We start from the raw sequence: 127019 nt of genomic DNA on the forward strand, positions 1-127019 counted from the left end.
GTCCTGTCTGCCTCTCCTCAGCACTGTCTGAACAGAACTTTCTCACTGGATCTTCTCTCTTCAGATCGCTTCCCCGCCCCTCTCTGTCTCGCTCCGATTCTTGCACCCTGAGCACCCAGTGGGGAAAAGTTGACAGCAGAGACAAGTTGTCAGGCGGCAGCCCCTCCCTCCTTTGCAGACCCCTCTGAGGAAGAGGAGGGAGCAGACACAGCAAGTGCATATGTGCATAAAGGCCAGAGGTGGGCTGGAGGGATGCTTGCCTGCAAAGCATAAGGACCCAGGTTCAATTCCCCAGGACCCATGTCAGCCAGATGCACAAGTGGTGCATGCATCTGGACTTCATGTGCAGATCTATCTAAATAAATATTTATCTATCTAAATAAATATTTAAAGGCCGGATGCTTTCACAGCCAAGTCACACCTCTTTCACTCTCTTTCTCTCCTTGCAAATAAGTAAACAACAATATTTACAAAAAAGAGCACATATTTATGACATGGGTGCAAGCTTCTTTGTTTGTTTATTTATTTGTGGGTATGGACACGTGCACGCCATCATGTCTATGTGGAGGTCTAAGGACATTGGCTGTTAGGGTCTCCTTTCTTCTTTGAGACAGGGTCTCTCGTTTTTGCTGCCACTGTGCCAGCCTAATTGGCCCTTGCCAGCAGCAGAGTGTCCTGGCACCTTCCATTGTTGTCAGCTCATTGGGATCACAATTCCATGTGCTGCCTTGCATTCGATGGGTACTGGGGCCAGCAGGCTTGCAAGCATGTGCCTCTAACCTTAACTGTTGAATCATGTTTCCAGCCTCCACTTTATGAGACAGGGGCTTAAATAGATCAGGCTGGCTTGAATTCACTATGTAACCGAGGCTGGCTTCAAACTGAGCCCCCAGCTTCCACCAGGATTACACGTATAAAACGTCATCCTGGGCTCTGGGTGTCTTCACCATGGTCATATATATAATTCTATGGCTACTTAGTTAAGCTACACAAATTTACAACAATGTTTAAAGATTAAGCAAAACTTAAACTGGGCGCCGTGACTCACTCCTCTAATCCCAGCACTGGGGAGGCTGAGGGTCATTGTTAGTTGAGGCCAGCCTGCGGTGTGCCTCAAAATAAACATAACAAAAGATTAAGCAAAACTTAAATTTTTACACATTTTATTTATTTATTTCCAAGCAGAGAGAGATAGGAGAGAAAGAATAGGTGCACCAGGGCCTGCAGCCTGTGCAAATTAACTCCAGATGCACATGCCATTGTGCATGTGGCTTTACATGGTGTGGTGGCTTGATTCAAATGTCCCCCATAAACTTAGGTGTTCTGAATGCTAGGTTCCCAGCTGATGGATATTTGGGAATTAATGCTTCCTGGAGGTGGTGTATTGTTGGGGGCGGGCTTATGGGTGTTACAGCCAGCTTCCCCTTGCCAGTGTTTGGCACACTCTCCTGTTGTTATTGTTCACCTTATGTTGGTGAGGAGGTGATGTCCACTCTCTGCTCATGCCATTGTTTCCCCTGCCATCAGGGAGCTTCCTCTCAAGCCTGTAAGCCAAAATAAACATCTTTTCCCACAAGCTGCTCTTGGTCGGGTGATTTCTGCCAGTGATGTGAACCTGACCACAGTACACGTAAACTGGGAATTCAACTGAGGTCGTTAGGCTTTGCAGGCAAGCTCCTTACCACTGAGCAATCTCTCCAGTTCCAAAATTTAATGTGTTTTTTTTTTTTTTTTTTTGAGGTAGGGTCTCACTCTGGCTCAGGCTGACCTGGAATTCACTATGTGGTCTCAGGGTGGCCTCAAACTCACAGCAATCCTCCTACCTCTGCCTCCCAAGTGCTGGGATTAAAGGCGTGCACCAGTGCATGTGGATAAATTTTTAGTTAATAGTTGGTGTGTGGGTGTGTAGCACGTGTGGTGTGGTAGGTGTGTGTGCAGTTACGTGCCCCGTGCATATACCTATCGCGGCCAGAGCGGGGTGTCTGGTATTCTCCTCTATCCCTCTCCTCCCTTATTTCCTTGAAGTGGGGTCTCACTGAACTTAGAGTTCAGGCCAGGTTTTGGTTTCTTCATTAGACTGGCTGACCCATGAGCCTAGGAATCCTCTTGTCTCTGCCCTACTCAGGGCTGGTGCCATGGACTTCCATGTCCATGCTGGGCTCTTTTTATGTCTGCGCTGGCAGAGACGGGGAGACAGAATAGGGAACGTGGTGTCTCCGTGCTAAGTCCTTTGAAATTAGTGTGGAGACACCATGTCCCTAACTCTGTCTCCCTGTCTCGGGCAGGCCAGAGAGGCCGAGCTCAAGTCTCCGGATGAGCTGTGTGAGGGAACAAGCCCATGTCTGTGGACAAGGAATGGCGTAAAGGGCCTGTGGGTAGGGACAGTGTGAGGGAAAGCAGTAGAGGGTACAGAGAAGAGAAACTCAAAGGAAAAGCCATGAGCACTTGATGTGCCAAGCGGGCCATGTAGCCGCGGCCATGGGGGTAGGACAGAAGATATGGGGGAAAGTGCACCTGACTCCAAATCCAGGGGAAAACTGCAGTGTGCCCACGAAGTCACTCAGCTGGCTGCTGGCAGGGAGGAGAGGAGGAGGCTGGTGACCTTGGCAGCAGGCAGACTTCCTCCCACTTCCTGTCAGCTCCTTGCTCTTCTTGCCAAGTGCTGCTCTGGCTCCTGAGTGGTAGGGTGTTCCAGAAACTCTTTCCAGGACTGAAGACCCGGGGACATGAGAGATGGACCCTGGGCACGAGGGTCCAAACAGAGTCTCTGGGGCTTGGGGCATCTCACTGCCTCTTAGGACCCCCCCAGATCCCCTGCCTAGATAGGGAAACTGAGCCACAGTGGGTGGTGCTGATTCCCACCCACAATGCCCCTGAGGTGCCATGGGGCAATAGTTGCCATCTAACACCCATTGAGGAAATACTGGATGCCCAACAGCTGCCATGATTACAGGACATGTTGGGAAAGACCAGTGAACACAGCAAGCCAAAAGGTGGGAGGGCTGCTCTCTTAACCTATAGCACAGACCACCACGGCTGCAGACCCTGGGGCCCAGCACAGAGCCTAGGGTCCAGCAGGTGACCACGAGGGAACATGTGCAGGTGGGAACCAGTGGAGGCAAGCTCTGGCCTGGGTGGCATGTCCACCATACTCCATGGAAGGGGTGCAGAAATCAGAAGGTAGACCCAAGTCCCACCTCAGACAGCCAAGGAATTGGTTGGAAGATTAATGTAGCCATGATGGAAAGCTGAATGGGCATTTCTCAAAAACAACTTGGAAACAGACCTGCCACATGGTGCAGAAACCCTGCTTCTGGGTGTTTATACCAAGGGTATGTAAACAGTGACAATGTGACGGTCACTGTCGACGTGATGGTCACTGTTGACGTGAATGCATTTAGCATCAGTATGGAAACAAGCCCCTGGGTGTGCCTTGCATGCATTTCCAGAGAGATTTGACTGAGATAAAAAGACTTACTTAAATGTGGATGGCACCACCCATGGGCAGAGGGCCTGAGCTGAACGAAAGCAGAGAGGGCAGGCTGAACACCAGCATTCATCTCTCTGCTTCTTGACTGTGGACGTGGCGTGACCAGCTGCTTCCCGCTGCCACCGCCATGGTATCCCCACCACAATGTGCGTCCCTTCTTAAATGATGAGCTCGTCCTCTCTGAAATTGCTTCTGGTTATGAGAGGGAGTCAGTTAGCTCTTTTAGGCAGTTAGGGTGACTGGGCCCATGAAAGTGAAGGGAAAAAAAAAAGCAGGAATGTCTTTGGCCTATCTTTGTGGTCTTTACTTTGCTCAAGATCAATGCAAAATCTGACTACTTATCTCTTACCTAGGTCTGTTTTTCCACAAACAACCTGCCCCACCCCCCTGGAAGGGAGGTCTTTCCTAGGATTTAAATCTAATCCTAACACTTGGGTTGGTCAGTCTTAGAGCCCAGAGTTTGGCTCGCCTCTTCCTGAGACAGCCTGTAGCCCTGACCAATCAGCTGTCCATAGGGTGAGCTGAGCCAGAAGGCAGGGCCCACCACCGTAAGGTTATAAATACGTTTGCAAGGGGAGAAGCAGCTCTCTGAGCTGCCTGGCCACTTGGGAACCTCCAGCTGCTGGTGAGCCTCCCCTCGGCCCGGCCCCATTGTGCCAAGCTTAGGAGAGCCCCTGGGCCCTCACTTGCCACACGGCCTCTTTCTCCACATGGCAAGACCTCTTAGAACTTTATGTTCTGTCCTATCTATAGATTTTTCCAGGCCCACCACATGGGCTCTCAAGCCATGTGGATGTATTCATTCTCCTTTCTTTGGTTCTATACTCTTGTCAGTAAATACAATAATTTAATGTAATAATTTAATAATTTTCCTTCTCAGTCTTATTTTATTCAGTTCTTTATTTAAGATTAGACATGACTGGCTAAATGTATATACTATGTTTATCAAACTGCCCAGTAAGCAGTTCTCTTAATGTTCATACCCTTATATTAATGCTACTCTCACTTTTGGTAGAGAATATTCTCTTTTCAGATGGCAGTGACTTTGGGATGACTCAGAAGGCATCATGGTGCTGGAAAGAAGTGACCGGAGTGCTCGGTACTGCAATATCTCTATCACACCTTCCAAGGCTCGAGGTCCAATGTGGAAGACGTGGCAGGAAGAATGTAAGAGCCAAAGGAAGGGTAGGACTCCTTACAACGTGCTTCCCCAGACACAAAATGGCCTGGATATCCATGACCTCACAGTGCCTGACACTACCTACACAAGACCATCATAAGAGGAGGAAAAGATCATCACATCAGTCTGATTGAGATGGGGAGGGGATATGATGGAGACAGGAGTTTCAAAGGGGAAAGTGGGGGGAGGGAGGGTATTACCATAGGATATTTTTATAATCATGGAAGTTGTTAATAAAAATTTGAAAAAAAAACTTAAAAAAAAATAAGTAAATGAACTGGAGAGAAAAGAAAAAAAAGGTTAAACATGAGCCGGGCGTGGTGGTGCATGTCTTTAATTCCAGCACTCATGAGGCAGAGATAGGAGGATCTCCATGAGTTAGAGGCCACCCTGAGGCTACTGAGTGAATTCCAGGTCAGCCTGGGGTCGATAAACCAAAAACTAAAAGGAAATTTGGGGGCTGGAGAGATGGTGTATCTGTTAAGACACTTGCCTACAAAGCCAAAGGACCCAGTTTTGATTCTTCAGGACCCACACAAGCTAGATGCACAAGGGGGCACACGCATCTGGAGTTTGTTTGTAGTAGCCAAAGGCCCTGGCATGCCAATTCTCTCTCAAATAAATAAAAAATATATTTTTTTAAATAATTTGTGCTGGAGATATGGCTTTGTGGTTAAGGTGCTTGCCTGCAAAGCCAAAGGAACCCAGGTTCCATTCCCCAGTACCCACATAAAACCAGATACACAAGGTGGGCATATGCATCTGGAGTTTCTTTGTAGTGGCTAGAGACCCTGATGAGCCCATTCTCTCTATCTACCTCTGTGTGTGTATCAAATAAATAATATTTTTTGTATTTTGTTTATTTATTTTGTGTGTGTGTGTGAGAGAGAGGCTGGGCATGTCAGGGCCTTCAAGCCACTGCAAACAAACTCCAGATGCATGCACCACCTTGGGCATCTGGCTTACATGGGTACTGGATAATTGAACCTGGGTCTTTAGACTTCACAGGCAAGCACCTTAACAGCTAAGCCATCTCTCCTGCTCCAAAATATGCTCTTTTTAAAAAGCAAATTTATGGGATTAGCTTACTGCCATCCAACAATAGCAGTCTGTAGGCCTGAAAGTCAAGGAAGCAGGTAGCTGCTCAGTCCACATGGCTGGGTGCCTCAGCAGTTCAGCACTGAAGGCTTGGAGGCTTCCTTGAGGGCCGCTGGTCTTCAGTCCACACTGGAAAGCTGAGGAGACTTGGTCACAATGCTGAGGAGGTGCTGATCGGGACAGGCACACGCGCACGTGAAGGTGCTCACCAGCAAGCAGCATTGGCAGCCTCTCAGGCTGTTTCCTCTCAGAGCTTCATTACATACAGCCCACTGAAGAGCCCAAACCAAAGTAACGCCATAACAGGCTTTAGAGATGTTAGTAGGCCCAAGTTTCTATGTCCTGCCAAGTTACTGACACAGCACTTGGCAGTTACTGGAAAAACCACAAATTGCCCAGTACCCGAAATAACCCTGAAACAGGCCAATCAGAAAGGACCAAGTAGATGTTATACATTCCCTGTGGCTATAGATAAGTTTGCTTAACATTCCTTGGCAGCTATATAACCAATCAGTTTACAACATGTATACCCCTGCTAAATGTCAACCAATCATGTTACAATTCCCTTTTTCATTGTTTGAGCCCAATAAAGGCTTCTCCCAAACGCCATTCTGAGCTCTCGGACAGACCCACTGCGTTGGTGAAGTCTGGAGACTGAGCTTAAGCCCAAAATAATGCTCTTTGCTATTGCATACGTGTCTGACTCTCTTGGTGGTCTTTGGGGACTCTGCAATCTGGGCATAACACGCACCACCAGAAGGCACTCACTCTAGAGTAAGGAGAAACTTCCTCCTTCACGTAGTCCTTCCAGAAATCAACCTCAAAGGCACATGCTCAAGAGAAGTGTCTGTGGATTCCTAATCAGATCAAGTTGACATAGAACTTGACCATCACAAGGGTACATAGTGACAAAGAATCTGGCTGTATTCTGCCCATGTCCTGAGAAAATAACTAGCTGAATTCAAAAGTAATTGGAGTTGTCATTTGTTTTGTGGAGGAAATCTCCAGCCAGGATAGCATTCAGGCTGTGCCATGGCTACTTCTCACTGCTATAACCCAGGTATACAGGGAAGAAGGGAGAGAGAGAGGGAGAGCAAGAAATGGATCAGGAAGATATGGAAAGTGTGTTGTTACAGACAAGGCTGAGAAAAGCAGCTACAATGGTTGAATGGATAAAAGACAAACCTACCGCTTTGGCTTGGGCAGTAGGAAAGGAACCCTGATGTCAAGACCTCATCCACCAGAAGGATCCTGTGAAAATGCAAATTCACTTGAAATGCGAAAGCCTGAACTAAGACTGCTAAGGGAGCTCCCAGCTCAGAAGCACACTTTCTCAGGTCCAGCCGAGGCAACAGAAGCCACTGTGGGTGGCCTGACCACATCTTGAACTGGCAACAGAACATGGCAGCCTTGCCCACCTGGTACTAGTTGTGCAAGCTTGAAAGATGTGAGAATGATGGGGTCATGGAGGCTTGTGCCAAAGTTCCAGAAAGCTGCTAAGGCCAAGCAAAGTATGGCCGGCTCAGACTCCCCACAAGAAAGCCCAAGAGGCCAATGCATGAAGGTGGGCTGTAAGTTCCAATGGAGACCCCAGAGTGTTAGAGATGCCAGGATTGTGCAGTGTCTACCCAGGAAAGCTATAGACAGAGTATAGCCCACCCAAGGGACAGGCTATGTATGTTCCAGGCATCAAAGCTGGAGGGCTAGAGCTACCCAGAGCAGTTAGAGTCCAAAGGTCCCAGATACTGGGCATGGAACTATGGGATTCATTTGCCCTGGGCTTTGGTCTTGCTTTTTTTTTTTTTTTTTTTTTTTTTTTTTTTTTTTGAGTTAGAGTCTTCCTCTAGCCCCAGCTGACCTGGAATTCACTCTGTAGTCTCAGATTGGCATCAAACTCACAGTGTAATCCTCCTACCTTGGCCTCCTGAGTGCTGGGATTAAAGGTATCCACCACCACACCTGGAAGAGAGAAAGAGAATGGATATACCAGGACCTCTAGCCACTGCAAATGAACTCCAGATGCATGTGCCGTTTTGTGCATCTGGCTTTACATGGGTACTGGGGAATAACATGTGGGTCATTAGGCTTTGTAGGCAAGTGCCTTACCCACTAAGCCATCTCTCCAGCCTACTTGTTTGTGTATTATTCTGTAGAGTCTCACAGGAGATTGTCTAGAGTTGGGCATGCTGGCTCATGCCTGTAATCTTATCATTTGGGAGGCTGAAGTAAGTCAAGCTCACCAGGAGTTCAAGGACAGACTGGTCTACACAGTAAGCTCAGAACAGCCTAAAATTTAAAGAGAGAGAGAGAGAGATGAAGAGAAGAAGACGAAAAGGAAGAGGAGGAAAAAGAGGAAGATGAAAAGGAAGAGGAGGAAGAAGGGCCACTTCTGAGGCCTAGAAGGAATGGAAGAGTGCCCCCAGTGGGCAGGCACTGTGCTGTGTGTGGGTGAGGGTACCCAGGGTAGGGGAGGAAGAAGGGCCTATGGAAGCCTCTAAGCCTTCAGCTTAGGCCAATGGCCCTGTCCATTAGGAGAGGACAGCATGGACCCCAGACAATTCCACTGGATGGTGTTGGTGAGAGTCCCTGTCACTTCGCCCTGCTAAGTGATGGATCTCTGGTGGGCAAGCGTCCCACCTTAGCTTCTGGAGCAGCTAGCAGGCCTGGGAACTGAAGGGTGACTTCCCCAGCTGCCCTGCTTGTCTCATCTAGAATTCAGGCCTAGAACCTTCTATCACTTTCCCTTAACCTATAGCAATACCAGCCTCTCTTCATACCCCATGCCAGTGTGGAAATCCCCAGCCCTTGGCCTGTGCCTCCTCTGCTTGGCATCTCTCCAGCTCCTCAGCCTGCCAGGCCGTCACCTCTCACACAGTAGCAGCACCTCCAGCTGCCTGCTGGCCATTCCGCCCTCCCTTTCCTCCAGGTGGCTCTGACACCTGCTTCACAACTTGTCCCCAACTCCTCAAAACGTTGCCCCACTCATGCAGATGAAAAGCTAATATTCTAAGACCAGCCCTGGCCTCTGGGGAATCAGGATTTTCCTATCCCAGCCCTGCTGGAGACATGTTTGGGGTCTTGGCAAGAGGAACCCACAAAGTCTGGGACAGCTGCCTCGCCCTCTCAGGCCATCTGAGTTAGGCCAGTCACTTTTCCTCTCTGCGCCTGGTGGATGACGACACCTTCCCACCTCACCGACAGGAGACATAACTTGCAGGCGCAGCAGAAACACACCTGAACACCATGCACCAAACAGCTCAGCTCAGACAGGGAAAGATTTTTATAGGAAGCACCTGTTAGCCCAAGGCACAAGATGGGAGCAAATCCATTACACAAGTCAGCAAAGTAGACCCCGAGGACTCTGGCAGACCAGACCAGCAGACAGCGCCCCCCTAAGGACGTTGCCATGAACTTCAGCTTCCCGGTGGGTTTGGGGTTTGCTTCGCTTTTGTTTTTGCTTGGGGTGTTCTGGGGATACAGGTGGGATTCCAGAGGGTTGATTTTATTGAGATACAGTCTTGCAATACAGCTCTGGTTGGTCTAAGACGCACTCTATAGCCATGTCTGGCCTTGAACTCAGTAATCCTCCTACCTCAGCCTCCTGAGTCCTGGGATTACAGGTGTGTGGCACACACTGAGATTTCCCACCTATTTCCAGAAGAATAGAATATAAACTGGGAGGGAAAGGCCAGGGAGGGGGCCCAGCCAGCTAAGTGCTGCCTGGAAAGCATGAGAAGCTGAGCTTGATCCCCAACACTCACGCAGGAAGTGGGGTGAAGAGCTAAGCTTTGTCCTAACACTCACACAAAAAAGGGAGTGTGGTGGCACATGTTTATAATCCCAGCTTTGGGGAGGTAGAGACAGGCGGATTCCTGGAGCTCTCTGGCCAGCCTATGTGGAGAGCTTCAGGCCACAGAGTCAAAAAAAAAAAAAAAAAAAAGTGGCCGGGCATGGTGGCACACACCTTTAATCGCAGCACTTGGGAGGCAGAGGTAGAAGGGTCGCCATGAGTTCGAGGCCACCCTGACACTACATAGTGAATTCCAGGTCAGCCTGAACTAGAGCAAGACCCTATCTCAGAAAACAAAAACAAAAACAAAACAACAAAACAAACAACAAAAAAAAAGTGAGCAGGGCATGGTGGCATGCACCTTTACTCTCAGCACTCAAGAGGCAGAGGTAGGAGGATCTATGTGAGTTCGAGGACAGCTTGGGACTACAGAGTCCAGTTTGGGATGACAGAGTGAGTTCCAGGTCAGCCTAGGCTAGAGTAAGACCCTACCTTAAAAAAATAAAATAAAATAAACGTGGGCACCTCCTAGGAAATGACAGCTGAGGTTGTCCTTTGGCCTGCACGCACCATACCACACACATGCACCCTGGTACACACAAACATATACACAGACACACTAAATAAATAAACAAACAAACAAACATAAACTGGAAGGGACTCTGCCATCCCAAAGGACTTCTTGCAGCAAGCAATTCCTCCCCTCAGCACCAGATTTTGTTGCTGGGTGGGGGGGTAGGCTGTTCAAGGTAGGGTCTCACTCTTGTCCAAGCTGACCTGGAACTCACTCTGTAGCCCCAGGCTTGGCTGGAACACACAGTGATCCTCTTACTTCAGCCTCGTCGAGTTCTGGGATTAAAGGTGTGCACTACTACATCTGGCTAGCACCCTTTGTTTTATCATGAGTCTTTCAAAAATTAAAACACACACTGGAGAAATGGCTGAGCAGTTAAGGTGCTGGCTTGGGAAGCCTAAAGACCCAGGTTCGATTCTCCAGATCTCACATAAGTCAGATGCACAAGGTGACACATGCATCTGGAGTTCATTTACAGTGGCTACAAGCCCTGCCTCACCCATTCTCTCTCTCTCTCTCTCTCTCTCTCTCTCTCTCTCTCTTCTTTTCTTACTTTTATATTTCAGGAGAAAGGGAGAAAGTGAATGGGCACTCTAGGATCTCCAGCCACTGCAAACAAAGTCCAGATGCATGTGCCACATTGTGCATTGGCTTAGCTGGGTCCTTGGGAATGGAACCTGGGTCCTTTGGCTTTGCAGTCAAGCACCTTAACTGCTGAGCCATCTCTTCAGCACTTTCCTTCCTTCTTTCTTTCTTTCTTTCTTTCTTTCTTTCTTTCTTTCTTTCTTTCTTTCTTCTTCCTTCCTTCCTTCCTTCCTTCCTTTCTCTCTCCCTCTCTGTCTCTAATAAATAAATTTTTAAAACTTAAAAAACATACACACTGTGCTGGAGAGATGGCTTAGTGGTTAAACGCTTGCCTGCGAAGCCTAAGGACCCCAGTTCGAGGCTTGATTCCCCAGGACCCACGCTAACCAGATGCACAAAGGGGCACACGCATCTGGAGTTCATTTGCAGTGGCTGGAGGCCCTGGCGCGCCCATTCTCTCTCTCTCTCTCTCTCTCTCTCTCTCTCTGCCTGTTTCTCTCTCTCTGTCGCTCTCAAATAAATAAAAATTAAACACACACACACACACACACACACACACACACCACACATGCGCCTTTAATCCCAATACTCAGGAGACTGAAGTAAGAGGATTACTGTGAGTTCAAAGCCAGCCTGGTTACAGAGAGAGTTCACTCTGAATGGAACATGAGCTCAAGCCCAGTGGGCACTTGTTCTATTGTTCTAATGGCACACACAGGTCACAAGCAGGGAGGGGCGCAGGCCTCCACCTGTCCCTTCAGGGAGAGGAGCCTGGTGAATGGAGGTGACAAACACACCATTTTTAGAGGCGGAGACAGAGAGACTGTCTCTCCGCATACCCTCAACTCTCATTTGGACCAAAGTCAGCACACCTTTGGACCATTTGGGACAAGTGGCCCTAGCCTTCCTCCCACAGGGTAGTAGGTGTTATAAGGGTTGGTGGCACCCTAGCCTGGGGTCTTGCTCTTGCCTCAGAGACTTTAGGTTGCACTGACTCATACCTGTGGCTGTTCCCAGCAGGGGCAGGGCACCCCTCTGCCCAGCTGCAGGTGGCACTGTGAGATTTGGTTTTGGAAGTCTAATCTCAACCACTTCCCCCAACAGGTGTGTCTGCTCCTGGCCTTAGGAAAGCTCCACTTGGGACTCATAGTCCCAACAACTACAAAGTCCTCAGCCCAGCCTGGTTAGATCCAGAACTACTTCTGGGGAGTATCTCTCTCCCCCAGGAACAGAGGCGGGGGAGGAGAACCCCCCTTCCAGTGTGGGATCTAGCCCAGTCCTGAGGCTGGGAGCCTGTTCCCTCCACCTGAGCCAGCTGCCCATGGGCCTTCAGCATGTGCATTCCAGCCCTCATCCAGGGCTCCTCTGAGTCCGTCCTAGGTTATAATGTAGGTTGGAGGCCACCCTGAGACGACATAGTGAATTCTAGGTCAGCCTGGGCTAGAGTGAAACCTTACCTCAAACACACACACACAAATTAGTTCAATCCTTGTCAGGACCATCAGGTCTCCCTGTGGCAGCCCAAGCAAGCAGGGGTCTCTCCTGAAGCCCTGGGGAAGGAAGGGCAGGCGTGGAGGTTTGAAATGGCTCCTTCTGGGATTGGAGAGCAGAACTCTGACATCATCAGCTCCTGAGGACAGGAGGTCCGGGAAGATGGGGGTTTGATGACGCCACAGGGAGGGGAGCCAGACACTATGACTCAGGAAGCGCGCACGCGGGAAGTATGTGGGGCGCCACCCGCCAGGGTGCCTGCAAGACCGTGCAGGGGGCCGATGCCCAAGTGCGAAGCTGTGAGGCTGAGGCCCGGGTTGGGTGGGAAGGGCTCTACCCGGCTCTGAGGCTGGGGCAGCGGTCAGTGTGGTGGAGAAGCAAGAGGGCCCCGCCCCCGGTGTGCATGCCCTGGAGGTGCTGCGAGCTGGAGCCAGTGTGGGCGTCATCTTACTAAGATCAGGACAAGGACTGAAGGGCAGAGCCGGGATCCCCGAAGACCAAGGTCAGCTACTGGTTAACAGGTGGGGAAACTGAGCCACGGAGAGACTGCTCTGCTAAAGTCACAGGGGAACTTCCAGGGGGTACTTCCTCCTACGCCCACGCTCCACCCCCTGTGTGGCGAGGACCTCCTGCGTGGCCGCGTGCAGTGAAGCTCAGACATCCACAGCGCGGAGCAAGCTGTGCACCGACAGGGACCTGTGACGGGGGAATGCAGACAGCAGAAGCCCCAGGGTCCAGCTGGCTCTTGTGGGCAGGTCAGGACAGGGTACTGGTGTTGATCCAGCCTGCACCCCTGGAGGGGGGGACTGGTACCACAAAGGCTGGCAAAGCGGACACAGCCCCAGTCACATCCCGCCCACATCAGGATGTGGGCACTGAGCCCCACCCCGTACCTCAAGCCAGAGGATCTCCTGACACCCTGAACCTTGGCTACATTAGCCAGCTCTGAGAACTGCCAGCCCCACGTGTCCCTGAGGCCCCGGCACATGGCAGTGAGCCACCCTGCCCAGAGTGGTAGCCTCTTTGAGTCACGCTTGCCCTGGGTGTTTCACAGAACTCAGCCGACCTTTCCTTTCCGCGTGTCCTCAGATTCCTCCACAGGGCTCCGAAGCTGCTGGTCCCTGTGAGGAACTTGCACGCACACACAGGGGCACCCTGACCCAGCCTGTGCCCCTCATGGAAGCCAGAAGGCTTCCTGGGCTCCCTGCAGGCCCACTGCCCCTCCTCATGCCAGTGGGGGGCACCCTAGGAACCTGGGATGCCAAGAGATGGGAGGTGCCAGGCCTGATCCTGGTGCCCATCAAGCCACAATGAGCTGCGCCCCAAAGAGCAGACAGAGAATCACAGATGAGAAGCAGAGGGGGATGAGCAGGGGTCAAGGCCTCCTCGCCCCTGAACCTGTCACCTACCAGGCAAGATGCCTGAGAGGCCTCGCAACCGGCCTGTGCCCCCATTCTCCCTTCTCTGTTTGTTTGTTTGTTTTTGTTTTGTTTTGGGAATTTTTTATTTATTTACAAACAGAAAGAGACAGGGAGAGAATAGGCTTGCCAGGGGCTCAAGTCACTGCAAATGAACTCCAGTACCTTAACCACGGAGCCATCTCTTCAGCCCTCCCTTTTTTATGTGATAGAGAGTGAGAGTGAGAGCGAGAGTGAGAATGAGAAAGAGAGAAAGAAAGAATTGGCGTGCCAGGGCCTCCATCCACTATCATCGAACCCCACACGCGTGTGCCACCTTGTGTTCATGTGTGACTTTGCTTGCTTGCGTCACTTTGTGTGTCTGGCTTACTTGGTATCTGAAGAGTCAAACGTGAGTCCTTAGGCTTCACAAGCAAGTGCATTAACCACTAAGCCATTTGTCCGCCTGTTTTTGAATTTTGAAACAGAAGTCTCATGTAGCCTAGGCTGGTCTTGAACTCCTGATCCTGCTGCGTCCACTGGGGTTACAGGTAAGGACCACCATACCCTCCTTTTCCTCCTCTCAATTTTGAAGTCTCTTCCAGTCAGTTTTCCTCACCCTCACCCATGCCTGTGGGTGCCTCCCAGCTGCTCTTGCCTTCTTTTTCCCCCATTTTCCCGGTGAAGCATGGAAGAACAGCGTCCCACAGGAAACCCTTCATCTTCCATGTCACTGAAAAGTCACAGCAAGGGTAGGTGCCCTTCATGCTGCCTCTGTATGTCTACATCTCTGCTATTATACTGTCATACCATGAACACATATGTGTGTGTGTGGGTGTGTGTGTGTAACATGCTGGGATCAAACACAGGGCCTTGTGCATACTGAGAACATTGACTTTATTCCTGACCTATACCTCCAGTCCTTAACTAATGCTTTAAAAAATTAAACTTGAGGGGCTGAAGAGATTGCTTAGTGGTTACAGTGCTTACCTGTGAAGTCTAAGAACCCAGGTTCAATTCCCCAATACCCACGTAAGCCAGATGTACAAGGTGGCACATGTGTCTGGAGTTTGTTTGCAGTGGCTGGTGGCCCTGGTGCACCCATTCTCCCTCCCCCCCCACTCTCTTTCTCTCTCTCAAATAAGTAAAAGAGTAAAATAATAAAATAAAATATTTTTAGAGCTGGAGAGATGGCTTAGTGGTTAAGGTGTTTGCCTGCAAAGCCAAAGGATCCCTGTTTGATTTACTAGGACCCACGTAACCCAGATGTACAAGGGGGCACATGCATCTGGAGTTCATTTGCAGTGGCTGGATGCCCTGGAGTGCCCATTCTCTATCTTTCTCTCCTTGCCTCTCTCTCTCTCTCTCTCAAATAAATAAATAAATAATTTATATTTAAAAATATATTTTTTAGCTGGGCATGGTGGTGCATGCCTTTAATCCCAGGACTCAGGAGGCAGAGGTAGGAGGATCGCCAAGAGTTCCAGGCCACCCTGAGACTACATAGTGAGTTTCAGGTCAGCCTGGACCATAGTGAGACCCTACCTCGAGAAAAAAATACACACACACACACACACACACACACACACATATTATTTAACTTGAAAAAATTTTAAATTAAAAAAATAAGCCAGGGCTGAAGAGATGGTTTAGTGGTTAAGGGCTTGCCTGTGATGCCTAAGGACCTTGGTTCGAGGCTCGATTCCCCAGTACCCAACGTTAGCTAGATGCACAAGGGGGCGCATGTGTCTGGAGTTAGTTTGCAGTGGCTGGAAGCCCTGGCGTACCCTTTCTTTCTCTCTCTCTCCCCACTTCTTTCTCTATCTGTCTGTTGCTCTCAAATAAAAAATAATAATTTTTTTAAATAAGCCAAAGCTGTGCACGGTGGCACATGCCTTAATCCCAGCACATGAGAGGCAGAAGGAGGAATATTACAGTATTACAGTGAGTTGAAGGTCAGCCTGAGACTACATTGTGAATTCCAGGTCAGCTGGGTCAGAATGAGAGTCTACCTCAAAAAACCAAAATAGCTGGGTGTGGTGGTGCACATGTTTAATCCCAGCCCTCAGAAGGCAGAGATCGGAGAATCACCGTGAGTGTGAGGCCACTCCGAGGCTACATAGTGAATTCCAGGTCAGCCTTACCTCAAAACAAAACAAAAAAAAAATTAAAAATTAACTCAACTGATGAATTCTAGGGATCTGAGATCACCCAGAGGCCAATGCTGACCGGGTCTGGCCTTTGACCCCCATGACCATGACCGTGAGGGAGCCCGGCCTTGCTCCCAGAGCTCTGTGCAGGTTTCCGGGACACCATCATCCCTGCCGCTCCTGCCTTGCCTGCCTCTCTGTTTACAGGGCAGGCCACCTTCCCTCAGGGCTATTTCTAGAGGCATTGCCCAACCAGGAATCCTGAGCCAGAGGCCAGTACTGCCATCATTCTTTATTTGGGGGCAGCTGTTTGTGTTGTGGTGCACAAGGTGACCTGGTGCCTCCCAGTCGCACTGCCCACTGGGTCAGCCTGGGTTCTGCCCTGCCAGAAAGCTGCAGCTAACCCTCCTCTACTTTCCTGGGAGCCTTGGCTCTCCTTTCCAGTGCCAGCAAGGCTCCTCCTGCTCATTGCCTAGAGTTTTCTTTAGCTGCCAGCCATCTAGCTTCCAATTCCCCAATATGCCTGGCTATGGTATCTTTAAAGAAAGCCAGTTTCCTGTGACACAAATGACTCTTGGCCACTTCACATAGACATGAGGCTTTGAAAAATTATTCTTGGCCTGGGCGTGGTGGCGCACGCCTTTAATCCCAGCATTCATGAGGCAGAGGTAGGAGGACTGCTGTGAGTTCGAGGCCACCCTGAGACAACACAGTGAATTCCATGTCAGCCTGGGCTAGAGCAAGACCCTACCTTGGCAACCCAAAGAAAAAGAAAATTATTCTTGGGCTGGAGAGATTGCTCAGCAGTTAAGATATTTGCCTGCAGAGCCTAAGAACCAGGGTTCGATACCCCAGTATCCATGTAAGCCAGATGCACAGAGTGGCGCATGGGCCTGGAGTTTGTTTGCAGTGGCTGGCGGCCCTGGTGTGCCCATTCTCTTTCTTTCTCTCACTGTCTCAAATAAATAAATTAAATGATTTTAAAAAATATTCTTGGGGCTGGAGAGATGGCTTAGCAGTTAAGGCATTTGCCTGCAAAGCCAAAGGATCCCGGTTCAATTCTCCATGACCCACATAAGCCAGATGCACAAGGGGGCACATGCGTCTGGAGTTTGTTTGCAGTGGCTGAAGGCCCTGGCGGGCCCATTCTCTTCCTCTCTCTTAACTAAATAAAATATGTTTTAAAAAATTTGGGCTGGAGAGATGGCTTAGCGGTTAAGCGCTTGCCTGTGAAGCCTAAGGACCCCGGTTCGAGGCTCGGTTCCCCAGGTCCCACGTTAGCCAGATGCACAAGGGGGCGCACGCATCTGGAGTTCGTTTGCACAGGCTGGAAGCCCTGGCGTGCCCATTCTCTCTCTCTCCCTCTATCTGTCTTTCTCTCTGTGTCTGTTGCTCTCAAATAAATTAAAAAAAAAAAATTTGCCAGGAATGGTGGCACACTCCTTTAATCCCAGCACTCGGGAGGCAGAGGTAGGAGGATCATTGTGAGTTCGAGGCCACCCTGAGACTACATAGTGAATTCCAGGTCAGCCTGGGCTAGAGTGAGACCTTCCCTTGAAAAAAGAATTACTCTTACCTTTGTGTGTGTTTGTATGAGTGGGGGGCAGGGTGTGTGTCCCATGGCACGCAACAGACAGGTTTGTTCTTGCTCACCACTGTGACTTACCAGGTGACCCTGACTCTCCCGAGGAGGCCGGGTCACAGGAGCTCTTGCTGCCCTGGCTTTGCCTGAGATCGGGGATCCAAACCGGCTGCCACACACAGCGGAGCTTTGACTCACCTGCCCAATGTAAAGCTTTAAAAATGATTACTTGTGTTTTTACGTATGGAGCCACATTTGTTTGTTTGTTCTTGTTTTCCGAGGTCGGGTCTCACTCTAGCCCAGGCTGACCTGGAATTCACTACGGAGTCTCAGGGTGGCCTCGATCTTACGGCGATCCTCCCACCTCTGCCTCCCGAGTGCTGGGATTAAAGGCGTGCACCACCACACCCGGCTAAATTATTCTAATTTCAATGCTGGGAATTGTAATTCACACCTGTGCTCCCAGCACTTGGGAGGCTGGAGCAGGAAGATTGCCACAAGTTCAAGGTAAGCCTGAGCTACATGACAAGACCCTGTCAAATGAATGAATGAATGAATGAATGAATGAATGACTAACAAGGCTAGGGAGATGGCTTATCAGTTAAGAGAACCTTTGTGCAAGCATGAGGGCCTGAGACCGCCTGGAACCACCCAAGTTCAGTCCCCAGCATCTACACAAACTGGGTGCGGCCGTGTAAGTCTGTAACCCCAGTCCTATAGGGGCAAGGTGGGAAGAACTGGAGAATCTCAGGGGCTTGCTGGCTGAGAAAATGAAAAAAAAAAATAAATTTTTGTTGTATTTTATTATGAGAGAGTGAGAGAGCAAGACAGAGAGACAGAGGGAGGGAGGGAGAGAATGGGCGCGCCAGGGCCTCCAGCCGCTGCAGTCAAACTCCAGACACGTGCGCCCCCTTGTGCGCATGTGCGACCTTGTGTGCTCGCTTCACCTTGTGTGTCTGGCTTATATGGGATCTGGAGAGTCAAACACGGGTCCTTAGGCTTTGCAGGCAAGCGCCTTAACCATCAAGCCGTCTCTCTAGCCCCCAAATAAACCTGACTACAACTCCCGGCACAGCAGGGTGCTCCCTGTCAATATCCCCTTCCAGCTGAGCTCCACCCTGGGAGAGGCTCAAGTCTCTACTCCCTTGCACACCACAGATGCCATGAGACCGGGCATCCCGTGCCAAGTCTGGCCTTGTTTTGCAGAATTGGGAACTGAGACAGAGAAAGGGTACAGGCCTCGCTATGCTAGCCACAGCTAGAACCTACCATGGAAACTGCAAGGTGTGGCCCCACCTGGGCCTTGGTGGGAGGATGGTACAAGAAAACACAGGTGGGGATAAGGACGCTGGCTGTCCTATGGCCACAGCCTGGCAGTGGGCAGAGCGAGCCCCTCCTCCCGACCATCACCAGCGGGGCCCCATCATCTCCTTGCAAGGGGGAGTTTCAATGTGCACATCTCAGCAACCGACAGCTTTGCTAGCCCAACGCCTTCAGAGGCTACAGGGAGGGTCCCAGAACCCAGTTGGAGCCACTCACTTGACTGCGTGGGCGTGTTCAGGGCAGGAGAGGAGACCTAGGTCTGCTCTGGCTTGCAGGTAGGGTCTGTTGATGCAGGCCTTGTGAAGGCCAGCGAGGGGGAGGGGACTGTGGCTTTGTATGGTGACAAGGACCCTCAGTCACACACCTGACCCCCTAAAGTCCCTGACAGCAGAAACCTGATCATTTTCCCCTGTTGTTTCCTGGAAAGAAAGATGGGGTTGTTCAGGTCACTAGGTTTTGCAGACAAGCACTTTAACTGCTAAGCCATCTCTTCACCTCAAATAATAGAATTTTTTTTTCCGTTTTTCATGGTAAGGTCTTGCTCTAGCCCAGACTGACTTGGAATTCACTATGTAGTCTCAAGCTGGCCTTGAACTCACAGCAATCCTCCAACCCTGGCCCCCGGAGTGCTGGGATTAAAGGTATACACCAGAGCTGGACAGATGGCTTAGCTGTTAAGGAGTTTGCCTATGATGCCTTAGGACCCAGGTTCAATTCCCTAAGGCCCACATAAGCCAGATGCACAAGGTGGCACATGTGTCTGGAGTTCATTTACAATGGCTGAAAGGCCCTGGTGCACCCATTCTCTCTCTCTCTCTAATAAACAAAACAAAATAAAATAAAATAAAATAAAATAAAATAAAATAAAATAAAATAAAATAAAATAAAATAAAATGGTATGAACCACAATGTCTGAACTAAATAATAAAAATATTTTTTAAACACAGAAAATTATGTGGACATGGAGAGAAAAAGAGACATCCCTCTCCAGTCTGGTTGGAGCCTCTCACTGGCTAAGAATCAAGAACTCTAACAGGGGGCTGGAGAGATGGCTTGGTGGTTAAAGCGCTTGCCTGCAAAGCCAAAGGACCCAGGTTCGATTCCCCAGGACCTATGTAAGCCAGCTACACATGGTGGCACATGCTTCTGGAATTCATTTGCAATAGCTAAAGGCCCTGGCATGCCCATTCTCTTTCTCTCTCTCTCTGCCTCTCTCTCCATCTCTCAAACAAATAAAATAAAATAAAGTTTAAAAAAAGCACCCTAACACAATAACCTTTGTTATGAAGGTTGCCAACATGGAGAAAGTATTCTTTCATATAGAAAAGAATGTTAAAAGCCTGGTGTGGAGGCTCATACTTTCAATCCCAGAATTTGGAAGGCTGAGGCATAAGTCTGAGGCCATCCTAAGCTAAAATAAATTCTGGGACAACTTGGACCTCAAAAATAACCCAAAATAATAGGAACAACAATAAGAATGTTAAGAGGGCTAAGCCTATCTGATCTTCAAGTACAACCTTACTACTTCCCAGGTATTTTCTGGAATTCCACAAACTAGACCAAAACTTTATTCACAGTAAAAACATCTGAACGGCCCCTGCCACCTCATGATCTAGGGTCTTACCTTATAAGCTGTGATTGTATCCAGTGCATAGGGACCACCCTGTGTTCTTATGTAGGGTTTTTTAAAATTAATTTATTTTATTTGCAAGCAGAAAGAAAGAGATAATGGGTATACCAGGGCCTCCAGCCACTAGAGATGAACTCCAGATGCATGCACCACTCTATGAATCTGGCTTTAAGTGGGTACTGGGGAATCAAACCTGGGTCATTAAGCTTTACAGACAAGCACCTTAACTGCTAAGCCATCTCTTCTGTCCTAATTTAGGTTCTTTAAGAACCCTTTGAAGAGAGCAGCCTCAAAACCCACCAAAATGGTTGCTTTGAAGATAGGGAGGCACAGGGACTCCTTGGAGAAGCTCACGTCCATGCTGTCAGCGGCGGTTCGCTTCCTACCCACCTATGTGGAAGCTCATTCAATAGACTCCAACGCTGCCTCACACTGCTCATTCTGAAGTTTTTCTACAGAGAGGTCAAGAATCCATTTTTTACCGAGTTGAAGTCCCGAAAAGATTAAGGGAGTCGTGAGCTGTGAGCATCAGTGTGAACAGGGCTTTCACCCCAGGGGCGCTCACACCAGAGCTGGAACCACCCACACCGCAGTCTAGAAGCAGAACGGGGCCCTGAGAACCGGTACCTTGTTCTGGAAAATGCTCTGGCAACTGCTGGAGCCCTGTCCTTTCAGGTAATCTAATCTGTGCCCTCCAGGGAAGTCCTACCCAATCAGGAGCTCCTGCTTTAGGGTCCCCTTTGGCATAAAGAGAAACTGCAAACCTGTAGGACCTGCCTCCTTCTTCCCTTGGGACTCCCCAGCAGCGCTGACTCCTCAAGGTGACCATCAGCCACCCTCACCCGCCCCCATGCTTAGCATGGCTCCCTCTGCGTCACTGGGAGGCTGGGTTCTCTCCAGGTGGCTAGTCCCCTTGCTCCAGCCCCTGGTTCCAATGTCATTGGTGTGGCTCACTCACCCCTCACCATCCACACATGGTGCACACTTTAACGTCTCTGGCTGGAGACCCCACGCAGACTTCTGTATCCCCATCACCAACCCAGCATCACATGCTCATCTGGTCACCACCAGGGACTGCTCTGCCCCCAGGGTTCCAAGACAACATCCCATCCCAGGACCACCCCTGTTCCTCGACAGGCGACAGGCGGCTCTCCCATTCTGTGTCAGGAGGCAAGCGTCCCACCCTCAAACTGACAATCTACAACAGCCCATGTGATAAGAGAAAGACAAAGTGTGTATTTGCGTATGCACAAGGAGTTATGCAGTAAAGGTTTTATACTAACTTGGCAAGAAATGGTCAAGGTCAAGAGATCGCTTGGCAATTAAGACATTTGCCTGCAAAGCCAAAGGACCCATCTTCAATTCCCTAGGTCCCACGTAAACCAGGCACACAAGGTGAAGCAAGGTCTTACATGCACTTGCATCTGGAGTTCGACTTCAGTGGCTAGAAGGCCCTGGTGTGGCAATTCTCTCTCTCTCTCTCTCTCTCTCTCTCTCATAAAAAAAAAATACAATTCCCAGCACTCGGGAGGCAGAGGTAGGAGGATTGCCATGAGTTCAAGGCCACCCTGAGATGACAGAGTTAATTCCAGGTCAGCCTGGACCAGAGTGAGACCCTACCTTGAAAAACCAAAAAAAAAAAAAAAAATACAATGAAGGGATGGGAATATGGCTTAGCAGTTAAGGAGCTTGCCTACAAAGCCTAACAATCAGAGTTTGAGTCCCCAGTACCCATGTGAAACCAGATGCACAAAGTGGCACACACGTCTGGAGTTTGTCTACCATGGCTGGAGGTCCTGACATGCCCATTCTCTCTCTCTGCTTGCAAATAAAATTTTAAAAAAACAGTTTGAAAAAATTACAAAGAAAAGAAAAAAATAATGAAAAAAAGAAGTGGTCAAGAGGCCTGGGGAGATGGCTCAGTGGGAAGGTGCTGGGTTTGAATCCCGCGGCCCCCCACAAAACTGCAAGCTGTGGAAGGCTCTACACTCCCAGCGTGCCATGGAGAGATGGGACGCCCACGCCGGAGACGTTCCCGGAAGCTGGCAAGTCAGCAGCAGCAAAAGATGTGAATGAGAGGCCCTTCCTCACACAAGGTGGAAGTTGAGGGTGGCCCCTGAATCTTGCCTGCCGGCCTCCACATGCGTGCCATGACATGCACACGCCTGTACTCACACACATGAACACACAGCCATGTAAAACAAAAAACTAAAAACAAAAGGGGGCGAGGCCGTGGGCACTTCGGTGGGAAAAGTTCTATCAAGTGTGGAAGTTCAGATGGAATCTCAAATGTTTCCACTCTGAGATCATCTTTTTTTGTGGGGGGGGGCTCTGCAAGCAAGCCCCTTTAATGGCTGAGTCATCTCTCTAGCACAAGTACATACTCATCTTTGAAAGGACATCATGTATACAAAGAAGCACCTCCACTAGATGGGAAACTGTAAGTCTTCTAATCTACACTTTCAAATTCGTTCGATCACGATACTTCTGATAAGGATCATCAGCATACCAGTTTCTCCTTTTCCAGAACGATGTTGTCATTTTGTCTAAGAGTTGACTTTGGGTCTTATTGCAGAACACAAGTTCTCTCAAGTGTTTTTTTTCTTGCAGGGGACTTTTTCCATAATTTTTTCTTATAGCCAGCCTTTCTTCGTAGCCAAAGGCCAGAATGAAGCCGAAGAAACTGATAGACAACAACTTTTACAGTCTTCCTCTTGCCTTTTCGTGAGCTGAAATACGTTACAGTTCTGACAGGCAGCTTCAGGACACTGGGAGCCATTCTGAAGCTGCTCTCACAGCGCCCACAAAAACGGAGGCTGCCATCTTGCCACCCTCGACCACGGTGGCTGCATTAGACTCAGATAATCTTTTAAAAAATGATTTGTTTATTTGCAAGGAGAGAGAATGGTCATGCCAAGGCTTGCAGCCACTGCAAACAAGCTCCAGATGCATGCGCCATCCTATGCATCTGGCTCTAAGTAGATACTGGGAAATCAAATTAGGGTTGTTAGGCTTTGCAGACAAGCGCCTTAACCGCTGAACCATCTCTCCAGATCCCTAAAGTGGTCTTTATGCAAAATTGCCCTCCCTTTACCAACGATGTCCAGCCCCTCTGAGACCCCAAGTTACTGGGTCTACACAGCTCCCACTGTCCTCCTCAGCCCCTGTGCCTGCTCTGAGAGGAAGTCAGGTAGTCAAGGAGCCCTCCTAGGCAGTTAGTGACCCCTGAAAGTGAAAAAAAACAAAAGCAGGAATGTCTTTAGGCCAGGATCTGACTTCTTCTTCTTCTTCTTTTTACATCAATGGTTTGAAAACTTTTATTACCTTCAGCAAATATAGGAAATAGAAAAGGAATAGAAAAGATGCACAAATAAATTTTCCAATTTCCACTAACAATGTTCTAATTCAATGGCTAAGCAATTATAATGCTATGGACATGCCCCACAATGCCTGTGTTGACACAGAAAACAGGCAGTCATGAAAACATCACTTACAACAGCATTATTATTATTATTATTTTTTGCAAATGGTAGTTATTTTATTTATTTTTGAGATGGTTCTATATAGCTCAAGCTGTTTTTTTTTATTAACATTTTCCATGATTATAAAATATATCCCATGATAATTCCCTCCCTCCCCACCCCCACACTTTCCCATTTGAAATTCCATTCTCCATCATATTACCTCCCCATTACATTCATTGTAATTACATATGTACAATATCAACCTATTAAGTATCCTCCTCCCTTCCTTTCTCTACCCTTTATGTCTCCTTTTTAACTTACTGGCCTCTGCTACTAAGTATTTTCATTCTCACGCAGAAGCCCAATCATCTGTAGCTAGGATCCACATAAGAGAGAGAACATGTGGCTCTTGGCTTTCTGGGCCTGGTACAACAGCATTATTACAATGTATTTCTTTTAAAATTTTGGTGTGGGTTTTGTCACTTAATGATATATAGCATCTCCATTATATCTGCTAACTTAACCTTACACACCTTTTAAAATCCTTAAAACAGGGCTGGAGAGATGTCTTAGTGGTTAAGGCATCTGCCTGCAAAGCCAAAGGATCACAGTTCGAATCTCTAGGACCCATGTAAGCCAGATGCACAAGGTAGCACATGCATCTGGAGTTCATTTGCAGTGGCTGGAGGCCCTGACGTGCCCATTCTCTATCTCTCTCTCTCTCTCTGCCTCTTTCTGTCTCTCAAATAAATAAATAAATAAAATATATTAAAAAAAAATCTTTAAAACACTGTAAGCAATCTAAGCACTTAGCAAAGTCTGAAGTCTACACAATGGACAATATCCATTCCTAGATAAGTTTTTTCCTGTTAGGAGAAGGTGGCTGTAAACACTCATTATCTTACAACATGCATAGACTCCACTGACCTTCCTTCTGGACTATAATGTTCCTTCAATTGTGCTTTGCTCCCCAGAGTGCAGAGAGCAGTGCGGAGGATCACTGGGGAAGGATCCTAGGTACCTGGAGTCCATCTGCGGCAAAATGTTGATACTAAATGCTTGAATCCTTGGTTGCTAGTTGTAGAATCAGGCTAGACCTGAGGGAAAGACGGGCTCTTGCTGGAGTTGGCTTGTCTGACTTGTTTTTTTAAGGTATTTTATTTATTTATTTATTTGAGAGAGATAAAGAATGGGCATGTCAGGGCCTCTAGCCACTGTGAATAAACTCCAGACACGTGTACCACCTCCTTGGGCATCTGGCTTACGTGGGTCCTGGGGAATCGGACTTGGGTCCTTAGGCTTCACAGGCAGGCACCTTAATTGCTCCAGCCCCTGACTTCTTATTTCTACCTAGATCTGTTTTTCCACAAACAGCCTGGGCCCTTCCCAGGAGGGAGGTCTCTCCTAGGATTTATTTATTTATTTATTTTTGTTATTTTTCGAGGTAGGGTCTCACTCTAGCTCAGGCTGACCTGGAATTCACTATGTAGTCTCAGGGTGGCTTCAAACTCATGGCGATCCTCCTACCTCTGCCTCCCGAGTGTTGGGATTAAAGGTGTGCGCCACCACTCCTGGCTTTTCCTTAGGATTTAAATCTAGCCCTAACATTGTGGTTGGTCAAAGTTCAGCCCCCAGAATTTGGCATCATGACTAGCCTCTTCCTGAGACAGTCCCTAGCTCAAACCAATCAGCTGTCCCTCAGGTGAGCTGAGCCGGAAGGTAGGGCCCATCCCCATAAGGTCATAGACATGTTTGCAAGGGGAGAACAAGCTGTCTGTGCTTCCTGAAGTCTCCTGAACTTCCAGCTGCTGATGAGAGCTCCCCTCCATCCCCTCCCAGCCTTTACCCTCCACATGAGCTCTTCACCCCCTCCTGCTCCCCAGGCAACAGGAGCTCTTTGAACTTTTTTTTCTTTCTCTGTGGTTTTCCCATGCCCTCTATGTGGGCTCTCAAGCCACATTGGTGTCTTTCCTTGGTTCTATATTTCCTCAACAAATAAAATAATTTAATAAATATCCTTCTCAGTCTTTTTAAAAATTCAATTATTGGATTAAAACTAGAAACAAACCTAGGGTTTGGAGTTCAAGGACTTTTCTGAACCTCTAACACCCCCATTACAGCTTCACACCCTGCCCCCCAAAAAACCTTTTTCCTGGTAAACACAGGCAGCCTGTGTTCACCGGACCCTCTCTGAGTATTCCACTGTCTCAAGGTCAGGGAGAAGTTGCTGGATAAAATGTTCTGACTCTCTGAGCTCATATCTATCATGTGACCACTGGGACCCTCAGAACTCTGGAGGCAGAGGTAGGAGGATCACTGTGAGTTCAAGGCCAGCCTTGGATACATAGTGAGTTCTAGGTCAGCCTGGGTTAGATTAAGACTACCTAAAGAAGGAAGGAAGGAAGAAGGAAAGCAGATAGGCAGGCAGGCTGAGCGTGGTGGCACATGACTTTCTTTATCCTAGCACTTGGGAGACAGAGGTAGGAGGATCACCATGAGTTCAAGACCACCCTGACACTACATAGTGAATTCCAGGTCAGCCTAGGCTAGAGCAAGACCCTACCGAAAGAAAGAGAGAGAGAGAGAGAGAGAAAGAAAGAAAGAAGAAAAAGAGAGAGAGGAAGAGAAAGAAAGGAAGGAAGAAAGAAAGGAGGGAAGGAGGGAGAGAAGAGGGGAGGGAGGGAGGGAGGGAGGGAAGATCAAACAAGGAGAAGCGAGCTGAGCACCAGCATTCACCTCTCTCTTCTTCCTGACTGCTGATGCCATGTGACCAATGACCAGCTATCTCCTGATGCCATGCCTCCCATGCCAGGAAGGACTGTGCCCTTCAGCTGTGAGCCAGAACAATCCCTCTGGATACTTCTTATCAGGCATTTGGGCACAGCAAGGAGCAAAACAATGCTGCTCTAATTTCATCTCTTGCCTGGAGTCCACAAAGAGGCCTCTGTTTGTCTCTGACACATGGATGCCTGCTTCTGTCACATGTGTGACCAATGTCCATGGCTAGCATTTTCTTCTTTCATCTTCTTACTTCCTTGTTTTCTCTGACCGTGTTCACCCCCATGACCTCTTCTTGTTTCTCTCTCACCCACCCCTTTTCTCGAACAGATCCCTTTTGTGTGTGTGTGTATGTGTGTGTGTGTATGTGTGTGTGTGTATGTGTGTGTGTGTATGTGTGTGTGTATTGTGTGTATGTGTGTGTGTGTATGTGTGTGTAGCCTGGCTTCATAAGGTTGCCTGCAGAAGCCTGGGTGGGAGGTTTTTTAGAGAAACATAGGCAACTTACCAGGGCTACACCATTGAAGAAAAGGTCCCTCGCCCCTCTGCAGCCGTTAGCTGCTAACAGATCCTCAGAGAGGGATGGGGCCTTATGAAGCCCTCTCCTTCCATGATGGGATGCTGACAGCTCAATCCTGCGCCAGTCTCATGCAGAGAATCACAGCTGCTGCGAGTTCCGGAGTTCATCGGTCATGTCATGCCTGGACACAGCACTGTACCCCTCCTTGGGCCCTACATTGCTTCTGCCTCCTCTTCCAGAGCCTTAGGGAGATGCTACATTCAGCACTGAGCATCCAACGGTCGCTTATTCTCGGCACTTTGACCAGTGTCTGCAGAAACTACAGCCTGCTGAGAAGAGAAGCTTCTCTGACCGAAGCTGGGAGCAGGACTGATCTCTGGGCATAGACAGAAATATTTAGAAGGTAATTTTTTTGCGCGGGGGGGGGGGGGGGTTCAAGGTAGGGTCTCACTCTAGCCCAGACTGACCTGGAATTCACTATGGAGTCTCAGGGTAGCCTCGAACTCACAGCATTCCTCCTACCTCTGCCTCCCAAGTGCTGGGATTAAAGGCGTGTGCCACTATGCCCAGCATTAGAAGGTAATTTTAATAGACATAAGTATTTATTTATTTTTGGTCTTACAAGGTAGGATCTCACTCTAGCCCAGGCTAACCTGGCATTCACTATGTGGTCTCAGGCTGACCTCAAACTCACAGTGATCCTCCTACCTCTGCTGGGATTAAAGGCATGTGCCACCAAGCCTGGTGACATAAATATTTAGAAGGTGATTTTACTGGCACATTTAGCAGAATGGTGACAATAGCTTTCCCACTACTTCCTTTTCTTTCTATTCTGCACAGCACAGCCTACCTCACTCCATAGGTCCATCTGCATCCAAGCCCACCTTAATATCTTTTTTTTGTTTAAATTTTTATTATTTATTTATTTGAGAGTGACAGACACAGCAGAGAGAAAGGCATAAAGAGAGAGAGAGAGAGAATGGGCGCGCCAGGGCCTCCAGCCTCTGCAAACGAACTCCAGACGCGTGCGCCCCCTTGTGCATCTGGCTAACGTGGGACCTGGGGAAATTGAGCCTCGAACCGGGGTTCTTAGGCTTCATAGGCAAGTGCTTAACCGCTAAGCCATCTATCTCTCCAGCCCCACTTTAATATCTTTACCACCTGACAAAAAGTCCTCCTCGCTGACCTCCACTGCAGTACCGCCCCACCCCAGCCCCTCGCTACAGAAAAGGACTGCTGAGGAACAACCTTCATGGCAGGGCAGGCGAGGCCCCCAGGGCACAGCCCTCATGAAAGGGCAGGTGATTCCTACCCTTTTTTCAAACCTTCTGAATAATATTATGTTACGTTACAATTTGTGTGTATTTTCTCTTTTGAAGCAGAGTGTTTAGTATGTAGTCCAGTCTGGCCTAGAACTTGCTACTTAGGAAAGCTCTAAATTCTAAGGAAGCCACACCTAGATGACTAAAAACTGCTACATTTCCTTTTTTAAAAATATTTTTGAGTCAGAAAGAGGGAACCAGGGACTCCTGCCATTGCATATGAAATCCAGATATATGCTCCACTTTGAGCTTTATGTTGGCACTGGCAAATTGAACCCAAGTCAGTAGGCTTTGCAAGAAAGCACCTTTAAGGGCTGGAGAGATGGCTTAGCAGTTAAGCGCTTGCCTGTGAAGCCTAAGGACCCCAGTTCGAGGCCCGGTTCCCCAGGTCCCACGTTAGCCAGATGCACAAGGGGGCGCACGCGTCTGGAGTTCGTTTGCAGAGGCTGGAAGCCCTGGCGCACCCATTCTCTCTCTCTCCCTCTATCTGTCTTTCTCTCTGTGTCTGTCGCTCTCAAATTTAAAAAAAAAAAAAAAAAAAAAGCACCTTTAAACTGGGCGTGGTGGCGCACGCCTTTAATCCCAGCACTCAGGCGGCAGAGGTAGGAGGATTGCCATGAGTTCAAGGCCACCCTGAGATGACAGAGTTAATTCCAGGTCAGCCTGGACCAAAGTGAGACCCTACCTCAAAAAACCAAAAAAAAAAAGCACCTTTAACCTATGAGCCATCTCCCTAGGCCTCTTTAACTGTTTTTTAGAACTCAAACCTGGGAGCTGGGAAAAATGGCTCAGCAGTTAATGTCACTTGCTTGCAAAGCCTTCTGGCCTGGGTTCAGTTTCCAAGTCACCTAAGGCCAAGCTGCACAGCTACTCATTTGCACTGGTGAGAGACCCTGGCGTGTGTGTGTGTGTGTGTGTGTGTGTGTGTGTGTGTGTGTACAAAGAAATAAACTCACAACATGTGGGGACTTTCAGATCCCATCTGAGTATGTGATGTCCACTCTTCAGTCTTGGCTTCTGAGCAGCAACTGACACAGGCCTGTGAGCAGCTCCGGGTAGTTCCCGCCATGAGTGGTCAAACCGACAGCGACAAGCCTCCAGGAGGTGAAGATCCACGGAGGGGTGCCAGCCAGAGAAGCAGGAGGCTCAGGCCCTGCGTGAGCAACCCCGGCCAGTGCACAGGCTCACCGCCCACTGCCCCAGCTCATACCTCCTTCCTGGAGAAGCCCCTGGAGCTCTTGAGTTCCAGCCATGAGGACACATAGCTGACTCCCTCCCCATCTCTTTAGGATGCTGGCCCTTTAAATGAAGACTTCCCCGAGGTCTGTGTCCCAAGTATTGGCTTTCAAGTGGTGAGTAGCTGGACCTATGTCTGTTAACACCTCTCCTCCTTTAAAAAATTATCTTTATTTATTTATATATTTGAGAGAGAGAGAATGGGTGCACCAGAGCCTCTAGCCACTGCTAAAGAACTCCAGAAGCATGCACCGCCTTGTGCATCTGGCTTACGTCGTGACCCCTAAACCATCTCTCTAGCCCACTCTCCTCTTTAATTTCTTTCTTTCTTTTTTTTTTTTTTTTTTTTTTTTTTTTTTTTTTTTTTTTTTTTTTTGGTTTTTCGAGCCCAGACTGACCTGGAATTCACTATGGAGTCTCAGGGTGGCCTCGAACTCACGGCAATCCTCCTACCTCTACCTCCCCAGTGCTGGGATTAAAAGCGTGCACCACCATGCCTGGCTCCTCTTGTATTTCTTGATTTAAATGTTTTATTTCAGTATTTTAGAAATATTTATTTATCTATTTGCAAGCAGAGAGAGACAGACAGAAAGTCAATAAGGAGGAGGCTTCCAGCTCAGCTCCAGCTTGATTTCTCAATGACCACAGCTAAGCGTGTGGAGTCTTAAGCAATATTGCCTTACCATCTAGTTCTGGTGGGCAACTGAGAGCTTTGGCAATAATCTGTAATGTTTTGGGGGCATCAGGGACTCTCTGACCAACAACTTGCTGGAAGGTGTCTCACCTGTGGCACTGAAATTTTCTAGTAACAAAGCTACTTCTAGCAAAACTCCGTTTTAACATACATATGATTAGCCAGCAAAGAAGTAGACTTCCATATGGTTTATTCCATATGGTTTATGACCTGGGATTCACTATTCAACCTTAGGGTCGCCTTGAACTCACGGTGATTCAGCTACTTCTGCCTCCCAAGTGCTGGGATTAAAGGCGTGCGCCACGACACACTCAATATCTTCAATTTTGATTAACACTCCTCCTGCTCCCTCCTCTCCTGCATTCCCTCCTGCTCTTCTTTCTTTTTTTAAAAAATTTTTTATTTATTTATTTGAGAGCGACAGACACAGAGAGAAAGACAGATAGAGGGAGAGAGAGAGAGAGAGAGAATGGGTGCGCCAGGGCCTCCAGCCACTGCAAACGAACTCCAGACACCCCCTTGTGCATCTGGCTAATGTGGGACCTGGGGAACCAAGCCTCGAACCGGGATCCTTAGGCTTCACAGGCAAGCGCTTAACCACTAAGCCATCTCTCTAGCCCTGCTTTTCTTTCTTTACCTTCCTTTATTTACTTGATTTTTTTCTTCCTTTCTCCATTCCCCTTCCCTCTTCCTGGACAGGCTTCTCCCTTTGTAGTCCAGGCTGACCTCAAACTCATGATCTGCCTGCCCAGCCCCCAAAGTGCCGGGTTTCCAGTAATGCACCATCACACCCCACTGGTAAATAACTTTTAAATGACCCACTCTTGGCTTTTTTTTTTTTTTTTAACTTTCTTTAAGCCCGTTCATGTCTGTGAAATCCATCTCTCCTGCTAGGCCTTTCTGAACATTCATTCTAGTCTATATAATTGTTGCCTAATTCTAAGAATTGAAATTAAGGCCAATAAGCATTGCTAAATAGGTTGACATAACTTTGACCTTTCACAGTGACACAATGTCTGGGGTTCCTAATGGTAACGGATCCTCAGGCCCTACAAATACTGCTTGCTGTCTGTTGCCTACAGTTAATGTCTGAAAGAATTATTGAATCTCTATTAGGTAACTTTAACCCCTCCAGAGCCTCTCTGTTACAGCCAGAAAGAAAAAGAGGAAAAGCAGTCTAGACTCCTGCCCGCCCCTCTCAGGTCCCTGGGTGCCGTACCCGGCCTCTCCTTGCCAGCTTCCACCATCCTCCCTCCTGGGCAGCTGCCAGCCGCAGGCGCCCTTGTCCACACTCAGTCCTGGGGATCTGTTAGAAAACTGCGCAGGTTCTGTTAGAAACTATGCATGGGGATGGCTTAAATGACTGCTAATGCTTCTTTAAAATGGTGTGTGTTCGTACATATGTGTGTGATGCATGTGGTGTGCACGTCATGTATGTGGTGTGTGTACACGCGTAGGTCCACGCATCCTCCCGCGGCAAGCAGAGGGAAGACCGTGGCGTCCTCCTCTCTTGCTCTTTGGACTTTCCTTGAGCCTGAGTCTCCCTGCAGGCGGTTAGAATGGCAGGCCTGCAAGCTCTCTTGGCTTCACCCCTTCAGCCTTGGGGTCCCAGGCTTATGTGGCCACTCCTGGCTTTCCATGGGTTTGCTAGAGTTTGGGTCCAGGTCCTCATGTTTGCACAGCAAGCCCTCCTGCCCACTGAGCCATCTCTCTAGCCCCAAAATCACTTCATAGACTAGGGGATGTAGCTCAATGGTAGAGTACTGGTCCAGTATGGACAAAGTTCTGGGTGCAATTCCTAGCACTCTTCACCCCCTCAAACAACAACAAAAGATTGTTCAGGAAAAGCCCTTCAGAGACACCGTGAAGTGTCAGTCTGACTCACTCTATCTCAATGGCTGCAAGCAAACCTCACTCATCATGATAGTGAGTCCCTCACCCAGAGGCGTTGTTTTCTGGACATGTGATGGATGACCGCACACTGAGCATGCGCAGGAATGTGCCCCCCCCCCCCGCCCCGACTGCTCATGCGGTGATAAGCCTTCTGTATGATTGTGAGTTTCCACAGTTGCTACCCTGAGACGACATGGTGAATTCCATGCCAGCCTGGGCTACAGTGAGACCCTACCTTTTAAAAAAAAGAAACAAAACAGACAGTATGACCCTGATGTGGTTTGAAGGTCCTGGATGGCTTTCCCTTTGGTGAACAATCTACCCTCCATGAAACAAGAGTTAGTGCAGGCGAGGCTGGAGTTGGAGCTGGCTAAAGCAGAAAAAAGGACCGGAGAAATGGCTCAGTGGATAAAGGTACTTTCTAGAAAAACCTGATGTCCCAGGTTCAACTTCCCAGCACCATGTAAAGCCAGATGCTCGAAGTGGTACACACATCTGGAATTAATTTACAGTGTCAAGAGGCCCAGGCATGCCCATTTCCTCTCATTCATTTTCTACTGATTTATTTATTTAAGAGAGGCAGAGAAGCAGATAGAGAGAGGGAGAGAGACAGGGAGGGAGAAAGGGCTTTCAGCCACTGCAAACGAACTCCACTTTGTGCATCTGGCTTACATGGCACCTAGGGAATCCAGCCTGGGTCCTTTGGCTTTGCAGGCAAGTGCCTTTACTGCCAAGCCATCCCTCCAGCCCCTCTCATTCATATTCTCTTTCCCCTTTCCTTGCAAATAAATTTTTAAAAATTTAAGGCTGGAAGGATGGCTTAGCAGTTAAGGTGTTTGACTGCAAAGCCAAAGGACCCAGGTTCAATTCCCCAGGACCCACGTTAGCCAGATGCACAAAGGGGTGCACGCACCTGGAGTTTGTTTGCCATAGCTGGAGGCCTTCTGTTCACCCATTCTTTCCATTATCTCTCTCTCTCTTTCTCTCTCTCTCCCTCTTTCTCTGTGAAATGAATAAATAAATAAAATAAAATATTAAAAAAATTTAATGGAGCTGGAGAGACAGCTTAGCAGGTAATGTGCTTGACTATGAAGCCAAAGGACCCAGGCTCGATTCCCCAGGACCCACATAAGCCAGACGCACAAGATGGCAGATGTGTCTGGAGTCTGTTTGCAGTAGCTGAAGGCCCTGAAGTGCCCATTCTCTTTCTATCTGCCTTTCTCTCATTTCTCAAATAAAATAAGATGAAAGCAGTGTTGAATAGATAGCCCAGTGATCAAGGTGGTTGCAAAGCCTAATGACCAGTGTTTGATTCCAAGGTACCCACATAAAGCCAGATGCACGAAATGACACATCTAGAGTTGGTTTGCAAAGATGAGAGGCCCTGACGTGCCCAATTTTCTCCCTCCCTCTCTCTGTGTGTGTGTGTGTGTGTGTGTGTGTGTGTGTGTGTGTGTGTGTCTTGGTCTGTCTTTCTCTGCAAATACATAGATAAAAATATTTTTTTAGGGCTGGAGGGATGGCTTAGCGTTTAAGTCATTTGCCTGCAAAGCCAAAGGACCCTGGTTTGATTTTCCAAGGCCCACGTAAGCCAGATGCACAAGGGGCACATGCATCTGGAGTTCGTGTGCAGTGGCTAGAGACCCTGGGCGGGGGGATGCCCATTCTCTTTGTCTCTCTCTGTGTGTGTCTCTCTCTGACTCTCTCAAATTAATAAAACTTTGAAAATTAATAAAAATAAAAAATATTTTTTTAAAGTAGAGCAAGCTAAGCCGGGCGTGGTGGCACACGCCTTTAATCCCAGCACTCGGGAGGCAGAGGTAGGAGGATCGCCATGAGTACAAGGCCACTCTGAGACTACATAGTGAATTCCAGGTCAGCCCAGACCAGAGTGAGACCCTACCTCGAAAAACAAAAACAAAAACAAAAACAAATAAAGTAGAGCAAGCTGGATAGATGGATTAGTGGTTAAGGGGCTTGCCTATGAAGCCTAGGGACCCAGGTTCAGCTCCCCAGTGCCCACGTAAGCCAGATGCACAAGGTGGCACATGCATTTGGGGTTTATTTGCAGTGGCTCGAGGCCCTGAGGGGCCCAATCTCTTGATCTGTCTCTTTCTTTCTCTCTCTCAAATTAGCAAATAAATAAATATATTTTTTAAAGCAGAGGGCTGGAGCCGGGTGTGGTGGCGCACCCCTTTAATCCCAGCACTTGGGAGGGAGAAGTAGGAGGATCGCTGTGAGTTCGAGGCCACCCTGAAACTACATAGTGAATTCCAGGTCACCTGAGCTAGAGTGAGACCCTACCTCAATAAATAAATAAATAAATAAATAAACACTTTTTAAAAATTTATTTATTTATTTGAGAGCAACAGACACAGAGAGAAAGACAGGTAGAGGGAGAGAGAGAGAGAATGGGCGCGCCAGGGCCTCCAGCCTCTGCAAACGAACTCCAGACGCGTGCGCCCCCTTGTGCATCTGGCTAACGTGGGAACCGAGCCTCAAACCGGGGTCCTTAGGCTTCACAGGCAAGCGCTTAACCGCTAAGCCATCTCTCCAGCCCTAAACACTTTTTTTAAAGCAGCAGCAACAAGAGGATGACAGACAGGCACAGTGGTCTTCACTGTCACTTTCCCTGCAAGCAGGGACAGGGAGGCATCTCAGTGGGGAAATAGCTAGGTAGTGTCTGGTGGCTTTGGTGACCTTTTCTGCTCAAGGACAGAGGCAGAGGAAACTCTGGTGTCACACCAGCTGAACCTGGCTTGGTTGGGAAATTGGGGCTGTTAACACTTTAATCCAGATTTGTCGGCTCAGATAAACAGCTTATGACTGTGCCTTTACTTTGGCAACAGCGACTTCATTTTTGCTTTAGGCTGGTGGCTGGTGCAGGAGCTAAGCAATGGCTCTGGCACATTTCCTCTAAGGTAAGGGACCCAGGGAGTCAAGGCAGCAGGAAGGAGAGGCCCGGTGAGAAGAAAAGGTTAGCTCTGCGTCGTCACCCGTCGCACCAGGACTAGACTGAAGGGGGACAAGCTAGAGACGAGTGAAATTATGAGATGACAGCATTTACAGTGAGAAATGACACTGTCGGGACCATGGTCTTCAAACTAGAGAACCAAACTAGAGAACTTTCCAAGAGGAGCTGAGCATGGTGGCGCACACCTTTAATCCCAGCACTCGGGAGGCAGAGGTAGGAGGATCGCTGTGAGTTTCAGGCCACCCTGAGACTCCATAGTGAGTTCCAGGTCAGCCTGGGCTAAAGCAAGACCCTACCTCGAAGAAAAACAAAAAACTTTCCAAGAGGTGCCCACAGTAGGTAATGCTGGCCGGGGTGTTGGGCTCCATGTAGAGAGCTTGCCCAGTGCCATGGGAAGAGTGTGTCAGGGCGTAGACATATGTGTGTCTTTTCAAAACATCAAAATTCATTGATTAATAATGCATTTACAAGGGACATCGGTTCCCTTGGCCATAGTTCAATGTTTTCATTTCATACACATGGCCATTGGCTCTCAGAGTTTCTTTTGCTATTGTTTTGTTTTATCTTCCTGAGAAAGAGTCTGGCTGTATAGCCCTAAATGGCCAGTACTCAGTCTGTAGCCCAGCCTGCCAGGTTGGCCTTGAACACATGGTAATCCTCCTGCCTTGGCCTCCTGAGTGCTTAGGAATACAAGCATGTAAATCCAAAGTTTCTTTTGTTCCAATATTAACTACTAGTGTATTAATTTTCAGATTACAGATTACACTTCACACAATAGGATTATAAATGTGTGTGTGTGTGTGTGTGTGTGTGTGTGTGTGTGTGTGTGTGCAGATGTGCATGGACATGTACATACATTGAGGTGCGGGGGGAACCTCCAGGGAAATGAAATAGTTTATTCTGGTGCCACATGTGAGGGACCATGCCACAGATTTAGGTCAACCCAAGTTCCATGTTCCAATGTGGTAACAGTTTCACAAAGTCTATAATGACAGGTCAAAGAAAATCATAAGTCACTGGGCATGGTGGCACATGCCTTTAATCCCAGCACTTGGGAGGCAGAGGTAGGAGGATCACCCTAAGTTCAGGGCCACCCTGAGGCTACATAGTGAATTCCAGGTCAGCCTGGGCTAGAGGCCCTACTTCGAAAAAAGAAAGAAAGGAAGAAAGGAAGGAAGAAAGAGAGAGAGAAAGAAAGAAAGGAAAATCATAAATCAAAGCACTCTTCAGGGCTGGAGAGATGGCTTAGGGATTAAGGTGCTTGTCTACAAAGCCAAAGGGGACCCACGAAAGCCAGATACGCAAGGTGGTGCATGGGCCTGGAGTTCGTTTGCAGCTGCTGGAGGCCCTGGCATGCCCATTCTCTCCATCTGCCTCTTCTCCTTGCTCTCTCTAATAAATAAATTAAAATAAAATACTTAAAACAAAAGAAGCAAGCATGAAGCCCAGCATGGCGGCACATGCCTTTCATTCCAGCTCTGGGGGGGGGGGGGGGAAGCCCCTCTCTGCCCACCCCTACCCTCCACATGGCAGAGCTCTCTGAACTTTCTTCTTTCCTCCCTAAATCCCTTTGTGCGTTTCTCCCGGGCCCATCTCTGAGACTCCTAGACCAAATGTGTGTATTCATTTTCCTTCCCTTGGTTTTATACTTCCCTCAATAAATGTAACAATTTAATAATTATCCTTACCTGGGCTGGAGAGATGGTTTAGCTGTTAAGCACTTGCCTGGGAAGCCTAAGGACCCTGGTTCGAGGCTTGATTCCCCAGGTCCCATGTAACCCAGATGCACAAGGGGGCTCATGCATCTGGAGTTCATTTGCAGCTGCTGGAGGCCCTGGCACTCCCATTCTCTGTTTATCCATCTGCCTCTTTCTCTTTCTGTCTGTCTGTCACTCTCAAATGAATAAATAAAAAATAAACAAAAAAATTATCCTTCCCAGTTTGGTTTGCCCACTTCTTTGGTTAAATACAGACACAAACTTAGAGTTTGGGGTTCAAATACTTGCCTGAACTTCCAGTGCCCCATGACAATACTATGGTGTGTGTCTGGAGGTCAGTCTGAGAGGGAGTACACTTAGGGTGACTAGACCCCTAAAAATAAAAAGGCAGAAAAGTCTGCACTTGCTAGAAATCAAAGATGATCTGACTTTATCTCTTGCTTAGTTCTGTAGACCTGGTTTTTTAATTTTAATTTTAATTAATTTATTCATTACAGACAGAGAAATATGAGTGGGGGAATGAGAATGGGCATGCCAGGGCCTCCAGCTGCTGCAAATGAACCCCAGACGCATGCGCCACCATGGGCATCTGGCTTACATGGGACCTGGAGAATCGAACCTGGGTCCTTAGGCTTCACAGGCAAGTGCTTAACCACTAAGCCATCTCTCCAGCCCCCTTTCTTCTTTTCATCTTTCTTTCCATTCTTTTTTTTTTTTTTTTGAGAAAGGGGTTTAATTCTTTAGTACCTATGTAAAGCCAGATGCACAAGGTAACACATGCATCTGGAGTTTGTTTGCAGTGGCTAGAAGCTCTGGTGTGCCCATTCTCTCTCTCTCTATACCTCTCTCTCTCTCTTTCTCTCTCTGTCAAACAAATAAATAGTAAAAATATTTTTTTAAAAAAATTCTAGGAGAGCCAGCCTTGGTGGCACAGGCCTTTAATCTCAGCACTTAGGAGGCAGAGGTAGGAGAATCTCCATGAGTTTGAGGCCACCCTGAGACTATATGTGAATTCTAGGTCAGCCTGTGCTAGGGTGAGACCCTACCTCAAAAAACAAAACAAAACAGAAAGAAATTATAGGAAAAGGCAACTCCCTCACAGGGAGAGCCTCAGGTTTTCCAGGGCTAAACAAGTCCAGGGAGCTCCTTTAGGCAAGAGATAAGAGGGTAGATCACTCTCTGATATTTCACAAAGTGGCTAGGCTCAAAGACATTCCTGCCTTTACTTTTGGGGGCTCAGTCACCCTAACTGCCTCAGTGTGCACACGCCTGTACTCACACATTCACATGCGTGGACATGCACACACACAAATAATAAATAAATAAGCGCCAAGTATGCTGGCTCCCATCTGCAGTGCCAGCACTTGGGAAGCAGAGGCAGGAGAGTTGCCTAGGAGTTCAGGACATCCTGAACCCCATAGTGAGACCCTGCCAACAACAACAATAACAAAAAACCATACACTGTCCCAAAGTATGACCCGTGGGCATGTTGCCTACGTCCAGCTGACAGCGTTCAAGAAGGCCGTCCTCCTGCTCAGGGCTGTTGGAGTCTGCACAGGGACGCTATCACAAGTTCATGGGTGTCTTGTTCCCTTGCCACACTGTCTGTTGTCTGTCTGATGGGCAGAGCTGCAGCTAGTGTTCTGGCTGCAATGCTCATGTCTCCCCAGCACCCAGGCTGAAACCTAATCGCCCATGCAGGGTGCTGGGTGGTTTAGCCAGCCCGCTGCTCTCAGGAAGGACATGGCTGCTGTGGAAAGCACTTCCGGGTTTGTCCCTTCACTTGTGACACATGAGAGGACATGGCATTCCCTCCACTCGCCTCTATGTTCCACCATGTGGAGGTGCGGCAAGAAATCCCTCATTTTGATCAGAGCTTGAATTTCCCAGTCTCCAAGACCATAGGAAATCAATTCCAGTTCTTCCCAAAGTTCTGTCTTTTTTTTTTTTTTTTTTTTTTTTTGGCTTTTTTCAAGGTAGGGTCTCACTCTAACTCAGACTGACCTGAAATTCACTATGTAGTCTCAGGGTGGCCTCGAACTCATGGTGATCCTCCTACCTCTGCCTCCCCAGTGCTGGGATTAAAGGTGTGCGCCACCACACCCGGCATCTCTTTTGGTTTTGTTTTGTTTTGTTTTTCAAGGTAGAGTTTCACTCTAGCCCAGGCTGACCTGGAATTCACTATGGAGTCTCACTGTGGCCTCGAATTCAGGGTGATTCTCCCACCTCTGCCTCCAGAGTGCTGGGATTAAAGGCATGTGCCACCACACCCAGTTCTTTATAAATAACTCAGGCTCAGGTACTCTGTTTCAGTATTATAAACATGACCACAGATTATAACCCAAATCCTGGCCATGTCAATAGCAGCAGAGACTCAACCCAGCACAGCCACGAGTAGCCTGAAGAAGCACCATGATATATATATACATATATATATATAAATATAAATATATATATGATTTTTTTATTGTTTTATTTTTTGAGGTAAGGTCTCACTCTAGCTCAGGCTGACCTGGAATTCACTGTGTAGTCCCAGGGTAGCCTTGAACTCAGGTGAGCCTCCTATCTCTGCCTCCCAAGTGCTAGAATTAAAGGTGTGCACCACCATGCCCAGCTTATATATATATATTTTTTTAGGTAGAGTCTTACTGTAGCCCAGGCTGTCCTGGAACATTCTCTATAGTCTTAGGCTGGCCTCAAACCCATGGTGATCCTCCTATCTCTGCCTCCCAAGTGCTGGGATTAAAGGCATGTGCCACTATCCTGGCTTTATATTATCTAATCTTCTCATTGCTGTGACCAGACACCTGACAAAAACCACTTAACGGAGGAAGGATTTATTTTGGCTTATGGTTTGAGGGAATACACTCCACCATAGTGGGGAAGGCATAGCAGTAGGAGCATGAGCTAACTGATTGGTTACATTGTATTCGCAGTCAGGAAGCTGAGAGATGATTACATTGTACTGCCAGTCAGGAAGCACAGAGATGGTTACATTGTACTCACAGTCAGGAAGCAGGGAGATGGTTACACTGTACTGGCCATCAGGAAGCAGAGAGATAGTTACATTGTACTCACAGTCAGGAAGCAGAGAGATGGTTACATTGTACTCATGGGAAGCAGAGAGGTGGTTACATTGAACTGGCCCTCAGGAAGCAGAGAGATGGTTATATTGTACTCACAGCAAAGAAGCAAAGAGATGGTTACAACTGTACTGGCCACCAGAAAGCAGGGAGATGGATGCTCGTGTTTACCTTGCTTCTTCTTACACTCCTTGGGACCCCAGCCCAGGGTGGGCACCTGCTGCCATTTCTAGGTTCTTTTGCCCTGAAACAATTAAGTGGGCCAGGAACATATGTTTAATAATAGAAATAGTGGGGCATTGTGGAGCACACCTTTAATCTCAGCCCTCAGGAGGCAGAGGTAGGAGGATCACCAAGAGTTCAAGGCTACCCTGAGACTATATAGTGAATTCCAGGTCAGCCGGGGCTAAAGTAAAACCTTACCTTAAAAAAAAAAAAAAAAAGGAGGAGCAGTTTTGGGAGGCAGAGGTAGGAGGATCATCATGAGTTGAAGGTCATCCTGAGACTACATAGTAAATTTCAGGTTAGCCTGGACTAGAGTGAAACCCTACCTCGAAAAACCTAAAAAAAAAAAAAAAAAAGAAAGAAAGAAAGAAAAGAGTGCTGGGGAGATGGCTCAGCAGTTAAAGTTGCTTTCTTGCAAAGCCACTGGTCTTGGTTTGAGTCCTCAGTACCTATGTAAAGCCAGGTGCACAAAATAGTGCATGTATCTGGAGTTCATTTGCAGTGGCTAGAGGACCTGGTGTGTCCATATTATATTATCTCTCTCTCTCTCAAATTTATATCTTTCTCTTTTTCTTTCTTTCTTTTTCTAAGAGAAAGACAGAAAGAATGGATGCACCAGGGCCTCTTGTGACTGTAAACAAATTCCAGATGCATGCACCACTGTGTGGAGCTGACTTTACATGGAAACTGGGGAATTGAACCTGGGCATCAGGCTTTACAAGCAAGTGCCTTTCACTGCTGAGCCATCTCCCCAGCCCAATAAAGTTAAATATATATATATATATATATATATATATTATAAAGTTAAATATATATATATATATGTGTGTGTGTGTGTGTATATGTATATGTATGTATATGTATATGTATGTATATATATATATATATATATATAATTTTACTTTTATTTTTTAAATTTATTTATTTTTGTTTTTTCAAGGTAGGGTCTCACTTTAATCCAGGCTGACCTAGAATTCACTATGTAGTCTCAAGGTGGCCTCAAACCCTTGGCAATTCTCCTACCTCTGCCTCTTGAGTGCTGGGATTAAAGGCGTGCACCACCACACCCAGCTTACTTATTTATTTGAGAGAGGCAGACAGAGAGAGAAAGAGAGAGGATGGGCACACCAGGGCCTCCGGCCATTGCAAATGAACTTCAGACACATGCACCATCTTATGCATATGGTTTATGTGGGTCCTGAGGAGTAGAACCTGGGTCCTTTGGTTTCGCAGGCAAGCACCTTCACCACTAAGCCATCTCTCCAGCCCTAAAGTTGTATCGTTTTTGTTATTATTGTTTTTGGTTTTATTTTTTCGTGGTAGGTTTTCACTCTAGCCCAGGCTGACCTGAAATTATGTAGTCTCAGGGTGGCCTCGAACTCACAGCGATCCTCCTACCTCTGCCTCCCGAGTGCTGGAATGAAAGGCATGCACCACCACACCCGACTGGGAGTGCATTTTGAGTTTCCTTTTCCTAGTCACTAGGTCACCTTCACCCATGAGAATGCTTTTTCCTTTCTTTTCTTTTAAAAAATACAACTTTAGAATCCAGGCATGGTGGCGCTCCCAGCACTCGGGAGGCAGAGGCAGGAGGATCACCGTGAGTTCGAGGCCACCCTGAGACTACATAGTGAATTCCAGGTCAGCCTTAGCTAGAGTGAGACTCTACCTCAAAAAATAAATAAATAAAAATAAAATAAAATAACGCACTCCCATCTACCACCACACACCCACAGGAGTTCTGATACTTTAAAGCTTATTTACATAGCTCTTGCCTTCTTCCACATTTGCAGATTGTGGGCATTGCTCAGGCATGATCTGTTTGTCTCAAGTGTCCCAGTTGGGAAAGTCTTTCCAGTCTCTCTTTGCCGACTGGCTTCTTTCTTACGTCACTTTGATGCTTCTTTCTTCACACTCCCACGGCGAGATGGTGCTCTGCTCAGGAGAAATCGCAAACCTTGCTTGTCCCCCCAGCAGGACCCCCGAGGCTCATTCCTTCTTTTTCTCCTCCACATAACCACTCGCTGCTCCCACAGGACCATCTCCCTGGTGCCCTCGTTGGCTTCTCAGCCCACAGCCTGGAGCAGCCACATACCCAAGACTTTGTTCCTTAAAGTTTTTATTGGCACATATTAGTTATCCATAATGACAGGTCTCAATACACTATTTTCTTCTTTGTATTGTGCATGTGTGTGCAGGTGCCTGTGTGCATGGGTGTGTCGAGGCCAAAGGATAAGTTATTTGACTTCTCGGGTACCTTTCTTGTCTTGTTTTGCTTTCTTTTTTTTTTTTTTTTAATTTTTTTTTTAAATTTATTTATTTGAAGCGACAGACACAGAGAGAAAGACAGATAGAGGAAGAGAGAGAGAATGGGCTCGCCAGGGCTTCCAGCCACTGCAAACGAACGCCAGACGCATGCGCCCCCTTGTGCATCTGGCTAACGTGGGACCTGGGGAACCGAGCCTCGAACCGGGGCCCTTAGGCTTCACAGGCAAGCTCTTAACTGCTAAGCCATCTCTCCAGCCCTTGTTTTGCTTTCTTGAAGTAAGTTCTCCCTTTAGCCCAGGCTGATCTGGAACTCACTGTAGCTCCTGGCTGGACTCAAACTCCCAAGTGTTGGGATTAAAGGAATGTGCCACCATACCCAGTGTGGTGGTTTGATTCAGGTGTCCCCCATAAACTTAGGTGTTGCGAATGCTAGCTCCCCAGCTGATGGATATTTGGGAATTAATGCCTCCTGGAGGGAGTGTATTGTTGGGGGCGGGCTTATGGGCTTTATAGCCAGTTTCCCCATGCCAGTGTTTGGCACACCCTCCTGTTGCTGTGGTCCATCTTATGTTGGCCAGGGGGTGATGTCCACCCTCTGCTCATGCCATCATTTCCCCCTGCCATTGTGGAGCTTCCCCTCGAGCCTGGTTGGGTGATTTCTACCAGCAATGCGAACCGGACTGCAACACCCAGCTTTAGGCATTCTTTTTTTTTTTTTTTTTTTGGTTTTTTTTGAGGTAGAGTCTCACTCTAGCCCAGGCTGACCTGGAATTCACTATGTAGTCTCAGGGTGGCCTCGAACTCACAGTGATCCTTTCCCCACCTCTGCCTTCCAAATGCTGGGTTTAAAGGCACACGCCACCATGTCTGACCTCAGGCACCTTTTAAAAATATTTTTATTTATTTATTTGAGAGGCAGAAGAGAGACAGAGGGAGAGAGAGAATGGACACATCACGGCCTTTACCTGCTTCAAACAAACTCCAGACATATGTGCCACCTTGTGCGTCTGTCTTATGTGGGTACTGGGGAATTGAACTTAGGTCCTTTGGTTTGCAGGCAAGTGACTTAACTACTAAGCCATCTCTCCAACCCATCAGGCACCTCTTTTTCCTCTAGAAGAGAAAGTTTAATAATTGATAAAATGTACAAAATTATTCAAGTCAGAAATGCTTTAGAATGTACCATGAAGTCAATACTTCTCAGCAAGGAGGGAAGGTTAAAAAAAACACCCTCATTTATGGGGGAAGGGGGAAGCACAAGAAAAAGATTTAAGAAATAAATCAAGGGCTGGAGAGATGGCTTAGCGGTTAAGCGCTTGCCTGTGAAGCCTATGGACCCCGGTTCGAGGCTCGGTTCCCCAGGTCCCACGTTAGCCAGATGCACAAGGGGGCGCACACGTCTGGAGTTCGTTTGCAGAGGCTGGAAGCCCTGGCGAGCCCATTCTCTCTCTCTTCCTCTATTTGTCTTTCTCTCTGTGTCTGTCGCTCTCAAATAAATAAATAAATAAATAAGAACAAAAAAAATAAAAAATAAAAAAATAAATCAAGGGCTAGAGAGATGGCTTAGTGGTTAAGGCACTTGCCTGCAAAGCCTAAGGATCCATGTTCCACTCCCCAGGTCCCATGTAAGTCAGACGTACAAGGCGACACAGCACACAAGGCTGCACATGCGTGCAAGGTGTGCACATGCCTCGAGTTCAATTGCAATGGCAGGAGACCCTGGCACACCAATTCTCTCTTGGGCATACTCTCTCTCTCATAAATAAGTGTTTACTTACTAAATTAAATCAAGATAGCTGCAAAAAGGAAATGTTTAAATCAACATTGATATTTTTTTAGATAAGGTATTTCAACTATCACTCAGTGCAGTGGTACATTCTTTTATAGGTCCTCAAGCAATATATTTAAACTCATTTACAATTTGATTTGATGTTAACTTTTTGAAACATCACCTCAAAATAGATCCTCAAAATAATGCCCTCACAATAGCTTTTTTTAAAAAATGATCTAAGGTTGGAGAGATGGCTTAGCGGTTAAGCGCTTGCCTGTGAAGCCTAAGGACCCTGGTTTGAGGCTCGATTCCCCAGGACCCACGTTAGCCAGATGCACAAGAGGGCGCACGCGTCTGGAGTTCGTTTGCAGTGGCTGGAGGCCCTGATGTGCCCATTCTCTTTCTATCTCTCCATCTGCCTCTTTCTTTCTCTCTCACTTGCAAATAAAATAAATTAAAATAAACAAAAAATTTAAAAAATTATTTACTTATGTGACAATGAGAGAGAGAGAGACAGAGGGCGAGGGAGAGAGAATGGGTGCATCAAGGTCTCCAGCCAATGCAAATGAACTCCTGATGCATGTGCCACCTTGTGCATCTGAACACATTGTGAGAGGCTGGAGAGATGGCTTAGTGGTGAAGGTGCTTGCCTGCGAAGCCAAAGGACCCCAGTTTGATTCCCCAGGACCCACGTAAGCCAGATGCACAAAGTGGCACATGCAACTGGAGTTTTGTGTGGAATGGCTGGAAGCTCTGTCTCGATATCTCGCTCCCCCCTCCATCCCCCCCTCAAATAAATAAATAAATAAAATATTTGAAAAAGCTGATTTTAGTATGATGCACCTTTATTGAGACAGGGTCTAGAGGTCACCAATTAGGCTAGGCTAGGTGGCCAGCAAGCTCCAGGGAGCTACCTGCCTCTGTCTTCCTAGATCTGTGATTATAAGCCTGTGCCAACAAGTTCATCTTTGTTTAAACAGGAGTTCTAGAGATCAAACTCAAGTCCTTATGCTAACAAGGCAAACACTTGCCCTACTGACCTTTCTCTTCAGCCCTGTGACATTTTCGAACATGTATATAATGTATTCGGATCATATTTGTGGCCCTGATTACCATCACTTGTCTTTCTCCCTCTCCTACTGTTCCCCTTCCTTTACCAAAGTGTTCCCCTTCGATTTGCATGTCTTTTTTATTTTTTTATGACAGAGGGGTGGGGGCCTCTAACCACCGCACTCCAACTCCAGACGCATGTGCCACCTCGTGTGCATGCGTTACTTTGTGTGTCTTGGCCAATGTGGGTTCTGGGGAATGTAACCTAGGTCCTTAGACTTCGCAGACAAATGCCTTAACCACTAAGCCATCTCTCCAACCCTTGTAGATCTTTATTTTCAAAAAATGAATCAAATAATTTAATTAGGCTTACATACATCATCGTGGGCGAGGGATTATTTATGGGAACATGGGCAACTTGCCAGTGGCTACATCACTGAAGGAAAATGTCTCTCCTTCAGAAGCCACTAACTGCTTATAACTCCTCAGGGAGGGGTGTGGCCTCCAGAGTCCCTCCCCAGTCCATGATGACATGTTGACCAACACAGTCTTGTGCAGGTCTTGTGAGGGTAATCATAGCTACTGAGAGTTCACGAGTGCCAGGCCCACGTCATGCCTGGAGGTCAGCGTTCGGCATTGCTTCCCCTGACTCTTACATTCTTTCTGCCTCCTCTCCCACAGTGTTCCATGAGTCATAGGGGGGAGGGTGATACGGATGCCCCATTTGGGGATGAGCACTCCATAGTCACTTATTTTGAACACCTGGACCAGGTACGAGTCTCTCTCTGCAGTAACCACCACCCACCGCACGGAGGAGTTTCTCTGACCACAGCTGACAGTAGCGTGGATCCAAAGACGTAGGCCGAAATATGGAGAAGACAACTGGAAGGGAACATAATGTCCACTGACCAAACAACAGTACTAGCTCTCCCATTGGACCAAAACCTTCCCAGCCATGGACTTTTTTTTTTTAAATTATTTATTTATTTATTTGAGAGGGACAGACTCAGAGAGAAAGACATATAGAGGGAGAGAGAGAGAGAATGGGCGCACCAGGGCTTCCAGCCTCTGCAAACGAACTCCAGACGCGTGCGCCCCCTTGTGCATCTGGCTAACGTGGGACCTGGGGAACCGAGCCTCGAACCGGGGTCCTTAGGCTTCACAGGCAAGCGCTTAACCGCTAAGCCATCTCTCCAGCCCAAAATAAATTACCAGCCATGGGCTTTTGACCAGGTTTCCAGTACAGATGTGGAGTGAGCTTCAGAGCCAACCAAAAAGTAGTTGGTCACCCCCATAAGTGTCCTGCCACTACTGCACTAGTGGACACGTCTTGCCTGGAAGGTCAGTCATGTAGCATGCAGGGCCACAGCCGTCTAAGACTGATTGCAGATGACAATTCTTCCCCTGTAGTCTGCACAGAATCTTTGGGCACTGGGAAAATGACTTTGTGACAGAGGTTTGAATAGAGAGGCTCTGAAACCACACTGGTGGGAATAGGGAGTTCATTATCAGCTCGGAGTTTGGGGCAGGGAGGAGGGGTGAGGAGCTGTCTCCCAGCTCCTGCTAGACTGTGGGGCTGCCAGTCCAGAACTGACCTTGTACAGAGAGAGGGGAGCTGGGTGAGAACTGAGAAATGAGGGAGAGAGAGAAAGAGAGAGGTGCATATATGAAAGAAAAGTCCATGGGAGACTGAGACAAAGACAGAGTTACAGAGATGGAGATATGGCCAGAGACAGAGAAATATGCACCTTGCCTTAGGTGGGAGGGAAAGAAGAAGAGATGAGGTAGAATGGCACCTGGCCTTTCATGCCCATGCCCTTGGGGCATGGTGACTTACCCAGTTGGAGAGGGGCTTGGGGGGTATGGGTCATTGTTAAGAGAAGGACACAGGCTGGCTGGATCCCTTGTTGAGCAAGCAGCGAGCCTTTGGGGAAGTGGGACGTTTGAAGACCTCAGTTTTGGCCAGTTGGGACAGGAAGGGGGTCCTAAAACCAACACTTTGGGGTGAGATATTTGCTTGAAATCCAGTGTGGTTGTGAGTGTGTTGCTGCGTGTGTTAACACACAGGTGTCCCGGCACATCAGAGAGAAGACAGCGTGGGGAGTGGCTCGGCACGGGGCTCCTACAGGCACAACCCTGGGGCCAGTGACCAGTGCTGAGTTCTGGACCCTGAGGTGGCCCTTGTTACACCGGGGACTGGGCTTAGAATCCAGACGCTGGCCATCAGAGGCCATGTCCCCTGGAGTGGCCAAAGGGCTGTGTCTGCATGGACGTAAAGAAGAAGATAATCATTGTCCTGACAAACTCTGTTGCTTTGCTCCTCTGGCCTGTTTCTCTCTGAGTCCTTCCCAGCTTGTCTCACATTCCAGGAATGGCAAAAGCCCTGCAGGCTCACACACTACGATGGGAACCAAAGTGGCACTTCAGTCATGGTGTGAGGAAGACCGAGTCGCTCCCTTTGAGCCATAAAAAGTTCCTGGATGTGGGCAGGATGCTGTGGAATGGGCCTTGAGACCGTGAGCAGCTTTGCTGCTTTGCTGTGCACATTCCTCTGCCTTTGCTCTTTCCCTAACAATCCTGAAGCTCTGAGCAGCTCCAAGAAGCGGGCTGAGACTCTCCCCCTCCCCAGAAGGCCAAACTGCAACATTCCTTTCTTGTCTCACCACTGCACTGCCTCTCTCTCTCTCTCTCTCTCTCTCTCATTAGAGTCTTGGGTGGTGGGCGGCTGGGTCTAGGCTCAGAATCTGGGAATGTCCTCAAGGGGCTGAAAGAGCTGGGAACTCCTGGGAAGCATGGCAGCCAGGAAGAGGGGAACCTACCATCTTGGGTCCCTAGATTCCAGGGGAGGTGTCCATTTGACTTCCCCATGGCTCAGGGAAAAGGCCTGCCAGATACCCACATTTCCCAATGCTAAAAAATCTCCCAGCAATGCCAGTTTGAGCAATTCTGTTCCCAGAGGACCAGGAGACTGTGGAGGAACATATACAGGACAAGAGGACATCCTATGCATTGTTTTGGGGACAGGCCAAACCTGGGAAGATCTTACTCCTAAAACTCAGTCCTGGAAGGGACTTGAGGTCTTGAGGCCTGGATGGAGCAAGAAGAGAGTGTATTTAAAGGGGCCAGAGTGGGTCACACAAAGGGACAGACACAATGTGCCCCATCGGTACAATGGGACATCATTCAGCCCTGAAAAGGAGAATCTAAACTGGCATGGTGGTATATTCAGGAGGCAGAGACAGGACATTTGCCTCCAGTTTAAGCACTGTCCATCTTACTTTTTGAGGTGAGGTCTTGCACTGAAACTGGAGCTCACTAACTCAGCTAAACTCACTGGCCAGCAAGCCTCTGCGATCCCCTCATCTCAGCCTCCCCAGGGCTGGGATTACAGGCCACACTTCCATGTGGGGCCTTTATGTGGACATTGAGGATCTGAATTCAGGGTCCTTATACTTGTAAGCATTTTACTAACCTAGCCATCAACCCAGCCCCAAACAAGGAATCTCTCTATATATTCTGTAATTGAAAAAGAAACAAAAAGACCAGGCGTGGTGGCCCACACTTCTAATCCCAGCACTCGGGAGGCAGAGGTAGGAGAACTGCAGTGAGTTCGAGGCCACCCTGAGACTACATAATGAATTCCAGGTCAGCCTGGTCTAGAGGGAGGCCTTACCTCTCTAAAAATCCAAAAGAGAAAAAGAAAAAGAAACAAAAGCATGAATTGCTGTCAGTGCTGGGCATCAGGTCAAGGATGGGGCGAAGAAATTCAGTGAAGAAGACAGGGGCGGTCACCTACTCTGAGGCCAGTAATGAGGGTTGAGAGAAGTCGGGCAAGGTGTGTGGAGGCGACCAGTTAGCTAGATTCGGCCCTGTAAGAAGGACAGAAGTGAGTGCACACTGTTATCACCGATGTTCAGTGCCTTCCACACTGTCACTTCTACCCCCCTTTTGGTCCTGGGCTGAGAAACGCCTACGGCTCCACCCATATAAAGTTGCTGTGGACAACCTAAGCATCTGGAAGGTTGGCTGAGAATTGAGAGCCTCCCGGAAGGGTCAGCCAGGTCCTGGATGCTAGATTGGGTAACTGGGTGAAGGATGCTGGCACTCATTTATCCAGTAGGGCAGAGGAGGCAAGCTGGCCCTAGAGCTTCTTGCCAACATTTGGACCTTTGAAGTCAGAACTGGCATCTCACGTGACAAATCCGAGAGTCCACAGACCTACCTGTCCCCTTCTGCACACCAGCGGGCCCTGCAGTCCTCCCTCCGTCTTCCCTGCATCATCTCCCTCCCTCCCTCTTTCTTTTTCTCTCTCTCCCTCTCTCTATCCCCATTCCCTGTCTCTTCTACTCCCTCCTTTCTCCTTCCCTTCCTCCCTCCCTCACTTGATCCTCTGTTCTTTCTCCCTCCTTCTCTTCCTCCTTCCCTCTCTCCCTCCCCATCTCCTTCTTTGCCTTTCTCCTTTTTGGCAGTGCTGGAGAGCAAACCCTGGGCCTCACATATGCAAGGCGAGAGCTGTACCTCTGAGCTTCGTCCCTAGTACACATGATGGTTGGTTTTGTTCTGTCAAGGCAACACAAATATTCAAAATTATCCAACACCCAGCCTCTGCTTTTAGGGGGAAAACAAAGATAGGCTCCTGCAAGCCTCGTGATACACAACCTTGTTTTATGTATGCTGCATTATTTTCTTTGTGCATGCCCCCCTTTTAAAGATGGTTTTCTACCTCATTGGATATATATCATTGACTCACCAACATTGGTGGCACACAGCACCATCAATCATGCCTGGATGGAGTCCACTTTATTTTATTCGTTGGTTTTATGAGTCAGAGGCTCATTCTTTTTTTAAAAAATATTTTAGTTTTTATTTATTCGTTTGAGAGAGAGAAGGAGAGAGAGAATGGGCACACCAGGATCTCCAGCCACTGCAAACAAACTCCAGATGCATGTGCCCTTGTGCATCTGGCTTATGTGGGTCCTGGGAGTCAAACCTGGGTCCTTTGGCTTTGCAGGCAAGCACCTTAACTGCAAAGCCAACTCTCCAACTCCAAGTCAGAGGCTCAGTCTGTAGTCCATGCTGGCCCAGGACTCACTGGACTCCAACTCCAGATCCTCCTGCCTCAATCCTCCGGAATTAAAACGCTTGTGGTGCCTCACCCACACTGGCAGGCTCAATGAAGCTTGGTGGTAGGGATTCCCTCTGTAAGAAAGCACTGACCCCTGCACCTGAGAACAGCAACCAGGACGACATGATGCCCAGGGCCACTTTAAACAGTGAATGCAGTGAAAAAGATGCCCCAAATGTGATCAGCAGGGTCTCAAGCAGACCATGAGAAGGCCACTTTATTGTTATTATCATTATTATTGGAGAAGGAAGGAGAGAGAATGGGCACTCCAGGGCTTCCAGCCACTGCAAATGAACTCCAGATGCATACACCACCTTGTGCATCTGGCTAATGTGGGTACTGGGGAATCAAACCTGGGTCCTTAGGCTTTGCAGGCAAGCACCTTAAGCACTAAGCCATATCTCCAGCCTGACACTTGTTTATAGCAGAAGAGCCCAAACAAGGAGGCGTGTGATCCAGCCTCGCCCAGAAACAGACAACTGAGCAATTCACATTTTTATTTCGGCTCTGTGCATGTCCACTACAGCCCACGCAGTACTGTCCACAAATGGGCCACGAGGATTGACTTAGAAGTTACAACTAAATTCTAGCTAGTGGACCAAAATAACCGCAGGGCCCATGAACGCTGAGGATCCACTCCGGGCCTGCTTCCTTTCTGAGCTGCTCTCTGTTTCTTCCGCTTTCTGGGCCAGCGGCTTGGTCTCCTGCTCAATAAGATGAACCATTGCTCAGATTTATTGGAGACGTTCCATGGGCCTGAAATCTATCCCTGACGAGCACAATGCCTGGAGCAAGGGGTTAAGGCTGACACCTATGCCCAGCACACCTGCGGTGAGGCATTCCCATGCTAGGTGCAAGCCTCAAGGCTAAAGCCAGGATACTCTGGCAAGCCAGGATGGGCTGGTCACTGTATTAATCACTTTTCTCATTCCTGTGATGGCAGAAAGTATCTGGGGAGGGCTGGAGGGATGGCTTAGTGGTTAAGGTGCTTGTCTGCAAAGCCAAAGGACCCATGTTCAATTCCTCAAGACCCACATAAGCACAAGGTGGTGCATGTGTCTGGAGTTTGTTTGCAGCAGCTGAAGGCTCTGGTATGCCCATTTTCTCTCTTTTAAATAAAATAAATATATATATTTTGAAGTCATTCAAGAGAGGATTGGTTTTGGGTCACAGTCCATCTTTGCGGGGAAGGCGTGGTGGCAAGAGAGTGAGGTGGCTGGTCACATGTCACTTGCAGTCCGGAAGCAGAGAGAGAGACACCTGCTGGTGCTCAGCTCACTTTCTCCTTTTTCTTCAGCCTGGGCCCCCAGACTGTGAGATAGTGTCACCCACATGGAGGATAAGGCTTTCCTCCTCAGTGGAATCTCCCTGGAAATGGAGGGAGACCACTGATTGACCAGAGATGTGTTTCCATGGTGATTCTAAATCCTGTCAAGTTGACAATGAAAGTAAACCATCACAGTACCTTCCACAGCACATGAAAAGTATGGAATATTTCAGACTAATTTATTTAACATTACTGGCTATTAGCTATAAGTATTTTTTTTTTTTTTACCAGAAATGAATGCACCTTCAACCTCACTGGTTCCTTCTTGTCTAGTTGCCAAAGAAAAGGTATCAATTTCATGTAATTACCACAGCAGTTCCATGGCAACACTGAATTGCTTTATAGTGGAGAATGTTTCCAGCCTTCGTGTACAGTGGGCCCCCACAGTGTGGCATGAATTGGACCGTGAGAGCTGCAATGAAACCCATCCTTTTTCTCCTGGGAAAGGGCCCTTCATTCCACAAGCGTCCATGGCCTCCCTGATGCCTGATGTGGATAGAACACTTCCTCTGTCCACCCCATGCTACAGAGCAGCGTCCATGTCTGACGTCACAGGGCACAAACACGGATCTTAGTGGGGGAGCAGTCACTCCCTCTTTGTGGGAACAAAAGGGGTGATTTGGAGAGTTTCCCTGGGGGCAAAATGGGAAGCTCAAGATAGGAGCTGCAGCCAGACCAGCACACACCAGGCAAACCAGATCCTGATTGCACAAAGGGGCAGGTGAGGAGCGTGGGGCGAGACGGAGACTGGAGGGGAGGGGAAGGAGTGTGCCAGGCTCCCGCAGGTACCAGCAATAGCAACTAAGGGGATGGCTCAGTGACGGCCAGCAGGTGTAAGGCATACAGTGACCTTGTCTGTCCCCAGGTGTGAACACACACAAGGGAACGAACCCTGGAGAACAAAGTCTTAATACCAGACAAAGGATCTGCCCTTGAACTTGGCTCCTCACCCTCCAGAACTGTGAGAAATGAGTGTCTGATGTTATAGACCAATGGTCCATGCTGCTTCACGGAAGCAGCCTGAATGGGGAGACAAACGGCACCAGACATCAGCTTCCTGACCACCCACATCCATGCACTGTCCTCCACCCTATCCAGCACTTGCCAATCATACCCGTCAAGCCCTATCTGGTGACACAGACCTGTAATCATAGTTGCTTGGGAGGCTGAGGCAAATGGATCACAAGTTGCCAGGTGTCCACGCTTTTAATCCCAGCACTTGGGAGGCAGAGGTAGGAGAATCGCCGTGAGTTCAGTGCTAGCCTCGGACTACAGAGTGAGTTCCAGGTCAGCCTGGGCTAGAGTGAGATCCTACCTTGAAAAAATACAAAAAAGAAAAAGGATTACAAGTTGAAAAGAAAAGTCAGCCTGGGATAGACTGAATTCAATCCTGAGCAATTTAAAACGGGGATCAGGGGCTGGAGAGATGGCGTAGCGGTTAAGCGCTTGCCTGTGATGCCTAAGGACCCCGGTTCGAGGCTCGGTTCCCCAGGACCCACGTTAGCCAGATGCACAAGGGGGCGCACGCGTCTGGAGTTCGTTTGCAGAGGCTGGAAGCCCTGGCGTACCCATTCTCTCTCTCTCTTCCTTTATCTGTCTTTCTCTCTGTGTCTGTCGCTCTCAAATAAATAAATTTTAAAAATTTAAAAAAAAAAAAAGGGCCAGGCGTGGTGGAGCACGCCTTTAATCCCAGCACTCGGGAGGCAGAGGTGGGAGGATCACTGTGAGTTCAAGGCCACCCTGAAACTCCATAGTAAATTCCAGGTCAGCCTGGGCTAGAGTGAGACCCTACCTCAAAAAAAAAAAAAAAAAAAAAAGGAAGAGAGAGGAGCTGGAGAGATGGCTTAGCAGTTAAAGGCACTCATCTGCAAAGCCTAACAGCCTGGGTTCAAGTCCCCAGTACCCACATAAAGCATTGGAGTTCTTTGCAGTGGCTGTGAATAAATAAAGAAAAGAAAGGAGAAAGTGTGGAGGGAGACTGAAGAGATAGCTCAGTGGTTAACTCTGTCTTCTTTTTCAGTTTCTTTTATTTATTCACAAGCAGACTGAGAGAGCTAGAGGACATGGGTCCACCAGGTCCTCTTACCACTGCAAAGGAAACTTGAGTCAGCTTGTGCACGTGGCTTTACGTGGGTGCTGGGGAATCAGAACCAGACCGTTGGGCTTTGCAAGCAAGCACCTTTAACCACTGAGCCCAAAAGTTGCTTTCTTGCAAAGCCTGCCAGTCCTGAGTTCAAATCCTCAGTATCCATGTAAAGCCAGATACACAAGGCGATGCAATATGTCTGGTTGGAGTGTCTTTGCAGACATGAGAGGTCCTGGCACACCCATTCTCTCCTCGAAAATAAATGAACAAAATAGAAATGACATCAAAATAGGAGATGGACTAGTTGCGGGAAAAGAGAGAAGAATGGGGAACAAAAGAAAGCAACGGGAAGAGATTTTGATCAAAATGCATTATGTACATGTATGAAAATTGTCAATTAAAACCGGGTAGTGGTGGCCTACGCCTTTTAATCCCAGCACTCAGGAGGCAAAGATAGGAGGATCGCCCTGAGTTTGAGGCCAGCCTGAGACTACATAATGAATTCCAGGCCTGCCTGGGCTAGAGTGAGACTCTCCCCCGGGGAGGAGGGGGAGAAGTGTCGGGCTGGAGAGATGGCTCAGCCGTTAAGGCGTTTGCCTACAAAGCCAAAGGACCCAGGTTCGACCCAGAACCCAAGTAAACCAGCTGCACAAGGCGGCGTATGCATCTGGAGTTCCTTTGCAGTGGCTGGAGGCTCTGATCTCCCATTCTCTAGCTGCCTCTTTCTCTTCCCTTCTCTCTCTCTCAAATAAATAAATAAAAATATCTTTTAAAAGATGTGTCTACGAGAAGTTAAGGACCGATTGAAGTGGGAATCATAGGAGACTCGCTCCGGGACACATACGAGATCTTGGGGTTTTGGAAAACTCCAGGGCGTGGGGGACAGGGGGTGGGGGAGAGCTCCTCCGCCCCAGCGCGGGAGGGGAGGGAGAGGGGCGGAGCCGACGTCCTGTCCTCCCATTGGTCCTCCCGCAGGGTCATTTGCATGGTCCGAGGGGGGCGGGTCCTGGGCGCTGACGTCACCCGGGGACTGCCTGGGCGGCCGCGGCGACGCCGGGCTCCGAGCGCCCCGCGCGGCTTCCCGAGCGGCCGCCGGCGTCATGTACGACCCGGAGCGCGGCTGGAGCCTGTCCTTCGCGGGCTGCGGCTTCCTGGGCCTCTACCACGTCGGGGCCACCCACTGCCTGAGCGAGCGCGCCCCGCACCTCCTCCGCCACGCGCGCATGTTCTTCGGCTGCTCGTCCGGGGCGCTGCACGTCGTGGCCTTCCTGTCCCGCATCCCGCTGGGTGAGTGGCCCCCCGACCCCTAGAGACGGCGGAGCATCCTCTTACCAGACCCCCTGGACTGGGAGTCCCCTGCTCCACCCCAGACTGTCCTTCGACTTATGATGCCTCCCCGACCCCCAGGCAGGGTCTCTCTCTCTCTCTCTCTCTCTCTAGCTCAGGGTGGCCTCGAACTTAGAGTGACCCTCCTACCTCTGCCTCCTAAATGCTAAGATTGAAGGCGTACACCAGCACATCTGCCTCACTTGGAATCCTCTTGCCTCAGCCCCCCAAGCGTCGGGGATTACAGACCAGGCTTGAAGTTTGTCACTTGCAAGTTAAAAGTGTCCTCAGATGACAGGGACCGGCGGATCCTGGGTGCTCAGCAGCTGGTAGCTGGACTGCAAGGTCCGCTGATGCCTGCAGGCTGAGCTGCCAAAGGGCAGATTTGCCCTGGCTGTGAGGAGAGCAAGACCTTGGCTCGTGTCCACTGGGAGGGACTGAAAATACACCGACCTGACCCTCGGGGGGCACCACTTGGGCAGCCTCCAAGACAGTAGCCACTTCGGAGTAGGAATCTTAAGATAGGAAAGTGTTCTCTGACCCCCGTACTCCAGTGTTTGGGAACTTAACTGGATTCCTGGGCAGCTCCTTCTCTCCTCTCGGCCCAACCCTGCCCTCCCCAGGCCAATGGCACTGGCAGTGACACTCAAATCTTGGCCTAATTGAACATTTGTCTATGTGATGGGAGGAGGTGAGTTTGTTTCTCCCTCTCCAAAACTGGTAGGACATGTTACCTTCCCTATGTGCCACAACCCAGGGCCGAGCCAGTGGGCAGAGCCCGGAGACAAGAGACAATGTGGGGCTGGTGTCACCCAAAGGTTCCCAAGTGAGATGTTAGTACCCTTTATCAGCCCCCATGGACCTGACCTGGGCTTCTTAACATTTTACTCTTCGCTCTGCCTGCCTGGTCAGCAGGGAGTGACTTTGGCAGGTGTGCAGACGGCTTGATGCAAAGCTCTGCCGAAGGGTAGGCTCTGTGAGCGGACGTGGGCTGATGGGGCGCTGCATTGGCTATCTGCCTGCTGTTCTGTCTTCCCCAGAGAGCCAGGGGAGAGGCACAGAGGTCTCCCCTGGCTGCCTGACCATCGGCATACACTGGCCTTCAGCAGCGATCAAAGGCAGCTTCTAGGACTAGGGTGATAGCAAGTGTGAGGGCCTGGATTTGTTTTTAGTACTTTTTTTCTTCTCGAGGTAGGGTCTCATTCTAGCTCAGGCTGACCTGAAATTCACTATGTAGTCTCAGGGTGGCCTCGAACTCATGGTGATCCTCCCACCTCTGCCTCCCGAGTACTGGGATTAAAGGCATGCGCCACCATGCCAGGCTGTTATTTTTGTTGTTGTTATTTATTTATTTGGGAGAGAGAGAATGGGTGTGCCAGAGCCTCTAGACACTCCAGAAGCATGAACCATATTGCGCCTCTGGCTCACATGGGTACTGGGGAATCAAACCTGGGTCCTTTGGCTTTGCAGCAAGTACCTTAACTACTAAGCCATCTCTCTAGCCCCTGAGTTTTTTTTTTTGTTTGGTTTTTTTTCGAGGTAGGGTATCACTTTAGCCCAGGCTGACCAAGAATTCACTATGTCATCTCAGGGTGGCCTTGAACTCAAGGTGATCCTCCTACCTCTGCCTCCCAAGTGCCCTGCCAGTCCCTGATTTTTTTTTTTCAAAGTAGGGTTTCACTCTAGTCCAGGCTGACCTGGAATTCACTATGTAGTTTCAGGGTGGCCTTGAACTCACAGTGATCCTCCTACCTCTGCCTCCCAAGTGCTGGGATTAAAGGCGTGCACCACTATACCCCTGAGGTTTTTGTTTGTTTGTTTGAGGTAGTGTCCCACTCTAGACCAGGCTGACCTGGAATTCACTTTGTAGTCTCAGGGTGGCCTCGAACTCATGGCGATCCTCCTACCTTTGCCTCCCAAGTTCTGGAATTAAAGGCGTGCGCCACCACCCCCTGCCTGAGCTTTAAAATATTTTTAAGATTTATTTGCAAAGAGATATCTGCAAAGCAGAGAGATATAGATTGGGGGAGGGAGAGTGAGGGGGGGGAGAGATACAGACAGAGTATGGGCATGCCAGGTCCTCTAGCAACCACAAATGAATTCCAGATGCATGCCCCACTTACGTGGGTACTGGGGAATTGAACCTGGGTCCGTAGGCTTCACAGGCAAATGCCTTAACCCTTAAGCCATCTCTCCAGCCCCCACCTCATTTCTTGAGAGAGAGTCTCTCATAGAAACTGGAGCTTGCCTTTTTGGGGGGGTGTGGTCAGCCAGTCTGACCAGCCAACTTTAGCAATTCTCCTGACTCTGCCTCCCTCATGACTGGAATTAGGGGCATGTATGACCACACCTTGGCTTTTTACTTGGGTGCTAGGCATCAAGTTCAGGTCCTCAGGCTTGTGCCACAGGTGTTCCTCTGTGGATCCATCTCATTGGCCGTAAGTAGTATTTTCTGGTGGGTCACCGTACACATCTTTTTTTTTTTTTTTTTTTTTTTTTTTTTTTTGGTTTTTCGAGGTAGGGTCTTACTCTGGCCCAGACTGACCTGGAATTAATTCACTATGGAGTCTCAGGATAGCCTTGAACTCACGGCGATCCTCCTACCTCTGCCTTCCGAATGCTGGGATTAAAGGTGTGTGCCACCATGCCCGGCTGAAACTTTTTCTTGTTTATTATTTTTATTTATTTGAGAGAGAGAATGGGCGCACCAGGGCCTCCAGCCACTGCAAACGCCCCCTTGTGCATCTAGCCAACGTGGTTCCTGGGGAACACCATACACATCTTATCTGACTTAATCTTTTCTGTTTCCAGAGGGTGAGCAGAGCTTAGCTTTGCTAAGAGGAGCACACTCCAAGCCACACAGGACATTTTTCATTTCCTAGGGGCTCTGTTGGAAAAAGTCAGAGACATGTGAAATGAACGTTACTGAGTCCTCTATACACAGAATATTGTTATCTTCCCATGGACTCCCTGCAAACCACTATTAATGAGATGTTATTACCTAGGAATTTGAATCCCAGGATGTTGTCTGTAATCATGCCACCCTGAACGTGCCCAGTCATGCCTGAAGTACAGGGTGTGTGTTTTACAGGTGTCAACTGGGACTAGCCACATTTCAGGGGTTCCATGCCTACTGGTGGCCACCTAAGTAAGACAGTGTAAGTCCAGGAAAAAACCTTACAGGGACTGGAGTGATGGTTCCAGGGATAAATACTTCCCGTGTAAGTATGAGGGTCTGAGAATGCTTGAGACCACTCAAGTCTACTTCCCTCAGAACCCACGTAAAGAACCGGGCATGGCCGTGCATGCCTGTAACCCCAGTCCTGTGGGGGGCAGAGATGGAAAATCGCTGGTGTTTGTGACAACTGCCAGCTGTGGGATTGTAAGAATTTCTGTCCCGAGGAGGCTCGTGGATGAGTGATGTTCTCTGGCCTCTGTGTACCCATGGGGCATGTGCACCTGCTGCACACGTGTGTGTGCACACAAACACCACACCACACATGTGCACGTGCCAAAAAGAAAAAGAAAAAGCTCTCTGGCTTCCTTGTAATCTGGCTTCTGGCATTACCAAAAGCATTCCTGTATCCAGTGTGATGCCGTGGTTTTTTTTTTAATTCTTCATTTTTAAATTTTTTTTCTCAAGTTTTATTAACATTTTCCATGATTGTAAAAAACTGTCCCATGGCAATACCCTCCCGTGTTTTGTTTTGTTTTGTTTTGTTTGTTTTCGAGGCAGGGTTTCACTGTGGCCCAGGCTGGATACTCCGTTCTGTGTGTTTGTCTCCTGTCCCCAGAACAGATATTGGTGATCCTCATGGACCTTGTGCGGAAGGCCCGGAGCCGAAACATCGGTAGCCTCCACCCATTCTTCAACATAAACAAGTGCCTCCGAGATGGTCTCCAAGAGAACCTCCCGGACAACGTCCACCAGCTCATCTCTGGCAGGATCTGCATCTCACTCACCAGGGTGTCTGACGGGAAGAACATACTGGTGTCTGAGTTCCAGTCCAAAGATGAGGTCGTGGATGTAAGTAAGCGCTTTGCTTCTCTGGGCATTGTCAAGTCAGGAAGCAACACAAGGCTAGGGTCGTCCTTTGCACCGCGGTGACTTGGACGCTGCGCACAGTGAGTTGTCTGAGCGTCTGTGAGTGCGGCATATTCCAGAACATGTACACTTGGACGGTTCACCCAGGGCCTTGTGTGTCCTCGGCAGGCAGTCTACCACCGAGTTGCCTCACAGCCCAACAGTTCCTCCCCTTTCTGAGAATCAGCTCTACGCACGTCTGTAGTGAAAGTAGTTTTCCAATATAGCTCCTCCAGGCTGGGATCATGTCTTATTTGCTCGTAGTCTCCAGGTCTAGCTTAAAGAAGATAATTTGCAGTATCAAAATGCCATTGAAGCCACGCGTGGTGGCACACGCCTTTAATCCCAGCACTTGGGAGGCAGAGGTAGGAGGATTGCTGTGAGTTTGAGGCCACCTTGAGACTCCATAGTGAATTCCAGGTGAGCCTGAGCTGCAGTGAAACCCTACCTCGAAAACTAACCCCCTCCCCGCAAAACAACAACAACAAAAAAGCCATGGAAAGCCGGGTGTGGTGGCACATGCCTTTAATCCCAGCACTCAGAAAGCAGAGGTAGGAGAACTGCTGTGAGTTCAAGGCCACCCTGAGACTATGTAGTGAATTCCAGGTCAGCCTGGGCTAGAATGAGACCCTTCCTTGAAAAACAACATAAAAAAAACTTTTTTAAAGCCATTGAATTTGGCTTATGTTTGTTTACTTAGCATGAGTCAACAGCCTGCATATGGTCTCCCTTTTCTTAAAGTTCCAGAAACTTCGGAACAGCTATCACCTGTCTGTCCCTGTGTGCACCTGTTCCTCAGTGGACAGTGTGGTATCCAACACTTCTGAAACTGTGGCCTGGGGAACACAGCATCACCGCCCCCTGGGAAGGGCTGGAGTTGCAGCTTCCCAGGCCCCACCTGCGACCGCTGCACAGCCCCAGGGGAGGGTGTGGACACCTGGCTTCACCGGTTGTCACCTTTTCAGCCCCATGCAGCCACCAAGGCAGCAGTTCCAGGTGTTTCCCCACTGACCCGGCATGGCTGTTCAGGGGAAGCAGGGACAGGAACTGGAATGGCCGAGCCTGTCAGACCCAAGGGCCTCCAGTGCAAGCGTGAGTGTGGCTCCTCGGTCACTCACCCTGGGGTCAACGCGGGGAGCATTTCGGATCGGCTGCACTGTTCATTTGCGCAAGGCTGGAGAGGCCCAGGGGAATCAGGGGCGCAGGCTCGGGGTGGCCTGACTCTCGCCTGTCTCCACAGGCTCTGCTGTGCTCCTGTTTCATCCCTTTCTACTCTGGCTTGATCCCCCCTTCCTTCCGAGGCGAGGTAAGTGTGTGCTGAGTCCCGCGAGCCGCCTTGGTAGCTTACAGGGCACTCAGGACCGCACCCTCCAGCAGAATCTGCACTGGGACTTCCCAGCACCCTGGGCAGCAACCAGCAGACCTAGCACCTCCCTGTCTGCTTGCTGTGTGCAAGGTGCCCTGGCCAGCTCCCTGATCTGCTCCTGAGCACAGAAGGGAGCCTCCCACCTCCCTCCCAGTGGCCTAATTACGTGTAAGATGCTTAAGCATTGGTTATTGTGTAAGGTAGAGCTTTATTTTCGGGGACACATAGGCCACCCATATATTTTTCTAAGGCTGACAACAATCTGTGTATTCATCTCCCCCACCCCCAGCCCTACTTGCACACAGGTCTTTGCTGTATTTGATTTTTTCAGCTTTGGGGTACATGAGCTGTGGTGGCTCCTGTGTTTACTCTCAGCACTGCGAGTTTAAAGCCAGCTTGGGCTAAAGTGAGAAACTGTCCAAAAAAAAAAGTGTTAGATCTGGGCATAGTGGTGCATGCCTTTAATCTCAGCAGAGGTAGGAGGATCGCTGTGAGTTGGAGGCAAGCCTGAGACTACATAGTGAATTCCAGGTCAGCCTGGACTACAGTGAGACCCTACCTTGAATAACAAACAAACAAACAAACAAAATAAAAAGGAAAGAAAGAACAAGAAAGTCTCAAGTTTATGTGGCACAGGCTCACTTATGGGTGCCCTCCTGGCCTTCTAACCTTGCATAATGTGGAATGGAATTCATGTCTCTGTGTGTGTGTTTTGGTTAGTTTTTTGAGGTAGGGTCTCGCTCTAGCCCAGACTGACCTGGAACTCACTATGTAGTCTCAGGGTGGCTTTGAACTAAAGGCGATCCTCCTACCTCTGCCCTCTGCCTCCTGAGTGCTGGGATTAAAGGTGTGCACCACCATGCCCAGCCTGTGTGCTCCTTTTAATTGCTGAGCCATCTCTCAAGCCTACTGGATGCTTTTTAAAAATATTTTATTTATTTATGTATATACTAATTTGAGAAGAAAAGAAAGAGGCAGATAGAGGGGGAGAATGGGCGTACCGGGGCATCTAGTTATCGCACATGAATTCCAGATGCATGTGCTACCTAGTACATTTAGCTTTATGTGGGACTGGGGCTTCGAACCTGAGTCCTTAGACTTTGCAGGTAAGTACCTTAACTGCTGAGCCATCTCTGCAGCCCTCTTTGTGCCTTTATACCAGGGACTTTTGAAGCACACTTTATGCAACAGAATAGAACAACCTTAAGGGCCAGGGTAGAGCTTGCTCTACCATCCTCTAGAAAGGTAGAGCTTGCCCTGTCCCCCACCCCCAAGCTCATCTGAGACGCTGTTGGAAGGGAAATTCCTACTGAACATTCTTCCCACTGTTCTGCAGTCACCTTCAATACTAGGGCAGTGGCGTGCACAGGATCAGCCATTTCCTCATTCCATTTTAATTTATTTATTTATAGAGATGAGAGAAAGAGAGTGAGAATAGGTGCATCAGGGCCACTAGCCACTGCAAACAAACTCAAACTCATGGGCCACCTTGTGCATCTGGCTTACATGGGTTCTGGGAACGGAACCTGGGTCCTTGGGCATCTCAGGCCAGTGCCTTAACCACTAAGCCATCTCTCCAGCCCCTTTTTTCCTCCTTTCTTAAAGCGATATGTGGATGGGGGAGTAAGCGACAACGTCCCCCTGCTGGATGCCAGAGACACCATCACAGTGTCCCCATTCTATGGGGAGCATGACATCTGCCCGAAAGTCAAGTCCACCAACTTCTTCCAAGTGAACATCACCAACCTCAGTCTCCGCCTCTGTGCTGGGAACCTCCACCTGATGTCCAAAGCGCTCTTTCCAGCAGACGTCAAGGTGAGTGGGTGTGTCGGTGCCATTCTGTGCCTCCCACCAGTCCAGAGACACCAGTCACTCCTTCCATGAATGACCAGGAGCACGCTGTGTCATGATGGTGACTGAGAAATTGCCATCCTGGGAGCTTGATCAAGGATGGAGTGTTCAGGGCCAGCCTGGGCCATCTCTGGGGAGATGGCTCAGTAGGTAAAGTGCTTACTTTGCAGGCAAAAAGAACTGAGTTTAGAGCCTTAGCGCCCATGTAAAAGCCAGACGTGGGATGCATGTCTGTAATCCAGTGGAGACAGGAGGATGGAGACTTTGACCAGCTTGGACTATGTAGCAAGTGTCTGTCTTTTGTTGTTGTTGTTTTCATGGTAGGGTCTCACTCTAGCCCAGGCCGACCTGGAATTCACTATGTAGTCTCAGAGTGGCCTTGAACTTACATTGATCCTCCTAGCTCTGCCTCTGGAGTCCTGGGATTAAAGGCGTGTACCACCACGTCTGACTTTTTGGTTGTTTTTTTCGGGGGGGTGGAGGGGACAAGTGTCTGTCTTAAAAAAAAATTAGGGTCGGGCATGGTGGTGCCCACCTTTAATCCCAGTACTTGGGAGGCAGAGGTAGGAGGATCGCTGTGAGTTCAAGGCCAGTCTCGGACCACAGAGTAAGTTCCAGGGCAGCTTGAGCTAGAGTGAGACCCTGCCTTGGAAAAAAAAAAAAAAAAACACAATGATAATAATAGTAATAATTGGGATACAGTCCCAAGCACTTGGATTTTTTGTGTATGTGGTGCTGGGGATAGAACCGAGGGTCACGTGCATGCTGGAAGGGCTCTTCCGGAGCGCACCCTGGTCCCTCACCAGCTCTAGACTCTGCGGCTGAGCCACAGTTCTTGGCTAAAATTTTTGGTGTTCTTTTTAATTCACAACATGATTCTCATTTATACCCATGGCCAAGAGCCACCTCATTTGAGACCATCATGTTTTTTCACTCTAGCCCAGGCTCACCTGGAATTCACTATGTAGCCTCAGGGTGGCCTTGAACTCACAGTGATCCTCCCAAGGGCTGGGATTAGAGGCATGCACCATCACATCCAGCTTGGGGCCACCGCTTTGATTGGCGTTTTAGCATGCCTCCCCACTCTGCCGTAGTGGGAACATGTGTAGGGCTGGGTGCTCCCAGGAGAGAGGCTGCTGGATGCCGCACCTCAGAGGACGGGAGAGCGTCTCAGCTCTGCTGCCTGTTGGGTGACTCACACGCCCCTGAGGAACCCCGCGGCAGGATGTCTGTGGCACAATTAGAGCTGCTCCAAGTCGGCTAGGGTGGGGGCTCAGCTTGAGGCTGGGGGAGTCCGAGAGCAGAAGTCCAGGCAGCAGTCCACTTGGAGGGGGACCCTGGATGGTGTCCTTAATAAGCACAGTCGGGTGCATCCTTTCTGGGTGGCTGCGTGTCCTCTGATGTCCCTGGTCCTCAGAGGGTGCGTTCATCATGGCCCCTGCCTGATTTGCTTGTAGGAGATGGGCGCACTCTGCTTTCAAGGATACATAGACGCCTTCCGGTTCTTGCAAGAGAATGGTAGGTGTGCGTGCACTGGGGGAGGGGCAGGTCATCCTCAGAGTCTCTTGGTTCTATCCCCTGGTGTGCCAGGCCTTCCCCCACTGTCTTGCTGCCCCCATTCCTCAGCCCCAAGGGATAGGAAGCCTCTGCCCATTTTACAGATGGGGACACAGCGGCTAAAATAGGAGAGGCTAGCAGAGGCGTGTGCAGTCCTTGGGCAGAGCTGAGAGTTGAACCTGGATGCTGTGAGCCTCCCCGCTGCCTGGAGGCCACTTCTTTTTCCTTCCTCTGGGGCTCTCTGTGCACCTTTGGTGCAACGAGCTGAGGCTTACCAGGGTTCCTGGGACAGGCTTCACATGAAGCCATCAGAATCCGGCCCCTTAGCCAGGCACCCCCAGCCAGTGTGGTGCTGTCTGCAGGGTGACGGCTCTACTTTCAGCCAAATGCCTGGCATTGTGTGTGCCACCATGCTTGTCATTGAGTCCGCCGGGCTCCCTGGGGCTACTGTGGGCCGCACACCATCTAAGAACGTTTTGCCACTATAGCCATCCTGGCTTATGTCAGCACCCTCCCTGTGTTTGCACAGCAGCCGTGAAGCCACCCAACAAGGGACTTCTTGGTCTGTGTTCTTGCTGTCAGCCAGGCCCGGTGGTGGGGCCTGTCCCTTACCCCAGCTGCTGTAGAGGCTGAGGACTGTAATCTCAAGCCCTGCCTGGGTGGCAGAGTAAGCTTAAGACCCATGGGCCTGGGTATGTAGCTCAGTGTTAGAATGCTTGCCTCGTGTACATACAGCCCTGGGCTTAATAGCATCAGGCAAAGGAAGGAAGGGAGAGAGGGAAGGAGGGAGGGAGGGAGGGAGGGGAGGGGAGGGGAGCAGAGAGAAAATAAGAAGGTCTGGGCTGTGGTTCAGTAGTCAAAGGCTTGCATCAATGTGAGGGTTTGATATTTGAAAAAAAAAAAGAAAGGAAGGAAGGAAGAAATGAGCCAGGTGTAGTGGCTTACTCCTTTAATCCCAGCACTCAGAAGGCTGAGGTAGGAGAATCGCTGTGAGTTCAAGGCCAGTCTGACACTACATAGTGAATTCCAGCTTAGCATAGGCTAGATAGAATAAGACTCTACCTCAAAAAAAAAAAAAAAGAAAGAAAGAAAGAAAGAAAGAAAGAAAGAAGAAGGAGGAGGAGGAGAAGGAGGGGGAGGGGGAGGAGAAGAAGAAACTATAATCCCAGAAATTGAAAAGGCTGAGGCAGAATGACCACAAGTTCAGTGCCAGCTTGGTCAGAATCTGTCTCCAAAACAAACTAACCAAAAGCAGGAGGTAAGGCCAAGAGTAAATAGCCATCCAGGTGGCCAGAGCCTGGGTGATCAGGAGGGAAGTGAGCTAGAGGCTCTGGGCACAGATTTAGAACCAGGAGTGAGGTTTGGAAGAGAAAGCACATGGCTTCTGCATTCAAGCAGGCAACTCTGCTTCCGGTGAGCGCTCAGGGGTGAGTGGGCTGGACAGGAAGCTGGTATTCCATGACCCCGGGCAGCTGCTCTGTGAGAATAGCTCTTGGAAACTCTTTTAGAGGAGTGAGGAGCTATGTGATAAAGGCCCCAGAAGATTTAGCGCACAAAGAGGCAACACCTTGTGGACCAAGATGCAAGTGTGGAGGGGTATCTTGGGGTCTTTCCCCTGAGCCAGGTGCAGCTCTGACCCATGACGTGCCTGCATCCTGTCCAGCCCAGAGTGTGGCTCTGAGCACAAGGTTCTCTCCCTGGGATCCGTGGCCAAGTCCTCACACCTTGGCAGGGCACATAGGTTCACCACTCTTATCAGTTTCCTTTCTTATTGCTGAAACAAATACCTGAAAAAAAAAATACCACTATAAGGGAGGAAGGGTTTATTTGGGTTTATTGTTTGAAGTCACAGTCTGTCAAGGCAGGGCATGGAAGCAGTAGTTTGAGGCAGCTGCTCACATAGCATTCTCGGGAAGCAGAGTGATGAATGCTTTAGCTCAGCCCAGCTCTCTCTCTCTCTCTCTCTTTCTCTTTCTCTCTCTTTTTCTTTTCTTGAGGTAGGGTCTCACTGTAACTCAGGTTGACCTGGCATTCACTATCTGTGTTTCTCAAGCTGGCCTTGAACTCATGGTGATCCTCCTACCTCTCCCTCCCGAGTTCTGGGATTGAAGGCATGTGCCACCACCACACCTGGCAGCCTCTCTCCTTTCTATCCAGTCCAGGAACCCAGCCCGGGGCTTGGTTCTGTCCACAGTTAAGATGGGTCTTCCCACCTGTCAGCCTGATCCAAGTCATCCCTCCACAGGCATGCCCAAGCTCTGTTTCCTCAGTGATTGCTGTCAGGGTGATACAGAAGCCACCACGGCAAGGCTCCCTGTGGTGGAGGGGCCACCCTGGGCGGCAGACCTGGCTCTGCCACCTACTGTCCCTGGAACTTTGGACACATCTTAATCTCTGTGCTTGTGATTCGTTAGCTGACAAACAGATGACGAGAGGGTAGCCACTGCCCAGCGGCCGCAGTGTGGGCTGATGATACAGGGCCTGGCTCAGGGCCTGGACGCAGGCTCAGCCAGCGGGAGAATCATTGTCCCTTACTGTAGACTTTGCCCCTCAGCCTTATGAACTCCACACAGCTTGAGGGTGACTGAGGCAGGAGCCAGGCTCACCACTGTCCTGCACCTGATGCCCACACTTCTCTCTCGCTGCTCCAAGCACTGCTGCTGTACCCCGTACCCCGTAGGCAGCTTGGCACTCCTTTGCTGGCTGGCGTCCCCTGCCGTGCTGGCCGGCTGAGCGTAGGCAGTGACCAGCTTCCCACCTTGCTCTGATGGACAACTTCCCGAACCCTCTGTAGGCATCTGCAACAAACCCCAGCGCAGCCTGAATCTGCCCTCGGAGAAGGTGGAGCCAGAGGCCATGGCGTCCTCCGGGGAACACAGCAGCCTGGAGGGCAAGCTGCAGGACCCTCTGTGCCTCGCGACTGCGTCCTGGGATGAGAGCGTCCTGGAGACCCTGTCGCCCAGGCTCACACTAGGTACTACTGTGCTGGGTGGGCCAGGGCTAGTGTGAGTGATGGGGCTTCTGCCAGTGCGTGAGGGATAAAGGCAGCTTGGCCATTGGAAGCCATCTGGAGCAAATGGGAAGATCATGGGGGCGGGGAGGGGAGACACAGGCTGTTCTGTCACCCATGCCTGTGCTTTCCTAACCTCCTCTCCCCATCTTTTGAGGTCATGACGAGGAACAGCAGATGCCAGCTGAGCCCTGAGCCACCGGCAAAGGGTGTGGCCCAGCAGACTGTCCTGGGCTGTCCCTGCTGATGACCCCTTGGCCTGCTCCACTCCGCTGAGCGTGCAGAATGTTAGGGGCCTGCCTCTGAATTTCAACCCATTCTTTTTTTATTTGAGAGAGAGAAAAAGGCAAAGAGAGGGAGAGAGAGAGTGTGTGTGTGAATGAACGCTCCAGGGCTGCCTGCCACTGCAAATGAACTCCAGATGCATGCGCCCCTTTGTGCAGCTGGCTTATGTATGTCCTGGAAAATCAAACCAGTATCCTTTGGCTCTGCAGACAGATGCCTTAACTGCTAAGCCATCTCTCCAGCCCCATCAACCCATTCTTCAGAATACCTTTGAGGTCTTTGCTGTGCACCTGGCCCAAGACCCCTTTCTGCCCATCCTCTTTCTCTGGGATTTTGAAATTCCATTGAATGGTGCTCTTATTTTTTTGTTTGTTTGTTTGGTTTGTGTTTCGAGGTAGGGTCTCACTGTAGCCCAGGCTGACCTGGAATTCACTATGTAGTCTCAGGGTGGCTTCGAACACACAATAATCCTCCTACTTCTGCCTCCCGAGTGCTGGGATTAAAGGCCTTTGCCACCACACCTGGCTGGTACTGTATTTTAAGAGGCCATCGGCTCCTGAGTGGATAGTGTTGTGGTCTGGATGTTTGTGTCCTTCAGCATTCCTGTGTGTACAGCCAGGTGTGCTGGTATGTTCCTGTAATTGCAGCACTGAGGAGGTGGAGGCAGGATCAGGCGTTCAGAGTCATCTTCAACTATATAGTGAGTTCAAGGCCAGCCTGGGCTATGAAAGCTTATCTCAAACAACAACAAAAATTCCTGCCTTGAAGTCCTTACACCCCAAGGGTATGGTATAAAGAGGAGGGTGTTTGAGCACAACAGGAAACTGATGGCAGGGTCCCCCAAATGGGACTGAACCCTTATGGATAGAAACCCATGAAGATCTGGGCCACCAGACATCAGTGTCTGTAGGCACCCTTTGTAATGGGAATTTGGGGCCTCCTTGCCACTACACCGGTACAGCAACACACCAACAAATTTAGGGTACCCTACATTCTTGATTTATGAATTTAAAGAATTAAAATCCATAGATCAGAAGGTAAGACTTAGAGAGACTCTATTAGATTAAGAGAAGAAAAGAGGGCTGGCGAGAAGACTTAGCAATTAAGGTGCTTGCCTACAAAGCCAAAGGACCCAGATTTGATTTCCCAGGACCCACGTAAGCCAGATGCAGAAGGTGGTGCATGCATCTGGAATTTATTTGCAGTGGATGGAGGCCTGGGCATGCTCATTCTCTATCTGCCTCTTTCTTGCTCTCTTAACTAAGTAAATAAATAGAAGAGAAGAAAGTGCAGAGAGCTCTGGCCATATGGAGGGCAGGAGGGGGTAGAGAGCACAGTTGGGAGCAGGGGTCCCCTACCCACCTTATCTCAGCCCAGCACAAAGCTCTGCCTCAAATGAGGCGGCACAGAACTGGGCGTGGTGGTGCACGCCTTGAATCCCAGTGCTACCTCTGCGTAGAAGGATCACTGTTAGCTCAAGGCCATTGTTGCAGTCAGGTTTGCATTGCTGGTAGAAATCACCCAACCAAGAGCAGCTTGTGGGGTGAAAAAAAAGAGGTTTATTTTGGCTTACAGGCTTCAGGGGGAAGCTCCATGATGGCAGGGAAAATGATGGCATGAGCAGAGAGTGAACATCATTCCCTGGTCAACATAAAGTGGGCATTAGCAACAGGAGAGTGTGCCAAAGGCTGGCATGGAGAAACTGGCTACGACGCCCATAAGCCCGCCCCCAACAATACACTGCCTCCAGGAGGCGTTAATTCCCAAATCTCCCATCAGCTAGGAACCTAGCACCCAGAACACCTAAGCTTATAGGGGACACCTGAATCAAATCACCACGGCCACCTTGAGACCACATAGTGAATTCTAGGTCAGCCCGAACCCTACCTTGAAAAACAAAACAAAACAAAAAAAATGAGGTGAAGCAGTGAGGATGAACCCAGAGTTGTCTCTGACTGCCACAGGTGTGCAGTGGCGCACAGTCACAATGGACACATACAGATGAATTTTTGAAAACTTGAAGCTCGGGCTCCAGGAAGGGAAGGAGCCAGCAGAGGTGGGGGTGCAGTTGGCAGTGGCCCCTCCCAGTGTTTGTCAGCCTAAGAGAGCAGCAGGGCTGGGTGTGACTCAGTGGCAGAGCACTTGCCTAGAGTGTGCCAGTAGACACACACACACAGAGGATATAGATTATTAATTGGGGGCCCTGTATCCTGAATATTAAGGGGTGTACAGGCCTGATTCCCATTTGATATTTCCTTTTTTTTTTTTTTTTCCCTTGGCTTTTCGAGATAGGGTCTCACTCTATCCCAGGCTGACCTGGAATGCACAAAGTCGTCTCAGGGTGACCTCGAACTCACGGTGATCCTCCTACCTCTGCCTCCTGAGTGCTGGGATTCAAGGCGTGTGCCACCATGCCAGGCTGGTATTTTCTTCTTGAGTCAGGCTCTCACTTTGTAGCCTAAGCTGCCCTCAATCTTGAAACCCTCCTGCTTCATCTTCTTGAGTGCTGGTTTCAAGTGTGTGCTAGCCGGGACTGGCATTTGACCTTCATGTCACCCTTATCGCGTTCCTTTTCAGCTGCTTGTTCCAACCCTTTGGCTGCAGGCCATGTGTATTTCGTAGACATCTCAAGCCCTGCCTGGCTGGGGAACTTGGCTTCCCATGCTGGCAGGAGGTGTAAGTCCAGATTGTTCTTTCAGCGCTGAGCCTGGCGACCAAAGACAAAGGGAGCTACCTGAGCAAGGTGAGCAGCCTCCTGCCCGTCAGGATCCTGTCCTACGTGATGCTGCCCTGCACGCTGCCCGTGGAGTCCGCGCTTGCCACCGTCCTCAGGTGCGCATCCTTGTGCTCTGTGGCCCTTCCAGGACAGTGCAACGAGGTGACCGGGGCACGGCCTCAGCTGCTCCAGATGTGATGTGGGGACACAGTGAGGTGACAGGGGCCTGGCCTCAGCCCTGGGCAGCTTCTTATGCAGTGAGCTATGGCCTACAGTCGGCCTGTGGCCCTTGAAGTGGCCCTTCTATCCTTGGAGCCACAACTATCTGCCACTCAGGGCAAGCTCTGAAGACACCTAGAGACTTAGAGCTGGCAGTGGCCTCACCTAGCATCTAGTCCAGCCTCTCGTGGTCTCCTGGGGAAACCAAGGCATGGAGGTGTTGAGGCCACTGGGCTGGCAGGTAGGAAGGCTAAACCTAGAAGTTGTCTGTGTGCTGTGTCTGAGGCCTGTTTTGGATATTTTTTTCCCCAAATATATGTATTATTTGCAAGTGGTGAGGGAAGGAAATCTAGAAGAGAGAGAATGGACATGCCAGGGTCTCCAGCCACTGCAAAGGAATTCCAGATGCATGTGCCACCTTGTACAGCTGGCTTATATGGGTTCTGAGGAATCGAACCTGGATACTTAGGCTTCACAGGCAAGTGCCTTAACCCCTAAGCCCTCTCTGCAGCCCTGCACCTGTCTTCCTTTAGCATTGCATGTATGAGCTGGGGCAGTGGCTCAGCAAAGTGCTTGCTTACTGTGTGAGCATGAGGACCTCAGGTTGGAACCCCTGAGACCACACAGATGCCAAAAGGATATGGTGGTCTCCCTGTTCCTCCAGCTCTCAGGAGGACAGCTGGACACAGGGGACCCTTGGGCAGGCTGGCTAGCTAGCTAGTCTAACTTAATCAACAAGCTTCATGTTCAAGTGAGAGACTTTGTCTCGACAAATAAATGGTCGAAGGCTAACAGATGGCTTAGCAGTTAAAGCCACTTGCTCTCAGAGCCTCATGGCCTGGGTTCAATTCCCGGCACCCACCAAAAGCCAGATGCACCAAGTGGTGTGTTCATTTACAGCAGTAGGAAACCCTGTAGTGGCCACACTCTCCTCTCTTTCTCTCCTGGCAAATAAATAAATACATAAAAATATTTTAAAAAATAAAGTGGAGAGTGACAGAAGACACCTCTGGTTGATGCACACACGCACGTGCGCACACATAAACCACAGAGGTAGGATTGCGGGTAGACGGTATGGAGCAGGGAGACCCATTTTCCTTCTGGCTGTCGTTTGTGGATGTGAGTCAGCACTTAGGACATCCAAGTGAGTGGGCTCTGGAACTTCTCCACAAGGCTCCCTCTGAAACAGGTCAGAGCCGGGATAGCAGTTTAGGTCAGTCCGACTGTTCGGGTTCAAGCGTGGCTGCGTCCCGTATAGCATGGTCAGAGGCCCTGGGGCAGTGAATGAACCTTTCCCTTCCCATCCTGCAGTTTCCCCACAAGGAAATGGGGACAGCGAGAATCACCTAGAACAGAAGACTATCAGGAGCCTCAGTGAGGCCCTGCTCATGAAGCTCCCACACGTCCAAGCCCTGATGCTGTCCATTTATTTCCAGGTCCAGGTTGAGTGTCCCTTGTCTAGAATGCTAGGGAGCAAAGGGCTTCGGGTTGCAAGGGCTTTTTTTTTTTTTTTTTTTTTTTTTGGTTTTTCGAGGTAGGGTCTCACTCTAGCCCAGGCTGACATGGAATTCACTATGGAGTCTCAGGGTGGCGTCGAACTCACGGCGATCCTCCTACCTCTGCCTCCTCGAGTGCTAGGATTAAAGGCATGCGCCACCACGCCTGGCTTCAAGGGCTTTTTTAAAAATTATTATTCATTTTTCTATTAGAGGGTTTGCATAGGCTTTAATGGCAAGCATCCTTAGTTCAAAAACTAATATGTGAAGCATTTTGAATATTATGTTAGCATTTAGAAATTTTCAGACTTACGCCAGGCATGACAGTACACCCCTGTAACCCTAGTACTGAAGGCTAAGGCCAGAGGATCAGGAGTTCAAGGCCAGCCCAGGCTGAGTTGAGGCTAGTCTAGGTGATGTGAGGCTCCATCTCAGAAAACAGACAGGGTTATAGGTATAGCTCAGTGGTCGAGCTCTTGCCTGGCATGCACAAGGTCCTGGGTTTGCCCTCCTCACTGCCCCATGAGTGCAACAATGATAAAACATCTCAAGAAAGATCAGCAGGAAATGTGGCAGCAAGCCTTAGGTTCTGCCACCTGCCTTGGGTCCTTTCTTGGTGTCCCTGTCCTGCCAGGTCCATTCTTGGATCCCGTATCTTCTTTTATTTCTTTTTTCTTTCTTTCTTTCTTTTTTTTTTTTTTTTCTTATTTTAAGGATGACCTGGAATTCACTATGTATTCTCATGGTGGCCTCAAACTCATGGATGATTTTTCTATCTCGGCCTCCTTAGTGCTGGGATTAAAGGCGTATGTCACCACATCCAGCTTTATATGTATATCTTTATATCACTTATTTACTTATTTAAGAAGGAGAGAGAGGGGGAAGGCACAGAGAGGAAATGGGCACACCAGGGTCTGTAGCCACTGCCAACGAACTCCAGATGCATGCACCACCTTGTGCATCTGGCTTTGCGTGGGTCCTGGGGAATCAAACCTGGGTCCTTTGGCTTTGCAGGCAGGTGCCTTAACCACCAAGGCATCTCTCCAGCTCTCGTATCTTCCTTTTCTTGGCTTACCCCCTTGTTTTTCTGGTGTGGAGCCTCATGTAAATCCCCAAGGAAGTGGCATGTTGAGCGCGTTCCCTCGGGATGCGCTTGTTTTCTGCGCCTGACTACTGGGCCAGCAGCTTCTAGAATGCAGACGGAAAACCTTTCTTCTCAGAATGTGGGTCACTGTGTGCCCTTAGAATTATTCATGAGAAGTCAGGCTCCAGCGTGCTCTTGTGCCCTCATTTCTTTGTGGTTGAATGTCTTTAGTCTTCATTTCTTGTGACGTGAAATTCTGTCGTGGGGCCACATCATGGTGTGTGTCTTTCATTCCGCGGAACGAGTCACTCTCAGCTCAAGTTTGAGAAGTACGCCTCTGTTTGTATTCTATGATTTCTGCTTTTTCCCGCTTTCTGAGTTTCTTGTTAGCAAGATGTTCAATGTCTTGGGTTGAATTCCTGCCCTCCTGACTCTTGCTTTTCCATGCTCTGTGTGCGTGTGGCACGTGTGCACATGTCTGGGGTGTATGTGGGAGTGGGGATGCGTGTCCGCCAGGGTCAACTTCAGGTCTCATCCTTGCTTTCTCCTCGAGGCAGGGTCTCTGTCGTTGGCCATCATGTGCGCCAGGCTAGCTGGCCCGTAAGCTCTCAGGGGCTCCTCTTATCTCTGCCTCCCGTTTTCACACCCAGACACTTGCTGCTGAGTGTAGTTTTGACACAGGTGCTAGGGATGTGAACTTGGATTCTCACCCTTGCACGGTAAGCACTTTCTCCACTGAGCCATCTCACTAGCCCACGTTTCCAGGTTTTCATTTTTGCCCTTTTCCTTCTGATCTGCGGTCTAACCCGCTTTCTTTGTTTGTTTGTTTTTCGATGTAGGTAGGGTCTCACCTCTAGCCCAGGCTGACCTGGAATTCCCCATGTAGTCTCAGGATGGCCTCAAACTCTCAGTGATCCTCCTACCTCTGCCTCCCAAGTGCTGGGATTAAAGGTGTGCACCACCATGCCTGGCTTTTCTTCCCAGCTTTTACCTTGCAAACATCATCGAGCCAATCTGCTTGTTTATTTTTTTTAATATATTTCTTGTTGTTCATTTTTATTTATTTATTTGAGAGTGACAGAAAGAGAGAGAAAGAGGCAGATAGAGGGAGAGAGAGAGAATAGGTGCACCGGGGCCTCCAGCCACTGCAAACAAACTCCAGATGCTTGAGCACCCTTGTGCATCTGGCTAACGTGGGTCCTGGGGAATTGAGCCTCGAACCGGGGTCCTTACCTTCACAGGCAAGAGCTTAACCGTTAAGCCATCTCTCCAGCCCTGCTTGTTTCTTTTTTTTGTTACCATTGTGTGGGGGAGGGGAGGGCAGCCTCCTGTAGCCCAGGCCAGAGCTCAAAGTCATGTTCATTCTCTTACGTCAGCCTCCCAAGTGCTGGGATTGCAGGTGCATGCCGTCACACCAGACTTTTTTGTTGTCGTTTGTTTGTTTGTTTTTATTTTGTTTTGTTTTTGTTTTCTGAGGTAGGGTTTCACTCTAGCTCAGGCTGACCTGGATTTCACTATGTAGTCTCAGGGTGGCCTTGAACGCACAGTGATCCTCCTACCTCTGCCTCCTGAGTGCTGGGATTAAAGCTGATCTTCTTTCATGTACATGTGAGTCTCTTGGAATATCATCCTTTCTGTTTCTTCTTGGGTCAGTTTTTCAGATTCTCTTCTTTCTCCCACTACTCGGTCTTGCGTGTGGACCTCTGTCTGTGCATGGACACCAAGGATATAAGGAGGGGTTTCGGGTACTATAGTGAGAACCAGCTGCTTCCTGCCAGGTCCGCTCCCTGTGAGAACGGGTGGGCAGCCTGGCTCCCAGGCAGTGAGTTAGGCCAGGGCTGCCCACTGCCAGCCAGGGGGAGGTCAGCATGGGTGCCTCCTCCCCATGAGAAGCCCTTCTTCCCCTGCGGCTTCATATGTATGCACACAGGACACGCATGCATGGTGGCCTCGGCTTTGTTCCTACAGACTGGTTTCATGGCTCCCGGACATCCCAGATGACATCCAGTGGCTACAGTGGGCAACTCTGCAGATTTACTCTCGTGTGACAATGTGTCTGCTCCCCTCCTCCAGGTAAATAATTTAGTCTGCGGGCCAGGGGGCACACCTGTTTCCAAAGCTTTAGGCTACAAACCAGGACTCTTCCAGTCCCAACAGGTGAGGTCTGGCCACCTCCTGAAGTCCAGCTAAAGAGTCAAGTAAGAGTGAGAAGCCAAGAATGGCGATCGTTCAGTGTGGCTGCAGGGGGAGGAGGGACACATGGAGGCGCAGAGCCCCCACGTCCATTTTGGGGGTCCTGATACAAATTTAGGTTGGTTGGGGGCCAGAGGTATGCTTCATAAGCACTTCTGCTCAAGGTGTGGTTGTCCAGCAAGATGGTGGTGGAGTTTCTTCCCTGGAGACAAGCTCCTCCCGGCTGGCACCAGGCTCCCACCTTCTGGAGGTTCTGAGTCCTCCAGGGAGGGCACAAGTGCCTTTCTGCGGAATGTACTCACGCTGTGTGGGGCATTCTGGGGGTGTCGCGGTCAGGCTCACATTGCGGGCAGGAATCACCCGGCCAAGAGCAGCCTTCAGGAAAAGAAAAAAAGGGCTCATTTTGGCTTATAGGCTCTGTCATGGCAAGGGAAAATGATGGCATAAGCAGAGGGTAGATAGGTAGATATCACCCCTGGCCAAGGTAACGGGAGTGTGCCGAACACTGGCAGGGGGAAATTGGCTATAACACCCATAAGCCCGCCCCCAACCTAGCATTCAGAACACCTAAGTTTATGGGGGACACCTGAATCAGACCACCACAAGGGACATCTGACTTAATGCTAGATAGGTGGTAAGGAGCTTTCATTTTGGGCAGAGTCCTGTCCTGGGGGAAGCCCTAAATCCATCGGAGGTCCCGGTTCATCCGCTGAGCCCTGTAATCTGGTGTGACTGCCTGCAGAGCCTTATCCTGGGGTGTTTGCCACAGAGCCCAGGGTTGAGGACAGAGGAGATGGTGAAGGAGGGCTATGTCTTGGCCTAAGGGCACAGGGAGGAGCTTGGGCACTGGGCAGCATGAGTTTGCCCTTGGGCGGAAGCCATGGGCAAACTTGGCATATCGAGAGGGGAGCTCAGGGGGGGGCAGTGAGGGTGGAAGGAAGAGGGTAGCGCTGGCTGGCTTCTCGCTGCCTGTGGGGTTGGTGAGGTGTTCTTGGGGCCTTCCTGCCTCAGACTCCCCAGGCCTCAGGCTCTGGGTGCAAGGTGACAGTCTGCCTGTCCTCCAGGTCCTGGGAGGACCGGAGAAGCCTGAGGCTGGTGGTGCTGCTGGCTGTGTAAGCTCGGCTCCTGAGGCAGGAGGCTTCACTCTGGTGAAGAGGGCTGGGCCTGACCTGGGACATCATGGGCCTCAGTTTCCTCACCCACTCCTCAAGATGCCCCCAGCCCCCTCACTGGATTTGGTGAGGCTCGTGGGAGCCATGGCACTTGCCTGCCTCATGTGCGGTGACCAGAGGATGGGGGTGGGCATGTCGAGTGGGAGGTGATCGTGGCTGTCGGCAGACCCCGAGGACTGAGGAACAGGGATGCGCGCGGGTCCCGCTGCACCACGGGCTATGGGAAGAGGGACTGTGGCCCGTGAGCCTGTGGGCGGCAGATTCCTCGGGGAAAGGGAGCAGGTGAGGGCTGGGGTCAGCTGTGGCTCCATGGGCAGACGCTGCCCCAGGGCCTGGTGAACAGGGTAGAGCACCTGGTGGAGGAGCGGGTTTCTGTGGAGGAAACCCAGGGCCCAGGCAGGGACTCGGTGGGTGACGTCTGTGGATGTCCGCTAGGGTGCCCAGGTAGCATGGAGGCCCCAGGCTTGGAGGACCAGGGTCACCGCCCCAGCACTGAAGGCCGGGGGCGGGGGTGGGAGCTGCGGCTCTGGGCTGCACACGGGCAGGGATGAGGCACGTGCGACACTGTGCTCAGCGGCCAGCAGCGTTGGGCCATCGTCCATGGGGCGGAAGGTCTCCGAGCCACAAGAAGGGCTGCCAGGCCAGCTTCTGTGATTTCTTTCAGATCCCAGGCACCCAAGAGAGGCCAACAAGCCTGCCTGCAAAAGCCAGAGTGTGACCCCGACGGTGTGTAGACTTCTGGTCTCGCTGCTCCCCGTGGACTTGGGTGTTTGCCCCATGGACGGTCCAGGAGGGGACCCCAACCGAGGCTGCCTGGTTTCCACCTCAGGTCCAACCTGGAGCCACAAAGTATCTACCTAGCGAGGTGCTGCTGCCTGGGCCGCTGTGTGGTGATCCCCGTGTCTGTGGTCTCATCCTGGGCTCTTGGCCACGTTGTTGGTGTCTGGAAACCAAAGACAACGGGTGTGATTTTTAGGGCAGCTTGCAAAGCTGTCATGAGGTCTAGATCCAATCCAGTGCTCAAGGAGAGCTACCCCAAACTCTGCTAGCTCACATGGTGGGCCTGAGGCCGGGAAGCCCAGTGAGGAGGCTCTCTTGCCCACTCGGTTTCTCAGCCTGCCAATGGGTGGAGGGCGCGGGGGTCGGCAGTGTTTGGACGGGGTCCTGTGGCTGTGCGTGCTTGGAAGAGCTTACCATTGTCCCAGCAACCTGTGCAGGAAGGGCAGTGGGAGTGGGTGTGGCTGTCCCTGAGAAGGGCCATCCTATTGGGTGGTAGGAAAAGATAACTTATTTATATTTGAAGATACCTTTTATAGTCTAGCTAAAATACTTTCTAGAGAGTCTTGCCTAAACCTGTGAGGGAATATGTCAGTCATGTCAATTATATATGTGAGTGAGATGAGATTAGGGTTAGCCTTGAACTTAAAACCTCGTGTATGCCGGGCATGGTGGCGCACGCCTTTAATCCCAGGACTCGGGAGGCAAAGGTAGGAGGATCACCGTGAGTTCGAGGCCACCCTGAGACTACATAGTGAATTCCAGGTCAGCCTGGGCTAGAGTGAGCCCCTACCTCGGAAAAAAAAAAAAAAAAACACCCCACCTCATGGATGTGCAAGCAGTGACGCTGGCACCAGAGCAGGACCAAACGCAGTGGAGTGTGCCACCTTCTGTCTCAACGTGAACTTGGCTTACTTTCCATAGTGGCTTCATATGCTTGTACCGTCATTTCCCACCTCTCTTGGCCCCACCTCCCCCACCAGCCTTAACAAGCTTGAAACAAGAGCCCCCACTCTTCCCTCCCCCGAGGTGGGTCTCACTCTAGCCCAGGCTGACCTAGAAGTCACTATGTAGTCTCAGGGCAGCCTTGAACTCATGGTGACTCTCCTATCTCTACCTCCCAAGTGCTAGAATTAAAGGTGTGTGCCACTACACCTGGCTTCTTTCTGATTTTTGTTTTTGTTTTTTAAGTTGTTCAATGAAGTCAGTCATAGTGGCTCATTTTTCTAATTACCAGTACTGCGAAGGCTGAGGCAGGAGGATCGCTGAGAGACTTAGAGGTCAGTCTGTTAAATAGTGAAACCTTATCTGGAAAAACAAAACAACAAAACCGGGCTGAAGTTGTAGTTCAGGTGGTAAAGTGCTTGTCTAACATGCACAAAATCCTGGGTTCCATCCCCAGCGCTGCCCATGCTGGGTGTAATGGTGCACGTCTGTAATCCCAGCACTCCAAAGACAGAGGCAGGAGAATCAGAAATTCAAGGTCATTTGTTACACAGTGAATCTGAGTATGCATGAAAAGGAAGGCGTGCACATATGCGCGCGCGCGCACGCGCGCACACACACACACACACACACACACACACACACTAGGACAAGCAGGAAGGAAGTGAAGTAGTGAAGTGAGGAAGGGATATTCATGACAGAGGCTGCCTTCTGCCCCGCCCGGAGCTACCCCTCAGCAGATGAAAGCATTCTTGAGTTCCTCCTGCCCTATCAGATGAAGCTCTCCCATGCATGCATGCATGCAGACAAAAACACTCGTGTTTGGAATCCTCCCTTCTTAGGAGCGCTCAGGGCATAGTTGCTAAGGGGCAACAGTTTTGATCCTGGGAGCAGAGAGCAAACCTTGGTGCTTTTTGTTTTGTTTTGTTTTGTTTTTGAGGTAGGGTCTCACTCTAGCCCAGGCTGACCTGGAATTTACTGTTAGTGTCAGGCTGGCCTCAAATTCACATTGATCTTTCTACCTCTGCCTCCTGAGTGCTGGGACTGAAGGCCCCAACACCTTGGTGCTTTTGTTAAAGACCATACACATGGGCTGGGGGGATGGCCCAGCAGGCAAGAGCATTTGCTAGATAAGCATGAGGCCTGAGAGGGCCTGAGACTACCTGAGTTCCATTCCCTAGCACCCATGTGGGGGGGGGGGGAAGGTTGGGGAGATGGCTCAGTGCTTAAGGGTGCTTGCTTGCAAAGCCTGATGGCCCAGGTTTGATTCCTCAGTACCCACATAAAGCCAGGTTCACAAAGTGGCACATTGTCTGAGTTTGTTTACAGTGGCAGGAAGCCCTGGTGCATTTATACTCTTATCTGTGTGCCTGCCTTTTTCTGTATCAAAAAAATAAAAAATATTTAAAATAAAAAAATGCTGAGGGGCTAGACAGATGGCATAGCAGTGAAGACGCTTGCCTGTGTGGTCTAGGCACCCAGGGTCAATTCCCCAGTGCCCACAGAAGCCAGATGCAGAGGGTGGCATGTGCCATCTGGAGTTCTTCTGTCGTGCCCATTCTACCTATCTGCCTCTTTCTCTGTCTCTCAAAACAATTAAGTAAGTAAATAAATAAAATGGGCCAGGCATGGTGGTGTATGGCTTTAATCCCCCCATGTGGGAGGCAGAGGTAGGAGGATTGCTTTGAGATTGAGGCCATTCTGAGACTACTGAGTGAGGCTAGAGTAAAACTCTGCCTTGAAAATAAATAAATAAATAAGTAAAATATTCTTTTAAAAAAGCTGGGTTTGGCCACACAACTCTGTGACCCCAATCCTGTGGGAGGCAAAGACTGGAGAACTGCTGGGGTTCACTGACCAATAAAATGACAGCTTCAGGTTGAGGGAGATGGAGAAGGGTACCTGACCTTCTCTGGAGTCTGCCCATGTGAATAAAGGACGTGTACACATGCTTGTGTACGCCACACATTCAGCACATACTCTACACAAACATGCATATGCAAAAGAAAGACATCTACACAAGTGGCCTGCATATGTGTCTGTGTTTGGCTGGGGGGGGGGGTCTGTGTTAAAATACGGTGGGTTTCACTCTGCTGTCGTTGTGGTGGTACTGTGTTTGTGAGGCCTCTGCGGCTTCTAGGTTTCTTTCAGCTTCAAAATTAGTGTGAAAAAGAAACCAAAATAAATATGATTTTTAAAATGTGCTCCACTGTCTCTGGTCCCCTCCCTCCGCCCACAGCCTATGGCCTAAGGGGCAGCACTCCCCGCAGGCTTGTGCCACTCTCTCCACTTGGCCTGGGGGGGGGGTGGCCTCCGTGCACGTATGATCTGTGCCCCACAGTCTTGCTGACCTGTCCCCTGCACTCTCCCACTGCCCCCTGTACACCAGCCTTGTTCCCAGGCCGCTGCATGTGGGCAGGCGCTTCCCGGAGTCTCGCTCACTCCCAGGACCCCCAGGCTCTGGCTGTGGTGGGGGTCAGGGTCACCCAAGTCTCAAACCAGGAGCAGGGGCTCAGGCAGTGCTCCTCTTCCCACTCCCAGGGACCTGCTTCCGCTCACCCTCACTGCTGTCCTGGCCAGGCCCTGCCCTTTCTTGACTACTGTCACAAGAGTCCTGTGGTGGTCCCTCGTCACACCTGTCTGCCCCACATCCAACCCCCGGCGCTTGTGCCTTTCCACCAGCCTCAGCCCCGCCTCCTGCAACTGGAGCTTTTCTTTCTTTCTTTTGGTTTTTCGAGGTAGGGTCTTGCTGACCTGGAATTCACTGTGTAGTCTCAAGGTGGCCTTGGACTCTCGGCGATCCTCCTACCTCTGCCTCCCGAGTGCTGGGGCGGTGGCCCGGCTCCTCCTGCTTCACTCTTGTGACGTGGGAAGAGGATGAGCAATGCCCCTGGTCCTGCGAGAGCTCTTCCATGCAGTTTCCCAAGTAACAGGTGGATGACTCCAGCGTCATCACTCAGGGCAGCTCCGCTCCGGACTGGACCAGAGCAGCGCTCGGGTCCTTGCTGATGGCGCGCTTGACTCTGCCGGGTAGCACGGGCTGGGACAGGCTGCGTAAACCAAACGCACGAGGGCTGCTTCCCACACTGCAGGCCTGTCGCGTTTGGCGCAGGTTGTCCTCACCACTGCCCAGTCAGAAGCCTCTCCCCAGTCTCTCTCCCAGGCCACAGACCAAAGAAAATCTTATTTATGAGAAAGAACTAGGCTGATAGAGAGAATGGGCCCGTCAGGCCCTCTAGCTACTGCAAATGAACTCCAGATGCATGTGTCCCCTTGTGCATCTGGCTTACATGGCTCCTGGGGAATCGAACTGGGGTCCTTAAGCTTCACAGGCAAACACCCTAACTGCTAATCCATTTCCCCAGCCCGACCAAAGCAAATCTTATGTGTGGGGCAGGGGAATGCAGTTCTGTCTTTTGCCTCAAAGCTGAGCCTAAGAAGTGTTAGTGGTCAGTATTCCAGAAGGGCACAGAAAGCTCAAAACAAAACAGAGTCCCTAACAGCTCCATAACCCAGTGCTTCCAGGAAACACTGGCTTTTTTTTTGAAGGGGGGGAGGGGGTTCCATTGTGTAGTTAGCCATGTGCAGTGTTAGTAATATGCAGGGTCACTGGGAAGTAGCTAAGAGCATGGGCGCTGTGGCAGCCACTCTTGTTTTCTGGGTCTCACCAGACTTGTAAGCTGTGTCTTAGTGTTGAAGAAACATCACATTGAGATTCAGGTCCACCATTCATTCATTCATTTTGAGGCACTGTCTGTATAGCCTAGAGTGGCCTTGAACTTGAGATCCTGTCTCAGCCTCTTGAATGCTCTGATTATAGGCCTGCACCACCAGACCCAGGAAATGAGTAGTTCTTAGACTTACTGGGGGCGGGGGAGGCTGAAGTGATTGCTTAGTGGTTAAGGTGCTTGCCTGAGAAGTATAAGGACCCAGTATCCACCTACATAAGCCAAATGCACAGAGTGGCGCACGTGTCTGGATGTTGCTTGCAGTGGCTGCAGGCCCTGGTGCTCCCATTCTCTGTCTGCTTCTTTCTCTCTCACATAAATAAATAAGTAAATAAATAAATAAGTAGGGCTAGGGTTAGAGCAATCCAATGTCCAGGCTTTATGTTTGAAAACTGAGGCCCAAGAAAGCCTGTCTCTCTGCATTCATTCTTTATTGTTTTATAATGTTATTTGCAAGGACAGAGAAAAAGAATATGAATGGCACACCAAGGCTTCTTGCCACTGTAAATGAACTCTAGACACATGTGCCACCATGTGCATCTGGCTCTACCTGGGTACTGTGGAATCAAACCCACGTTTCACAAACAAGCACCTCCAACCACTGAGCCACCTTCTCAGCAACCTCCCTCCACTTTTTTTTTTTGGCACTGCTCGGGACGAAGTCTCTCTAGACTTTGGATGGGCTCAGAGCCCCTAAACCAGTGGCTTTCAAGCTCTTGTTTCATGAGTATCACAGAATTTGTTTTTTGTTTTTCGAGGTAGGGTCTCACTCTGGTCCAAGCTGACCTGCAATTAAGTATGTAGTCTCAGAGTGGCCTCAAACACACAGCAATCCTCCTACCTCTACCTCCCAAGTGCTGGGATTAAAGGCATGCACCACCACGCCCAGCTTTATCACAGAATTTGATACAAACGTAGATACATATAAGGGTAAATTATGAAAGGTGGTGTTTTTTGTTTTTTTTTTTCCCCCAAGGTAGCGTCTCACTGTTCTCAGGCTAAACTGGAATTCACTACGTAGTCTTAGGGTGGCCCTGAACTCACAGCGATCCTCCTACCTCTGCCTCCCAAGTGCTGGGATTAAAGGTGTGTGCCACCACGCCCGGCATGAAAGATTTGTTTTATGCAAAGTAGGAATAAGAGAGAAGAAAAGCAGAAAAGCTTCCAAGCTGAGAGGGATCCCAAGAGGGTGAAGTGGGAAATCTAGAGACTGAACCAAGGGCGTTAGGCATGCTAGACAAGAACCCCACCACTGAGCTACAAGCATACCCCTAAAATGTGCTTTGTTGGTTTTTGTTTTGTTTTGTTTTGAGGTAGGGTCTCTCTCTAGCCCAGGCTGACCTGGAATTCACTATGTAGTCCCAGAGTGGCCTTGAACTTACAGCAATCCTACTATTTCTGCCTTCAGAGTGCTGAAATTAAAAGTTGTGTACCACATCTGACTATTTATTATGTATTTTTTTTTTTTTGTTATTTCTGTAATGGGGTGTTTGGAGCTCAGGAATGTCCTTGAACCCCAAATACAGGTTTGTTTCTAATTTTATTTTATTTTTTTATTGACAACTTCCATAATTGTAAACAGTATCCCATGGTAATTCCCTCCATCCCCCCCACCTTCCCCTTTGCAACTCTACTCTCCATCATATCCGCTTCCCCTCTCAATCATTCTCTCTTATTCTGATGTCATCATCTTTTCCTTCTATTATGATGGTCTTGTGTAGGTGGTGTCAGGTACTATACGAGGTTATGGATATCCAGGCCATTTTGTGCCTGGAGGGGTATGTTGTAAGGAGTCCTATCCTTCCTTTGGCTCTTACACTCTTTCTGTCACCTCTTCCGCAATGAACCTTGAGCCATGGAAGGTGTAATTGAGATATTTCATTGCTGAGCACTCCTCCGTCACTTCTTCTCAGCACCATGTGCCTTCTGAGTCATCCCAAGGTCACTGCCTTCTGAAAAGAGAAGGTTCTTTAACCAAAAGTGAGAGTAACATTAATATATGGGTATAAGAGAAGTGCTAACTGAGCAGTTTGGTGAGCATAGTATATACATTTAACCAGACAGCAACAGACCTTACACCCCTAGGGCTCATGACTACCCCTGTTGTAGGTTTTCAGTATCAAGAATATATTCCTTCCCCTGGAGTGGTCCTCCATTCAAATTAGAGAGCAATTGGTTTCCCTCATAACAACATGCCACTATTGCACCTGTTGGCTCATTTGGCCTAGCAGGCCAAATTTAAGGCTTGCAGTGTCCAATACTGAGTATCTTCACTGGTGATTTCTCTCTCCTGTTGAACTGCATGCAACGTAACCTTATCCAGCTGTCAGCTGGTCTACATGGAGGAGGTTTTCAGCTCAGCTCCAGCAGGATTTTTCAGTGACCCTGCAGCCCAAGTATGTGGAATCTTCAGCAGTGGGGTCTTGCTATCTATTCCTGGTGGGAAACCAAGAGCCTCAGCAATGGCCTATAATGTTTTGGGGCTATCAGTGACCTCTCTGGCCAACAACTCACTGGAAGGTATCCCATCCCTGGCACTGAAAATTTTCTACTAACAATCTATAACTTCTGGGTGTGCCATTGTCCAAAAAAGTTGGTTTCCATTTGACTTATTTATACCCTCTTAGATTTTGATTAGCCCTCCCTCCACCTTTCCTTTACTCAGTCTCTTCCTCTGACCTTACATAGGCCTTTTCACCACCATTAATCTGTTCTGCTACTTACATATACCCAATGCCATCATTTCTAATTTTAATCAAAGAATTGAATAAAAAGACTGAGTATAAGCCGGGCGTGGTGGCGCACACCTTTAATCCCAGCAGTCGGGAGGCAGAGGTAGGAGGATCGCCGTGAGTTCGAGGCCACCCTGAGACACGTAGTGAATTCCAGGTCAGCCTGAGCCAGAGTGAGACCCTACCTCGAAAACCCCCCCCCAAAAAAAAAGACTGAGTATAATTATAAAATTATTATATTTATTGAGGGAAGTACAGAGCCAGGGAAAGGCACCTACATGGCTAGAGATCCCACATGGGGGGCCTGGGAAAACCATGGAAAAAGAGAGTTCAAAGAACTCCTGCCATGTGGGGAGCTGGAGGGGGTAAAGATGCCTGTGTGGACAGTAAGGGCTAGGAGTCTCTTCCCTCTGCTCAGCCCAGGGAAAACACCTACAGCTGCAAGTACCCAAGTGGCCTGAGAGCCTGTCCTCCCCTTGCAAAGGTATTTATAACCTTATGGTGGTGGGCTGTCTTCTGACTCAGGTAACCCAGAGGGACAGCTGGTTGGTCAGGGCTAGGGGCTGTCTCAGGAAGAGGCTAGCCCTGACACCAAGTTCCAGGAGCTGAACTTCATCAACCACAATGTTTAAATCCTATGAAAGTCCTCCCTCCCAGGAGGGAGTCCTGGTTGTTTGGAGAAAAACAGGTCTAGGGAAATAGACAAGACATAATAAGAAGTCAGATCATCTTTGATTTCCAACAAGTGCAGACTTTCATGTCTCTTTTACTTTTAGGGGTCCAGTTATCATAACTGTACTCCCTCTCAGTGGGCTTCTGCCAGATGGGCATGTTACCCAGAGTGCAATGGGGGAAGGGCAGGCGTCTGGCTGGCAGGCTTCTTCCTCTTTCCAGACAGGAAGGAGACTTAGTCAGGGGTACTGGAGGCTGTGGGTGCTGCTCTTTCAGTGAAAAAGGTTACAAGGGGAAAGGGTAGTGGAGGAAACCATGCTTCTTAACGGGCAGTGGTGAGCTCAGAGTCCTTCCCATTCCTGCCTCCCAACTGCACTGCACCTACCAGTCTGAGGCAAGCCAATGCTTTCCATCCCCGAATCATAACACCAGTTGCCTGGTTCATATTCGAGACTGCCCAGACTTAAATACTTGTGTTAGTGACTAAGCAACGCATGCGCTTCACGGCAGGCTCCTGTGTAAATACACCTTGCAAAGATCATTTCCATTATTATTATTATTTATTATTATTGGTTTTTCGAGGTAGGGTCTCACTCTAGCTCAGGCTGACCTGGAATTCATCTTTCCCTTATTTTTAGCTGAAACTTCATATCTCAAGATAAGCTTGCCCGACAGAATCTGTCTGCCATTTTAATCTTATTTGTTCCAAGACTTCGAGCTTAACATGCTCCAAAAGTGTCTGCTATCTTTTCTTTTTAGATTTTTGACCGTGCATGACCAGAGCACGATCAGAAACTGGCCCACCGCTATACGAACATGTACAGGCCCCTGAAATTTTAAAACGTCTGTTTCCGGGCTGGGGAGATGGCTTGGCGGTTAAAGCACTTACCTGTAAAGCCAAAGGACCCATGTAAGGCAGATGCACAAGGGGTCGCACGCATCTGGAGTTCGTCTGCAGTACCTGGAGGCCCTGGGGCGCCCATTCCTTTTGGAAAATGACTTGTGCCTGCTGACGATAGTCAATATTCCTCTGCTCCTCCAGTGTCTTCGCTGTGTGTATTTTGGTTTCGGCTTTGCCCTTACTGAGATGCGAAGGCGATGGGGTCAGTTACACTTTGAAGAGCCCCAGTCATCTTTACTGATGTCCGGGTGACTTTGTCACACCACTCACGCAGGGCTAAGGCGCCACACCAAGCACCAAGAGCTCATGTTCCTTCCTTCGCCCCTGCACAGTTCTTGAGGGAAAGAGGGCATCCAGCCATGAACATCAGACGCATGGAAATGGATATGCCCAGGAAACGGCAAGGACTGGCAGGTTCACAGGCGGCCAGGAGCACAGGAGGCCACGGCGCCCACCGGGTCGGGGTGAACAAGCCTGACCGTGGCGTGGGGCTCCTGGGAGTCTGACCTCCCGAGCACGCCGTCGCCCCACGCCCAGCTCGCCCTTCTCCTCCACGCCCACCAGCCCTCCACGCGCCAGCGGCACCAGCGGCGCGTTGGGTACTCTGCGCTTGCGCCGTCGGAAAGGGGCGGGGCCTCCCGGCGTCCGTGTGAGTATCCGGGTCACCGGCGCCTAAGGACCAATGAGCGAAGGCTCCGCGAGTCAGGGGGCGTGGCATCATGGCCGCCCTCAGCGCGCCGCATCCGGCGCCTTGTGGACCTCGGGTGACCTGCGGGCGGGCGGCGGCGGACGCGTCCTCTTGGCCTCGTTAGCCCGGCCGTGGTCGGCCGCGGCAGCTCCGCTGGGCGGCGGCTGGAGAAGGAGTCATGGGGACGGTGCACGCCCGGGTGAGAGGCCCAGTGACCCGCCGGCAGGCCGGGGCGCGGCGGGGGACGCCCGGGGCGGAGAGAGGTGGCGGGTGGCCCCGAGCTGCGGGTGGGAAGGAGACGCCGGAGCACGGGCGGGACGCCCTGAAGGTCACTGGGCGAGTGGTGGCCCGGCGGGGACTTGGGGTTTTTCCCCGGTGACCTTAGCGCACGGCCTGCACCAGGCTGTTGTGAGTTCGGGGCAGTGTAAGCCTCGCTCACTTGTTTACTGATTGGCGGGCCGTGCGCTTGGCTCCGAGGAAGGTGCTAGGCGGCAGCAGTAAAGGAGCAGGCTGGAGAGAGGGCCCACACGTTAAAGGCCTTTGGCTTGCTTGCGAAGCCTCATGGTCTCGGCTTGATTTCCCCACCACCTACATAAAGCCAGATGTACAAAGTGGCACATGTGTCTTAAGAGATTGTCTGCAGTGGCAAAAAGCCCTGGCGTGCCCATGCTCTCCTTTCTCTCCTCCTTTCCGTCTCTTGAATAAATTTTTTAAAAATGTTTTTGTTTTTCGAGGTAGGGTCTTGCTCTAGCTCAGGCTGATCTGAAATTCACTGTGTAGTCCCAGGGTGGCCTCAAACTCAGGGCGATCCTCCTACCTCAGCCTCCCGAGTGCTGGAATAAAAGGTGTGCACCTCCACACCCGTCCAATTCCACCGCTCCCCCCCCCCCCCAGGTAGGGTCTTGCTCTACCCAGGCTGAGATGCAATTCACTTGTGTGGTCTCAGGGGGGCCCTCAAACTCTTGGTGATCCTCCTACTTCTGCCTCCCGAGTGCTGGGATTAAAGGCGTGCACCATCACGCCCGGCCCAAAAATTTAAAAAAAAATTTTTTATTAGAGAGAAATGCAGATAAAGAGCGCGCCAGGGCCTCTACCACTGCAAATGAACTCCCCATGCATGTGTCACTGTGCATCTGGCTTACATGGGTCCTAAGGAATCAAACATGGGTCCTGGGGAATCAAACCTGGGTCCTTAGGCTTTGCAGGCTAATGACTTAACTGCTAAGCCATTTTTCCAGCCCAGTTAAAAGCAAAAACCCTGAGGTGGGAGAAGTGTTCAGCAATTAAAAATGCTTACTTGCAAAGTCTGACTGTCTGGGTCCTCAGTGCCCACGTAAAGCCAGATACACAAAGTGGTGCGTGCATCTGGTGTTTGTTCACAGTGGCAGGAGACCCTGGTGTCCTGGTGTGCCCATACTTTTGCTTGCTTGCTTTTTTCTTTTTTTTTTTTTTTTTTTTTGAGGTAGGGTCTCACTCTAGCTAAGGCTGATCTGGAATTCAGTATATAGTCTCAGGGTGACCTCAAACTCATGCCAATCCTCCTACCTCTGCCTCCCAAGTGCTGGGTTAAAGGCGTGCACCACCATGCCCATCACCCGCCCCCCTGCTCTTTTTCTCTGTCTCTGTATTTCTCAGCTTGCAAATAAATAAAATATTAAAAAAATTTTAAAGCAAAAAACTTGGGCTGTAGAGATGGCTCAGCAGTTAAAAGGTACTTGCTTGCAAAGTCTGATGGTCTGGGTTCAAGTCCCTAGTATCCATAGACAGCCAGATGCACAAAGTGGTGCATGCATTTCGAGGTTTTTTACAGTGCCAAGAGGCCCTGCATGCCCATACTCTCTCTCTCTCTCTCCCTTTCAAATAAATAAGTATTTTTAAAAGCTCTTTGATATCAAAGAAGAAAAGCCAAACATATTAGTATATTGACTTCCTTTGATGGTAAATTTGCTACTCCTTTGATTAATATATTCACAGAAAAGTATTCAATTCCTTATGTTTACATCCCACTAGCCAGTGTTTCTCTATCATTTGATGTGGACTCCAGTAAGAAAACATTTGTTTTTCTATCTGGTTGTCATGCTCCTGTGAAACAAAACAGCACGAGACACTATAATCATTGTCTGCCGCGGAGTGCTGCATTTTCTGTTTGACTCTAGCTCCTCTGCTTTAAACATGCTGTTCAGAACTCACTGAGCTCTGGCTGGGGAGCTAGCTCAGTAGTTAAAGGCCCAAGGCTCTTGCTTGCAAGGCTTAGTGGCCTAGGTTTGATTCGCCAGGACCCACGTAAAGTTTGGTGCACAACATGGTGCTTGTCTGTAGAGTTTGTTTATAGCAGCAGGAGGTCCCGGTTCGCCATTCTCTCTCTCCCAAGTAAATGAATTATTTAATGCTAATAAAAAAGAACCCACTGAGTTTCTGTCCTGTCTGTCCACACTGCCATGCTCAGTACTAACACATGGGCTCCGTGATGGTACACTGATCTTCTTGAAGGTTGGAAGCTAGAACCAAATGCTTATTGTAATTCATCTTACCCAGTATTCATCCCATACCTGTCCCTGCAGACCCGGGCATGTAGCCGAGTGAGAATGAGGGTGTGTAAGGTGCCTGTTGTGAAGTGGGGTCTCACTGACAGGTGTGATCGATGGGTGACTCCGTTAGTGGAACAGGGACTTGAGGGCTTGAAGCTTTGGTCTGAGTGAAGCCATGGAGGCATCGTGTCGTGTTTGAAGTCTGCTCTGCAGGTTGGAGAAGGCAACTGGGCCTGGCAGGTGTTTGGTGAACTTTGTTTCATGCTTGGGCATTTCAGGACTGGTGGTGGAATTTTCCAGCATACTACAATGCAAATTTGTGCCTAAACAAAACACATTTGCTGAGTCTTGAGATTAAGAAGAATGAATATGGGGCTGGAGAGATGGCTTAGCGGTTAAGCGCTTGCCTGTGAAGCCTAAGGACCCCGGTTCGAGGCTCGATTCCCCAGGACCCACATTAGCCAGATGTACAAGGGGGCGCACGCATCTGGAGTTTGTTAGCAGTGGCTGGAAGCCCTGGCATGCCCATTCTCTCCCTCCCTCCCTCCCTCTCTCCCTCTCTCTCTCTGTCTCTTTCTTTCTCTGTCACACTCAAATAAATAAGTAAAAATGAACAACAAAAAAAAAAGAATGAATATGTACATGTATTCCAAAGTTGCTCACTTATCAAAAATTATTGACTTCATTTTTAAATTACTAACAAAAATGAAGGGACATTGGTGACATAAAATGGTATATTCTTAAATATTTATTTATTTATTGGCTGGCCTTAAACTCACTGGGATTAAAGTTGTGTGTCTCACCTTTTTTTTTTTGTTTGTTTGTTTGTTTTTCAAGGTAGGGTCTTGATCTAGCCTAGGCTGACCTGGAATTCATTATGTAGTCTCAGGGTAGCATTGAACTCACATCAATCATCCTACCTTTGCCTCTGAAAGTGCTGGGATTAAAGGCATGTGCTACCACACTCAGCCTGGCCTTTTTATTTATTTATTTTTGGTTATTAGTTTTTATTTTACTGTATTTTTTGTGTTTTTATTTTTGAAACAATTTTTTTTTTCGAGGTAGGGTCTCACTGTAGCCCAGGCTGACCTGGAATTTATTCTGCATTCTCAGGGTGGCCTCAAATTTATGGCGATCCTCCTACCTCTGCCTCCCAAGTGCTGGGATTAAAGGCGTGCACCACCACGCCCGGCTTTTTGTTGTTTTGTTTTTGAGATAGGGTCTCACTCTAGCTCAGGCTGACCTGGAACTCACTTTATAGTCCTAGGTTGGCCTCAAACTCATAGTGATTCTCCTACCTCTACCTCCTGAGTGCTGGGATTAAAGGTAAAATTTGGCCTGCTCCCTAGGACTTGGTGGCTTTGTTAAGTAAACGAAAAAAAAAAAAATTAAATCTACTCAGCATCTCACAAATATGTATTGAGTATTTTGTGCCAAGGCTGCTAAAAAAGAAATAAGAATTAAAGATTCGCCTCTGGGAAGGGCACAGATTTCTGTCATTGAGAGATGGCCCTGTAGACCAGATGTGACGCTGCCTGCCTGTAATCCCAGCGCTTGGAAAGTGTAGGCAGGAGGATCAGAAATTCAAGACCAATGTCAGATACCTAGTGAGACGCTGTCTCGTCTCAAAACACACGCACATCCCTATGAAGAAGGGAACGATTCTCCCAGAGTGCAAATGGCTCAGAGATAATATTTAGCCAGGTGTGGTGGCTTAAGGCCTCTAATTCTAGCACTCAGAAGCTGAGGCAAGAGGATTGATGGAAGTTCAAGGCTACTCCGGGATCCAGAATGAGACCCTGTCTTGACATCCCACTGCCCCCCCCTCAAAAAGCTATGCAGGGAGCCGACATGGGCTTATGGCAGAGCTGCTCGTGCTGTGTGGGGGTCTAGATGGATCCACGAAGGCCCTGGGAGGCCCCCAGCAGCAGAGTCTTTAGGGCTTGTGGGCGGCTGTGTGATACTGCCATGCCCCCTGCCTTCCCAGAGCCTGTGCTGGTGCAGGTGTGTGCTCATGGGGCCTGAGACCCCGCCCTTGGCACATGCAGATGCCAGTGCTTCTGTGTCAAATTGCCTGACTAGGAATTCGTGGAGCTGGGAAGTAGCCAGGTGGTGGTGAGCACAGGTGACCCAGCCTTGTCCGTCTGAGTCTACTTCCGGAGTGCCTGGGTATCCTTAGTTAAGCAGGTGCCCCAGTGACGTACGGGTGAGGACTCCTAGGCACAGACAGGTGATTGGAGAATGTTCTGTGCTTGTGCACGTGTAACGTGGGTATTTTGTAATTATGTTCTCGCATCTTCCCAGATGTGACCACCCAGGCCTGGTCCCTAGGGTGCTTATGAAGAAGTTGCTCTCGAGCTGGACAGATGGCTTAGTGGTTAAGGCACTTGCCTACAAAGCCTAACGAACCAGGTTCTGTTCCCCAGTACCCATGTACAGCCAGATGTGTCTGGAGTTTGTTTACAGTGGTCGGAGGCCCTGGTGTGCCCCTTCTCTTCTGCTCTCCCTTCTCCCCCCCTTTCTCCTCTCTACCTCTCTCTACTTGCAAATAAATAAATAAAAATATTTTTGAAAACCTTAATAAAAAGAAGTTGCTCTCATGATGATTGATTTAGAGGCAAGGTCTCACTGTGTAGTAGGCTGTTCTTGAGTTCACAGTCTCCTGCCTCAACTAGCTCAGTGTTGGGATTATAGCTTAGGTGCCCCCTTGCCTGGCTTTGCTTTTGGGTTTTGAGGAGTTGGCAATTCACAATCTAATTTAGGAGGAAGAGTCAGGAGGATTAGGAGCTCACGGGCACCTTTAGCTATATAGGAAGTTCAAGGCCAGCCTGGACTCTGTGAGTCATGGTCTCAGGAAACTCAAGAAAAGGAGGGAAAGGAAAAAGAAAAAAACCAAAAGGGCCACAGATTGCTTGGTGGTAGTGCTTTGACCACCAAAGTAGGCCTGAGGCCCTGGGTCAGTAATACACACCTGATTCAGGTTGTAGGCAGGTGCTGTTCTCTGGCCCATCTGCAGTTTCTTTTAGCCTTTGCTTTACTTACTGAAAATGCAATGATTATTTAGACCCCACCATGACTACGCCTGAGCAGTGAGTGACACCTGCCCTTCATTCCTGTCCTGTCCTGGTTCTGCCACACCCCCACGCCTGAGGACCAGCTGCACTGGGTTTTTCCAGAGCACCATCGGAAGGCGGAAGTCAGGAGTTTGCTTTATGCATTATCAGTACAAGCTTGCCTGCCAATACCCCCCCTCCCCCGCAGAGTCTGGAGCCGCTCCCGTCCAGTGGGCCTGACTTCGGAGCGCTGGGAGAAGAAGCCGAATTTGTAGAAGTTGAACCTGAAGCAAAGCAGGAAATTCTGGAAAACAAAGATGTGAGTTGTCTGTGGTGGGTCTTGTGGTTGTTAACAGAACATTCTCTTGGTAATCCCCTGGGAGCTGTAAATTAGGAGTTGCCCTGTCACCCGCTGCCCTGAGAGATGCCAACTTGCAGAGCCGCAGCTCCCAGTTTCTGAGTACATTTTCTGGTACATTTACTTCTATGGGCGGTTTAAGCAAACATTCGTGTTTCTTCTGTTAAAAAATAAGTTTTTCAGGGCTGGAGAGATGGTTAACAGTTAAAGGTTTTGCCTGCACAGCCTGCAGGCCCAGGTTCAGGTCCCAAGCATCCATGTTCATTAAGTCAGATGTACAAAGTGGCACATGCATCTGGTGTTCATTTGCAATGGCAAGAGACCCTGGTCTGCCAAAACTCATTCTTTTTCTCTCTCTACAAATAAAAGAAGTGAAAATTGAAAGTCAGCTGGGCGTGGTGGCGCACACCTTTAATCCCAGCACTTGGCAGGCAGAGGTAGGTGGATCGCTGTGAGTTTAAGGTCAGCCTAGGCTTGAGCGAGACCCTACCTTGATAAACAGCGTGTTTCAAAAATAGACAAATTATGCTTAAGATTTGCATTGTATGCACATATACACACAAGTATAAACTTAGTCATATATGCATACACACATGCAGGTTTGTTTGTGGGTTTTTTTGTAATGCTGGGTGTTGCACCTCAGACCCCATGGATTTGAGGCGTGTGCTCCACCACTGAGCTACAGCCTCCACCCTCGAGTCCATACTTCTGGTTCCTGCTCCTGAAAGAGTCATTCAGCCCGTCCCTGCTGTGTGACATCTCAGGGTCTTGAGTAGGATGCACTTAGTTACATTAGGGTCAGCCCATGTCAGGGTGGAGGCCTCGCTGCCTGATGGGGAACAAGACACACATGGTCCTGGGTCACCTGGTGGAGGCCCCGGAGCTGTGCATGGACAGTACAGACCTGGCAAAGGTTGTCTTACGTGATCGGATGGTTGAGAAGGTAAAGGATGCACTTGAGTGACCGTGGCACGAGTTCTGCATTCCTGTCCTTGCCTTGCTGTGTCAGGTAACTGTCGGGTCCTCATGTCACCTTCAGGTGGTTGTGCAGCACGTTCACTTTGATGGACTTGGAAGGACTAAGGATGACATCATCATCTGTGAAATTGGAGAGGTCTTTAAGGCCAAAAACCTCATTGAGGTAAGCTTGGGTTGCCGTGGTCTGCCCTTGGCTTTCCTTCCAGTCCCCGCTGAAGCACTGGAAACCACAGCACCTGGTCACCCGCCCCAGAGGGCCTTCGGGTCACCTCCGTGTTCCAGGGCCGGTGTTCCTCACGCCCTCAAACCCACAGTGATCCTCCTCCTACTTCTGCCTCTGCCTGTGCTGAAACTAAAGGCATGCACCACCATGCCTGGCTTTTATTTTCTCTCTCTGTGTGTCTCTCTTTCCTTCTTTCTGACAGTTTCACTGTGGAGGCCAAGGTGGTTCATGAGTATTCTGCTTCAGTCTCCGAGGAGCTGAGATTCCAGGCTGTGCCACCGCACCTGGTTTCTGTCTTGTGGGTTGCCTATTGGCACATCATGTTCCCGCGGGTTCTTGGTCTTTGTTAGTTTACAGGGACTCTTTGCACTTTAAGGAAAGGACCTCTTCGTCTTTACTGCTTCTTTCTCCTTCCTGGGTGTCCACCTCCCACTTGCTTCCCTCCGCTGTGGTCAGGTTGCCACCCTCTGTCAGAGCTTCTCCTGGGATTGTCCCAGAGTGCTGCTTTCACACTCTTTCAGGATTGCCTGGTCACAGTCCTGATTTCAGCTGAGGGCTGAGGGCACCCAATCTCTGTTGCTAGCTTGTTCTTCCCTGCTGAGCCCTGACTGTGTCTGCCCACTAAACCCTTCCCACAGCGCTGCCCCAGACTTTTCCACCTGCATGGCTGAACTCTGAAGTCATTGTCCCTACCATCCTGCCCCATTAGTCACTCTGCCGCTTTCTCCTGGCTTCTCTGACGGCACAGCTGAAAGTTTGCACAGCTTCATCCTCCTCTGCCCCGTGTAGTAGACTGGTGCTTTTGGCCTGTACTGGTGAGCTGGCTTTGGAGCTTACCCTGCACCCCCATAGTACCTAGGTCCAGCCTACACCCCAATTCCTGAGTCTACTGCAGGAGCCCACCTGCTTCCCTGCCTCATCTCCTCCCCTTCTGACTGAGCAGGGTGAGGATCCTTCCCAATACCAGGGATTCTTCACGGAATGTGACCCTGTGTCTTTCCTGTGGTGAGCTCTGCAGTGAACTGCTTTATCCCCAAGGGCAGCCTCACTTCCTGGGCTCGCTCTTGTTTCTCCCAACTAGGAAGGACTGCTGTTGACCTTGAAGAGAGGGAGCAAGTAGGACTTGTTAGACACAGTTTAGAACACACACCGACATACCTGCATGCACTGTGCTGTCTTCTGGAGACCCATGCAGCTTGGGGCTTATGAGTACAGCCGGCCATGCTGTGCTGTGCTATGCTCTGGGTTGGGCCTGTTTTTGTTTGTTTGTTTTTTTCAAGGCAGGATCTTGCTCTAGTCCAGGCTGACCTGGAATTCACTGCGTAGTTACGGGGTGGCCTACCTCTGCCTCCCGAGTGCTGGGATTAAAGGTCTGTGCCACCGCGCCTGGCCTGGGCCTGTGCTTTGAAAAGGGCTTTTCTTGTTGCTGTACATTGCTGTTTCTGTTCATGACATGGTCTGGCTGGTGCTGGGACTGTTCTTGCTCAGGGGTCAGCAACTCAGTGTAAACACAACTTGGTCATATAGCCTTATTGCGTGTTTCTGTGTCTCACAAGAATTTACTCTTTCCTCTTACAGGTCATGAGGAAATCTCATGAAGCCCGGGAAAAACTGCTGCGTCTAGGCATTTTTCGGCAAGTGGATGTCTTGATTGACACATGTCAAGGTACGTGTTATAGACCAGTGTTCTTGCAGTTCCCAGGATCCCAGACCAGCTGTGTGGTTAGGGGTGTCGAGTGCCTGAGTTTTTCTCACACGGTCACAGGAGTAAGCAGTTGGGCAGCAAGACTAAGGTTGAGTGGAGCTGTGGTTCTCACAGTGGGCAGGTCCAGGGGAGCTGCTCTCATCTGTGTGTTGTTAGAAATGCACTTCCACTGCAACAGAAATGTGAGCAAAAGCCACCGCTCTGTGGTGGGCAAACTGATGGGGTCTCTGCTGTGTGGTAATTGTCCAGGCCCATTGGACAAGTCAAAGAGAAGAGAGCTCCATGCCCCAAAGTGGCAGGAATGGGACTGCCTGGGAATATGTCATGTATTGTTTGCATAGTTACCTTTGAGTCCATGAAACTGGGGCTCTGGGGGGGTGAAGTAACTTTTCCTGGGTCCAACAGTGAGCCCTGCACTCGGGCCTGGCCCACCTCCCAGCGACGCTGTTCTCAGCCTCCAGTGTGGTTGGCGCTTGTCTTTAGTTCTCCCCTTGCCCTGTAAACGTGCCTGCTGCTGGGTAGGGCAGCTCTGGGCAATGCTGCAAACACATCGTCATGCACATGCCATGCTGACAGTGACCCTCAGCGAACTGTGGGCTTGTGGTATGACCATGTGTGAATGTGGGCTTGTCAGTTGTGACCCATGTACGTGTGGTGAAGGACGTGTGTCGGGGTGGTCAGGGATGATGGGAACTGTGCTTTCTGCTTGTTCTCCGGGGGAGTCCTTGAAAATGCTTCAGTCTTGGCTCAACAGACATTACTGCCTAGACTCTCATGACAAGAACACTAGTAACCGGAAGAGAAACAAGCAGTCTGGTGTTTGTCAGAGACAGAGGCCTAGCTGTCCTTGCTGCAGCCAGCAAGCGTGCATGCCTTTAGCAAATCCTCTTCTTCAGCAGCCCGGATCCTGCTGCCTGCTGCCGCCGTCTGCAGCAAAGGACGCTGTCTGGGACGCATCCCAGCCCAGACAGTGGAAGCCAGCCTGTCGGTGTAGAGCACACTTGGTTTTGTGTTCTCAAGCTGCAGGACAGCATAGCTGCAAAGGAGATGATTAAATACTGAGTCACACGTCACCTCCTGTCTTTCTTAGCAGTAGGACCTGCAGTAAAAGTCCTTCTAGCGTTTGAGTATTTGTACTTTTGTTTCCTTAGGTGATGATGCCCTTCCAAATGGGCTCGATGTGACCTTTGAAGTGACTGAACTAAGGAGACTGACGGGCAGCTACAACACCATGGTTGGCAACAATGAAGGCAGTATGGTACGGGGCAGCCTTTGTCTTTCTTACATGAGAGCTGAGTGTGAGCTTGCTGCTTCCAAGAAGCTCGTATTTGCTTCTGAACTTGCTCATCTCACCAACCTGCTTCATTGTGATTTGTGGTTTGTTTAACCTCCCTGCAGTTGGGGAAGGCACATTCCAGATCATTGGACAACAATATCAACCTCAGCAGTTAGGAATGATTTGGCAAATGTTGGCATTAAGAAATGTCTTTTGTTTAGGTTCCTTTGTGTGCTCCCAAAGTGGGCGAGGACGCCTGTCCCCAAACTTCCCAGGTGGTGGTGCTGGCTTTCTGTCACCTGGTCAGGCCAGTGTGAAGAGGTTGAGCAAGCAAAGGCCCGCTCTGTGCTTGGGCTGCATCTATACAGCCTTGCTGTTGGCCTTGTCTTTGTTAAGAGTTACTGTTCTTGACCTAGAGAGATGGCTTAGCAGTTACACGCTTGTCTGTGAAGCCTAAGGACCCCAGTTCAAGGCTTGATTCCTCGCTCAGTACTCACGTAAACCATATGCACAAAGTGGCACATGCATCTGGAGTTCATTTACAATGGCTGGAGGCCCTGGTGCATCTATTCTCTCCCCCTCTCTCCCTCTCCCTCTCCCTCTCCCTCTCCCTCTCCCTCTCCCTCTCCCTCTCCCTCTCCCTCTCCCTCTCCCTCTCCCTCTCCCTCTCCCTCTCCCTCTCCCTCTCCCTCTCCCTCTCCCTCTCCCTCTCCCTCTCTCCCTCCCTCCCTCCCTCCCTCCCTCTCTCTCTCTCTCTCTCTCTCTCTCTCTCTCTCTCTCTCTCTCTGTTCCTCTCAAATAGAAATGAATAAATTAATAAATAAAGTTACTGTTCTTGCCGTGTGGACCATTACCTTTTTTCTCACTTAGGTGCTTGGCCTCAAACTCCCCAATCTTCTTGGACGTGCAGAAAAAGTGACCTTTCAGTTTTCCTATGGAACCAAAGAAACTTCCTATGGCCTATCCTTCTTCAAGCCACAGCCCGGAAACTTCGAGAGAAAGTAGGAAAGCAAACATCATTGAGCTCAGAGGCCTGTTTCAGAGTTAAAGTAGATGGCTTGAGTGTGAGCAGACAGCTGGCAGTCAGCGCCCCTCTGCAGCCCTGTCCTGCGGATGAGCCCCAGTGTAGCCCTAGTATGACAGACCTGCTCACGCGTGCGCTCTGCACATGGGCTCAGCGCTTACAGCTCTATCCCATTGTCTCCTAGTTTCTCTGTGAACTTATATAAAGTTACCGGCCAGTTCCCGTGGAGCTCACTTCGGGAGACAGACAGAGGACTATCCGCTGAATACAGTGTGAGTACCTGCATGTGTGTGGGGCAGACAGGGTCATGTTGCTGATTCTGTAGAGCCCGGGTGAGGATAGTAGACCGTTGGCTCACTGGTGGCTTTCTCCTGGCCGTCCACCTTGTCTCTGATGCAGGGACCAACGAGACTTATGTCTGTGTTGCTGTGACGCCTTCTGTGTCTGTGGCCTGACCGTGCCTGGTCTCTCAGGTCTTGGAAGCTAAGACATGGGTCTGGCTAGTACTTGGATGGGAGACACCTCCTATGCTCCTGTTGCAGTCAGCTTCCCGTCTGCAGGCTTGCGCTAGACATGCCTTGCTGTGTTGCCTTGGATCCCTGCAAACAGGCTGCGGAATCCCTGTGGAGTCAAACAGATAAACACCTGACTAGAAACAGCTTATGGGAGGAAAGGGTTTATTTCGGGCTGACAGAATCACTTGCGGAAGAAGCTGGCTCACCTCCATATATTCGAGCAGAGTGAGCACCACCAGCCAGAGCCCCAGCTGCCCTCCACACGCACACCTTAGGGCTGGACTTCCAATCCCCCGCCAGGGACATGCCTGTTCCCCATGGGGCTCTGCCCACTGGAGACTCACTGTTCAAGCCTGAGTCCGTGGGACTGTACATTCAAACCACCACAGCTGCTGACTGCTTGTGGCATGGTTATCCTCCCGGATGTGGTACGAGTGATAGGTTCTGGTAGCCAGCAGAGTGCTGTACATTGCTGGAAGGTTGTATTTCTGGTCCACACAGCAGTTCTAAAAGGCTGTGACTCTGTGACAAATGGAGTCAGTGCCATTTGGCTGTGGAACGACCGTATGAGGGCCTGTTCTTGTTTCCCTCTCACTCTCCCCTTTCCCTCACACCTGCCTGCTTCTCTGGGATTCAAAAAGGAAAGATCTTGAGACAGTATTGTACAGAGCAGTTTCCTGGGAGGTTCTTTCAACCTGAAATATTAGCTTACCTGTGGCCGCATGAGATCTGCAGGCTCATCCCAGCCCCAGCCACACACAGCTTGAGTACTGAAGAGAAGGAAATGACAGTCCGTGGGCTGCTGTGAGGAGTGAACGAGAGCCCAGCAGTGTGTGGCACATGGCAGGCTTGCGCGATTCGTGCCTTGCTGCGCGGCCGGGGGTCTCGGGTCTCCGCAAGCAGGCCGTGGAGTCCCAGAGTTGTGGGGGCGGACTGCTACTGTGCAGCGCATGCCCGAGAGCACCAGGATTTCCACTTCCTCCTCGCCATGCGTGCGGAGTAGCGGACAGCCAGCTGTTGGCCAGCCTCCCGTGGTCACTGCGGCCGCCAGTGCTTGAGCACCCTGTGCTTTTCTCGTCCTTTCCCTCCAACCCTCCCCCTTATCTTAGTCCTGTTGCTTTTTCAAGGTAGGGTCTCACTGTAGCCCAGGCTGACCTGGAATTCACTTTGTAGTCTTAGGGTGACCTTGAACTCATGGTGATCCTCCAGCCTCTGCCTTTGAATGCTGGGATTAAAGGTGTACACCATCACACCTCAGCTTTTGAGTTAGTAGACTCCTAGAAAATTCCAAGCATCCTGTTCTCTTGAACAGTGGAAATGAAGAGCATGGCTGCAGGTGGAGGGAAGAGGCATGGGGTTTGCAGTCCTGAGGGAACGGTGAGGCTGCCCCGAGTGGGCCTTGCCTTGGGTGTACTGGCTGGCCTACGAGTGCTCGTGGTGACAGCAAAGATGGCAGTGTGGCTCTCTGGCTGCCAAGAGCTGCCCTGCCTGTGAGGAACAAAGAGCTGACTAGGAAGCTCCCATCCTGAAGGTGTCGGGAAAGGGCCCAAGTCCTGGGGTCCCCTGTGCAGGAATGACCACCAAGCCTGCTGCTGCTCCTGAGCCCTCTAGGCTCCTCAGGCCTTCATAGGGCCTGTGGGTGCTGAGATGGGGCCTCCAGTCCTCACTCTACAAGGCCAGGACGTGTTCTGAGCCTTCTTGTCCTAGGTGGTCTTGTAGTTACATGCAGGCCTGAGGGCCACAGAGGGCCGCAGTGTGGGATAGTGTCTGTGGACTTGGGGTGGCCCAGCTTCCTTGTGCGTTAAGTTAGCATATTGGTTCCCAGAGCTAGCAGGCAGCACTGTTCAGGATTCCAAGAAAGTATGGTTATTTTCTGAGGTAGACGTCTGAGACAGGCTGTCCTAACAGCTGGGACAGGGTCAGGCCGAGAGCTCAGGCTTTGTTTGTTTTAGCCTCTGGCTGTGGGGAGGATGCCCACAGCTCCCTGTGGTATGGTCTTGTTCCTCTGCTGTGGATGCCTTCCAGAAGACAGGTCACCAGGCCTGTCTTCAGATGGGTGAGCGTGTGTGCCACGTCTGCTGTGTGCTTTGCTCTGTCTTCAGATGGGTGTGCGTGAGCACCACGTTGGCTGTGTGCCTTACTCTGTCTTCAGATGGGTGTGCCTGAGTGCCACGTCGCCTGTGTGTCTTACTCTGTCTTCAGATGGGTGTGCCTGAGTGCCACGTCGGCTGTGTGTCTTACTCTGTCTTCAGATGGGTGTGCCTGAGTGTCACGTCGGCTGTGTGTCTTACTCTGTCTTCAGATGGGTGTGCCTGAGTGCCACGTCGGCTGTGTGTCTTACTCTGTCTTCAGATGGGTGTGCCTGAGTGCCACGTCGCCTGTGTGTCTTACTCTGTCTTCAGATGGGTGTGCCTGAGTGCCACGTCGGCTGTGTGTCTTACTCTGTCTTCAGATGGGTGTGCATGTCACGTCGGCTGTGTGCCTTACTCTGTCTTCAGATGGGTGTGCCTGAGTGCCACGTCGGCTGTGTGTCTTACTCTGTCTTCAGATGGGTGAGTGTGTCACATCGGCTGTGTGTCTTACTCTGTCTTCAGATGGGTGTGCGTGTCATGTCGGCTGTGTGTCTTACTCTATCTTCAGATGGGTGTGCCTGAGTGCCACGTCGGCTGTGTGTCTTACTCTGTCTTCAGATGGGTGTGCCTGAGTGTCACGTCGGCTGTGTGTCTTACTCTATCTTCAGATGGGTGTGCGTGTCACGTCGGCTGTGTGTCTTACTCTGTCTTCAGGTGGGTGTGCGTGTCACGTCGGCTGTGTGTCTTACTCTGTCTTCAGATGGGTGTGCGTGAGTGTCACGTCGGCTGCGTGTCTTACTCTGTCTTCAGATGGGTGTGCGTGTCACGTCGCCTGTGTGCCTTACTCTGTCTTCAGATGGGTGTGCCTGAGTGCCACGTCGGCTGTGTGTCTTACTCTGTCTTCAGATGGGTGTGCGTGTCACGTCGGCTGTGTGTCTTACTCTGTCTTCAGATGGGTGTGCGTGTCATGTTAGCTGTGTGTCTTACTCTATCTTCAGATGGGTGTGCGTGAGTGTCACGTCGGCTGTGTGTCTTACTCTGTCTTCAGATGGGTGTGCCTGAGTGCCACGTCGGCTGTGTGTCTTACTCTGTCTTCAGATGGGTGTGCGTGAGTGTCACGTCGGCTGCGTGTCTTACTCTGTCTTCAGATGGGTGTGCGTGAGTGTCACGTCGGCTGCGTGTCTTACTCTGTCTTCAGATGGGTGTGCGTGAGTGCCACGTCGGCTGTGTGTCTTACTCTATCTTCAGATGGGTGTGCCTGAGTGTTACGTCGGCTGTGTGTCTTACTCTGTCTTCAGATGGGTGTGCCTGAGTGCTACGTCGGCTGTGTGTCTTACTCTGTTTTCAGTTGGGTGTGCATGTCACGTCGGCTGTGTGTCTTACTCTGTCTTCAGATGGGTGTGCCTGAGTGCCACGTCGGCTGTGTGTCTTACTCTGTCTTCAGATGGGTGTGCGTGTCACGTTAGCTGTGTGTCTTACTCTGTCTTCAGGTGGGTGTGCGTGTCACGTCGGCTGTGTGTCTTACTCTGTCTTCAGATGGGTGTGAGTGTCACGTCGGCTGTGTGTCTTACTCTGGAAAGAGACAAGACAACACCTGCTGCTTCACTGTTGCCTCTGGCTGTGAGTGTCAATCAGTTCTTCCCCTGGGGCTCAGAGCTCTTCCTTGGTTCAGGCCATAGCTTGCCCTTGGCTTCTGCTCTGCACTACCTTCACCCTCCTTTCTTTGCAAAGAATTTATTTTGGTGGCAAGGCTGGCATGGGATCAGTGGTAGAGCTCTTGCCTAGCATGTACAAGAACCTGACTTCCATCCCTAGTGCTGAAGAAGGAGGTATTTCTTTAATGGAAAATTACTCACTCGTGCCTTGTTCCAAGGAATCATTTGCTGCAGCAGGCCAGGGCGTGTGACACGGAAGGTCTCACTCCCGTGCATGCCTTTGCAGTTTCCCATATGGAAGACCAGCCACACCGTCAAGTGGGAAGGTGTGTGGCGGGAACTGGGCTGTCTGTCGAGGACGGCGTCCTTTGCTGTGCGGAAGGAGAGCGGACACTCCCTGAAGTCATCTCTGTCGGTAAGGACTTTTCTTTTCATGAATAATTTTGTTGACAGTCATGCTGCCTGTTGGGAAAGCAGTCTTTGCAACATGGCCAACAGAAAAGTATTACAGAGATTGGGTGGCTGAGGTGGTGGCCTCTGGCTCTCTGAGTTCATGATCCACTGCCTCGTGCTCTGTTTTCAGAACAGCAGTGCTGGTGACAGGGAAGGGCATGTGTGTTTAAGAGCTGGCTGTGCAGTTTTAGTTTCTAGAAATCATTAGAAAGCTAGGGAGTTGATTTGGGTGCTAGCTCCTTGAGGGAATGAAGCCATCGGCAGTGGTGATAAACTCCCATGCAGCTGTGGGGAACGTGGACTCAGGTGGAGCACAAAGCCAGGAGGCACACCCAGCCCAGTCTCTGGGTCATTGTCATCTGGTAGAGCTGTTTAAAGTGACAGCACCTTGCACCGATTGAGCCCCTGGAGCAACCTTGCACTAATTTCTTTCAGCATGCCATGGTCATCGACTCTCGGAATTCTTCCATCTTACCAAGAAGAGGGGCCTTGCTGAAAGTGAACCAGGTAGCGTTTTTCCTTCCATGGTGACTCATGGTGAGCACGGTCGTCCGCCAGCTGCACCGTTCCATGCTGCACGCTCCTATCTGCAGTGTCTTCTAGAGACTGAACGTTGTCTTATAAAGAGCTCCAGTGGCAACACTGTCATTGCAGAAGCACGACTTGGTAGCCCCTGAGTGTGTCTCCTCGCCCCATGTGACCTGCAGCTCTCCCCTCAGGAACTGGCGGGCTACACCGGAGGGGACGTGAGCTTCCTCAAGGAGGACTTCGAGCTTCAGCTGAACAAGCAGCTCCTGTTGGATTCAGTGAGTGTGCAGGCTGCGCGGGCTCCCTTCGCTTCGGGGCCCTTCTGGGAGCTGTAGCCAGAGCGCGAAGCGCTCAGTGCAGCCCGAGCTGTCTGCGGGCTTGACGACCCCACCAGCCACTGACCTCCCTCCTGCAGCCTGGGCTGCCGTTTCCATTCATCTCAGTGTTCTTTGTGCTGCCCGGCCAGGGAATGAATGAGGACGCATCCCCTGGCTGCTTTCATCTTCCCCCCCAAAAGGCTCCCTGAGCTGTCCCCTCTTCCTTCTCAGTGCAGCTCAAACCCCTTTGCCCACTCTGGCCTGGAGCCATGCCCAGTCCTCTGCTTCTCCCTCCTCCTAGCCAAGCTGCTGTCTCGGTCAGGCACAGCTCGCCGCACTGCGCCCAACAGGTGCCCTCCACTGCCCAGAGGACCGGGCTCTCCTCACAGGCGCTGTCTTTGCTGTGTCTGCTGCTGTAGCCCTCCTTGTCACCTGTTCACTTGGCCTCCTGCTCCAGGCTTTTAGGAGGCTGGCACAGGCATGTCTCCTGCCAGCCTCTTATCTCCTACCTGGGGTTGAAAGTGGAGAGCTTCACTGCTTATCACATGGTGGCACCCACCTTTCCACCTTCTCACTTGCCCTTTTATCCACCCACCTACACGACCACACACTGACCACCTACCTATTCTGCCCCCCTATCTACCAACCAACCCACCCATAGTAACCATCCAGCCACCCAGTCCATTTAGCCACCAACTCACCCACCACACACCTGTATGCTAGCCGCCGGGCATTGGCTAGGTCCAGGGTGGAAAGGAACAGTGGGCGATGTGGGCCGGGGGCGGGGGGAGGCAGTAGGTGGAAGGCAGGACAAGGGCAATGACCAGTCGAGGGAAGGGCCAGTGTAGGGTGGCGTTCCAGTAGCTTCCAGATGAAGTCCGAGTTGAGCATGTATGGAGGTCCAGGGTGGTCACTCAGCTTCCCACAGTAGTGAGGGAATCTGGGAAAGCACATGGGCCATGAGGTGTCTGCACCATGTCTATAAACCTGAGACCACTCCAAAAAAAAAATGCTTACTGCAAGAGTGACAGGGAGGAAAGAACTGACGGAACAAACGAGCTCCCAGGAGCCTGGAGTGGGGCTGGTGGAAGGAAGAGCTGGGGTGTTTGGCTCTGGCCAGATGGAAGCTGTGACCCTGTCTGCTGGTGGAGACATGGCACCAGGAAAACGGCCTCTGAGCTGAGTGCTTTAGGGCTGGCAGGAAGCGGAAGAGGGCCTTCTGGTGTCAGGAGTGCAGGGAGATGCCCACCTGCCACGCCGCTCAGGAGGCAGCCGTGCATACAGGTGGAGCTGGCCGGTCTTCTGAGAAGTCTGCGGTTTCTTTCTTTTTTTTTTTTGGTTTTTCAAGGTAGGGTTTCACTCTAGCCCAGGCTGGCCTGGAATTCACTATGAAGTCTCAGGGTGGCCTCTAACTCATGGTAATCTTCCTACCTCTGCCTCCCAAGTGCTGGGATTAAAGGTGTGCGCCACCACACCCGGCTAAGAAGTTTCTTTTTAAGTTTTGTTTTATTTATTTATTTATTTTACTTATTTGAGAGAGAGAGAGGTAGAGAATGGGCATGCTAGGGTCTCTAGCCACTGGAAACAAACTCCAGACACATATGTCACCTTTGTGTCTGGCTTACATGGTACTGGAGAATTAAACCTGGGTCCTTAGGCTTTGCAGAAAGGCACCTTAACCTCTGAGCCATCTCTGTGCAACCCCCCCCCCCCCATTTTTTGGTTTTCAAGTTGGGTCTCATTCTAGCCCAGGCTGACCTGGAATTCACTATGTGGTCTCAGGCTATCCTTGAACTCATGGCGATCCTCCTACATCAGCCTCCTGAGTGCTGGGATTGAAGGGGTGTGCCACCATACCCAACTAAGGTTTCTGAAGGCAGAAACCAGGCTTCAGCCAAGAGAGAGGTGTTACAGGGAAGACCAAGATCGGAAGCAGCGTCTGCATAATAGGAAGAGGGGGACAGAGACAGATGAGGGGCAGTGATTGGTCAGCGGTTTGTAGGTGTGCAGAGGTTGGGGTCAGAGGGCGCCTTGCAGCTGAGGGACTTGAACGTTTCATGAAACCTGAGCTCCATGCTACCAATACTAGGCATGTTGTTTGTTGTCTTGAGTTGTGTTTCCAAAACTAAACTTCATTTAGTTGAATTTTTCAGAGTAGCGTACAGGTTCTCTCTCATTTACAACGGAGTTGTGTCCTGTTAAACCTACTGTTATGTTGAAAATATCCTAAGTGGGTTAGCCTCCCAAATTCCATAATCTTAATCATGCTAGAAACCCTAGTCCCCCGTGCTTTGAGGTCAAGTCAGAGGTCTGAGAAGATGGAGGTTTGCATGTCAAAGGTCCCAGCCCCGTCACCTGTCAAGCCAAGCTCGCTCCCAGCATTGCTCCTCATACCCGAGGACGCCCTTGGCACGAGTCAGAGGGGAGCCACGCCCTGCTGCGCATCTTTGTGGCCTTGTTGACCTGAAGTTGCCTCTGAGATTTTTTTCACCTCAGCCACCTGGTCTCCCCTGTTGCTCCAAGTGGCACGGGCATCAGGGTGAGCCAGTGTCTGTCTGCTGACGTTCGCCGCATGGAGGAGACAGCCGTGTGTTTACCTTTGAACAGGTGTTCTCTGCCTCACTCTGGGGTGGAATGTTGGTGCCCATCGGTGATAAACCCTCCAGCATTGCTGATAGGTGAGTACCAGTCAGTGGGCAGACTTTCTCACAAACTGTTTAGTATTTTGTTTTTTATGGATACTTGAGCATTTCTTACTTAGGAGAGCAGAGCCCCATACTTCAGTTTCCTTACTTAGGAGAGCAGCACGCCTGTACTTCCGGTCTTGTTTTTACTTTGGCCAGTGTTATACTTTAGTTTTCATATTTAAGTTGTTTTTTGTTCTTGTTTTTTTTTGGTAGGGTCTCACTCTAGCCCAGGCTGACCTGGAATTCACTATGTATTCTCAGGGTGGCCTTGAACTCATGGCAATCCTCCTACCTCTGCTTCCCAAGTGCTGGGATTAAAGGCATGCGCCAACACGCCCGGCCGGCCGTTTTTTCATTTTTCGAGGCAGGGTCTCACTCTAGCCCAGGCTGACCTGGACTTAATTATGAATTCTCAGGTTGGCCTCGAACTCACAGTGATCCTCCTGCCTCTACCTCCCAAGTGACATGATTAAAGGCGTGCGCCACCACGCCTGGCTATGCTTTTCATTTCGTTCAGGTATAGTTGGAAGGAATATTGTCACCCAGGCCACTGAGGAGCTCGGGAAGAAGGTGTCTGTGTCTTTCCTTTCGTGCTGGGCCTGCACTGACTCCACACATGGTCCACCACTTAAAAATTATGCACCTGCAAAGAATTAGAACCCTTTTTTCTCTAATTAAGTATCATTGCAAGGACTTGGGGTTATAGCATGATAACAGTACTTGCCTGGCATGTGTGAACCCTGGATTCCATCCCCAGCACAAATCAAACTGGATTCCTTATGGGAAACACTTCAAGTAATTCCGTTTTATTCTACTTTCTGGTGTTGCTCTCCCTTTTTGGTAGTTGTGGCATCATACTGCTACTGAACGCATAGCCTCTTTTTACTTACTACTTCCAGTGAGGCTGTGCAAGGCCTGGTTGGGCAGGGAGCCTTGTGATGAGTCTTAGCCCGTCCCTGTTGAACGCACGGTCCTCCCGCCTCCCCGTGGGCCCTCTCGTCTGCGTCACCTGCAGTGACCTGCGGTGACTCAGCGGCCCGGCCCTGAATAACGGGCAGTCCTCCCACTCGCCCTGCCCCGTGTGTCTGTCGATGCCACACGCGTTCTCCAGCGATTGTAGCGTCTGCTGAGATGTTGAGATCTGGTCTGTATTTGGTGCCTCTTCATGAGTTTCACTTGTAGATGCGCCACCGAGTAAGGTGGCTGACATGTAGAACCAGGTGTGTGCGTGTGCCACGCAGTTTGTCCCTGGGTGTCATGGGCTGTTTTCCTGAACGACTGGCCTCTGACCCACACCTCTGCTGCAGGTTTTACCTGGGAGGACCCACGAGTGTCCGTGGATTCAGCATGCACAGCATCGGGCCCCAGAGTGAAGGTCAGTCCTCTTCCCCACATGACACTGCATCAGGTCCTGGGTGTGTTTCTTTGATTGCTGGAGCAATTAGTATTAACAGTAAATAGCACATGACTGAATTTATCACTCAGCAGGCACAGAGCATTTGTTGAATGGATTCTAGAAAAGGAAAATAGATTTAAGCAAAAAGCATTTAAAAATAACCTTCCCTCTCACTCAGACCAGAATGAATGAGGTGGTGGTTAGCTCACTTCACTGTGTCTCTGATTTTGTGATGTTCTCTTCACACCCTCAGTGTGAACTTGCTGTGCTCACTCCTAATGAGATAGCAGTGTCTTTTCCTTTTTTTTTTTCTTTAAACTCTAGTCCAGGTTGACCTGTAATTCACTCTGTAGTCTCAGGGTGGCCTTGAACTCGTAACAATCCTCCTACCTCTGCCTCCTGAGTGCTGGGATTGAAGGCATACACCAACATGCCTGGCTCTCATTCATTTATTTTTTTTAAATATTTTATTTATTTATTTGAGAGAGAGGAAAAAAAAAGGCAGATGGAGAGGTAGGGTGCACCAGGGCCTTTAGCCACTGCAAAAGACCTCCAGATACATGTACCACCTTGTACATCTGGCATTACGTGGGTCCTGGGGAATTGCACTCAAGTCCTTAGACTTTGCAGGCAAGTGCCTTAACTGCAGAGCCATCTCTCTCCAGCCCCCGTCTTGTCTTGTCTTTTCTTTTTGAGGTAATGTCTCACTCTAGCCCAGGCTGACCTTACTCAACAGCAGTCCTCCTACCTCAGCCTCTGGAGCATTGAGATTAAAGATATGTGTCACCATACCTGGCTTCTTTTTAATCTTTCGTGGCTGCATGTGTCATCTTAGTATATACATTTTTTCTTCTGAAACAGCATCTCAGTTATTTCAGGCTGGCCTCAGACTCCATGTAGCCCAGGATAGCCTCAGACTATTGCTTCACTGTGCTCCACTTATGCAGTCCTGGGGCTTACCTCAGACCTGGGCCATGCCTGGCAAGTGTCCTGTGGAACTGTACCTCAGCCCCGATGACAGCTTTTAACTAAAGGGCTTTTAATTCCTGTGACTGGCCCCTTGTGTTAGTGTGGTGTGTTTGTAGTGATGGGTGAAGCAGTGGTGGCCTGTCACTGACTCAGGTCCCTAGTCAGGACTTGTGCCACTAGTGACAAGCGTGCTGTTCCCATTCCCCGAAGTCTCCATGGCTGACCTGTTTATTGTCTACCCGTGCTACCCAGTGGACTGCTGGCAACCACAGAGCTCACAGTCTCGCATAGAGTTGGAATCACTGTGGTCCTTTCAGACTGGCGTCTTTTTCATACGTATTTAAGCTCTCCTGCATGTGGGCGGGAGGCTTGAGAGCACCTTTTTTTCCTTTGGCCCTGGCTGATAATTCATTGGATGTCCCATAGTTTTTTTGCCTATCACCTGCCAGAGTGTGTCTGGTCTTTCCCAGTGTTCAGCAGTAGTAAGTAGAACGTGAGTAGACGCTCACGTGCAGGTTTGTGGCAGATACAAGTGTTCGTAACAGTTGAGTGGACACTAACGAGCATAGATGTGTGTTAAGATCAGAACTTGTTGTTGACTTTTTTTTTTTTTTTTTAAGGTAGGGTCTCACTCTAGCCCAGGCTGACTTGGATTTCACTATGTAGTCTCAGGGTGGCCTCAAACTCAGATGATCCTCCTACCTGTGCCTCCTGAGTGCTAGAATTAAAGGTCTGTGCCACCACGCCCGGCCTTGTGCCACTATAAATAAATCAATTATATTTATTTATTTGAGAGAGGGGCAGAGAATGGAGCTGCCAGGGCCTCCAGCCGCTGCAAACATTCTCCAGATGCATGCGCCAGCCTGTGCTTCTGGCTGATGTGGGTCCTGGGAAATCAAATCATGGACCTTTGGCTTTGCAGGAAAGTGCCTTAACTGCTAAGCCATTTCTCTAGCCCACTTGTTGACCTTTCTAAGAAACCTCCACACTGCTTTGCAAGTGATCTGTAATGTGCAGGGGGTGTCATGTCATCTTTACTGGCTACACATTGGGTTTTACTGACTTGCAACAAGTTGTTAGAAACTGGACCCTGGGCTGGATGTTCAGGGCTCTGGCACCCATAGAGCAAGCAGTGTCCCGAGTCCGCTCATCTCTAGACTCTTGTCCTTTGAAGCCCCAGGGGTGCTGAGGCCGTGTAAGGACTTGGATCTGGAGAGGCCAGTCATACTTGCTCCACATGGTGAGAACCTGCACCTGCCTCTCTCAGGCCATCGCTGTCTTTCCCTAAAACCTGACATGTAAGCGGTTGGTTGTTTCCCATTATGAAGTATTTGACCCTAGTTTCTGTAGTTTTTAGGAAGCAGTACCTTTGTTACCATGACGGCTGCAAAGTACCGGGTGCTGCTGCTCACCTGTTTCCAGTGTTTGCTACAGTGTCATTTTTAGAAAAGCAACAATTTTCAGAGTTTTATTATTATTATTAAGAGCAAGTTGATAACATTGGCTGCAGGAACGTCTGAAGGTCTCCCACTGCCTGGGAATGACATGCAGTAACAGTCTGCTTGCTGCCCATCAGAGGTGTCAGGAGGATGTGGGCAAGACGGGAATTGCCATGACTTGATGTACTAAGAGCCTTTAAACATTAGGTTATTAAAGCCGGGCATGGTGCCGCACACCTTTAATCCCAGCACTCAGGAGGCAGAGGTAGGAGGATCACTGAGATTGAGGCCACCCTGAGAATTCCAGGTCAGCCTGGGCTAGAGTGAACCTCTACCTTGAAAAACAACAAAAAGTCATGAGAGGCTGGAGGTGGAGCTCAGTAGTAGAGTGCTTGCCTAGCATGTGCAAGGCTTTCAGTCCCCATCCAGCTCTTCACGCCCACGAGAGTTATCATCAAGGGTAGTTGAAGGTACTACTAAGGGGCTGAGAAGATGCCATGGTTAAAGACACATGCTTGCAAAACCTGCCAGCCCCAGTTCAGTTCCCAAACCACCCACATAAGTTGGATGCAAAAATTGGTGCAAGTATCTGTTGTTCATCTGCAGTGGCAAAAGGTCCTGGCATGCCTTTACACACACACACACACACACACACACACACACACACACACAAACTTTAAAAATTTTTAAAAAGCATAATAAATTAAAAAGCAAAAATAAGAGCAGCTACTCTACTTTCAGGAATTAAGTTTGGCCCCATTCTGTTTTAGACACAGAAACACTACATTAATAATACACTTACTTAAATCAACGTAAGATTACAAATGCTAGTCAGCTAGAATTTGCTGTCGGGGACCCTGATGGTACAGACTTAGTGTGTGCTCCGGTTTCACAGATTGTCACAGGATCTCCCGCTGCCTTGCTGCGTGCCGTGCATCCTGTGCCAGCCACCAGCACAGCTACAAAATCCAAGCTGCCCTGTCACACCAGAGGCTGCCAAGGAGCTCGAATGCAGCCCAGTAGCTCAAAAGATAAAGAACACGGCTCCTGTCAGACAGGACAGACACAAGGTAGAAAGGACCTGGACAGCTCAAAGAGCCTCTGAGGTTGCCAGGAGGAGAAGGAGCAAGTCCCCGTCATGATCAGGAGAGCTTAGTGAGGGTCAGGTGTCAGGCCCCACGCTGTCTGCTTCACTGAACAGTGTCTAAGGCCAAAGGGGAGAGAGAGGAGTCCCTGGAGCTTCAGCAGGGGAGGGGTGTGGTTAGCTTGCTGTAAATGACAGGCAACAAAAAGGTGTCTTTTTCTCCTGGCCTGGTTTGCCAACATTGTAAAGGAAATGTTTAGGGTGAAAGCCTGGGTTCTGGTGGTCTCGCCAGGCTGAGCTGTTCCAAAGACAGGGAGAGGAGACTGTGGCCACTTGGGGAAGAGTAACAGCCACAGGAGCCCTGTGACCCAAGTCCATCTTCAGACACTCCCTTCTGAGACGCGAACACTGCAGATAGGGAAGGTGGCCGGCTTCGTTCTTCCTGAAGGACTTGGGCTTTTGCTCCACAAAGTCAGTGTGGAGGAAGCCAGGAAAGAAAGAAAGGTCTCAAAACGAGGCACAGTGCCTCAGGAGTGGGGTGTCTGCAGCTTCTGCCTAAAGCTGTGTCTTGAACTATGTTGCTGGTAACTGACTGACGTGGAGCTGGGCCCCACAGACTGACTGCTCTGCACCCCTCTTTAGGAGACTACCTGGGTGGAGAGGCGTACTGGGCTGGCGGCCTACACCTATACACCCCACTGCCCTTCCGGCCTGGCCAGGGCGGCTTTGGAGAGCTCTTCAGAACCCACTTTTTTCTCAACGCGGGCAACCTCTGCAACCTCAACTATGGTAAGGTGCACCTCCTGTGGGCAGGACAGTGCGCACATGACCATGACAGGTGGCTGCCTCACACTTTGTCTACAGCTCTACACCACACTGGTAGATTGCCCAGGGGAAAGGTGTTGGCTGGAGGAAGGAAGCAAGGAAGAAAAATAGTCACCAAATACCATCTTAGAAAGGAAAACCAGCTATTTGTTCATCAGTCATATCTGCCCCAAAGCTGAGTAGATCTCTCCCATCCTTCAGGAGACCAGTCCAGGGGAGACTCCCAGCAGACACTCCTGCTAGAGGAGCCAGAGCTCACAGAAGGCAGGGAGACCAACCCGAGCTGCCATGGGGAGTGGGCAAAGAAGATGGAAATGCCAGACCCAGGGCATTAAGGCGCAGCCAGCTCTGGGAGAGGGGCAGGCACTGGACCCAGCCTCCTCTTGACAAGGTCCAAGCCCCACGTGTCCTAAGAGTAGCTAGGCCCAGCTTTGAGCAGGACTCCAGGGACGCCATCCTGTGTGCAGATGGCTGTGGCAGATTCGGCCGCACACCTTTGCTTACCCAGCTCTGCTGTTTGCAGGGGAGGGCCCCAGAGCCCACATCCGCAAGCTGGCCGAGTGCCTGCGCTGGTCGTACGGAGCCGGCATCGTCCTGCGGCTGGGCAACATTGCTCGGCTGGAGCTGAACTACTGCGTCCCCATGGGCGTGCAGCGCGGCGACAGGTGCGTGCTCTGCACTCATGCGTCTCGAGCTTCTGCGTGGTGCAGGGGGTTAGTTCTCCTTGGCCCTGGGAGCCTGCCGCCCTGGTCTTTCCCCACCCATGCGTCACTGAGGAAAGAAAGCCAGGCGCATAGCTGGCCCTTCATAGGTGCCAGTGCCAGTTCTCCACACTGCCCAGGGACACGTAAATAAATCTACAGATACTCAAATCCTTACAGAAAGTAACAGTGTATTCATATGCTCTGCTCCAGAGAGACAGAGAGACACTAGGGCTCACACCCTGGGTCTTGTGCTTGCTAGGCAAGCACTCTGCAACTTGGCTCCATCCCAGCCTATTTCTTACTTGTTTTTCCCTTCCTTCCTTCCTTTCTTTCCTTTATTTGTACTTTAGTTTTATCAGTTTATTTGAGAGAGGCACATAGAGAGAATGGGCACACCAGGGTCTCCAGCCACTGCAAACACTCCAGACGCATGTGCCACCTTGTGCGCTGGCTTACGTGGGTCCTGGGAAATCTAATCTGTGTCCTTTGGCTTTTTAGGCAAGTGCCTTATCTGCTAAGCCATCTCTCCAGCCTTTTTTTTTTTTTCCTTTCAGAGACAGTCTGACAACATAGCTAGGCTGGCATCAAATTTATGACGCTTCCTCAGACCTCCCAAGTGCTAGGTTGGTTCCAGGTGTGCCGAGTGCATTTTCCCAACCCGCAGCATCTCTAGGTGGCTTGGAACCCAGGGTTGTGCCCGTTCCAGGTGAATTCCTTTTCCCCCACTGTTTGTCACTTGCAGTGGCTGAGCCTGTAGGTACAAAGCCAGGGACGTGGGAGCGTGGCCATACACCTCAGGTGACTATGGCCAAAGGCTGTTGACAGTTGTAGAAGTTAGTTCCATGTCTTAGATGACTTGGTGTGCAAAGTGTCAGTGTCCAGAGATCCGGAACCATTGCCGTAGGCAGGCGGAGGGGAGAACAGCGGCAGGGAGCCCCTGCCGTGCGCCGGGATCACCTCCACGCGTGTCCCACTGTGCTTGGGACTGGGGCGTCAGTCGTCAGCACGCGCTGTGTCACTACTCTGGGCTGCGTGCTGTTCTCAGTCAGTACATGGATATGGCCACGCCGACCGTGTCATTGCTGACCCCTCTCTGCCCCTCACAGCAAATGCTGAGTGCTTAGTGCGTGCAGGCTGTGTGTGTGCTCTGCAGCCCAGCGGGATCACTGGCGGTGGGGCCTGGGGCAAGTCACCTAACCTCCCCGGACTGTGATGACAGACCGCTCACAGGTTCGAGGACAAACAGCTCCTCTTGCTCTTCCTGACGATCAGTTTGGATATGGTTGTGTGGCTGGTGGGGTAACCACCCAGCCTTGCTGCTCCCAGCATTCCCTCAGGAGGTGTGTCCCTCCTGTCCATCCCCACAGGGCTGCTGCTGACTATGGGTGATATGCCATTGTTAGGGTGAGGTCCTGATTTCAGGGACTGGCTGGAGCATGAGGAGAGGGGCTCTGGTGTCCTTGAACCTCCTACAGCTAGGCTGTGCCCAGGTGGCTTTGCAGTGGATGCCTCTTCCTCCTCCTCAGCACCATGCCTCTTTCCACAGCTGGCCCAGGGCTGTTGGCCCTGTGGGTGTGGGATGGGATGGGAGTCAGAACCAGGTTCAGGTCTCTGCTGTTGCTGTTGCAGTACCGACAGCAGCCACGTGGTGGCAGTGCGATCTGAGCAGTGACACTGCTTGAAGCGCCCATTCATTGGCCTTTTCCCACGTGGCTTCTCAGTCGCCTCTCTGCAGTTGAACCCGAGAAAGAGGCTTCAGAGATTAGCCCCGAAGTGAGGATGTGTGAGAGAGGCTGCCCAAATTCAATCTTCACTTCTAAAATTAGGCAGCCCACAGGGTGGACAGTTGTCCCTAGTCCCCCCTCCCAGTTATTGCAGGCACACTTTGATTAGGAATGGTGCTCTTTGCAAAAGTGGAGGCAGTTTTGAAGGGTTGGCCGAATTTTGTCTGAAACTGATGTATGGCACCATCGTCTGGGACCTCACCACGCTTCACATCATGCCTCGGCGCCGTCTCTGTCAGCAGCCTTGCTCCCATTTAGCAGCAGTAAGGACACAGTTCTCAGTTGGGAGGGTTGTAAGAGCTCCTCTAGCTGTGTTCACATTGAATCCTACACATGACTCCATCTCCCTGGGTTCCAGAGGATTCAGAAAGGGTGACCCTGGCATGAAGGAGAATGAGGCACAAGGCACTGGGATGGGATTGGGAGCAGGGCGTGCCCATCAGGGGGCCTTCTGGTGACTCCTTGCTGGAGCTGGTGGCAGGGTGTGGAGACCACTACTCAAGGGAGCTGGGGGCGCAGAGGTCCAGTGGCCCCTGGCCTTGTGACTGTGCCATTTTAAGTGCCATCAGAGGTATTTCTCTGTGGTGTGTGACTGGTCTCCCAGCACAGTGGATCCACCCGTTAGAGTGAGTGAGTTGTAAGGAGCGCATGCTCGCTTTATGAACTTGGTTTCCTTGCAGACCTGGCGGTACAATGTAAAGACACCACACCCGGAGTGGTGAAGGCGAGGGAGGGGCACAGAGGCGCGCTGGCTCAGCCTTGGGTGGCCGCCCTCCAGGGAGGCTTGTTTGGCTCCCTGTGGACTGTGCTCTGAGGCAGCTGCTGTAGCGAGCACCTTGTCCTTCCCACGTCTGCGCTGTGCTCATAACTGTTTTGAGCAGATAAGGTCCAGGGTGGGCCCGGTGCCTTGCTGGTATGTGTAGACACCCACAGGGCGCCCCATCCTCGTCTTCCGCAACCCCGTGCTTCGGCCTTCCAGGTCGAGAGCAGGTCCAGCAGGCTGCCGGGCCAGTCACTGAGCTCACCCCATTCTGGTTGGGTGCGCCTCCTGCTGCTCCTCAGCCATGACTCCAGGCCTCCCCATCAGCTTGAGGGAACCTGGGAGCTGGGGAGGCCAGGCCAGCCTGGTGGACAGAGGTGCTCAGCAGAGATTCCTGAGCTAACCTTGAGGACCACCATGTCTGACTGACTTTCCCCTTTCTTTCAGGATATGTGATGGTGTCCAGTTTGGAGCTGGGATTCGGTTCCTGTAGCTGAGCACTGCCTAGGACCAGAAGGAGTCACCAGTGCCACATGCCTGTTCAGTTGAGCTGTTCTTTTGTGGACTGCAGTCCCTGTGGAAAACCACGTCAATAAATTTTAAAGACAAACAGTTGTGTTGTGGATCTGGCACCTGATCGCTCACCTGCACTGGCCCAGGCCCAAGGGCCTCAGACCACTTGTGCAGTCCTTTCTCTCCCAGACTCCTGGGGTCCTTCACCAAAAACATTCAACAGGGCTGGAGTGGGGAGAGGTGCCCAGAGCGGGTGCTTGGCCCAGCCATCAGGCGCACACCTGGCGTGCTAGCCGAGGCACGCCGCGGTGCCGAGAGCGAGCGACAGACACCGGGGCCAGTGCGGCCGAGGCGAGCCGCGCAGTCTGGACAGAGCTGCGCGTGAGGCTCAAGGCTGCTTCCTGTGGCTGCTGCCGCTCGTCCTCACGCAGTGTCTGCGCCGCCGTCCTGCCGCGGGCTCAGAACGCAGGGTCGCCCCGGGCAAGCTTTCTCCAGAGGCTCTAAGGAGAGGTTGCCTTGTCCCTCCGTCTTAAAGCTGCCCCGTTCCCCAGCATGGGCTTCACTTCCCTTCAGAGACAGCAGGGCTGATGTCTGCCTCTGTTCTGGACACTTGTGATGGTATCAGGTCCCCAAACGACCCAGGGTAATCTTACTAAGGTTGGCTGACACACACTCTGTTCTGCAACTGCATATAAAATGCTGCAGGAATTTTTTTTTTAAAAGGGTCTCACTCTAGCCCAGACTGGCCAAGAACTCGTGATCCTCCTGCCTCAGTCCCAGGAGTATGTTACCATGGCTGGCGTAGCTCTGTAGTACTTTCTCTGAGCCCGCATGCAGCCAGCTGGGGCTGTAAGCTCTGGGTTGCTGGTAATACCTAACACGAAGCAAACTGAAAACAGCAATAACGAGTTGGGAATGCGAGGCACACATCTGTGATCCCAACACTCAGCTGAGGCAAGAGGATCGCCATGAGTTCAAGGCCAGCCCGAGCTGTAGAGCAAGACACTCAAGCAGCCCTGAATTGTTCAGGGCTTAATGAGATTGCGCGTGCCTTCCTGCGTGTTTGCCATTCACAGCTGCCTGCAGGGACACACACCTGAGGGTCCACTGGCCAGCTGCATCCTGAATTCGAGGGTTTGGGACACGGGCATGTGCCTACCACATCTGATATTTTGAGGATATCCTTAGTAACGTGAAAAGTTAATTTATGTATTTTTTTTAAAAGTTAAATACCTTTGAGGTCTTTAAAAACATGGAACCTCTAAAAACATCCAGGGTTACAGGTGATTCCTGGAGACCCCTGTTCCCGAGCTGGCCGGCTGGCTTCCTCTCCCCACTCCCCGCTCCTCCTGTCATCTGCTGTGTGTGTCCTTGTTAGTGAAGCAGCCCGGCCTAGGCGCCCAGGCCCCTGAGCACCCTGACCTCCCCGCGTCACCTGCAGTGGGGCCTGGGGACCCGCCTCAAGGAAGAGGCGTGCCCCTGCTTCTGTCGATGGGTAGTGTCCACTGTCTGCAGGTCCACTGTGGTGCTGTCGGCCTAAGAGGACCCCGGGTACCGCCCTGACCCTCGCTGCCCCGCCGAGGAAGATGCATTCTCAGACCTCATGTCCCGAGAATTCCTTGCCTGCCGGTGTCTGTGGAAAGTCTGTGTTTAATCAGGCAGGGTCGGGTTACCCTGGGTGGCCCTGGCCAGCTCCTTCATTAAAGCAGCGCCGGCAGTGTCCAGCGTAGCGGGACGCGTCTCATCGGCGGAAGCTGGAGCAGACGCCGGCCTCACGCAGAGATGCCCACGGAAGGCTGGAAATGAGGCAAGTGCACATGGTGAGGTTCTCGTAGCTGCTGTCCAGAGAGCTGCCTTGGCCCAGGGACTGCTGCTTAATACGTCTCCATGCCTTCGCAACTCCTGGAGGTCCTGTGAGGGGACCAAGTTCAAGGAAGCTTCTCTTCTGCTCCCCCCTGGGAGGGCCGAGCCCGGGCTGGCAGGGCTGGGACCCTGCTGGCTCAGTCATCTGGTGAGTCTGCAAGGACGTCCCCGCCCGCACCACGGCCTCTCCGCACACACGGACTTTTGCCCACGTCCCCGCAGCTGCAGGAAGCCGCTGGCTGCCTTTGTTCCATGACTGGCTACAGGTGGCCTGGGGAACCTTGCACCTGGTTCTGGGGGCTCTAACTAAAAGGCTCTGCTAAGGATAAAGACCCACACACACACCACGATGCAGGTGAGCAGTGAGAAGAACATGAGGTGATGAACCCAGCCTTCCCTAAATCACACTTCATGCCCCAGGCTAACACGCCATGAGGGAATCAGCTCCATTTGTAAACGGGTGTGTCAGGCTAGCCACTCCTGACCTTCTCCACACCAGGCCTGTCTGTCTTCCTAGTGGCTGAGGCTAGCCACTCCTGACCCTCTCCACACCAGGACTGTCTGTCTTCCTAGTGGCTGAGTGGATATGGAGCGTAAGATCACAAGCAGCCAGTGGTAGCTGGGACTTGAGTCCAGTCTGCATGATGATTGACTAGCTACTGCACCCCAGGAAAAATAACTATGTACTATTTCCTTGCCCCTTCTTAATTACTACTCTGTGTTTGTTTGTTTGATGTAGGGTCTCTCTCTATCCCAGGCTGACCTGAAATTCACTCTAATCTCAGGCTGGTCTCAAACTCCTGGCGATCCTCCTTCTACCTCTGCCTCCCAAGTGCTGGGATTAAAGGCGTGCGCCACCACGCCTGGCTTAATAACATGTCATGGAAATGTACTTCCCAAGTAAATTCAGGGGGAAGAGTGGCATTGTTTTGCAGCTTGGCACATTTCTTTGGTATCTGTCTTCAAAGTCAGTTGGTTCTCACTGCTTCACTTTGTGGCAATTAAAGGCGTCCGGTAATTGAAGAGCAGGGTGTGTGTCCGGGCCAGCCTGGGCTACATAGGGAAGCTTTGTCTCAGAAATCAAAACAAGGACTGGATAGATGGTTCAGCAATTAAAGTGCTTGCCTGCAAAGCCTATTGATCAGGGTTCAGTTCCCCAGTATCCATGTAAAGCCAGATGCAGAAAGTGGCACATGCATCTGGAGTTCCTTTGCAGTGGCTAGAGGCCCTGGCATGGTCATTATTTATCTCTTACAAATAAATAAATCAAATATTTAAAAAATACATTTATTTATTTGCAAGCAAAGAGAGAGAAGAGAGTCAGAGATAGAATGGGTGCACCAGGCCCTCTAACCACTGCAAAGGAACTCCAGATGCATGTGCCACTTTGTGCATCTAGCTTTATGTGGATACTGGGGAATTGAACCCAGGTCATTAGGCTTTGCAGGCAAGCACCTTAACCATTGACCCATCTCTCTAGTCCTAAAATAATTTAAAAAAAATTAAAAACAACAACAACAAAACAAAACAGCTGGGCCTGGTGGTACATACCTTTAATCCCAGCAGTGGGGAGGCAGAAGTAGGAGGATTGCCATGAGTTTGAGGCCACCCTGAGACTGCATAGTGAATTCCAGGTCAGCCTGGGCTACAGCAAGACCCTACCTTGAGAAAACAAAACAAAACAAGTATATAAAGACCATCTGTCCTTATAAAGGCATTTGAGAGAGTATTAAGATACTTCACCAACACAAAATAAGTAATTCTTTGGGGGGGGATGTTTTTGCTTGTTTAGGTTTTTGTTTTGAAACAGGCTAGCTTCAGACTCCTGGCAATCCTCCTGCCTCAGCCTCCTAAATGCTGGGGGTACAGGAGGTACTGCCGTACCTGCTCTTCTTTCTCGGTGCTTGGAGCCCAGGATCCGTCCATACGGAGCAAGAGCTTCACCACCCAGCTGTGTCCTCAGCCTGTTCTTTGAAGACCAGTTCCTGAGTCATCCACATCCTCCAAAATGTCAGCATGTCACCGTTGTGCAGGGTGACAGCTCACACTCATTAACACATCTGCAGCGGCGTCAGGATAACCTTTGGGTATCGGCTACCGCTCTGGGTGGTAGATATTTCCCCAATTTTTAGTTTCATTTGAAAACACATTTTATCATTCCTTTCTGTGGACATCCATCCAAGAAAGCCCAAACCCCAGGTCTGAGTGCAAACATGGGCACCACGCAAAGGGACAGCATGGCGCTCCTTGAGACGGGTGTCTTGGGTGCAGGGACACGTTGGGAGGTAACACTGAGGATGCCAGTGAGTCACTGATCCACCCTGTCCTTCAGAGAGCCCCTTTTTGTTTGTTGGTTTGTTTTTCGGGATAGGGGCTCCCTCTAGCCCAGGCTGACCTGGAATTCACTATGGAGTCACAGGGTGGCCCTCGAATTCAAGGTGATCCTCCTACCCCTGCCTCCCAAGTGCTGGGAGCCACCATGCCCGCTGAGCCCATTCTTTTGCCTTATGTCTGGTGAAGTGTTCAGGTACTGGTTTGAGTCTGTTGTCTCACCTGTATTATTATGTGACCATTGTGTTTCTCTCAGGGGAGGGGGAGGGGGGACACCTGCCAGCCGGGTGAATTCAGTGACATCTTGGAAATATTCCAAAACTAGTTTCAATGTCAAAGACCCTCTGAAAAAAGTCTCGGAATCCCCAGAGGTCTATGGATTTGTCATTCTCCAAGGCAAAGTATTCTTAAAAGTGTGTGTGTGTGTGCGCGCGCGCGCGTGTGCGTGTCAGAATCTCCTGTGGCTGTGCAAATGAACATCAGATGCTTTTTTTCTTCTGGTCTTATGTAGGTGCAGGGGAATTGAACCCGAGCTAGCAGGCTTTGCAAGCTGGTACCTTTAACTACAGAGCCGCCTTCATAACCCTTAAAGCCAAATATTTTAGGTTTTTTTTTTTTAATTTCTTTTGTTCATTTTTTATTTATTTATTTGAGAGCGACAGACACAGAGAGAAAGAAAGATAGGGGGAGAGGGAGAGAATGGGCGCGCCAGGGCTTCCAGCCACTGCAAACGAACTCCAGACACGTGCGCCCCCTTGTGCATCTGGCTAACGTGGGACCTGGGGAACTGAGCCTCGAACCGGGGTCCTTAGGCTTCACAGGCAAGCGCTTAACCGCTAAGCCATCTCTCCAGCCCTATTTTAGGTTTTTGATTGTGAGATAAGGTCTCACATATCCTGTAGCCAAGGCTAGCCTTGAATTTGGAATTCTCCTACCTCCACCTCCCAAATGCTGGGACTGCAGCCCATGCCCATCCATGCTCAGCTCCAAAGCACTCTCAGGCCATGGGATCCTATTAGCAGGGGTCCCAGATAGTCTTGCTTCTTTGCAGTAGAGAAATTGTGAGAGTGACAGTTACCCAGGAAGCTTGCGGAGAGGCAAGCCCGGAATGAAAACAACTTGAGCAAGTGCGAGGTCCTGGGTTTGACTCCCAGCACCACAGAAACCAAAAGCCTTGGGCCGGAGAGATGGCTTAGTGGTTAAGGCACTTGCCTGTAAAGCCTAAGGACCCCAGTTCGATTCCCCAGGACCTACGTAAGCCAGATGCACAAGGGGTGCGTGCATCTGGAGTTCGTTTTCAGTGGCTGTAGGCCCTGGCACGCCCATGCTATCTCGTTCTCTCCCTCTATCTCATTCTCTCTCTCAAATAAATAAAAATACAATTTTTTTTTCACAAAGAAAATACTTTAACAAAGCGCCTCCTTTTATTGTCAGATATAAACTGGTCACCCCCTTCTCCACTCTACAGTTTGTGAAATGGAGATGTCCAGGCCTGTCGATAGCAAGAAATGTGGGGCAGGGAGTGGGGTGCCCACTGGGAGCTCAGAAACCTCTGGCCACGGGCAAAGGCAGGTGCATCCTCTCCGGGCCCGGCGGTGTGGGTAGGAATGGGGAATGGGCCCACCCATCGCTGGATGACAGTGAGGGAGAGGGACAGGTCCTGCTGGCTCTGGCATACCCCGCAAAGACTAGAACGCTATTCAATTGGGTGTTAAACGTAGGCATGTTTTTACACTTTCCAGCACCGATTTCAGTCAGAAGGGAGCCGTGGGAGGCTGTCTCAACACTGCCTCACTGGGTGGGGGCAGCCGTTTTGTTTGAGGAGGGAGCCACGCTCTGCTCCTGAACGGGACTAACGGTAATCGTGGATGGCTCGTCTCAGCCCCAGAGTGTGGCTTCAGACGTGACATTTTCCTGACAAGGAAATGACTGGATTGCTTTGCCAAATCATTAGATCACTTTTAAGAACAAAGACTGCTCGGGCAAAAGGAGATGCCGCATCATCTTGCTTCAGAAATAAATAGTAATCATTTTTTAAAAGAAAGTACATTCTATGAATTTGCCCCACTGCGAAAATCACAGCCTCTCTTCCCAGCCCTGCTTCGATCCATTGGTCTCTAATGGAGGAAGCGCTTCCTAGCTCTGTCTCCTCAGCGACGTGCCAGTCAATTAAAGTGGGCTGCCTTCGTCTACTGGAGATAATAGCAGGCCTGGACCCATCCATCATCAAGGACTGGAAAGTGACCTCCCTGTATTGAGTCAGAGACCCAAGCACAATTGCTCCCATCTCATTATCATACCCAGAAATTACGGCTCATCCGAACGTAATTTCCCTGAAATACCAAGCCCGCAGCAAACTGCTGGAAGTATTAGAACATAATGAGACGATGCTGTGGCCTTGATATTGAACTTGGGAGTGAAAATTGACATGCTGCCTAACAAGGAAGAAGCCTTGAAATCAAATGGGATGGAATTTCCTGGGCTGTTAATCGTGCCTGGTAGAGGTTAAGTGTGATTCCTCACCAAATGTTAAGGCTGAGAAATTAACTGAGAGCTGATAGGACCCAGGCTGATAGGCTGAAACCATACCAGGCCTGGGTCACTTTGAATCTGACCCTTCTGATCCATTTCCACAGCCCCAGGGCCTCAGCGTTTCCTGCAAGCCCCCTCCCTGCTTTCCCGGGGCAGGAAACAGGAAACAGGAAACAGCCTGTTGGGAAGAGCCCCGCTTAGGAGTCAGAGCTGGCTCAGGCTCTGCGTTCCCTTTGTTCGTTGACTCATTCATTCCACACGTGTGCTGGAATGGAGGCGTGGCGGTTTGATTCAGGTGTCATAAACTTATGTGCTCCACAGGCTAGGTCCTCAGCTGGTGGCAATTTGGAAACCGGAGCCTCCTGGAGACAACATCTTGTTGGGGGCAGGCTTATGGTTGTTATAACCAGCTTCCCTTGCCAGTGTTTGGCACACTCTTCTGCTGCTGTTGTCCACCTGACGTTGGCCGGGAGGTGATGTCCAGCCTCTGCTCGTGCCTCGGTTTCCCTGCTAGCATGCAGCTTCCCCTCGAGTTTTCAAGCCAAAATAAACCCTTTCCTCCCATCAGTTGCTTTTGGTCGGCTCTTTTCTGCCACCAATGAGAAGTTAACAGCACAGGAGGAGAGGGTGTGCCTGTGGCTCCCTTCCCTGATTCTAGAACAGAGGGGCCTCATACCCCAAGTCCCCAGCATGGGTCCACTGCTCTGTCCCTCTCCAGTGCCCCTGCTCTGCGGTTCCTCTGCTCTCTCCAAGCAGCCTTTCCTTATAGTGGCAGCTCCTACTTACTGCTCCACCCTCCTCCACAGACCACCGGCTCTCTCCAAGGACCCCGGATGGACCCCTCGGCCTTCCCAGCAAACAGGATGTAAAATGGCTGTAAAAGGGCATACCATCTTCATCTCGTGTCAGAGAAAGTAAGATCTACTTTGCTGGGTTCTGGTAATAATGACAAAAATCAAACCAGATCCAACCAGAGCAAAGGACCTGGAAAAGAGAGAGACAAGGCCCCCCGTGTGACTAACAGGTGGACCTGCCCGCTGGTGGTACAAGACAGAGCAGACACCTAGGTTCAGGTCCAAAGTCACTCAGGTGGCCGAATCTGCAGGAGATAGTCTTTGGGGCTCCTTTGACCACTCGCATTGTGAGCGCTCCCTGCTGGACTCTTTGGGGCTAAGCCAGCACAGGAGCAAGAGAGGAGGACTGCCTACAAGAAACTCAGGAGAACAAGGACACGTTGATCCAGACCCAAAGCTGCAGTTGATTTGAAGTCAGGCCTGGTGGCAGGAGGATCACTGTGAGTTTGAGGGCAGCCTGGCTATATACATAGTATGTTCCAGGTCAGCCTGGGCTAGAGTGACACCCTGCCTTGAAAAAACAATCTACAAATAAGCAAATACAAATACTGATTTGGAAAGGTATCCTGGGATGGTCCTACTTACAGCATGCTCCTTACTGCCCTTTTGATGAGCCTGGAAGGCTCTGGAAATCTTATTTTGCACCAAAAATGGAAAATGCAGTGGCTCTATGAAAACCAATGGTTCTATTTTTCTTTTCGTGGGGGGAGCGATTTTTTGAGGTAGAGTCTCTCTCTAGCCCAGGATGACTTGGAACTCACTTTGTAATTCCAGGCTGGCCTTAAACTTACAGAAATCCTTTTATTTCTGCCTCCCAGGGGCTGAAATTAAAGGTGTGCACCACCACACTTGGCTTATTTTTCTAATAGCTTGTTGGATAGTTGTAGATTTACAGGTGGTTTTGGTTTTTTTTTTTTTTTTTCTTTTTGGTGGCTCTAAGACTTGAACCCATGCTAGAGAAGCACTCTACCACTGAGCTGCACCCCAGTCCAGAAGCTGCTGTGTCAGTGCAGAGAGACCACACATCAAATGACACATGGGTGACACAACCAGGATGTGGCCCAGGGGGAGAAGGCATTTGCCTCACACGTGGGGCCCTCACTTCCATCCCTACACTGCTAGCGTACATTGTATTAATTCACAAACCAACACATCAGTATTCACCAAAGTCCACAATTTAAAAAATACTTTTATTTACTTGCAAGTGGAAGAGAGAGAGAGAATGGACTCACCAGGGCCACCTGCCACTGCAAAAGAACTCCAGATGCATGTGCCACTTTGTGCATCTGGCTTACATGGGTACTGGGGATTTAAACCCTGGGTGCCAGGCTTTGTAAGCAAGTGCCTTTACCCAGCGAACCATCTCTCCAAACCCAAAGTCCACATTTTTTTTTGTCTATTTTATTTATTTATTTATTTATTTGAGAGTGACAGACACAGAGAGAAAGACAGATAGAGGGAGAGAGAGAGAATGGGTGCACCAGGGCTTCCAGCCCCTGCAAACGAACTCCAGACGCGTGTGCCCCCTTGTGCATCTGGCTAACATGGGACCTGGGGAACCGAGCCTCGAACCGGGGTCCTTAGGCTTCACAGGCAAGTGCTTAACCACTAAGCCATCTCTCCAGCCCACCAAAGTCCACATTTTTTAAAAAATATTTTATTCTTTTACTTATATTTGAGAGAGGAAGAGGAAGAGAGAGAGAGAATGGGTACAGTGCCCTCTGGTCACATCATACCATCAGCAACCATGTTGTTGACTTTGGTCACCTGGCTGAGATGGTGTCTGCCAAGAGTCATGTTTTCAGAGGAACAGTTTGACAGCTAGGAAAAGGGTGTGTTTTCTCGTGATTGAAGTCTGGTCCCATTTTGCCGTTGATCCTGGGACAGATGGATTAGCATCTGTGACTTTCTCTGGTCATGAGTAATGTGGAGACACAAGCGACCGGGGGTAAGTGGGATCTCCTTGAACTTCAGAGCCAAGACAACAGCATTTGGCTCTGTCTTGAGTGTGAACACAGAGGCAGCTGGGGGGGGGGGAGTTCCGCACCCCAATATGCACACAGACACCACCTGTGCAGCTCCACCAGGGGACACGGGAAGGGGGATTATTTATTCCTAAAAGGAAAAAGGCACCAGTTACAACATCTGGGCTCCACATGCATGCAGACCCATGTACCTGCACACATGTACAAATATGTACACATGTAAAACGTTTAAAAGGTGAAGAAAACGAGAATCTGTAGCAGTTACCTTCTCGTTGCTGGGACACAACACGGGACCAGACGCAGCTCGTGGAAGGAAAGGCTTCATCTGGGCTGCCGTCTCCACAGGAGGTCTCAGGACGCGGACTGCATGGCAGGAGCAGAGCATCGTGTCACATCTCCACAGCCACAGGGAGCAAGCTCAGTGCAGCAAGTGGAGCTGACCTCCAACACCCCAAGGGCTATCCAGAGACTCACCTCCCCCAGCCAGGCTCCACCAGCAGGGGATTGAGTACGAGGCTTAATCAGGAACACATGGAACCACGGGGGTCACTCCATATTCAAACCACCACAGAAGTGGCTTGGGCTGGCCAACTTGGTTGACACTTGGTAGTCAAATCACTAACTGTTGCTCAGCCAGCCACCCCCAAGCCCCTGTGGCACAGTGCTTCTTGAAAAAAACAGTAAATTCCATATTTTAGTAGTTTTTGATGATAAATACTTGAGGATCACTCATGTTGGAATCATCTTTATTTTTTAAATATTTATTTGCAAGAAGAGAGAATAGGTAACCCAAAGCCTCCCGCCATTGCAAATGAACTCCAGATACATTGTGCCAGCATGCATCTGGCTTTACATGGGTAATGGGGAATCGAACCTGGGTTGTTGGGCTTTGTAGGCAAGTGCCTTAACCACTGAGCCATCTTTCCAGCCCCTGGAATCATCTTTGTCTTCCCTTTCTTTTCTTTTTCTCTCTTTCTTTTTTTTTTTTTTTTTTTTTGGTTGTTTGAGGTAGGGTCTCATTCTAGTCCAGGCTGACCTGGAATTCACTATGTAATCTCAGGGAGGCCTCGAACTCATGGCGATCCTCCTACCTCTGCCTCCTGAGTGCTGAGCTTAAAGGCCTGCACCACCACGCCTAGCTGTAATCATCTTTCTGAGCCTCGCATTTCCCTGATTGTCTTGCAGATTGAAATGTTGACAGTCTTGAGATAATTCAGGGCACGATCTGGGCCATGTGTCTTACACAGTGCCACTGGCTCACAGCTGCTCAGCCCTGGTCTGTGTGAGAGCCCGCCCTGCGGGTGGCCAGGAGGGCCATTGCTGGAGGCATGGAGTCACTGTCCCTTCCTTTCAGCCCGTGCGCTCGGCTGTAGGGCTTGCTGTGCTGGTCTGGCTAAGTACTCATTTTCTCAATCACGGTGTGTTCTGATTGGTTTCAAAATCAGTGCTGTTTGCTCTACATAAACACCACCTTCTATCACATCAGCAGATAAAAATGGTGTCTACATCAGCCATGTCGCATCAACAAAGTATTCGAAGGTTAAGAGTTTGCCTTCCAGACCCCAAGTGTTGCTCAGTAATTGATCACACAAGACCCTGGGTTCCAACCCAACATCCCTTCCAAGAATCCAGCTTCCACAAAGATCCATATTTGTAAAATGTAACATATTTGTAAAATGTAACATGTTGCATGGACATAGATTATGGTATATACAAGTGTAAAGTTTTTTAAAACATTTTCAACTTTTTGGTTTTATTTTTGAGGTAGGGTCTCACTCTAGCCCAGGCTGACCTGGAATTCACTATGTAGTCTCAGGCTGGCCTCAAACTCATAGCGATCCTCCTACATCTGCCTCCCAAGGGCTGGGTGGGCCAGCCTAAATTTTGTTTTATTATTTTTAGGCAGAGAGACAGAGAGGAGAGTGAGATGGAGAGAAGTGGTATGCCAGGGCCTCCAGCCACTGCATTTGAACTCCAGATGC

General features: G+C 50.1%; 2 protein-coding genes and 1 pseudogene across 2 annotated transcripts; 2 read left to right on the plus strand and 1 right to left on the minus strand.

Annotated features, from left to right (window-relative positions):
- Window positions 1-22744: 22744 nt before the first annotated feature.
- On the minus strand, window positions 22745-23069 carry LOC101617745 (annotated as a pseudogene).
- Window positions 23070-54924: 31855 nt separating this feature from the next.
- On the plus strand, window positions 54925-77803 carry Pnpla3 (patatin like phospholipase domain containing 3). The gene is made up of 9 exons (XM_004650373.2): window positions 54925-55111; window positions 58945-59177; window positions 60475-60540; window positions 62206-62415; window positions 63909-63969; window positions 66803-66982; window positions 70003-70135; window positions 74787-74891; window positions 76848-77803. The coding sequence occupies exons 1-9, from the start codon at window positions 54925-54927 to the stop codon at window positions 76915-76917; spliced, it is 1245 nt and encodes a 414-aa protein (XP_004650430.2). The 3' UTR covers window positions 76918-77803.
- Window positions 77804-86694: 8891 nt separating this feature from the next.
- Samm50 (SAMM50 sorting and assembly machinery component) lies at window positions 86695-115569 on the plus strand. The gene is made up of 15 exons (XM_004650374.2): window positions 86695-86825; window positions 92416-92526; window positions 93605-93706; window positions 95345-95432; window positions 96623-96729; window positions 97618-97748; window positions 97956-98043; window positions 102300-102428; window positions 102902-102973; window positions 103186-103272; window positions 105919-105989; window positions 107306-107373; window positions 111529-111675; window positions 112235-112376; window positions 115407-115569. The coding sequence occupies exons 1-15, from the start codon at window positions 86805-86807 to the stop codon at window positions 115450-115452; spliced, it is 1410 nt and encodes a 469-aa protein (XP_004650431.1). The 5' UTR covers window positions 86695-86804; the 3' UTR covers window positions 115453-115569.
- Window positions 115570-127019: the final 11450 nt, after the last annotated feature.

Source organism: Jaculus jaculus, chromosome 6, assembly GCF_020740685.1.
Source record: "Jaculus jaculus isolate mJacJac1 chromosome 6, mJacJac1.mat.Y.cur, whole genome shotgun sequence".
Taxonomy (NCBI): domain Eukaryota; kingdom Metazoa; phylum Chordata; class Mammalia; order Rodentia; family Dipodidae; genus Jaculus; species Jaculus jaculus.

Coding starts and splice junctions, on each gene's coding strand:
- Pnpla3 (XM_004650373.2), top strand. CDS start 54,925: ATGTACGACCCGGAGCGCGGCTGGAGCCTGTCCTTCGCGGGCTGCGGC. Junction 60,541..62,205: donor CCCCTTCCTTCCGAGGCGAG/GTAAGTGTGTGC, acceptor CCTTTCTTAAAG/CGATATGTGGATGGGGGAGT. Junction 63,970..66,802: donor CCGGTTCTTGCAAGAGAATG/GTAGGTGTGCGT, acceptor AACCCTCTGTAG/GCATCTGCAACAAACCCCAG.
- Samm50 (XM_004650374.2), top strand. CDS start 86,805: ATGGGGACGGTGCACGCCCGG. Junction 93,707..95,344: donor AGGCCAAAAACCTCATTGAG/GTAAGCTTGGGT, acceptor TTCCTCTTACAG/GTCATGAGGAAATCTCATGA. Junction 105,990..107,305: donor CCCTCCAGCATTGCTGATAG/GTGAGTACCAGT, acceptor CCTCTGCTGCAG/GTTTTACCTGGGAGGACCCA.